Raw genomic sequence first — 144179 nt, 5'->3', positions numbered from 1 at the left:
TTTGGTTAAATTTGTTTCTAAGTATTTATTTTTGATGCAACTGAGAATTTGATGGTTTTCTGAATTTTTCTTTCTGATAAGTCATTGTTAGTGAATAGGAAGGGGACAAATATTTGTATTTTGATTTAGTACCCTGCAACATCCCTGAATTTGTATATTAGTATCAACAGTCTGTAAGGGATTTCTATGTATGACATCATGTCATACTTTACTCCTTTCTAACTTGGATGGCTTTACTTTCTTTTTTCTTGACTAATTGCTATGGCTAGGACTCCCAGTACAATATTAAATAAGAGTGGTGAGAGTGGGCATTTTGTTTTTTTCCTAGTTTTAGAGGTAAAACTTTCAGCTTTTACCATTGAATCTGATGTTAGCTGTGGGCTTGTCATATATGGCCTTTATTGTGTTGACGTATGATCTCTTTATACCTACTTTGCTGAGATTTTTTTATAACAAATAGATGTTGCATTTTGTAAAATGCTTTTTATCTGTATTTATTGAGTTAATTTTTATCTTTCATTTTGTTAATGCAGTGTGTCACACTGACGATTTTTACCATTCTTGCATCCCTGGAATAATCTCACTTGATTATAGTTTTTGATTCTGTTAACTTATTTTTCAATTCAGTTTGCTAATATTTGTTGAGGATTTTGCATCTATGTTCATCAGGAATATTGACCTCTAATTTTCATTTCTTGTGGTGTCCTTGTCTGGTACTATTATCAGAGTAATGATGGTTACTTAAAATTATTTTGAAAGAGTTACCACATCTTCTATTTTTTGAAAGAGTTTGGAAAGGATAGGCATTAAAACTTCCTTGAATGTTGGATAGATTTCATGAGTGAAGCCATCTGGTCCTGGACTTTAGTTTGTTGGGAGAATTTTGATTGCTGATTCAATCTCCTTACTAGTAATTGATCTATTCACATTTTCTATTTTTTTCATGATTCAGTCTTGAAAAATGTATGTTTCTAGGAATTTATTCATTTTTTCTACATTGTCTAATCTGTTGACCTATAATTACTCATTGTAATTTCTTTTGTGTTTCTGTGGTATTGGCTGTAATGTCTCCTCTTTTCATAGCTATTTTTATTTTGAGTCCTCTCTTTTTTTTTTCTTGATGAGTATAAAGGTTTATCATTTTTTTATCTTTCCAAAAAATAGCTTTTTAGCTTTATTAATGTTTTCTGTTGTCTTTTTAATCTATTTTATTTATTTCAGCTCTGATCTTTATTATTTCCTTCCTTCTACTAATGTTGGTCTTCATCTGTTCTTGTTTTTCTAGTTCCTTTAAATGTAGGGTTAGATTGTTTATTTGGGACTTTTCTTGCTTCTTGGGGTAGGAAAAAATTACTATGAACTTCTGTCTTAAAATTGCTTTTGCTGCATCCCATAGATACTGGCATATTAGCATTTTTATTTGTCTCAAGGTATTTTTTTTATGTGTCCTTTGATTTCTTCAGTGACCCCAATCAGTTCAGTAACATGTTGTTTAGTCTCCATATTTGTGAATTTTCCAGTGTTTTTTTTTGTAGCTGGTTTCTAGTTTAATACCATTGTGGTCAGAAAAGACAGTTGATATGATTCCAATCTTCTTAAATTCACTGATGCTTATTTGTGTCCTAACATATGATCTGTCCTACAGAATATTCTATATGCACTAGAGAGGAATGTATATTTTGCTGCTTTTGGGTTGAATGTTCTGTATTTATCTGTTATGTCACTCTGGTCTTATGTATTATTTGAGGCCCATAATCCTCTATTAAAATTCTGTCTGGTTGGTATGCCCATTGCTGTTAAGTGAAGTATGAAAAACTCCTACTTACAATATTGCTATTTATTTCTCTTTTTAGGTCTGCTGACATTTGCCTTATAAATTAAGTGCTTCTATGTTGGGTGCATATTTACAGATGTTATACTGTTATATCCTCTTGTTGACCTGACCACTTTATCATTATGTAATACCCTGAGTTTTCTTTTATTCAAGTGTTTGTTTTGAAGTCTATTTTGCCTAATCTAAATATGGCTACCACTGTTTTCTTTTGGTTTCCATTTACTTGGAACATATTTTTTCCATTCCTTCACTTTCAGTTTGTATGTCCTTCAAGCTGAAGTGAATCTCTTATAGGCAGCATATGGATGAGTCTTTTTTTTTGTTTTGTTTTGTTTAGTCATTTAGCCAATCTATTTTTTGATTGGAGAATTTAGTCCATTTACATTTAAAATACTTATTAATAGATATGTACTTATTGCCATTTTGTTAACTGTTTTCTGGTTATTTTGAATTTTTCTTTCTTCCTTTCTTCTTCTCTTGCTCCCTTTCCTTGTAGTTTGATAACTTTCTTTAGTGTTATTCTTAGGTTTATTTCTCATTATCTTTTGTGTATCCCACTGTAGGTTTTTGCTTTGTGGTTACCTTGAGGCTTACAATAGCTCTATATGTAACACTCTATTTTAAGCAAATAGAAACTTAAGTTTGAACACATTCTAAAATTCTACATTTTTATATTTATATTTTGCTGTCACATTCTATATCTTTTCGTTTGTGTGTCCTTTAATTGTTGTAGTTATAGTTAATTTTGCTACTTTTGTCTTTTAATCTTCTTACTAGCTTTATAAGTGATGCACTCAATACCTTTAATTTTATGTTTACCTTTACCAGTAAGATTTATTTTTTCATGTTTTCTTGCTACTAATTAGCACCTTCTCTTTTCAGCTTAAAGAAGTCCCTTTGGGGGCACCTGAGTGGCTCAGTTGGTTAAGTGTCTGACTCCTGATTGTGGCACAGGTCATGATCTCATGGTTCATGGCAATGAGCCCCACATTGGGCTCTTCGCTGACAATAAAGAGCCTGCTTGGGATTCTCTCCCTCCCATCTCAAAACAAAAAATAAACTTAAAAATATTTTTTAAAAGACTTCCCTTTAACATTCCTTTAAATTTTTTTTAAATGTTTATTTATTTTTGAGAGAAAAAGAGAGACAGAGTGTGAGGAGAGGGGCAGAGAGAGAGGGATACAGAATCTGAAGCAGGCTCCAGGCTATGACCTGTCACCACAGACCCTGATGCGGGGTTCGAACCCACGAACCATGAGATCATGACCTGAGCTGAAGTTAGACACTCAACCAACTGAGGTACCCAGGTGCCCCGATGCCTTTAATATTTCTTATAAAGCTAGTTTAGTGGTGATGGACACCATTAGCTTTTCTTGTCTGGAAAACTCCTTATCTCTTCTGCAATTCTCAGTGCAAACTTTGTCAGGTAGAATATTCTTGGGTGATTTTTTTTTTCCTCTCAGCACTTTCAATATATCATGCCCTTCCCGTCTTGCCTGCAAAATTTTTGCTGAAAAATCTACTGATGGTCTTATGTAGTTCACTTATATGTAACAAGTTGATTTTCTCTTGCTGCTTTTAATATTCTCTCATAATTTTTTAATACTTTAATTATAATGTACCTTAGTGTAGAATTCTTTTTGTTCATTCTATTTAGAATTTTCAGGGCTTCCTGGACCTAGATGTATGTTTCCTTCCCCAAGTTAGTTTTTAGTTATGACTTCTTTAAATAAGCTTTCGGCTTCTTTTACTTTCTTTTCTCCTTCTAGAGCCCCTATAATGCAAATGTTACTCACTTGATGATTTACCATAGGTTTGGTAAGCTACTTTCATTTTTCAAAATTATTTTTTTTTGGGGTGCTTGGGTGTCTCGATCAGTTAAGTGTCTGACTTCAGCTCAGGTCATGATCTCATAGCTTGTGAGTTCAAACCCTGTGTTGGGCTATGTGCTGACAGCTCTGAGCCTGGAGTCTTCCTCAAATTCTGTCTTCCTGTCTGTCTGCTCCTCCCCTGCTGGTGCTCTGTCTCTCAAAAAATAAATAAACATTAAAAATGTTTTTTTTAATTCTTTTTTTTTCTTTTTTGCAGTTCTACTTGGTTGATTTCTATTGCCCTGCCTTCTAGGTCCCTGATCCTTTCTTTTGTTTCATCCAGTCTGCTGTTGTACCTCTTTAGTGTAGTTTTGAGTTTAGTTATTGTGTTTTTTAGCCCTGTGACTTCTTTTTGGAACTGTTCTTATCTATTTTATCTCTTTGTTGAAGTGCTCATTTTGTATAGCCATTCATCCAAGTTCTTTGGACATCTTCATAATCGGTACTTTGAACTCTTTATCAGGTAAATTACCAATCCCATCTCTTTAAGTTTACTTTCCCCTTGAGGTTTTATCTTAATTCAAATTTGGAACATATTCATCTGTTTCCTCATATACTTGACTCTGTAATCATTTCTTTTTTTTTTAAATTTTTTTTTACGTTTATTTATTTTTGAGACAGAGAGAGACAGATAGTTATAATTTATAACATGATAGTTACAATGAGAGTTACAGAGAGCGAGGGAGACACAGAATCGGAAGCAGGCTCCAGGCTCCGAGCCATCAGCCTAGAGCCCGACGCGGGGCTCGAACTCACAGACCGCGAGATCGTGACCTGAGCTGAAGTCGGACGCTCAACCGACTGAGCCACCCAGGCGCCCCCGTCATTTCTATGTTTTAAGCAAAACAACTACCTCTCCAATCTTGAAGAAGCGTCCTTGTGTAGGAGATGAACTTTATCATTCAACCTTGCCTTAGTTCTTTGTTGTCTCTTGAACCTTTGTGATTTTTTTTAAATGTTTATTTTTAAGAAAGAGAGAGACAGAGTGCAAGAGAGGGTGGGGCAAAGAGAGAGTGGGAGACAAAGAATCTGAAACAGGCTCCAGGCTCTGAGCTGTCAGCACAGAGCCTGAAATGGGGCTCAAACTCACGAACTGTGAGATCATGACCTGATCTAAAGTCAGACACTTAACCAACAGCCACTTAGGTGCCCCAAACCTTTGTGATTTTTTAAACAGCCTGATTTATTTTAATAGGTCCCCTTGTTGAGAGTGTGTCAAGACCTGTCAGTGTTCCAAAGGGAAGGATCTCTGTCAGCACTTTGGTACAGGGTGGTAGGAAGCCAGACCTTCATACAGCTTTACGAATATTTGCTTATTTGTAAAGTTTGCAAATATATGCAGTCATGTAAGACCACATTCATAGTCTTAGCTGCCCTTCAGATTAATAGATCTGGAAGTGCCTCTTGAGTGACAATTGGAAAAATAAGGCCCCACATTTGTATATAAGCTCCTTTCTTGGAGGTACTGTAGGTTTAGTGATAGTAGGGGGGAACCCAAAGATGGTGTCTCCTTGTCTACATTCCCTGATAACACTTTTGTAGTGTTTAGAGGTATAACAAACCTGAAGCCTGCACATCAGCTTCAGTTCTAATACAAGCAAATGGGCCTCTGACAGAGAAAGACTGGGGATGTGTTTTAGTCTACCGTCTGTGCAATGCCCTGGAGGTGGTAGTCTGCCAAGAACTGTCTCTCTGATTGACACAGTCCTGTGAAACCCGGGAACACAAGCTCCTCTGGCCACCATAGCCAATTAAGGAGTGTCTTCTATGTGGAAATGTATGTAACTGCCAGATTTAGCAAGAAGACAGTGGGAGAGCACAGACATTGCATGCCTGCCGCTATAGTCAAGGTAGAGGGAAAGTGCAAAAATGATGCCCACCAGCACCTCTGTCCCCAGGGAGATATCCAACACACCCCTGCCACTTTGGAAGACTCTTTAAGGTTAACAAATGAGTTTCCTTCTCATATAGTCCAGATGCTTTTCAAACTGCTGATTTTGTGCTGGGCCCTGGGATGTGTGTGCAAGCCCTTTTAGAGCATATCTCAGTTCCATTTAGCTGTTTGAGTCTCCTGGGAATAAGCTCCATTGGTTTTCAAAACCAGGTGTTTTGGAGGTTCATCTCTCCAGTGCAAGTCTTAGGGGTTGAAGTGCCTGGATGTTGGATATGAACCCTTTACTCTTTGTGGAGAAGCTCCTGGATTTGTGAGTTACCATGCCAGGGTTGAGGTTTGTGACGAGAGCATGTCTCAGCCTCTCCTACCCACCATGATGTGACCCTCTTATCATTTCCTGCTGGGAAGCTGTTCAGCTAGGTTTTAGTTGTTTTTCACAGAGAATTGTTCCATATGTAGTAGTATATTGGGTGTGTCCATGGGAGGAGATGAGTTCAGGATTTTTGTACCATCTGGCCCTATCCACCTCCCCCATCTAACCTCATTTTAAGGAGGTCAGAGGTGGTGGTGGGGGCAGAGGGGGACTTTCTTGAGTAAGTGACTTTTAAAAGTGAAATATAAATTGATTGAGTGTGTGTGTGTGTGTGTGTGTGTGTGTACATATAGATGTTTTGTGATACAAGAAAAAGTCTTAAATTTCATTCTGTGATTTTGATCTTGGGAAATTAGAGAACAGAGGTTTCTTTAACATGAAAATCATGCTAAAGAAGAGATATTAATGAATGAAATGTATTCAATTATGGGCAAACTGAGTTAGTTACAGGCAGATGGAATTAAGAGAATAGATTTTGGATGAGAAAATTGAATAAACAGTTTTGTGAGGCTCACCTCTATCAGAGAGTCTTTAGTTTGGGAAATGGAACAGGATTCCTGCTGATTATGCTGTTAACTTCCCTTACATATAAATTACTTACAACTTTACTTCAAGGTGGTGGTTCACAACCCTGATTACCATTGGAATTATCGTACTACCGTAAAGGATCTTTGGTACTCAGGCTGTCTCCACAAAGATTCTGATCTGATTTTTGGAGTCAGTATTTTTTAAAGGCACTCAACCAATTTTAATGTATAGCCAGCTTTTAGAACCACAGCCTCCAGACCTTTCTTAGCTAACATTAGGGTAATCTATCTGTTACAGAATCTTAAAATCATTTGAATTTAGAATTTCTTACAGCAGCTATTTAGAATATGATAGAATAATAATACATAAGTGCCCTTGGGAATCATCTAATTCAATTCCTACATTTTATAGATGAGACCGAAGGCTCATCTAGGGTGGCAAAGTAGTTTTGTTTCTTTTTATGAAACCTATTTAAATCATAGTCCACATGAAACTTTATATAGAGTAATTAAATTCATTCTTAAAAGATAAGTCAGTATCCACTATTAGTCAAACTGTGCTAAGTCACTTTAGTTAATAACTGATCATATAAGTAGACTGTTATCACTTTCATTTTAGCGATTAAAGGATATTAAGTAATTTCCATAAATTATAGGGCCAATAAGTATTAGAGTCAGTATTCAAAAACATTTCTGCCAGATTTGAAATCTGTGATCTTTTAATTATTGCTTCCATGGGCTTATTTAATGTCTCCTCATCTGCCTAACATTACCTATCAGTTAAATTACTTGATTCTTTCAACATTTCCTAAAAAGGCTTATTTTGCAAATTTTTGATTATTTTAATTGCTTAGAACCCTAATATTGTTGTAATTATGTTAGCATACAAGACTTACTCAGAAGTGTCAAAGTATTAAATAATTCTAAAATAGTTTATATTATATTAAAAATGCAATGAAGGGGATTCTGGGAAGATGGCGGCGTAGGAGGACGCTGGGCTCACCGCGCGTCCTGCTGATCACTTAGATTCCACCTACACCTGCCTAAATAACCCAGAAAACCGCCAGAGGATTAGCAGAACAGAGTCACCGGACCCAAGTGCAGACGAGAGGCCCACAGAAGAGGGTAGGAAGGGCAGCGAGGCGGTGCGCGCTCCACGGACTGGCGGGAGGGAGCCGGGGCGGAGGGGCGGCTCGCCGGCCAAGCAGAGCCCCCGAGTCCGGCTTGCAAAAGCGGAGGGGCCTGACGGACTGTGTTCAGACAGCAAGCGCGACTTAGCAAGCGCGACTTAGCGTCTGGGAGGTCATAAGTTAACAGCTCTGCTCGGAAAGCGGGAAGGCTGGAGGACAAAGGGAGGGTGAGCTGCGGAGCCCCCGGACGACAGAGCTCAGTTTGGCGGGGAACAAAGGCGCTAGCCAGCGCCATCTCCCCCGCCCATCCCCCAGCCAAAATCCCAAAGGGAACCGGCTCCGGCCAGGGAAATTGCTCGCTCCGCGCGAACACCCAACTCTGTGCTTCTGCGGAGCCAAACCTCCGGCAGCGATTTGACTCCCTCCGGCTGCCACAGGGCCCCTCCTGAGGTGGATCACCTAAGGAGAAGCGAGCTAAGCCTGCCCCCCCTCCCGCCGTGCACCTTGCCTTCCCACCCCAGCTAATACGCCAGATCCCCAGCATCACAAGCCTGGCAGTGTGCAAGTAGCCCAGACGGGCCACGCCACCCCACAGTGAATCCCGCCCCTAGGAGAGGGGAAGAGAAGGCACACACCAGTCTGACTGTGGCCCCAGCGGTGGGCTGGGGGCAGACATCAGGTCGGACTGCGGCCCCGCCCACCAACTCCAGTTATACACCACAGCACAGGGGAAGTGCCCTGCAGGCCCTCACCACACCAGGGACTATCCAAAATGACCAAGCGGAAGAATTCCCCTCAGAAGAATCTCCAGGAAATAACAACAGCTAATGAGCTGATCAAAAGGATTTAAATAATATAACAGAAAGTGAATTTAGAATAATAGTCATAAAATTAATCGCTGGGCTGGAAAACAGCATACAGGACAGCAGAGAATCTCTTGCTACAGACATCAGGGGACTAAGGAACAGTCACAAGGAGCTGAAAAACGCTTTAAAGGAAATGGAAAACAAAATGCAAACCACCACGGATCAGATGGAAGAGGCAGAGGAGAGAATAGGTGAACTAGAAGATAAAGTTATGGAAAAAGAGGAAGCTGAGAAAAAGAGAGATAAAAAAATCCAGGAGTATGAGGGGAAAATTAGAGAACTAAGTGATACACTAAAAAGAAATAATATACGCATAATTGGTATCCCAGAGGAGGAAGAGAGAGGGAAAGGTGCTGAAGGGGTACTTGAAGAAATAATAGCTGAGAACTTCCCTGAACTGGGGAAGGAAAAAGGCATTGAAATCCAAGAGGCACAGAGAACTCCCTTCAGACGTAACTTGAATCGATCTTCTGCACGACATATCATAGTGAAACTGGCAAAATACAAGGATAAAGAGAAAATTCTGAAAGCAGCAAGGGGTAAACGTGCCCTCACATATAAAGGGAGACCTATAAGACTCGTGACTGATCTCTCTTTTGAAACTTGGCAGGCCAGAAAGAATTGGCACGAGATTTTCAGGGTGCTAGATAGCAAAAATATGCAGCCGAGAATCCTTTATCCAGCAAGTCTGTCATTTAGAATAGAAGGAGAGATAAAGGTCTTCCCAAACAAACAAAAACTGAAGGAATTTGTCACCACTAAACCAGCCCTACAAGAGATCCTAAGGGGGACCCTGTGAGACAAAGTACCAGAGACATCACTACAAGCATAAAACATACAGACATCACAATGACTCTAAACCCGTATCTTTCTATAATAACACTGAATGTAAACGGATTAAATGCGCCAACCAAAAGACATAGGGTATCAGAATGGATAAAAAAACAAGACCCATCTATTTGCTGTCTACAAGAGACTCATTTTAGACCTGAGGACACCTTTAGATTCAGAGTGAGGGGATGGAGAACTATTTATCATGCTACTGGAAGCCAGAAGAAAGCTGGAGTAGCCATACTTATATCAGACAAACTAGACTTTAAATTAAAGGCTGTAACAAGAGATGAAGAAGGACATTATATAATAGTTACAGGGTCTATCCATCAGGAAGAGCTAACAATTATAAATGTCTATGCGCCGAATACCGGAGCCCCCAAATATATAAAACAATTACTCATAAACAGAAGCAACCTTATTGATAAGAATGTGGTAATTGCAGGGGACTTTAACACCCCACTTACAGAAATGGATAGATCATCTAGACACACAGTCAATAAAGAAACAAGGGCCCTGAATGAGACACTGGATCAGATGGACTTGACAGATATATTTAGAACTCTGCATCCCAAAGCAACAGAATATACTTTCTTCTCGAGTGCACATGGAACATTCTCCAAGATAGATCATATACTGGGTCACAAAACAGCCCTTCATAAGTTTACAAGAATTGAAATTATACCATGCATACTTTCAGACCACAATGCTATGAAGCTTGAAATCAACCACAGGAAAAAGTCTGGAAAACCTCCAAAAGCGTGGAGGTTAAAGAACACCCTACTAACGAATGAGTGGGTCAACCAGGCAATTAGAGAAGAAATCAAAAAATATATGGAAACAAACGAAAATGAAAATACAACAATCCAAACGCTTTGGGACGCAGCGAAGGCAGTCCTGAGAGGAAAATACATTGCAATCCAGGCCTATCTCCAGAAACAAGAAAAATCCCAAATACAAAATCTAACAGCACACCTAAAGGAAATAGAAGCAGAACAGCAAAGGCAGCCTAAACCCAGCAGAAGAAGAGAAATAATAAAGATCAGAGCAGAAATAAACAATATAGAATCTAAAAAAACTGTAGAGCAGATCAACGAAACCAAGAGTTGGTTTTTTGAAAAAATAAACAAAATTGACAAACCTCTAGCCAGGCTTCTCAAAAAGAAAAGGGAGATGACCCAAATAGATAAAATCATGAATGAAAATGGAATTATTACAACCAATCCCTCAGAGATACAAACAATTATCAGGGAATACTATGAAAAATTATATGCCAACAAATTGGACAACCTGGAAGAAATGGACAAATTCCTAAACACCCACACTCTTCCAAAACTCAATCAGGAGGAAATAGAAAGCTTGAACAGACCCATAACCAGCGAAGAAATTGAATCGGTTATCAAAAATCTCCCAACAAATAAGAGTCCAGGACCAGATGGCTTCCCAGGGGAGTTCTACCAGACGTTTAAAGCAGAGATAATACCTATCCTTCTCAAGCTATTCCAAGAAATAGAAAGGGAAGGAAAACTTCCAGACTCATTCTATGAAGCCAGTATTACTTTGATTCCTAAACCAGACAGAGACCCAGTAAAAAAAGAGAACTACAGGCCAATATCCCTGATGAATATGGATGCAAAAATTCTCAATAAGATACTAGCAAATCGAATTCAACAGCATATAAAAAGAATTATTCACCATGATCAAGTGGGATTCATTCCTGGGATGCAGGGCTGGTTCAACATTCGCAAATCAATCAACGTGATACATCACATTAACAAAAAAAAAGAGAAGAACCATATGATCCTGTCAATCGATGCAGAAAAGGCCTTTGACAAAATCCAGCACCCTTTCTTAATAAAAACCCTTGAGAACGTCGGGATAGAAGGAACATACTTAAAGATCATAAAAGCCATTTATGAAAAGCCCACAGCTAACATCATCCTCAACGGGGAAAAACTGAGAGCTTTTTCCCTGAGATCAGGAACACGACAGGGATGCCCACTCTCACCGTTGTTGTTTAACATAGTGCTGGAAGTTCTAGCATCAGCAATCAGACAACAAAAGGAAATCAAAGGCATCAAAATTGGCAAAGATGAAGTCAAGCTTTCGCTTTTTGCAGATGACATGATATTATACATGGAAAATCCGATAGACTCCACCAAAAGTCTGCTAGAACTGATACATGAATTCAGCAAAGTTGCAGGATACAAAATCAATGTCCAGAAATCAGTTGCATTCTTATACACTAACAATGAAGCAACAGAAAGACAAATAAAGAAACTGATCCCATTTACAATTGCACCAAGAAGCATAAAATACCTAGGAATAAATCTAACCAAAGATGTAAAGGATCTGTATGCTGAAAACTATAGAAAGCTTATGAAGGTAATTGAAGAAGATTTAAAGAAATGGAAAGACATTCCCTGCTCATGGATTGGAAAAATAAATATTGTCAAAATGTCAATACTACCCAAAGCTATCTACACATTCAATGCAATCCCAATCAAAATTGCACCAGCATTCTTCTCGAAACTAGAACAAGCAATCCTAAAATTCATATGGAACCACAAAAGGCCCCGAATAGCCAAAGGAATTTTGAAGAAGAAGACCAAAGCAGGAGGCATCACAATCCCAGACTTTAGCCTCTACTACAAAGCTGTCATCATCAAGACAGCATGGTATTGGCACAAAAACAGACACACAGACCAATGGAATAGAATAGAAAGCCCAGAACTAGACCCACAAACGTATGGCCAACTCATCTTTGACAAAGCAGGAAAGAACATCCAATGGAAAAAAGACAGCCTCTTTAACAAATGGTGCTGGGAGAACTGGACAGCAACATGCAGAAGGTTGAAACTAGACCACTTTCTCACACCATTTACAAAAATAAACTCAAAATGGATAAAGGACCTAAATGTGAGACAGGAAACCATCAGAACCTTAGAGGAGAAAGCAGGAAAAGACCTCTCTGACCTCAGCCGTAGCAATCTCTTACTCGACACATCCCCAAAGGCAAGGGAATTAAAAGCAAAAGTGAATTACTGGGACCTTATGAAGATAAAAAGCTTCTGCACAGCAAAGGAAACAACCAACAAAACTAAAAGGCAACCAACGGAATGGGAAAAGATATTTGCAAATGACATATCGGACAAAGGGCTAGTATCTAAAATCTATAAAGAGCTCACCAAACTCCACACCCGAAAAACAAATAACCCAGTGAAGAAATGGGCAGAAAACATGAATAGACACTTCTCTAAAGAAGACATCCAGATGGCCAACAGGCACATGAAAAGATGTTCAGCGTCGCTCCTTATCAGGGAAATACAAATCAAAACCACACTCAGGTATCACCTCACGCCAGTCAGAGTGGCCAAAATGAACAAATCAGGAGACTATAGATGCTGGAGAGGATGTGGAGACACGGGAACCCTCTTGCACTGTTGGTGGGAATGCAAATTGGTGCAGCCGCTCTGGAAAGCAGTGTGGAGGTTCCTCAGAAAATTAAAAATAGACCTACCCTATGACCCAGCAATAGCACTGCTAGGAATCTACCCAAGGGATACAGGAGTACTGATGCATAGGGGCACTTGTACCCCAATGTTCATAGCAGCACTCTCAACAATAGCCAAATTATGGAAAGAGCCTAAATGTCCATCAACTGATGAATGGATAAAGAAATTGTGGTTTATATACACAATGGAATACTACGTGGCAATGAGAAAAAATGAAATATGGCCTTTTGTAGCAACGTGGATGGAACTGGAGAGTGTGATGCTAAGTGAAATAAGCCATACAGAGAAAGACAGATACCATATGGTTTCACTCTTATGTGGATCCTGAGAAACTTAACAGGAACCCATGGGGGAGGGGAAGGAAAAAAAAAAAAAAAAAAAAAAAGGACGTTAGAGTGGGAGAGAGCCAAAGCATAAGAGACTGTTAAAAACTGAGAACAAACTGAGGGTTGATGGGGGGTGGGAGGGAGGGGCGGGTGGGTGATGGGTATTGAGGAGGGCACCTTTTGGGATGAGCACTGGGTGTTGTATGGAAACCAATTTGTCAATAAACTTCATATAAAAAAAAAATGCAATGGAATACTGATCCTTGTTCTGGAAAACTTCAGAATGTTCACTTAAAAAATCTTTTGAGTCATTTTTTAAATTGTTATCCTGACCTTTAGTAAGTGTTAAACAGGTTTGTTCAAAATTTAATGAGGATGAGTTTTCATATGATAGTCATTTTAATTCTAAGTATTATGAAGGATTTAACAATTTTAGTATAAAATAGCAGAACTTGTTACATATGTATGGTCGATGACTAGCTCAGTCTAAATTTTGCACATCTATGGATTCTAAAATTGAATTTGGATTTCATCCAAATTTTTGTTTAAGTATCATAACTAAAAGAAAATATATAGTCTAAAATGAACCATGGTTTGAATCTTCATTCCCTTCAGCCACTGTTTCTTTGTGAGTGGATTCTCACAAGCAACTCTCACTATGGAATATTAGGGAATATTTAGAAATTACAATAAAACAAAGCATGTATGCAGTGTTGGCTTCCTCTTACCTGTTTCATCTAGTAAGTGTGTGAAATATAACAAAAGCCTTAATTTTTAAATACCATTATTTCAAGACATAGTAAATGAATTCAACTGAAAAAAAAGAATATTGGTATGAATATTTGCTTAGAATTAACAGCATGTAAACTAGCCATCATTTCCCACTAAGTATGTACTTCAATGTCTGAGTAACTTCAACCACTGTTATTCCTGACTTGTTTTGAATCATTTTCAGAAGTTTTGGCAGTTTTTATAAATCCATATATACATATGACCCTTTCAGATTTTGTACCCCATTAATCAGTCCTGAGTGGTGGCAGGCTGAAGGGCCATCCTAGGTAATATGGATATCATAATATTAAAAAGATACAGAAACAGTAAAATGCTTAACATATAATATAGGAAAGTGAGTAAGTAATATAAGAGAATATTTTCTCTTCAAGGTGAATCCACCAGAATCCCCTGGCTTATAACTTATTTTATGAAAAAAAATCCCACAGATTATCTTGATTCCCTCTAACTATAGAATACTGTTCTTAGAGATATAAAAGTTTAAGGAGTTTACTGTTTTCTTGCGAAAATGAGAGTACCATAAATGAAACAAAAACCATCAGACAAGTGTACTAAATTTTATTTGTAGTATTTGTTTTGCTTTTGTTGTTGTTGTTGTTGTTGTTGTTGTTGTTACTGTTGTTGTTTTTGGGTCATTGGTTTTCGGATATGATCCCTGAACCACCAGCATCAGTATCATCTGAGAATTTGTTAGAAATGTGTTTTAGGGGCACCTGAGTAGCTCAGTCGGTTAAGCTTCCAACTTCAGCTCAGGTCATGATCTTGTAGCTGGTGAGTTTGAGCCCTGCTTCGAGCCCTGTGCTGAAGGCTCAGAGCCTGAAGCCTGCCTCAGATTCTGCGTCTCCCTGTCTCTCTTCCCCTCCTCCACTCACTCTGTCTCTCAAAAGTGAACAAATTAAAAAAAAATTAAAAATGCATTTTTAGACCATACCCAGACTTACTAAATGAGGACTTTTGGGGGTTGGGCCAAATCATCAGGATCTCTAGGTGATTCTAAAACACATTAAAGTTTGAGAACTGTAGACCTTAACTTTTAAAGTTCTATCATTTTAATTATTCTGAACTTATTCTTACTGTTATAATTATTCTGCAATTGGTGGAGACTTGCTCTATTTATTTTAGTTTTGTTGAGATATAGTTGATATATAGCACTATATAAGTTTAAGGTGTATCACATGTTTTTATTTCCATATATAATAAAATGACTATCATGATTATCATCTCATAGAAATACCAAAAAAGAAAAAAAAAATAAAAAGAGTCCTTCTGGAGCACCTGGGTGGCTCAGTCATTTCAGCATCTGACTTCGGCTCAGTAATCATCACACAGTTTGTGGGTTCGAGCCCCATATCAGGCTCTGTGCTGACAGCTCAGAGCCTGGAGCCTGCTTCAGATTCTGTGTCTCCTGTCTCTGCTCCCCCCTCCCCCCATGCTCTGTCTCTCTCTCTCTCGAAAAGAAATAAACATTAAAAAATTTTAAAAATAATGAGTACTTCTCATGATAAAACTCATAGGATTTATTCTCTTAACAACTTTGATATATACTATATATCAGTTTTAACGATGGTCATCATGTTGTGCATTATATACCTAGTATTTATTTATCGTATAACTGGAAACGTGTACCTTTTGTCCACTTTCTTGTAATTTCCCTTTTCCTAACTCCCCCTGGGTAACTACAAATCTGATTTCTATCTGTATGAGGTTTTTTTTTTTTTCAGATTATTTTTCCTAAGTCTGACTTATTTAATTATCTTTGCCTTTCTCTGACTTATTTAACTTAACATAATGCCCTCAAGTCCATTTATGTTGTCACATATGGCAAGATTCCTTCTTTGTTTATGGGCAAATAATATTTCATTTTATCTATCTATCATCTATCTATCTATCTATCTATCATGTATGTATCTATCTATCCCACAACTTCTTTACCCATTCATTTGCTTATGAACATTAAGGTTGTTTCCATGTCTTGGCTATTTTAAATAATGCTTCTATGAACATGGAGGCACAGATGTCTCTACAACATAGTGTTCACATTTCCTTAAGATATATTCTCAAGAAGTGGAACTTCTGGATTACATGGTAGTTTTATTTTTAATTTTTTGAGGATCCTTTATACTGTTGTCCATAGTGACTGCACCAATTTTGCATTCCTCCCATAGTGCACAAGGGTTTCTTTTTTCTCCACATCCTTGCCAGCATTTATCTGTTCTATTTTTGATGCTACTTATTCTAACAGGTGTGAGGTGATATCTCATTGTGGTTTTGATTTGCATTTTCCTGATGATTAGTGATATTGAGAAGTTTTTCATGTACCTGTTCGCATTGCTGTATGTTTTTAGGCATCTTCAAATATGTATATATTTTCTCCCATTTCATCCCTTTTCATCTTCTTCACTATGTTTTGGCAAATTGGGAACTAATCCAACTTCAGATAATCAATCAATCACTAGTGGATTTAGCTAAATTTACTCTTCATTTACAAACATCTGTGTAATTCTGAAAGAAATACATACCCTGGGGAAAATGGGAAAAATAAGAAAAGAAATTCTAGGCTTTCTAAGATGGACCTCCTGATTCATTTGACTCCCTCAGTTATGTCTGTAGAGTGTTCATCATAATCAATGTATACATACCCATAAAATTTGTATCAAATATAGATTGCAGTTCATATTCTCATAATATCATAAGACACTAGATCTGGGATTTAAAAACACTGAATGTTCAGGATGAAAGATATGGTAAGATGTGGTCAACAGGAGGATTGTGGATAGGATGGAGAGTTCCCACTGGGCTTCAGAAGATGATAAGAATTTGTACAGGTGAAGACAAGAGGCCATTCCTAGAAAAAGGCATAGGAATAAAATTATGAAAGCAACAAATCAATGTTACTTATGACTCTTGACTATGGCTTTTGGGGACTACTTATATTTTCCAAAACTTTAGCATAGTTTAGTATATGTCTTCTGAGCAAAGGCTTTTTCCCTTAGTTTCACACTGTATATCCACCAGCTAGTACAGTGTCTGGCACAGAGTAAATACCTAATAAATAGTTTAGAACATGTAATGAAGATTAAGCAGTCACTTTGGAATAGCTTGAGTAGGACAGTGATACTCAGCAAAAGAGTTTAGGTAATATTCTATAGGCTTTATCTACATATTAAAGTGATATTGTGGGAATGCAGAAATAGCAGAAAGGAAGATTAGAACAAAGAAGAGAGAGAGAGAGACCAAGAAATCATTCGAGAGACTTGTAATTAACAAAGTCTTATGTACTAGGAAAGGTCTAGGGGCAAAAGATGTCATTTATTTCTGTTTTATTTCTTAAATTACCAAAATATTATATCAATTATAGTTAAAAAGTACATCTGCTTTAATGAAACAGTGCCATCTTTTTCTTCAGTTTCTACATTTAAGAAAATCACTTAAGCTTTATTACATACAGATGACCATATGCCCTTGATATAAATTTGTTATATGTCCTTACTACTAGCCAGAGTGGGGGAACACATTGGAGAATGGTGAGAATAATGATTGAATATCCAAGGACGAGTGAGGACTGAAGCAAAAAGTTATAGTAAAACCTTTTTCCATACATGAAGAGAAGACACAAGTTTACATATATTTTTAAATGGAATGATTGGCAAATGAAGCCAGAAGCTATGTGCTTGAAGAGGAAATGTAGTGGAGCAACCCTGAGCTCCTGACTCTGCTAACCTCAAACTGTCCCTCAACCTCTGAGACACTTCATTTGTATACAGTGCTCCCAGGAAGCCTGTGTTTTCATATTATGGATGCACATCAACTCTTCTATCTACACTACACCGATGAAACAGAAATCTAATATAAGGGATAAAAGGGTGTTAAATTATTTTCTCCTATATGTTTTCTGGTAACTTCGTATTTGCATCTAGGGTCTACAAGCTGATCAAAATGCACCTTTAAAGTACCTGTAAGACATGGTACCTGAGTACTGGGTGCCTGATCTCCTTGTAGATTTCATTTAACTCCACTTTGTAGGTGATTCTTTGAATGTGAGGCTAGGATATATAGAATATACAAATATCACCAAAGAGTGTGTTTTAGTTGAATCAGTAGGGATGGAATCGATAGTACAGTGTGAGTAAGGAACTGCACCTGGAGTGATGTAGGGCTGCTCCACAGTCATTTTAGCTTCCTTAGAATCAAGCCCCTTCCCATTTCTCACTCCCATAGCCACCATAACACAGAGCTTTGCATAGTGGAGGCACTCAACAAATGGTTTGGAGTTTAATTAAATATCATATATCACTTTCTTGTCCATTACAAATTTAGAGCTCTTTTTATTCCCATTACAATGATATGTGTAAATATACTAACACTTTTATTTTTAAATTTGTAATTTACAAAAAAGCTTTGTGTATATAAAATTATGTTTTTCCTCTCAATTTTAAAAATGTGAGAATATGGAAGTATATCTCACCTTTAACAATACACGGATTCCTAAAACTTTGGAGAATCAAAATTTTATACATCAAATTAAGTAATGTCCCTTTGGGAAAATTGGTAAAAATTCTTGCCTGGGTATGATTGGGTGGGAAACATATGGTAGGACATACATTATCCTATAAGCCCTGTATACCTTTTGTTTTAGGATGCTATTTTAAATAATTTTCTTATATATAATGCCTATTCCTGCATTTGACTATGGCCAAAAGAGAACAAAACTTCAAATAAAGCCACTAAAATAATCTATGTTTTTATTTGTTGTACAAAATGGCCGTCTGTCATGTGTATGTTGTGAGACTAGCTTAAATAAAAATTCTTGTCCATGTTTGTTCCCAAAATTTGTTTTAATGCATTATGTATAAGAAATATAGGCTTTTTGAAGCATAATTTTCTGGAGATCTCTCTTATAAAATTGATCACAAAAGATTGCTAGCACAAATTACTTGAATTTCAGTCATTTAAGTAATTGAAAATAACCTGCAAATTGACTCAGTCAGACTTTATACTTGAATGTACTCGCTGTGTGGGCACTCATTAGACACAGGATGCATCCCCCTGACAAAATTTGGCTCAGGTGTCAGGACTTATGACACACACAACCCAGAGGGTATAAAAAGATTTATTACCTGCATGATGAGGTTTTGGGATAGAGCAAGGCATGTGTCTGAGGTTGGCCCAAAAATGGCTTGGGAGAGCAGGAAAAGGAGATGAGCCTGGGTTTTCACTGTGGTTAGGGAGCAAGGTCAGCATCAGTGTTACTGCATTTGTCGGCCAGGGCTTGTGTGATCAAAGGAGGGGACTCCTTGGCCTATTCTTTGCTGCTTCTCGAGATTGGAGAAGAAGTGGACCAGAAAGTTGTGAGGCTGAAAGCTTCTAGCTGTAAAACATCAAAAAATGAAGTTAGACTCTTTGTTTCACACTTTCTTTGGTCCTTTTAAAAATGAATAAAGCAGAAACATTTCCATGTAAGTTTTTGACCTTGAAACTCTCAGAAATTGGTTCTGATTCTTTGTTCTAGAAAGATAAAGAAAATCTCAAAAAGTGAGTGGAGGGGCACCTGGGTGGTGCAGTCAGTTGAGTGTCTGACTGATTTCAATTCATGTCATGATCCTAAGGTTATGGGATTGAGCCCTATATCAAGATTTGAATTCTCTGTCTCTCCTTCTGCCCCTTTCCCCTGCACTTGTTCTCTCCCTCTGTCTCTAAAATTCATAAAAACATAGCAAGTGGAGATCTATATGTAACTATATCAAAAACAAATTATTACCATGAAGACTATATTAAGCAAACTCAAATAGCAGCATTTGTATAAAAGCCAGAGGATTTTAGGTCTCCATTATTATTATATAAGCTAGCAGGTATTAAACATTCCTTATCAGATACTCAGCTAATCAGTTTATATAATTATCTCATTTAAACTTACAACAACCTCATATGTTAGGTTCTGTGATTATTTCCAATCTACAATTAAGAAAACTTGAAACTAGAGAAATAAAAGGATTTCCTTAAAGTCCTTGGCCATAGTATAGAGAGCCCAGGCTGACTTCAGAGGAGGGCTATTAATCATTGTTGTCTCTGCCTTTTGAAATTGTGAACTTTTTTGGAAGATTACATTAGAAAAAAATATGTAAGAAACTGATTTATGATAAAGGCACCAGACAGTATGTAAACTTCTGCCATATTTTTTTAAAAGTATACATATCAATTATGACAGTTATAATCAAGTTAATTTGCTATGAAGAACTATCTAGTAGAACAAACTATGGAAAATGTATTGCATTAAATCTCTGGGACTTATGCCAAAATCCAATTTTGAAATAATAGAAATATTTGTATTTTATATTGGCCAGTGTGTTTATGATTTAAGCTGTTATTGTTGCTTTTTAAGATTTAAATAAATTGCTCCAAGAGGTCATGTTTATAAAATTTGAGAGTGACACTGTGTGAAATATTAAACGATGTTTCATTTATAAAAGGAATAGGAACTCAGTGAAACCAAGGCCTTTGGATGGCACCAGGTTGGTGGATGGCCCTTTGGTACTTCCTTTCCATTTCTGTCCTTCTCCTGTGCTCACCTTTTGGATGCACTATGCTGAAAGAATCAAGGGCTATATAATTTGATTATTCTTTATTAACTATATCCCATTGGTATATTTTTACATTACATTTAGATTCTTTTCTTTAATGGTTATATATTTTTGAGAGAGAGATAGAGTGCAAGTAGAGAAGGGACAGAGAGAAAAGGAGACAAAGAATCTGAAGAGGCTTTAGGCTCTAAGCTGTCAGCACAGAGCCCAACGTGGGGCTTGAACTCATGAACTGTGAGATCATGACCTGAGCCAAAGTTGGATCTTAACTGACTAAGCCATCCAGGCACCCTTACATTTAGATTTTGATTGGACTGAACTTAGTACAGCTTGTGCACTCAAAGAAGAGTAGAGATATTCCTGGTGATCTGGCCAACAGCTAGAATTTATGCAGTTCCCATCCCTAACTTGGAAAGGATTAAGCATACTATTTAAAACCATGGGAATAGTTTCTACGCTTATGCCATATGCAATATATGTGTGTTTCAATCAATTCAGTAGGTATATGATATACAAGAGTGAATTTTATAGGCTTAAAATCCATACCTTTATCTACTACAACTTTCTGTTAGATTATAAAAGTACCTAGAGACTAATGCAATGAATGTGTCTAAAGATATGTTTCTCAAATGATTTTTTTACAATAATTTTAATGACTTTGTCTTGATTTATCAAGATACTCTGCATACTGAGATCTGATCATTTCTCAAATGACTGGAATTAGTTATAATTTTTACCTACATTCCCTTTTAATGAGAAAATTAGCTACTTTTTCTTGCCTTGTCCTTGGGGGTAAGTGGAAGAGGCATCAAAGAAAGGAAAGAAAGTTCAGGATTGTGCATTTGTGCATTTGTGTCATGTAGTAGTTAATGAGCTGAACCCATGGCATTTCCCAAGGAAAATTAAATATGCAAATGAAAGCAATGGCTGAATTAAGGCCTTTCCATGTGTTTAATGTGAGATCCTCTGTAGAAATTATTTTTTAATTACTTTTTTATAATATTTATTTTTCACCATTTTATTCATCCTGATGCCATTGCTGCAAATCATTATTCAAGTTTAGGCATCCCCAGTCAGCCTGTGCTAGTCAGCATTGCTAGTGGGTCACTAAGGTCCAATTGAAAGGAGGAAGATAACTGGAATTTGTTAAATGTTGCTAAATGTACTCAACTCTTTAGCTTGAGAGACCAAATGAGCCACATATTCAAAGTACCCCAATTTACAGTGCCCCGAAACCCATGTGCCATTTTAATTTTGAGGTTCTCCTCTTTTATTGTGATACCATCATGGATTTTCTCTACTTGGGCTATCTCAGATATTCCTAAGTCATGTTGTACTTCTGTCTCTACCATTGCCTAACTCCAGTTGTGTCCTTCCTATTTCTGAAAGGGATACTTTTAATGCATATTCTATAATAATCATCTCCTACAATTCTGGGACAGTCGACCTTGACCTTCATGATGGCAGATGTTACTACCTCTATGTGACATTGAAGAAGAATGCCTCCTTTTTGGCAGTGTGTCCCAATGATAGAAGAGAATCTTGCCTTAATTCTCACAAAATGGTAACAAGCCTAGCACTGTTTATTATCAACACCAGATTATAATGCCATTTATGGAGTACTTAATGTGTACAGGCAATATGACTTAAGCTTCAAATAAATCTATAAGAACATTAATTCTCTTTCTTAACCAAGGACAAAAATAAGTTTCAAGAAAGTTAAAAAAAAATGATCTAAAAGATTTGGTGCTTGAAAATAGTAGATTTGAAATGCAGGGCCACTTGTACTCCATATGGTATCTTTGTACAAATAAGAAAAATAAAAAGAGCTCCCTTTTCCCAAGTTACTCTCATCTTTCAAAAAATTACCAGAATGTGAATATATATTTTAAAAGAAAAACATACTTCACTGCCACTTTCAGGAAAGTTGTGGTGTAGTCTCTACATCTATGATGGCTATGACATGAGTGGTGTCTCCTTAGATGTGCTGTCCTTGTGAAGTCAAGAATCTGCACAAACACAGCAGCCCTTAATAGGGTTTGAAAACTGTTTGGCGTTCAGAGCTCTTCTGCCTAACTTGACATAAACTCAGAAGTATCTAACAAGACACTGTCACATTGTATATGTAAGTTACGTAGGTAAAATCGTTAATGCTTTCTGCTCCCATCCCTGGTCACTACAGTTGCACCTGTATTCCAGTCCACCACAGAAATTCTGAGGGCATATTCACATTGTTGCTGTCTAGCTCCTGAACATCCTGAGGACCAAAGGAATTTTAGAAAGAGAGATGACAAAGTAAATGCAGTTATGGCAAAATGTAAATCAGGCTCCTACGTTATCTAAGAATTAAATGGAAGACCTTTTCTTTCTTCAAAACTCAACAAAAATGGGGAAAAGAAAAAGAAAATCAAGCTCCATTGTTTCTTAAGCTACTAGACACTCATAACTATGAACCACAGCACATGATGACAGAAAGTTCCTGAAAAGGGTGTGAATGTAAGCCTAATAGTCAACCAGTATCTGTTTTGGATTGTCTGTGTTTCTGCCAAAGCCATACTTGTTAACTAATTCGAGAATCAATTTAGGTCATACTAGTGCAAATCAGAGTCTCTTTTTTAAAATTTATTTTAATTAATTTATTTTTAAATGTTTATTTTATTTTTGAGAGAGAGGGGGTGGAGGGAGTGGGACAGAGTGCTAGTGGGGGCGGGGCAGAAAGAGAGGGAGACAGAAGATCTGAAAGAAGCTCTCCACGGACAGCAGAGAGCCCAATGCAGGGCTGGAACCCATGAATCCTGAGATCATGACCTGAGCCAAAGTTGGATGCTTAACCAAGACACCCAGGCGCCTCAAGATTCTCTTTTTTTTTAAATGGAAGAATGCAGGGGTACCAATAGTTACAGAAAACTATTTGGAGAATATGTTTTTGAGACACTATATTTAGCAACAAGTTCTGCTGCCATAGCACCACTTTTTGAACTACAACCACCAAACAATTCAGTCACATGTTAACTATGACCATTGCCCTCTGTGGGGATTCCTAGTATGTCAGTCCATTTTCATTCCCTTCAACATCTTATGCAGAAGTTGTTAATATACAGTCCAAAATGCAATTCTATGATCAAATCTTAATGTGACTGGCATACCATCCGTTTTTATTCCATGCTGTTCCCTGTAATGGGAGCATATAACATTTGCATAGGACCTTAGGGGTCAACTGGTAACCAGAGCTTTCATTTTAGAGTTGAGAGAACAGAAACTCACACATTGAATAGATTTCTCAAGGCTGAAGTTCTTTTAGGGGGACATGACTAAAATAAGAATACTTGTCTCATGACTTAAAGTATGCAGATTTTTTTTAATACATTGCACAACAATTGTTATACTGAGTCATCTAGGCAGTTTTTAAAAAAAATTCAAAAAAGAAATGTGTTATATTTCTAAATAAACTGATAAAAGCAATAATACTTTATTACTTTAATAAAAAGTATATATAAATAACTAACTTAATTATAGTTACCATTTATAATATGCTAACTAGTAGCCATTATTTGTGCTACCAAGGATTTTTTAAAATTTTAATTCCCATATAGTTAACATACAGTGTCATGCTAATTTCAGGTGTACAATACAGTGATTCAACAATTCTATACAACACCTGGTGCTCATCTTGACAAGTGCCCTCTTTAATCCCCATCACCTGTTTTATTTATGCCCACACCCACCTCTCCTCTGGTAACCATCAGTAACAAACTCTATAATTAAGGGTCTGTTTCTTGATTTGTCTCTCTCTCTTTCTTTCCTTTTTTTCTTTTGCTCATTTGTTTTGTTTCCTAAATTCCACATGTGAGTGAAATCATGTTATTTGTCTTTCTCTGACTCACTTTTTTACTTAACATTATACTCTCTAGCCCCATCCATGTAGTTGCAAAGGACAAAGTCTCATTCTTTTTTATGGCTAAATAATATTTCATTCATTTTCTTTAGTCATTCATCTATCAGTGTACACGTGGGCTGCCTCTATAGTTTGGCTATTGAAATAATGGTGCAAAAAACACTGGGATGCATGAATCCCTTTGAATTAGTGTTTTCGTATTTTTTTGTGTAAATGCCCAGTAGTGCCATTACTGGATCATAGAGTAGTTCTATTTTTAACTTTTTGAGGAATTTCCATACTGTTTTCCACAGTGGCTGCACCAGTTTGGATTCCCACCCATAATGCAAGACGGTTCCTGTTTCTCCACATCCTCCCCAACACCTATTGTTCCTTGTGTTATTGATTTTAGCCATTCTGACAGGTCTGAGGTAATATCTCAGTGTAGTTTTGATTTGTGTTTCCCTGATGATGAGAGACATGGAGCATCTTTTCATGTGTCAGTTGGCCATCTGGATATCTGTTTTGGAGACATACCTGTTCATGTCTTCTGCTTACATTTTAATTGGATTATTTGTTTTTGGGGCGTTGAGTTTTAAAAGTTCTTGGTTGGTGTTTTGGATACCAACCCTTTATTGGAAATGTCATTTGCAAATATCTTCTCCTATTCAGTAGGTTGTCTTTTGGTTTTGTTGATTATTTCCTTCACTCTACAGAAGCTTTTTATTTTGATGTATCCCAGTGGTTTATGTTTTCTTTTGTTTCCCTTGCCTTGGAAGACATATCTAGAAAAATATTGCTATGGCTGATATCAGAGAGATTGCTGCCTGTGCTGTCTTTTAAGATTTTAATGGTTTCTTGTCTCATATTTAGGTCTTTAATCCATTTTGAATTTGTTTTTGTGTATTGTGTAAGAGAGTAGTTTAGTATCATTGTTTTGCATGTAGCTGACAAGATTTCCCAGCATCATTTATTGAAAAGACTGTCTTTTTGCCTTTGGATAATGTTTCCATTTTTGTTGAAGATTAACTGACCATATAATTGTGGGTTTATTTCTGGGTTTTCTTTTCTGTTTCATTGATCTCTGTGTCTATGTTTTGTCCATACTAAGTCGTTTTGATTACTATAGCTTTGTAATATAACTTGAAGTCTAGAATTGTAATGCATTGAGTTTTGCTTTCTTTTTCAAAATTGATTTGACTATTTGGGGTCTTCTGTGGTTCCATATAAATTTTAGGATTGCTTGTTCTAGTTCTGTGAAAAATTCTGTGGAGTTTTTGAGAATGATTGCATTAAATTTATTTTACACTTATTAAATTTATTTTACACTTTTGGTAGTGTACACATTTTAACAATATTTGTTTCTTCAATCCATACGCATAGAATATCTTTTCATTTCTTTGTGTCGTCTTCATTTTCTTTCATCAATATTTTATAGTCTTCAGAGTACAGGTCTTTCCTCCCTTTGGTTAGGTTTATTTCTAGGTATCTTATTATTTTTTGGTGCAATTGTAAAGGAGATTGTTTTCTTAATTTCTCTTTTCTTCTTACTAGTTTGTAGAAATGGAACAGATTTCAGCACATTAATTTTGTATTCTCCTGAATTCATTTATCAGTCCTAGTAGTTTCTTAGTGGAGTCTTTAGGATTTTCTATATATAATATTATGACATCTGCAAATAGTTTTAATTCTTCCTTACCAATTTGGATACCTTTTATTTATTTCTCTTGTCTGATTGCTGGGTCTAGGAATTCCAGCACTATGTTGAATAAAAGTGGTGAGAATAGAGATCCTTGTCTTGTTCCTTACATTAGGGGGAAAGTTCTGTTTTTCCCCATTGAGTATGGTATTAGCTGTGGGTTTTTGACATATGGCCTTTATTATGTTGAGGTATGTTCCCTCTAAATCTGCTTTGTTGAGGGATTTTATCATGAATGGACATTGTCCTTTGTCAAATGCTTTTTCTGCATTTCTTGAAACAATCATATGCATTTTGTTCTTTTGCTTGTTGATATGATTTATCATATTGATTTGCAAATATCAGACCCCCTTGAATATCAGGAATAAATCCGACTTGATCATGGTGAATGATTTTTTTAATGTTTTGTTGGATTCAGTTTGCTAATATTCTGTTGAAGGTTTTTGCAGTTATGTTCATCAGAGATATTGGCCTGTAGTTTTCTTTTTCTGTAATGTCTTTATCTGGTTCTGGTATCAGGGTAATGTTGGTCTCATGAACAAATTTTGAAGTTTTTCTTCTTCTATTTTTTTGGAATAGTTCAAGTAGAATAGTTATTAACTCTTCTCTAAATGTTTGGTAGCATTCACCTATGAAATCAGCTGGTCCTGGACTTTTGTTTGTTCGAGTTTTTTGATCACTGATTCTCTCTCTCTCTCTCTCTCTCTCTGTCTCTCTTTTTAAATGTTTATTTATTTTTTAGAGAGAGAGAGCACAATCACGGGAAGGACAGAGAGAGAGGGGGGCAGAGGATCCAAAATGGGCTCCATGCTGATAGCAGCAAGCCCTATGTGGAGCTGGAAATCATGAACCATGAGATCATGACGTGAGCCAAAGTAAACACTCAGCTCAATTGAGCCACCCAGGTGTCCCAGTGATTCACCCTCTTTCTGGTAATCAATCTGTTTAAATTTTGTTTCTTCTAACTTCAGTTTCTAGATTAGGTTTCTAGGAATTTATCCATTTCTTTTAGGTTGTCTAATTTTTTGGCATATAGTTTTGCATAATATTATTTTATAACTGTATTTCCATTGTGTTGTTTGTTATTTCTCCTTCATTTGTGATTATGTTTGAGTTCCTTCTCTCTCTCTCTTTCTTTTTAATGTATCTAACTAGAAGTTGGTCAATTTTGTTGATCTTTTCAAAGAACCAGCTCCTGTTTTCACTGATCTATTGTATTGACTTTTTAGTTTCTATATCATTTATTTCTTCTCTAATCTTTATGATTTCCTTCCTTCTGCTGGTTTTGGATTTTATTTATTGTTCCTTATCTAGTTCCATTAAAGTGTAAGGTTAGGTTGTTTATTTGTGTACTACCAAGGAATTTAATTTTGATCACACAAACTCAGTCCCACACTAGGAATCAGCAGCATTTCTTTGGCAGTTTAGTGCATCATTCTCTTCTTAATGGTTCTTTGGGTAGAGAAAACACATACACTTTGATCAGCTCACCAAAACAACTTCATAATGGACCAGGAATTGTGGATTGCACATGACCTTCGTAAAATTCTGATTTACACCTAGAAGCCACACTAAGATATTTTTGGCAAAAGAAAGGCGTTTCTAGTGCATCGAACTTTGGTTCATTTACTTTGTACTCCATGGTGTGGCTTGTGAAATCAGTGGATCTATAAACTGATCAAGCAAAGAGGGACACTGGTTCTAGAGCTATAGTTGGTCTCTAAAGGCACCTCAAAGCTCTTGTATATGTCATAATTTTTTAGTGATGAATTCCCTTGCTATATTACGGATACATCATCTGAAAAAGGTAAGTTCTTCTCTGAATATCAGAATTGTAAATTAAAGGAAAACATCTGCACACAAATTGTGCCAATCATCAGAGCATTGCTGAGAAAAGACAGTTTTCCTATGGGCTTGCTCATCAAATCTTCCTGAGTATGTTTGACAGTGACATCAGGCATTTTTCATTTCTACTGAATTGAAACAGAATACTGATGGATAACATTTCAATTGCTTGCCACACAGAAGAAAGGCATTTATTACAAGTTAAGATAGGTAGACTTGAAAGAATTCTCACATGACATTTCATACTCTCTCAGTTTCTTATCCATATATTAAAATTTTAAATGGCCAAATATTTCCATTTAGAGAAAAAATGTCAGGTTGGATATCAGCTTACTTAACTTACTTTTTAAACGGGGTCTCAAATGAAAATAGAAGGTAAGCCACTATTTATGTGAGTTCCGATACTGGTGGTATTTATAAAATGAAAAGCAAAAGTTATCATTTGAAATTATGTCTAACAGATATCACAAGAACAAAATATAGTGTTGTCTCAAAAAGTAGTTGTTTCGTTCAAGCTGTTAATAAAATAAAAATTACATGATGAATATAAGATACAAAAGCGATCCATTTAGCAAGGCATTCTTCTCTTTTCAGAAAACAAAACAGTTCACTCTTTGGTGTATAGTTAAGACAAATGAAAACATATGCCTAAACAAAATTTTGTTCATGGAAGAACTATTCGCAATAGTCAAAAAGTCAAAACAACTCAAATATCCATCAGCACATAATAGATAAATACTATGTGGTATACCCATAAAATAGAATATTATTTGGCAATAAAACAAAATGAAGTATCTGTACATGCTACAATGTTGGTGAACTTTGAAAACATCATGCCAAGTGAAAGAGGTCAGTCACAAAAGACCATATATCCTGTGATTTCTTTCATATGAAATGTCCAGACAAAGCAAATAAATATAAACAGAAAATAAATTAGTGGTTGCCTATAGCTCAGAAGAGGTTGTGGGGAAATGACAGGTCATGACTAAGAGTATGACCTTTCTTTTGGGGCATGAAAATATCCCAAAACTGATTATAGTGACAGTTGTATAACTGTGAATATAGCAAAACATTGAATTGTGCACTTTAAATGAGTGAATTGTATGATATATTAATTAAACTGTTATAAAAAATGCCCAGACAACAGACTGAAGGCAAAATCACAAAAAAAGAAAAAAATAAAAATGCAACAAACCAAAGAAACATTATGTAACATTGGAAACATTTGTGTTTATCAGTATTGGGTGGTATTTGCTTATTAATTTATGAGACAGTACTCAGATTGATAACTATGAATTTTGCTTCATTGTTATTTTTGTGAAGTGCAACATTCTTAGAAGTATTAGATTCTCAGATGTCATCAAGAGATCCTTATTTGCTCTTTATATTTCAGTTATTCTGAAATCAACAGTTGATTAAATGTGCCATTTGCATACCTTTACTTGTGTTACATATTATTTGTGAACACCAAAATATGCCATTGCAAACTTTAAAAACATTATTTTTCTTCTAATAATGTATATGAAAATTTAAAAATTATATTTAAAATGAATTAAATATATAAAATATTTAGAGAGTTTAAATGTAAGTGTAAGAAAATATGGCTGAAATATTGCTTCTCTTAAGTTTTGCCTATTAAAACATTAGGCTCAAGAATTTGAATAGGTTTAGGAAAAATCTTTAAATTATAAATTTCAGGTAATTTCTCACAGGATCACGAAAGTCTTATGCTAGTAGTATATTTAAAAGAAGAATATATCTAAGATAGATTAATGATTTAAATGCCACATTTTTATGGTCAAAAATAATTCCATTTAGAGTAAATTGTCATTATTTAGGCTGAAATGTTTTCCATGGAGCTGAAGATCAAATAATATATCTGGTATGAAAGTCAGGGTCTTATTGTGGTTTTTGTATGGCAGTTCTGCATTTTACATCTTATTCAAATTAGGTTTTTTCAACAGCTGGCACAGCCCTCACTGACAGATAAAAATTGCTTTGTAAAATTATAGGAAACAAAAAGTATATACAACAAGGCTCATTTAGTTTGCTTTCAAACTCCTTAAAATCCAATTTGAATTTGTATTTCCTTGACTTGAGACTCGTATCCTTAACCTGAAATCCATTGCTTTATTGCATTGTTTTTTTTTTTTTTTTAATTTTTTTTTCAACGTTTTATTTTATTTTTGGGACAGAGAGACAGAGCATGAACGGGGGAGGGGCAGAGAGAGAGGGAGACACAGAATCGGAAACAGGCTCCAGGCTCCGAGCCATCAGCCCGGAGCCTGACGCGGGGCTCGAACTCACGGACCGCGAGATCGTGACCTGGCTGAAGTCGGACGCTTAACCGACTGCGCCACCCAGGCGCCCCTGCATTCTGTTTTTAAAAAGTATGATGTTAAAGGAGTGCTGGATCAACATAACACATTTTTATTTCCAAACAAAATGTTGTAGACATTTTTTAAAAAGCTTTTTTAAGTATAGTACGTCCTGTGGATAATTTGATTAAGGAAGATAAATTTAAAACATTTTAAAATGTATATGTATTTATAAAGCTCTTCATAGGTGTATGTATGTTGCCAGATGCTCATCATTATTTAAAACCTATGCACATTTCCACACATAGAAATAAATATTAGTCATTAGAAATAAAATATCTCATCTCAAAAAGTTTATATTTAGTCTTTCACATTTTCCTAATTCTGTCCTATAGTTCTGCCACACTGCATATTTGGGTTTAGATGGCAAATTTACTGTGCACTCATATCAAATTAATCACAATTAAAGCAGTTTTTTATTTTTAAAAGTTTTTTAAGAATATAATTTTACAGGGGCGCCTGGGTGGCGCAGTCGGTTAAGCGTCCGACTTCAGCCAGGTCACGATCTCGCGGTCCGTGAGTTCGAGCCCCGCGTCGGGCTCTGGGCTGATGGCTCAGAGTCTGGAGCCTGTTTCCGATTCTGTGTCTCCCTCTCTCTCTGCCCCTCCCCCGTTCATGCTCTGTCTCTCTCTGTCTCAAAAATAAATAAAAAAAACGTTGAAAAAAAAATTAAAAAAAAAAAAAAGAATATAATTTTACAGAACAAATTTAATATATTCAGAAGGTTCCTATATAGATTGTAAGATACTTTTTTGAAACACAAAAAAAATGAGATCAGTTTATTCTCCATGAGTTAAAAAAAAAGCTGTAACTTCCTTTAAAAAGTTTTAGTTAATAGGTCACTATGTATTGAACTTTGTACAAGGCAACATTGTGGGAACTGTGGATGGATAAAAGATGTTGGAAAGATATCGCTTGCCTTTAAGTAGCTTACAGTCTTATTAAGCAGAGAAAGAAACAAAAAATAAAACAAAACAAAAAAAAACACAACTAAGGAACAGCTGAATACCCTCTCACTTCTTAGAATCAAAATATCTTCTTTCCTCAGATGGTTGATTAGTGACAACAGTAATATTACCCGTCAGGGTGAATAAGTGGCCTTGCCCTTGTCTCTTCAGAAGTCTATTACACCATCCAAAGAGATTATTAGTTCAGTGTTAGGGCATTTAGAGATTGTATCAGATTTTTCATCAGAGTTACTATTTTGAACAATGTATTTTCCCCCCAGCGTGTTTAATCTGGTAGTTTTGAAGTCTGGAGTGGACAGTGAACAGCTTGTGAAGTGACAGCCTTTTGGATGGAGGAATTAATTTTGAGAATGTGATTTTAGTCTTTGGGATCCGACAGGCCTTTCCATTTTCTCCAAAACCAGTGGTTCTCAGTGTGGTAATATTGCCTCCAAGGGGATATTTGGCAGTGTCTGGAAATGTTGTTGGTGACACTGGGAGTGCTACTGGTATCCAATGGGCAGAGGCCAGGGATGCTGCTAAACGTCCTACAATGCACAGGACACAGTGTTGCCGCAACACAGACTGTCAGTAACACTGATGTTGAAAAATCCTGCCTACAATGAGGAAACATTTTAACCTCTCCCTCTTTTTTCACCCTGTCCCCATCTTTGGTAAAAGCTGGCTTAAGTTGGATTTCTATCCCCGACAGTTGAGTAGGTGACATTCTACTATCAATAGAACTTAAGAGAATTGTTCAGGAGAGTGGTTATTTAAGGTCTCTGGAATGTGAGGGTACAGATCGCCTCTGACTTACTATGGTTTGAGGCACAGTTTTTTGACTTATGATGATGTGAGAGTGATACACATTGAGTAGAAACTGTTCTTCAGGTTTTGAACTTTGATCATTTCCCAGGCTAGTGATATGTGGTGTGATGCTTTCTTGTGATGCTGGGTAGTGGCAATGAGCTGCAGTTACCAGTTGGTCACACCAGGGCAAACAACCGATACACTTACAGCCATTCTGTACCCATACAATCATTCTGTTTTTCACTTTCTGTGCAGTATTCCGTAAATTACGTGAGCTATTCTACATTGTACTATAAAAAAGGCTTTGTGTTAAATGATCTTGCGCAACTAACTGTAGGCTAAGGTAAGTGTTCTGAATACATTTAAGATAGGCTAAGCTAAACTTTTTGATTTACTATTATTTTCAGCCTGTGATGGGTTTTTTGGGATGTAACCCCACTGTAAGGAAGATCTGCACTAGGAAGAGGATTTCAAAATAGGAAGGAGTCACATGGAGAAAAACAGGTTAATTGTTCTAGGTAAACAGAACAGAACAAAGGCACTGGACTGAAGAATAAAAATAAGAAAGTGTGATCTATTTGCAATAAGTAGAAAGGAAGAGTAGACGAGGATAAAAAAGATACTTGGTAATAGATTGTGATCAGCCTTGCATGTCAAAGTAAGAAAGATTTGAGTTTTTGAGCTAGAAGGAATAGTATTTCCTGACACCATATTTTTTAATCCCTATAAAAGCAATATTGGTTCATATCTGCAAATTTTAGAAACTTTTAAAAGTGTAAAGGAGTAAATGCTACCACTTCAGGAATAATTACTATTATTGTTTTAGCATATTTTCTGACAGATTTTTCTCTACAAATAAGTATTCATACACATATGCATTATGTATGTGTGATTTTTATGTCACGTTTGTACTATTCAACTAGGATAATGAGGTTCTCAGATTGATGACACTTTTTAAAATTTTTTACGGTCACATAAAATGTGTTATTTTTATTTACCATATTTTATTTAACCATTTCCTTATTGTTGGCCTTCCTGTTGTCAGTTTAGAAAAATAAAATGACTGTAATCAATATACTTGTGCATAAAATTTTATGTGATTATTATGAATAGAATTACATGAAATATATAAACAATTAAGAATCTTGATGTTTTAAGAAACATTGTACCAATTTATATTACTTTCAGCAATCTACAGAAATTACTCCTAGTTATTCTTAAAATTTAAGACAATTAAAAAAAAGTTTATTTATTTTGAGAGAGAGTGGGGAAGGGGCAGAGAGGGAGAGAGACAATCCCAAGCAGGCTCCACACCGTCAGCCCAGAGCCCAATGTGGGGTTTGATCAAACAAACCGTGAGATCATGACCTGAACTAAAACCAAGAGTCAGACACTCAACCTGCTGAGCCATCCAGGTGCCTCCAAATTTAAAATAATTCATCACTAAAGAATGCCTTGGGCAAGAATTTTGTTTTTCCTATATTTTGCAAATAGGTTAGGTTCCAATCATTTGCTATCTGTGTCTGAAAATTTTAACCATTAAAAAAAATAACTTGTGAATCAATGCATTTATTCATAAACCACAATTCTAATAAGAAATTAATCTACAAATTCTTCATTGCTTCATTGCTTAAGTCATAGTTGCTTCTTATATAATTATTGATCTTAACACTTAGTGTTAAGATTATCAGTGTTTTTGACATGCTAGGGACCTATCATTTGTACATGTATTTTTATATATATTACACCTACTACTAAGAATGTTGGCCTAAGTCTATCTGCTGGATCCCTGACTACTCATAAAGACAGAAATTCCTTAGTTCCATCATGAATTCTTATGATAGTATTTTGACAGCTTCTAGAATGTTCTTAATGGTCCTAATACTCTGAATTTTTAACCCACATAAGTTAGAGAAGTAACTTATCTAGGTTAGACTTTTTTTTTTCTTTCTAAAATTAACCTTCAACACAGAACTGTTCTCACTCTGCTTTAAACTGAAGTTTCCTCTGAAGTTCAGTTCAAACTTTACTTACTCTTTGCTAAGTGTTCTCTCCTTCTGTCTTTCTACTCTCCTGTCTTTCTACTCTCCTCTCTTTCTACTGTCTACTTTCACATTCTGCTCCTGCTCTTCATTCTATACATATACACACACTTTTGATGTTATCAGTTCTCTTTTACACTAAAATTCTGTCAGTTAATAACATTAATGGAATTTCTTCTGAGATATATTCTGCATAAATTAACAGTGACATATTTGGGTCAAAATTATCCTCATTCAGCATTCAAGGACACATAGATCTTTTAAAACTACCATATTCCTCAGCATCATCCATTCTCTTCACTCTCATATTTTAGAGATGGCCTTTACAACTGGCACATCACATGAAGGATCACATTAAACATTTTACATTAAATAATACATATAATATGCATAATAAGATATTTGCAAAATTTTGGTTTATTTAATTCTCCTTAACTTTCCTTAGATCAGTGGGCTTATCATCTTGCTTAGCAACTGTGCTTTTTAAAGCACATATAACTAGTTATTTTCAAACTTTAACTGTGTTTGTACATGCATGCAGAAGAATGTTGATCTCATAGGGCCATGGAAGAGGTATTATGTGAAATTTCAGTTGTATTTTTATTGTTCTAGTTAATATAATTTTAGTATTGTATCCCACATTTAAAGCAATCACTTCCACCAAAAATAAATTTGAATTAGAGGAAAAAAATATTTTGTATTCTATTCAATGATGAATACTTGGTATTTAGGGAACAGATTTTAATTGGAATAATGTAATTATGATTTCACTTGTAATTCAAATTCTAATTACAGAATTGATTTTCTCAATGTTAATGAGCCCATCTTGAGCAAGCTATCAGCTTCTGCTGTATAACAAACCACCTTAAAGTTTTTTGGCTTAAAAAAAAGGGTTGGCAAACTACTGCCTGAACCACATCCAAGTGCTGCCTGTGTTTTGTTTCTGTTTTTGTTTTTGATGCCTGTTTTTGTAAATAAAGTTTTATTGGAACACAGCCATGCCCATTTATTTGCTTATTAGCTATGACTGCTTTGGTGCTACAACCACAGAATTGAGCAATTGTGATAGAGATTGTATGGCCCACACAGCCTAAAACATTTACTATCTGGCCCTATACTGAAAAAAAAAATTGCTTACCCATGGCTGAAAACAACAGTCACCCACTAGCTTGCAGTTGTATCTGTCAGCAGTTTGGGCTGAGCTCAGCTGAGTAGTTCTTTTGATGGCTTTTTCTGGACTCATTCATGTGGCTATAGTCTGCTGACCTCATTTACATGTCTGATGGTTGGTGCTGGCTGTCGTGTGCAGTGGCAAGGATGACTGAGTCACAGGTTTGCCTAGCCTGAGATGATTCATATTGCTGCTCTTGTAGGGATCCCAGAAGCAGCAAGAGAGGGTAAGCCCCACTGAGCAAGGAATTTTCAAGCCTGTGTTTTATCACATTTTCTATTCTCTCATCTACCAAAGCAAGTCACAGTGGGAGGCCCTGCATCAAGGTGCAAAGGATGTATACAAATGTGTGGATATAGAAAGTCATGAACAAACTGGGGATTATCACTGCAAAAATCTACCACGGTTCATTTCCTAATGTTACAGATGAGGAAAAGGAGTCCCAGAGAATTAAAATGTTTTCCCCATGTTCATATAGCTAGTCAGTGTCTAAGTCTGTAGTTGACACAGAATCTTTTGATTTCCAAAAGCAATATGTTCATTTCTTTTATTCTGTTAATTTTTAATGTTTTTATTTATTTTTGAGACAGAGAGAGACAGAACATGAGCAGGGGAGGCAGAGAGAGAGGGAGACACAGAATCTGAAGCAGGCTCCAGGCTCTGAGCTGTCATCACAGAGCCCGATGTGGGACTCAAACTCATGGAGTGTGAGATCATGACCTGAGCTGAAGGCAGAAGCTCAACCGACTGAGCCACCCAGGTGCCCCTCTTTCATTCTTTTTAAAATGCCCTTCAGCTCATTGTCAGTAAACAGTTATGTAACACACAGGGATAGTATAGTACAACAGCTAACAACATTATCTTGGATTTTAAACCTCAGTTTTAATCTTGGCTTCACTGCTCTGTAGGTGACTTTGAACAAGTGACTCAAATCTTATGAATATGTTTCTCCTATGCATGTAAAGATGGCAGAGCTTACATTATAAGCATGTTTGATAAGCATAAAAGATGAACTCTGTAAGGTACTACCAAAGTACCAAATCAGTGTAAGTGCTCAAAAAACGCTAGCTTCTTTAGTGTTACTATTTCATCTCATATTTCATTGTGCCATTTTTTGTATCAAATATATTGTTTGCTTTTTAAAGTTTATCATTGTTTCTTTCAAACTACAAATTGGTTTCTCTTGCATTTCACCTTTCTGGACACTGATTTTCAAGTAACCTAAGTTTTCATCCTTAGAGCCTAGTTTGTCAATTAAATGCTTTAGTATGTAGATAACAGGTAGCTTTATCATATGAAGTAACATTTTTGGCCTTTCAACACTTCTGTTTGATCAAGGCATATTTTCTGTTGGGGAGACATTATTTGTTGAACTAAAGCCACAATTTTGCATGAGAATCTTCCAAGGCAGCTACTGAGTTTACTAGGTTCTAGGAGGTACATCTTATTTCTTTATGCCCAGCAGACCAGGGTACCTCAAGACTCCACATCTACTTTGATACCTAGTGTAGAAACAGATCTGTTTTGTTACTTCTACACATTTATTATTGTTTTATTGTCATTATCACTTTTTATAAAGGATACTTGAGTTCAAGGAGTAAACTTCATTTCTTTCTTACAATGTTAAACCATATCATTGGCATAATCATTTAGATACTCTGATTTGATTTTTTAAACTCAGGAATCACTATTTCAGTTGGATAATAAATAAATATAATTATAATATCTTTATCATAGCTCAGATTGAATCAACATAAATGACAACTGTCAAAAACATTTTGAATTTGTTCCCAATTATTTTATTAAGCATTTACATTATTTTATTTTTGAAACATTATTTTGTAATGTTCTTTCTCCATCTTTGAGTGTATATCCGATTCCACTGCTGTCACTTCAATGCTCTACTGAGGAAACTCAGTTTCAAGTGTTTGTGAACTTGGCAATATGTGTCATTGCGATAATTTACATATATTATTTCAAATGACATTATGCTTTTTTTTTGTTTGAAAAAGCGTGTGTCATATGAGCTAGAAGATTAATTTGTAAGCATATCTCTTGTTTCTAGCATCCTCTAGGGATTTTTTTGTTGTTTTCTTTTTCTTTTTTTTCCTCTACAATTGTTTTGATCTATTTGAACTGGTCTTTAAAGTTAGTTTCACTTTAATAACAGAGGCTTTGACTTGTTTAGAAACATAACTATATGTATGCCCTAAGTAAAATAACTCCCTTGAATATGAAAGAATTAAAAAGAGCAGTAAGGAAATCACACTTAAAATTTTCGTTTCTTTTCTAAACTGCTGGCAAGGGACAAACAAAGCTATTACTATAGACTATTACTAAACACATGCTGTGTTTAAAGGAAATTTCCAACTGCAAATACAACCTCCATTTTGTTAATTATCTGAATAGAAGCTCAAATGCTTTTCTTCTGTTATGAAAATCAGGAGTTTAGAATATTCTTGTATTCTACAGGGTAAGTGTAAGAGTGTCACCTTATAGTGACATTTGCAAACACACTAATACAAGATGCCAGTCTTAGACATTATTCAAGAGCTCACTCTGGATAACACAGGAGTAAGTAATCCAAAGATTTAGGCTTGCATGATAAAACCTGGGTTTGTATTTAGGAATGCCAGTATTTGAGACAGGATTTAGACTTGGAAGGCACCTTTGAAACTACATTGTTGAGATTCTATATCTGTTGAAAAATTATATCTTGAGGTAGAGAAAATTCAATAAAACATCAGAAGTAGCTGCTAATAAAAGAGGCACTCAATTAGGATAGGAATGTGAGATCTGACATTACACCAAAATGTTTTCTTGGGGTAGATAAGGTTTCAGAACAATCCAAGGGATTCTGTTTATTTGGTACTGGTTCATAGTCTGGACCCAACTACCCACTGCCAGAATTAACAAATACAAATGTAAGGCACCTAGTTAAATTTTAATTTCAGATGAACAGATCTTTTAGTAAAAATATGTTTCCATAATTGTCATATTACAACAGCTAGCCTTGAGATATATTAGACTTGAGTGTCTGGTAAAGATTACTCATAAGAACCAAGCAGAAGATCAGGGGCCACCTAAGTGGCTCAGTCGGTTAAGCATCCAACTTCAGACTTCAGCTCAGATCATGATTTCATGGTTTGTGAAATATAGCCCTGCCACGGACTTTGCTGTAAGCACGGAGCCCGCTTCGGATCCTCTGTCTCCCTGTCTCTCTCTCTGCCCCTCCTCTGCTCATGCTCTCCCTCTCTCTCAAAAATAAACATTAAAAAAAAAAATCAAGACCCAGTCCATAAAGCTGAGTTTCTGGGTGGTTTTATAATTGAACAGGAGTGTTTGATGGGGGAAAACTAAGGTAGATCCCCACCTTTTATTAATTCAACCAAAATTTTGACAGTTTAAAGACAAGTTATAGGAAAAAGGCTGTAAATTAATTAATTGAAATAAAAATGATCACCAGATGGTGTTGCGAACTTCTGACACAGTTTCCAATCAGATTGGCTCAAGAACTGAATGGGGCACATCCAAAAAGGGAAAACAGCAGAACTTCCTACTTGGAGGGTTTCCTAAGTCTTAGGGGGTGAAGAGTGCAATGGATGGCTTTGAGGCTTTGTATAAACAAGGCATCATCCCTGGATTTCAGGGTATTTTCAGTCAGCAATCCAGTGATTATCAGTGAGGAGGACCAAGCATATGAGCTCCACTATGTATTCCTACCCATAAGAAACAGATACTTTCAACAATCTCAAAGAATTAGCTGAACAATACTGTTTTAAAGTTGTTTATCTTTTTTTTTTCTATTTGTAAGAATCCATTCTCCATCATACAGCAGATGATTTTAATGAATTATAAATTACACATAAAACATGAAAGCTGTGGCATATTCAGTTGTTTTCCCTACTCTTTGAATTTTTAACCACAAATTGTTATTTCTAAGGTGTGTGTGTGTGTGTGTGTGTGAGAGAGAGAGAGAGAGAGAGAGAGAGAGAGAGAGATTGGAGAGAGGGAAGTCAACATCTTACAAAACTGAAACCTCACTCAATTGCCTATTTGTATACTTTATACAAATTTGGCATAAAAAAGATTTAGGTGCAGGTAAATATTTTGAAGTAAGTATCCAGATGATTGTTTGTTGGCTTGCCAATATCATGCATAAAAATTATTGCTTTCTTTATTGCTGATTTTATAAGCATTGCTAAGTGAAAATGTGTGCATAAAAATACCTAGATTCATTACATAAATTGCATCATTTCATGATGATCTAAACATGTTAATGGTGGTCAGTGCTGTTTGAGGTATTTATAGCGAGGTACCATGTTCATCTGCTCTTTTATATTATATCTTACCTTCATACTTTCTTATGGTTCAACCTGGTGAAACCACATTAATGCCACATTTCTTGTCCTCCAGGACCCGTCAGCCACCATGACCATGCATAGGAAAGTAAGAATGAGGGCCACATAAGCAGAAATTCATCAGAACCTGAGTTCTGGATCATGACCCTCAATTAATATGTTTATCCCACTTGGTCCCTCTGTTCGCTCTAAACCCAACTGAAGCTAGGTTAAGCAAGACGAGAGATATATTGTTTGCCTTTTCAATCTCTGTAAAAAAAAATCTCTCTCTCCTCCATCTCCCTTTCCTCCTCCCTCCCTTCGTCTTTCCTTCCCTCTATTCATTCACTTTCTTACACACACACACCTAAACCCAGCACATGCACACCTTTCACTCTCTACACATGCCTCTTTCATTATTTTCTACTACAGAAAGTGTTCTTTCATTTTTTTTTTAATTCCATGGGTGCATATGACTATTAACATCCTAACATTTTACTTTGTCTTTAATCAGCTAGCCAGTTACTCTTATCCTAAGTTTTTAAATTGGCAGGAGAGAATTCAGGTTGGCCTGGCTTGAGTCATGTATTTATCTATTGACCACTCGAGGTGTTTAGGAGCTTGAGTACCATGACTGGTCCAGGTGAGGTCTCCTCTTGGAACTTTCAATGATTCTAGCAGAGAGAAGCATGGGAAGGTGGAAATATATTATGGCACCATGGAAATCTTTTTGAAGTAGGCAGTCTGCCCTAATTGTACCCCTCCAGTTGTCTGGGATATTGCTGTCTTTGCTCTTTCTCTCACTTCTGTGCTTGCCTAACTAATTGGATGTAATTCATATTCTTTTCTTCCTGGCTATGAATTCATTTCTCGGATGGTGATCCTGACTCTTTGCTTTAGCAATTTTGCCCTGAAGGATGCTCCTGGTTTTCTGTAGCTCCCTGGGAGCCCGATTCCACCAGTAGCTCCTTCCCAGTTGCAGGCTTAACAGTTAATTACATAAAGATTTTGCCATAACCAGCAAAGAAACTTTGTGCCTTGGGCCTTTGAGGTATAGACAGGGTGTGAGATACAATCTATTTTTTTTTTTTTGTATCTCAGACAGTTAATAGAAAAGCAAAAACCTGTTTAAAGCCAGTTTATGTTAACTCCTTCAGTCATAAATTATCTTTAATTTTTTAAACAACATTTATTTACTTTTGAGAGACAGAGAGAGACAGAGCATGGGCAGGGAAGACCAAGAGGGAGACACAGAATCCGAAGTAGACTCCAAGCTCTGAGCTGTCTGTACAGAGCCTGACACGAGGCTTGAACCCACGAACTGTGCGATCATGACCCGAGTCCAAGTCGGATGCTCAACTGACTGAGCCACCAGGCGCCCCAGTCATAATTTATCTCTTAATTTTAATAATCTTTTTTGAGCATTATGTGAGCCACCCTACTAATTGGAGAAAAAATAGCCTTTTTCCTGTCTTTGTGGAACTTTTTGTCTTAAAGAGACAGATACTAACCAAAATCCACTTTAACATGGATGATCCAATGTATGGGATTATTGATGTGAGAGTGTATAATGGTGTACGTGATCTATATTTATCGTTATGTGAACATAACAAGGAAGGAATGGTTGAGGAAGTGATTGAACTGAGATGTGAGGATCAACTTTGGGTAGAGTAAGTGAAGTGGAGTATTTGCAGCTTAAGAGGTGAGTTAGGGATGGTAATTACTGTAAAAGGAACTAACAGGCAAAAGTTCAGTGGCAGGGGAAAAATCTGACATTTTCAAGAGGGACCTGATGCATAATGAGCTTGTAGAATTAGATAGGACATGTTAAGGGTTCTGTCCTGTATGATAGGAGGAATGGTGGTCGCTAAAGGCTTTTAGTAGGAAGACGACTTGGTCAGTTACTTAACTGATGAGTTGAATTTATCTTACCATTGACACAGAGTATGAGACAAAGACAGCCCAGATAATAAGAAACACTTGATGGAGTAATGTAAAAAGCATCACTTCATTAAAATAGGAACAATTTGAAGTTAGAAGGGCTTATGGAACACTTTGTACTGTGCCTGGCAAAATAAAAGATTCTTGTCAATTGTTATTATCATTTTCTCCTTCCTTTTCTTTGCATCATATCTCCAAGGCCATACGTATGATACTACCGATATTTTCTCAAGATGTACAATAGCTACCGATATTTTAATAAATAAGAGATTTTATAGAGCATATGGGGGCAAGTGAAAAGATTGTAATGCATGTTTTTAGTCATCCGAGGTCAAAGACTTGGTCCTTTTTATCACTAGAGACTACATTTGTTAATGCTTGCCAAAAGTCTTCTAGGAGACAGGTACCAGCCATAGCAAACACATGAGAACCATAGTTTACAAAAATTCTGTCTACAAATTGGTCCTTGTTACCTCAGAGCAGGAGGAACATAGTGTCAGGGTATTAGTTCAGAGGGGTATCTAGCCTCATTCTTTCCTTTCTACATCTGGCAGTCAAAAAAAAATCCTCATTCTTCTGGAAAACTTTGGATCTATTTTTATAGCAAGGACCACAAAGATAATTGAAAGTCTTTAGTCATCCTTATGGTTAGTGAGCACAAACTTTCTTGAAACGAAAGTTAGCTGGGCCTAAATTTCTTTTATCTTTTATTCATTGCCATCAGTGAAGACGTGAAAACGCACACACATACACACGTACACACAGAGATGGCCATCAGCCTAGCAACAGTAAAAAAAATAGATAAAGTCTTGGCTATTTGACAAACCGGAACATTTGTCCCTGAATAAGAAGTTGGCCCAAATATTAAACAAATATACTTCATTATGTAATTCATATTATTTATCACCAAGGGAAAAATTCAAAACACTATTAAGCACATTTTGGTAAATCAAAGCCTTAATGTTATTACTTTTGAATTTTAAATAACTGACTTTTTGTTCAGTTACTTACTTTTACTTTTATATGATCTTGCAAATGATTTACCAGCTTACAACAAATATCCTTTTGTAAACTATATAATATAAATAACAATTTAGAACAGGGTGGGGAGTATATGACTGTGTTGGACTTGTTCTAAGTAGACAGTATGATGATTAGTTAGAGCCTTTTTTTAATTTGCTGAGACAAGATGCTTTCTTTAACATTAAGCTCTAATGGAAACATTTTATTATCTTCAACATGATTACATTTCTATAGCTATATAATTAGGGTTAATTTATCTTATTTAAAGTTTTATTTTCTTTCCTTTGACATTTTTCTTTTCAAAAAGTCAAATTGCTGACAAGGGCGATCTTCTACTTTATAGAGTTATTGTGGACTTCTTTTCTAAGAACAGTTTCTCAAAGTGAGAGAAAAATTAGCCCATTTAATCCTCTGCAAAAAATATAGTTTGCCTTTTGAAATACTGTATAGCCCTATATTAAAGGATTATCTCCCCTTCTTCAGTGTATTTAATGTAGTAAGCTTTTCTCTTTCTATAGTGCACTTTGGGAGCCTGATACTACCCAAGCAAATGCCAATCTTTGAGAGGTTTTTCTTTGTCTGACACATTGTTCTTGAAATGGTTAGAGCTTCTAGTCTTTACATTTAAAGCTAGGCAATGCGACTGAGTTATTATGTAGTAGTTTGAATTCAGACTTCAGTGCTATGTTTAATTTTTTAATGTTTATTGATTAGAGAGAGAGAGAGAGAGAGAGAGAGAGAGAGAGTCAGCAGAGGAGGGGCAGAGAGAGAGAGAGGGAGACACAGAACCCAAAGCAGACTCCAAGCTGTGAGCTGTCAGCACAGAGCTTGATGAAGAGTTCAAACTAGTGAATCATGAAATCATGACCTGAGATGAAGTCGGCTGCTTAAATGACTGAGCCACCCAGATGCCCCTCCAGTGCTATATTTCAATCAGACGAGAGGGATTGGTTTTTAGTTCTGTGTTAAAAGAGTTGGTTGATTACATTTACCCAAGCGGCCAAGACCCTAAGTGCATGGTCATCCTCAATGTGTCTGGGCAATTTGGTTGCTGCATGCCTTGTCTTCTAGAAGAAGCAGAACTCCCTCTAGGTGGCCCCATAAGAGGAAGGATCCCAAATTCCTGGTAGTCCCATGGTGATTGATGATGGAAATGTTCTTTTCTACCTTAGGAAGAAGCCCATTAAGATATACATGTGCTCTTTTATTCATCCTCTTATGCCAAACCATGCTTGGAGTAGTGATGGATCATCCTTTTCTTTTTGGGTAGCAGAAAAATGAAAATTTTCATTAAGTCTAATTGTGAATCTCTGTATCTCCGTAAGATCTATTCGTTTAGAAAAAAGAAAATGTTTCAGCTCTGTAACTAGATTTTTTTAAGAAATCAAACAAATTCAGGAATATATTTATTTAATCAGTCTATTTTTATCAGAAAAAAATTAAAAAGGAAACTTGGTGACTGGACTGGTTATTTATTGCTATAGAGCATTTCACCCCACCAAACAGTGGTATCTGTTTATTTGTATTCCTCGTATGTGTATCTCATCATCATGGACGTGATTGGGCTAAGCTTGGTGGTTCTTGCTCTTACCGCATAGAAATTGAGTCAGATCATAGCAGAGACCTGTGTTATTTCAAAGGCTTTTTCACTCACATCTCTGGGAGTTAATGATATCTGTTGACTGGGGATTTAGCTGGAGTTTTTGCCTGGAATGCCTATATATAACCTGTATATATGGCTGGACTTACTCTCAGCCTCATGATCGGATTCCAACAATAAGCATAGAGAGATAAAGAAAGACAGAGAGACAAAGAGACAGAGACAGAGAAAGATGGAGTGATACAGCAAAGACACAAAGAACGGCACTGTATTACCTTTTATGACCTAACTTTGGAAATCCTATAACTTTATTTCCATCAAATTCTGTTGGTTGTGTCTGTCACAAAGTTGCACCCAGTTCGAAGGGAAGAAGACATAGACTCTACCCCTTGATGGAAAAAAGTGAGGTCAAGTAGTGAGAGGAGCAAGTGAACTATTTTTATGGCATATCTGCCACAATGACTCCATAAGGATCACAGAATGAATACATAGTAATACAGGTAATGTTAGATAACTTTTATTATATACTTACCATTTGCTCTGTGATATTCTACATGATTAACATTATTATTCAGATCTCACCACATTCATTTATTTAATATGAATACTATTGGTTTCCCCCATTTTAAAGATTAGAAAACAAAGCTAAACAATTTATTCAGTGTCACATAGCTTGAACTGACCATGCAAATACCAAGCTCTTAAGCTCTATTCTTAATTCTATTCTGATTCTTACTAGGCAATTGAAATGAATAGACTGGGGAAAAGTTTAATGTCTTAATTTAGAGGACCTACTGTTCAACCACATGTATTTCTGGAGTGCCTGGGTGGCTTAGTTGGTTAAGTCTGACTCTTGGTTTTGGGCTCAGGTCATAATCTCATGGTTCCTGAGATTGAGCCCTGTCTGACTCTGCCCTGACAGCATGGAGCCTGCTTAGGATTTTCTCTCTCCTCTCCCTGCCTCTCTTTCTCTTTCTCTCTCTCTCTCTCCCTCTCAAAAAAAAAAAAAAAGTAAAAAAAAAAACAAAAAAAACATATGAGCTTGATTTACGTACTTTAGATCTGTGACCCTTAGAGATTCATGTCTAAAAATTTGAATGAAAATAATAGATCTTTAGGGTGATCATCAAGGTGAATTTTTAATGCACACAAAAAAAGTGCCCGGCACAGTGCTGGTCACATAATTGTTGTCTGAAATGGAATGTTTGAACATGTTATTTCATAAATTTTATGTTGTATACATTTAGGATTTTTTTCAATGTTTTTTCTTTCATTTCAAGTCATTACATATAGATATATGGATAGTGCTAAATTCCATCTTATTCCAGGTCTCCTATTTAGCCCACTACTTGAACTACATTGGTATTGAGAGATATTATAAATGATAATATAAACATTAAAATTTGTAACAAATGAGATACTTTTATTTTTTAAACACTGAACTATAGTGTGTGTGTAATCTGATAGCTTTCCAGGAAGGCTGTGTACTAGGTGTACAGATATTTTTTGTCCCTTTAAGTACATATATTAAATATTTAATATGTAACATATATAACACATAATCTCTTGCAATTATATGTATCATACATATATACATGGACACACACATATAACTGGTTTCTTCTTGGACCCTCTTTTTATTCTTGGGGCATATTAGGGACATAAACCAGCATATAGTTTATAGTTCTCTGACAGACACTAAGTGATTTAAGATGATTTTTTTCCTTTTTTCCCCCTTTGACTTAGATTTTTTTTTTCCTGTGTAATTAGAATGTTGTATGTTCAATAAGTGTTTGTTGATTGATCAAAGGATTTTAGGTCTGAGATTAAGTTTAAAGAAGGATTATCTCTTAATTGTCTCTTGCTAAATATCATTTTGGAAAAGCTTGAAAATGATCAAGCCCCATTTAAGACTCTAATTTTGATCGTATGCTAAACTAAACCTTATAAAGACTTTCTAGGCCTTTTTGACATTACCGAATTTGGTTCTAGTACATCTTGTCTTGGCAAGAACACAAAAATGAAGCTCCTGTTCAGATGTCTCATAAAATTATTGAGTTTAATTTAAAATTTGGTTATATAAATGAATGAGAAGCCATAGAACATACATGGTATATATTTTATTATCCAAAACTTGAATACTGAAGGAAATTATTTACTTTTTTCACTTTTTTATAGTCTCTTTTATCAGAGTCTTTATTTCTTTTCTCTTGATGTAAATGCTTTAAAACAATGAATGTTCTCTTTATGCTGTGCTAAGGCTATTATAACCCTGAAATTATATACTAAGTACTTTAATTCAAATAAAGTTTGACAAGTGCAGCAACTAGCATGAAAGCTGAGTTATTTTCCCCAAGTGTTCTTTGTAGACAAATCTATGAAGGATTTAGATGTGGCCATCTTTTCTTTAGAAAATGTGTATCAATTGGGGCGCCTGGGTGGCGCAGTCGGTTGAGCGTCCGACTTCAGCCAGGTCACGATCTCGCGGTCCGTGAGTTCGAGCCCCGCGTCAGGCTCTGGGCTGATGGCTCAGAGCCTGGAGCCTGTTTCCGATTCTGTGTCTCCCTCTCTCTCTGCCCCTCCCCCGTTCATGCTCTGTCTCTCTCTGTCCCAAGAATAAATAAACGTTGAAAAAAAAAAAATTTTTTTTTAAAAAAATAAAAAAAAATAAAATAAAATAAAAAAAAAAGAAAATGTGTATCAATATTAAAAATCATCATTTTCTTTCTATTGGCAAACATCTTTGTCTCTGTGTTTAAATGGAAATATTTAAGCATTTATTTTTTTAAGTTTATTTATTTATTTTGAGAGAGATAGAGATGGTTTGAGTGGGGAAGGGGCAGAGAGAGAGCGAGAGAGAGAGAATCTCAAGCAGGCTCTGTGCTGCCAGCTATGGAGCCTGAAGTGGTGCTCAAATCCGCAAACAGGAGATCATGATCTGAGCGGAAACCAAGAGTCAGATGCTTAATTGACTGAGGCACCTGGGGATCCCTGAGCATTTATTTTTTGAAAGCAGCCAATTTCCATGGCTTATTGCAGACACTGTTATCTTTAAACTAATGCTGACATGCAAATGGACTTGAATTTGTAGGTAGCTAAGTACCAATCCTTAATATGTAAGACAACTGAGTTTATAGTAGCACCATTTCCATGTTGTCTAATTGCAGAAAGTAAAGTCCTTAGTATTAGAACTTATCATAAACACATGGGAAAATTTGTTAGAAAAAATATAATGAGATTAAAAATAAAATATTGATTTTTAAATCTGGGTGATGAATTGGATTTCAGGTATGTTCCTCTACCTACTTTATAAAATTGGTCAAATTTCCATTCTTTTCTCTTGAGAGAGTGATTACTTAGATACCTTGCTCTCACTAATGGGATCAAACCTGCCACATGGAAAGGATATTTTTAGGTCTACTCTTGGCTATTACCAAAATTTACTACCAAATTTTAAACTCTTACTCCTAGCTCCTGCAAATCTTGAAACAAGAGAAACTGAGAGCTACCAAAACTGTTAGTCTCAGAAAAATTCAAGAATGATAATGTCTTTGTTGTTGTGGAGATCAGAATTAAGTTTCCTTTTCACAAGAAGCATGGTCACTTGACCTTTTCTGCAGTGACTAACAGCTATAGAGTTTCCTCTTGCTACTCTCAGTGCAGGCATAGCAGGGGAGATAAAAGCAGAGAGGTCTTGAAATAGTTTTAATCACTCACCTTATGGTGAAGATTTTTAAATGCAGCTTGAATTTACTGACTTCAGAGTAATAAGATTTGCAGAAGTAATACCTTGACTTGAAAAAGGAGCGAGCACAAAAGCAGTAGGAATGCATAGCATGATTCAAGGGACCAGGTTTCTAGGCTACCATGCAATATTACACCCTTAGGGGTTCCAATTCCCTGCAGTGAGGTACACACCTACATTTGAGAGGAAATGGAGAGTCAGTATTCCTAAAGAAGATCACACTTCTTATAGATGGAGGTCATGTGTTAGTCAACTTTTTATCCCCAGCGTGTGACATAAGATTTCTGAACTAACCCAGACTCTCTAAAACCATCTCCCTACATAAGAGGGTATGCCCTTAGTTTCATGAAGCAGGAGAGGGGCAGAGAGAGAGAGGGAGAGACAATCCCAAGCAGACTCCACACTGAAAGCAGGGCTCCAACCCATGAACCATAATCAAAGCCAAAGTCAAGTCAGATATTCAACCAACTGAGCCACCCAGGCATACATTTATGTATGTTATTCATATGGAAATCGCACTTTACAAATTACCTAGGACCACCCCAAAAAATATCCACTCAGAGCCTCAGTCCCCTGTCTGCCTCCTCTTGACAGCATTTAACCCTTACTGCTTACCTTTACTCAGTACTAAGACTTCCCATCACTCCTTTTATATCTCTGCTATATTCCTTCCTTTACCATATGGAACACAACCCTCTTCTCTTGTGCACTCTGCTCTCTCCCCTCTGGATTCTAGGAAAGCAACCAAAACAGAATGCAAATAAATATGAAAAACGATGAGATGTGTGAATTTTTAAAAAAATTTCTATAACCCCATAAACCAACATTAAATGCACAAATAATGTCAGGTCTTTTAGGGGGAATTATCTGTGGAAATGATACAAATGTGACAGCAACTATAACTGGGAATAATGCTGAATCCATAAAATGTTCAGAGTATATGGTAATGTATGTTTAAGCTATGAAAGTAAAAATTCTACTAAAACATTGTTGATAAGTTACTATGGAAAAAATAGATTTTATGCCTGACTTACTGTCTTGGGATTAACTTTTCAGAGAATTAATAGTGTTTTAATAGGGATCTTATTATTTTAATTTATCTGGGAGGAAAATATGCATAGCTTACCTTTCCAAGTTCTGAAGCATGTATCTTAATCACTTCTGATTAAATTCAAGTTGCAACTTAATGGAGTCTAACTCAGAATATTATCATTTAGGGCTGGAAATTTAAGATGCCATTGTCCCTCTAGGTATATAGATTTTTCATTAATAAGGACAATGACTAATGAAACTACTTTTTATTTATATAACACCTTTTAATCAAGGATTAAAAATGTTTAGGGGCTCCTGGGTGGCTCAGTCAGTTAAGCGTCTGGCTTCAACTCAGGTCATGATCTCGCGATTCATGAGTTCGAGCCCACATCAGACTCTGTGCTGACAGCTCAGGTCCTGGAGCCCCTTCGGATTTTATGTCTCCCTCTCTCTCTACACTTCCCCCATTCATGCTCTGTCTCTTTCTCCTTCAAAAATAAATAAACATTAAAAAAAGATTAAAAATGTTTAATTGTCTAATAAGGTTTAAGTTACGTTTTATGAATACAAAGAAAAGATGTTCTTCTTAGAACAGTTTTGTGTGTCTACAGATTACCTTTGCAGTTAGTGAGTATTTATTTTGTGCTCATATAACTCCACCAGCATTAAAAGCTTAAAGATCTATGTTTTATTTATTTATTTATTTTTTAAATTTTAATTTATTTGAGAGAGAAAGAGGCAGAGAGACAGGAGGAGAGAGAATCACAATCAGGCCTCATGATGTTGGTGCAGAGCCCAATGAGGGACTCGACCTCACAAACAGTAGATCATGAGCTGAAGTCAGGAGTCAGACACTTAACTAAGTAAGCCACCCAAGTGCCCCTAAAGATATATGTTTTAAATAGCTGTAATTCCTGCAGAGTTCAAATAAATAACTAATTAGAGTAGAAAGAGTATGTGGTGATGGTGATAGAAGAAGGAGGAGGAGGAAGAGGATGAAGAAGAGGAAAAGGGGAAGGAGAAGGAAGAGAAGGTGGAGGGAGAGAAGAAGGAGGAGGAGGAGAGGGAGGGAGAGGAGAAGGGGAGAGGGAGGAGGAAGAAGGGAAGAAGAAGAGCAAGGGGATCAGGAAGAGGAGGAAAAGGAAGAAAGTAGCTATACTTTCTTGAGGTTTTGCTTTATGTCTAGTATTGTTCATGTATTTTGCAGATAATCCTTTAAACAACCAAAGGAGTTTAGCATTGTCTATTTTCTGGATAGGTAGATTCATTTTTAGAAAGATTAAGTCAACTTCTAAAGCATGTATACCTAGTAATTTGCATAATTGTTTCAACCTTAAGTTATTCTTTTTTTTAAAAAAATAAAAGTTTATTTATTTTGAGAGAGAGAGAGAGAGAGAGAGAGAGAGAGCAAGTGGGGTAACAGCAGAGAGAGACCATCCCAGGCAAGCTCCACATTGTCAGTGCAGAGCCTGATGCAGGGTTCAAACCCACAAGCCATGAGACCATGACCTAGGCCAAAGTCAGATGCTTAACCAACTGAGCCACCCAGGTGCCCCAACCTTAGGTTACTTTCTTAACCACTGTTATGACCATACAATTGTTAGAAGGTTTGGAAGGCAAGAAGAGAGAAAAAAATAGTCAGGAGACCAGTAGAAATGTTAAAAATAAGCAATATTCATTTCTCAATATGGTTTATATTTTTTCAATGTTCAATGCTTGCTTTTTGATAGAAAGTGTTGTATCATTGAATTGGCTTGTAATATTTTTACACATTTAATTCTTCAAAATATCTCATATGCCATCTCCCATTTTTGAAGGATTTTTTTTAATTCAGTGATTTTATATTTTCTTTTTCTTATTTGAGCTTACTTAACTTTGGACTCCTTATATACTGCCTCACCTACATGATCAATCTCCCTGCCCCATCTCACACCCCCAACCCTCACACATGACAGATTAATGCCTTCAGGAGAAGGACTATTTCTTTCTTTTTTAACAATTTATTCATTTATTCATTTTTGAGAGACAGAGAGAGACAGAGTGCAAGCAGGGGAAGAGCATCACGGACCAGACTGCGAGATCATGACCTGAGCCGATGTCAGATATTTGACTGAGTCACCCAGTTGCCCCCAGAAGGACTATTTCTTATTTGATAGCTTGTTCATTTATTTCATTATTCCTTCATTCATTCATGCATGCATGCATTCATCCCTATATCTAACAAACTTATAGTAACTACATACCATTAAAAAACAATCCACTCCTTTTTCAATCTAAGTTTGTACCTTATAATGAGAGAAAAGGGCTACTAGTACACCAATGTTTATAGTGTAGTGTCAGTGGGGTCACCTAGCATATCATCTACATATGAGACTATCAAAAAGTTTTCATTGAATAGTCAGTTATGCTCTTTGTAAACAATCATTTTATGGAAAATGCTATTACAGTTATACTTAAGGTAACATGATATGCTTAAATATTTCAAATTATTATTTTTACTATATATTAAATATGTATCATATGGATTTGCATCATAACCTCTGGTCATCCTGCACTTAAAGGAATATATGTTCATTATTTTTAATGACATATTTACTGCACACACATTCTAAAACATATGACTAATGTGTCTTAGGAGGAAAAATGTCCCAGAAAAACGCTGAAATCTGTGTTTTTCTCAGCTGGAGTATGGTAGAATTGCATTTTATTTTTCACTGTGTTTAAGGTAATATGTTTTGCCAAGAAATGGAAAATGCCAAACCTTAAATAGGGTCATAATTGTAAATAATGTTCCTGTTTGGGCAGTCAGATACATTGTGTTAATGTTCTAACATACTTTCATTTATAGCTTTATTTTTATTATTAATTATTAAGAAACAATAGGATGAGAAGAGTTTCCCAATATACTGCTAATTAAAACAAATTGTGTGATGAACTGTCACACAGACTTAAACCATATGTCTGAGTCTAAAGGATTATGCTTGAGCTTAAACAAATCAATACAGAATCAGCGGGAAAAGACTGCTTACATAAGTAGAGCTCTGATAAGAGAGGCAGACATTCTCAAATTATTGTCCAATTAAAAAGGCAGCAATGATAGTTTTTCTCCTGTTTTAAACATTGTTTGAATTTCAGTTCCTCAGACAACATTGTTCACATAGAACATTACATTTTAAACAGGGCTCTACAGGTTGAACTAGTTGGAAACACATTTTTAATTTTATCTTTTGATGAGATGATTTCCTATTCATATAGAGAATGCAAGAGGGACTTTTATTCCTGTTCAATGTAATAAGTAGCTTTGGTATGAAAAAGAAATCTACATTGACCATAAACTCCTATCTCTGTGCCTGTATCTTTTTACTGTCCATAGAAACTTGCTCAGCTGTGCTCTTATGACATGCACTTCACTATATTTGAAAAGTTGCACACTGAATCCAGTATCTAACAGACATTTATTAACCATCTATCATGTACAGGACATGGTGATGGGCGCAAAGGATGCAGAACTGCATTAATCAATATCTCTGCTTGGAGGGAGATTGCAGTTTAATGAGGATGCCTTGAAACAAATATTACAGCACGCTGAAGGGAGTAAAGCTGTAGGTTAGATGTACTTTTAGAATGCAAGAATAGAATGACTAACCCTCTAAGGGCCACATAGTGATTCACAGAGAGGTTGCTTCTGATCTGGGGCTTAAAGTATGAGTGAGATACCAATAGTTTGTAACAGTGAGAAAGAATAGTAATTATTGAGGGCTCTCTATGTCAGTCTAATGCCATGCAATTTACATATATTTACCTCATTTATTCCTCCCAAAGCTGTGAGATAGTGTCAATATGATTCCAACTTAGATGAGCCAACTGTAGGAAGCTTAACATATCCGATGTTACACATTAAGTGATAAAACCTTGATGCAAATCTGAAATTTTGTAACCTTAAATCTAGCAGTTTGGTGCAAGGGCCTGATGCCAAATAGGAACAAAAAAATCAATTAATTGAGGACATGGGACAGCAGACAGACAGCATGCTGTCTTTAGGTTTGAGATTATAAATTCAAAGACTAGATGACTGATATGTAGCACAGCTAAAATAGGAGGCTGAAGGTAGAGATTGGGGCCAGATTGGGAAGAGTTTTATATGGTAGGCATTTGTAGTTATTACTACTATTGTGTGTATATTCGTTGATGATAAAAAGATGTATATATTTTGGGGGGGTATCTTATGGAATTTCTGAATGAAACTGTGGTAGCTGTGTGAAGTGTAGATCTTACAGGAAAAAAAAAGCTGAGAGTATTAGTTTGAAATCAGTTAAGTGGATCTGTTGTAATTTTATTGGTGGGAAAGTACTGATGAGAACTCATATTAAAACAGTAAACACAAGTCTGTGATATGGAATAGAAGATCTCACCACAAAATATATCTTATGCTCAAACCTCCACAGCCAAGAGCAATTGTTGTAACACACAAAGCAAACAAAGCGATAAACATTAAAATATTAACATTTAATATGAGAATAAAATTAAACCTGTCTTAAAAACACTAGCCTTTTCAGCTGTGGCCAAATGCTGATACAAGGCAGAATATAAATGTGGAAACCACTCAGTTTTCATAATCAAAGGAAACTATTATACTCAAACCAGTGACCTGAAGAAGAAATAAGCATGACATTAAGAAGACTTTCTTTGAATAACTCCCTCCCCAAGAGTGAATACCCTTGGATTTTTTTAAAGGTATCAGGCAAAACCATTTACAAAGTGTAAAGGGACAGTGGAGACTAAATTGCCTCAGGCTCTGAAAATGGAAGCCCTAGTTAAAAGGCAGAAATTTGTATCAACTTTTAAACTCCATTTTTGAAGGATAACCATTTCTCTCTCCCCCGCCACCTCATCTCTCTCTCTCTCTCTCTCTCTCTCTCTCTCTCTCCTTTAACCCCTCTCTTTTCTCCGGCACAGATGTGGTGACATTTTGCATATTCTGCCAATTTTCTACTAAACAAATGTTATGTTATGGCAAGTCTCTTGATCACATCCAGAGAGAAGTAGCAAGGTTATAAATTTTATAGTCATCAGCTCACTTAATTAGAGGTAAATTGTACTGTTTCCTCAACCAGCAGAGAGAAAAATGTCCATTGATCCTCTCTAAGCTCTAAAATTAGATATTCTTGTAAATCAGGAAAATCCTCAAGCTGATTGATTTTACATGATACTAAAGAGGCAGTATGCTATAATCAGCAATGCAAAGATAAATTTGTATTCAATCCTTGTCTCTAATATTGAAGTAAAGCTACATTCATTACACTCTCCCTGGATCTAGCTGAGTGCCTAGCACATAGTAGGGACTCATATATCTGTTGCTTTAATAAATGAATATCGGTCTAATGATTTGATCCATCCAAATCACAGTATCCTTAACTTCTATGAGAACTGATTACTAATACATAAATATATCTAAAACGAGTCTTGGTACTGCTCTGGTGTCATGCTGTGTTAGGCATAGTATAGTCAAATAGCTTCAATATTTCAGCCCACCATGATTTGCTGAGATGAAATTTCATATGGCAGTTTAAAGAAATTAAGCAAGTGAAAAACAGCACTTCTGTTTTTGAAAAGAAGTTAGAGGACTAAAAATGAGTCTATTCTGGCACACCTGGGTGGCTCAGTTGGTTAAGCGACTGATTCTTGATTTCAGCCCAGGAGGTCATGATCCCAGGGTTGGGAGGTCAAGCCCTGCATGGGGCTCTGAGCTGAGCCTGGAACCTGGCTTAAGATTCTCTCTCTCTCTCTCTCTCTCTCTCTCTCTCTCTCTCTCTCACTTTGCCCCTCCCCCCTGCTAGTGCATGCTCTCTGTCTCTCTAAAATTTAAATAAATAAATACATACATACATACATACATACATAAATAAAGCTAGTGGTAGAACAATATTTATTCTAAATTGATCATATTCTTTTTTCTGTCTTGTATTTTCAGGTTTTCTCCTTCAAGTATCATAGTCATAAATCCAAAACCTCTTATTCCCTTACATTGGCTTCATTAGCCTTATACTTCAGTGCAGACAAAAAACAGCCTTGCTGTTTAAATAAACTTCCAATAAGGTGGGTCAATTTGCAAATGAGAAGTACAGCCATGGTTTCATTCATCGTTAGTTATAATAAATACTTGACTTCTTTTCAGTTTACCTTGATAAATAATCAATTTCACAGCATTATTATAGTATACATGACATGGAAAAATACCTCTAATTTAAAGTATATAGTTGTATAATTTTAAACATACATATTGATCTATGAACCATACCCACATTAAGATAATGAAGATATACATCCCCCAAAGTTTTGTTGTTTGCCTTTATAAACTCCCTCCCTCCCAAACCATACTCCCAAGGCAAACATTGATCTGTCTTTTGTCACTGTAAAGTGTTTGCATTTTTTTAGAATTTTGTATAAATAGGATCCTGGAGTATGCAGTATATTTTTTTTTATATTTTCTTTCAATTAGCATTATTATTTTTAGATTTACCTGTGTTGTGTGTATAAATAGTCTGTTACTTTTTATTATTGAGTAACAGTCCATTCTATGATATACCACAATTTGTATGTCTTTTGTTAAAGTTATCTCTGGGCATTTCATTTTTTTGATTCTTTAATGATATTGTTTTATGATTTCAATCCTATTTTTCATTGCAAATCTATAGAAATAAAGTTAATTTTTGTATATTCTTAAATCCTGAAGTCTTTCTAAACTTACTTATTAGATCTAACTTTCTTGCAAATTCTTTAGCTTTTTTAGATAAGTGATCATATTGTCTGCACACAAACCTGGTTTTATATCTTCCTTTTACATCTGTGCAACTTTTACTTTCTCCTGCCTTATTACTTAGGCTGGGAACTCCAGTGCATATGGAAATATTGAGAGCAGACATCCTCTCCTCTTTCCTAATTTTACAGTGAAAGCAGTTAGTCTTTCTTCATTAAACAATATTGTCAACTAAAGTTTTTCATAGGTTTTTTTTCTATGATGTTGAGGAAGTTTCTCTCTGGTTATATTTTGTTGATTGTTTTTACCATGAATGTCTTTGGGATTTCTATTAAATATACTTCTAATGCTTCTTTTGAGACCATCAAATGTTTTATTTTTCTCTCTTTTTTTTCTCTTATGGTGAATTATAATAGTGGATTTTTGCATGCTAAGCCTACTTTAAGTTCTTGACGTGAATCCACCAGGACATGTCGTATTATCTTTTTTGTTTGTTTTACAGATTGCTATAGAATTCCTAAATTGTCTTACTAATTTTATGTCTGTGTTCATTAAAGATAAAGTCCTGTAGTTTAATTTTCTTGTCTTGTAAAGAAGTTTATTTCTTACCTGTTTAACACCATAGGTAATATTTTATAATGTATTCTTTAGTGCCAGCTTGTACTTTCACTGTTGCCTTCTGTATTCTCTGGAGTCAAAAGTCATCCTATTTCCAATGGACTCACACCATTAAATTCTCAGCAATGCTAATACATAATAAGATATTCAAACCATTGTTACTATTCTGCTATAACAGCTTTATTCAACCCTAGTGTACCTGATGAATTTTATTTTACATATATTTTGTAATTCCCTTTCACTATTTGAAATGAAACATAAGTAAAGTACATGAATCGAATAGTGCAATTGTAATGTAAAGGAGACATAAATAGGAAACAATTGATAATGAAACAATTGTGTTTATTTTATTAACAAGTGGATATATTACTATGAAAATCTAATGAAATAATCACATGCTTACATTTGTATATAGAAAATCTTTAGAGGGCCAATGACAAATTTGGATTTATCACATTGAAACTCAAACATCTTGAGTAGTATTCCCATGTAGGTGACATGATTATGCTTAATGGAAAAGAAATTTTGGTGAAAAAAAAAGTTTTTCTGAGGGTCCTGGGTGGCTCAGTCAGTTGAGTGTCTGAGTCTCAATTTCAGCTCAGGTCATGATCCCAGGGTCATGGGATCTAGCCCAGTCTTAGGCTCTCCTTCTGCCCTTCTCTCCCACTCACATTCTCTTTCTATAAAATAGAATAGAACAGAGTAGAAGAATAGAATAGAATAGAATAGAATAGAATAGAATAGAATAGAATAAAAATAAGTTTTTTCTAAGTTTTTTTTTCAAGGTTTTTTTATTTATTTTTGGGACAGAGAGAGACAGAGCATGAACGGGGGAGGGGCAGAGAGAGAGGGAGACACAGAATCGGAAACAGGCTCCAGGCTCCGAGCCATCAGCCCAGAGCCTGACGCGGGGCTCGAACTCACGGACCGCGAGATCGTGACCTGGCTGAAGTCGGACGCTTAACCGACTGCGCCACCCAGGCGCCCCAGTTTTTTCTAAGTTTAATCTTCCCTTAATTTAGGCAGAAATTACTTTATTAGAAATTCAATGTAGACTTAAAATGTGGAAAAGTGTTATGTGTTTAAATTCCAAACAGTGTTAAAGGTTAGGTTCAGGTAACCTTTGATGTTAGACATTGCAAACATCTAGAATGTGGTAGCTTCGTATGTTGTGTCCTGCATATTGCAGGACAGTCCTGGCTCTCCCTACTGAAATTCCCACTTGCCCTAAATCATTCTGAAAACTCATGACCATTCAAGTTTTCAAAATTCTCTCTAGAAGGAGGCCCTGCTTCTGTGAATATTCACTGGAATGAATTTTAATTTAAAATGACGTTTGAACCTACATTACTGATTTATCCCATTGTGATCATTTCTTCAAAGCTGGCAATTAACAAATTGAGTTTTTGAAAAGAGAATTTATCTAGACATAATATACTTTGCTGAATATTGCTATTCACTATTTTTATATAAGGTTTTATTTTATATCTACATATTAGTCCCATGATTATAAGTGATTGAGCCTCTTTGTGGATCCTAATGAATTTTTATAAATTTTAAAAAAAGTGCATGCTTTTGCTACTTAACATTAAAAAAACTATGTCTCATGTGAAGTAATACAACATTACACCCAGTAAAAGACACTTCTATTTGAGAATTAAACACCAGATTTTAGAAATAGCTCAAAGTATTTGGTTCCTTTCCTATAACTTATAGACAACAATGTTGCAAACATATATATTTAAAATATATTTTTAAAATCAACAATGTTGATGGAACCAGAGTTCCATGTTAAGTGAAATAAGTCAATCAGAGAAAGACAAATACCATATGATTTCACTTACATGTGGACTTTAAGAAACAAAACAGATGACCATAGGGGAAGGGAAGGGGAAATAAGATAAAAACAGAGAGATAGGCAAATCCTAAGAAACTCTTAAATACAGAAAACAAACTGAGGGTTGCTAGAGGAGAGGTGGGCGGAGGTTTGGGCTAAATGGATGATGGACATTAAGGAGGGCACTTGTTGTAATGAGCACTGTGCATTGAATGTAAGTGATGAATCACTGGCTTTTGTTCCTGAAACCAATGCTACACTGTATATTAACTAACTTTAATTTAAATAAAGAAATTAAAAAATAAATATATATAAATAAATAAAATGTTTTTAATATAGTGCACTCTCATGAGCTCTTCAGAAATGCACCTTTTAAGAGTTATGCACCTTTTACTGATTTATGTCATATCATAAAATAAAAACCTATTATGAAGTATTTTTAGCTAAAATGTGAAGGTTTATAAAATAGAAGCAATAAATACGCTTGAGAGATGGTATAGTTGAGCTTAATGTGTGGTAATAGATTTTCAATGTATCCTAATGCTGGAAGCTGCCTAGTGCTAGATTTTGCATGCAGGTCTACCATATAGGACATATAGTAACTAATATATGTTGAGTATACTTTCAGAGTGAAGTTCTAAGGGAAACTTAATAGACTGCAAATATAATAGAGTGTGCTGGAAAAATTCAATGATGAAAATGGTGGTAGTCATGTATGCAAATTGTGCCTATCTGTTGAACAAACCCTTGGGATAACATGGATTGGCGGAGACGAATGAATGATTATTTCCCAAGCATTCCTGCCAAAAGTCATACATTTTAAGGCTAACTGTGAAGATAGGAACGCCTTTTGAACATTCTTATCACCATTATCTTTCTCTACTCTGAATGACTTAGCAAGCCCAAAAGGTAGACCAAAGACTAGCATAAAGTCAGGCCCATTTTTGCCATTAAACCCTCATCAAACTTGACCCAGTTCAGTTTTTCAAATGGCCTTGGCAACGACTTCACTTCCTGGAATTTGTTGTGTAGTGCAGACATATCTCTATCTTTCACATAGGCAGAGGTTAGGGCACAAAATGGTCTTTGGAATGAAAGCTTAAAGTTGAAAATACCCTGTTATAAAAATGACTTTCAGGAGGTGCCTGGATGGCTCAGTCAATTGAGTGTCTATCTTCAACTCAGGTCATGATCTCACGGTTTGTGAGTTTGAGCCCACATCAGGCTCACTGCTATCAGTGCAGAGCCTGCTTCAGATCCACTGTACCCTTCTCTCTCTGCCCCTCCCCCATTCATTCTCTCTCTCTCTCTCTCTCTCTCTCTCTCTCTCTCCTCAAAAATAAATAAACATTAAAAAAATGACTTTCAGGGCAGTATTAGTGGTAGGGAAGCTTTCATGATTATTTAGTGGAAACTCATATTAAATCACAAATCTCGTTTTCTAGTTTCAGGTAGGCTAGTTACTGGAGCCACTATGGTTGAGAACAAATACAGATCCTGAGAGTCTGGAATGCACTAGAATAATATCAAAAGTATATGTCAGTCTACCGCCATAAGGATTAACCTACTTATCTTTAAAGTAGCCTTAAAATGGGACATTTTTATATTACAATTTCATGAACAATTTATCTCATTAATTACTTAAGCCTGCATATATTGTTGGGGTACGCTTGCGCTTATGTAATCTGTAAAGTGAAGTCACCTGTGGATGAAAGCTTTTAAAGACAATTGGTTTTTCTCACATGTAAGACATGTTATAAAACTCTAACAGCTCATGAGTGTTGACTACCAGACCAGCTGGTGTTTGACTCATTTGGCAGTTCTTTTTTGTGCCTGCATTTGTTTTCCTGCAGGAGTCCAGAAATAGGCTTAAGTGATATCACCAAGTGTCTCCTAATTTTAGATTTTTCCTCATGTGCTGGTTAATGGTCAAACAGAGTGCCATAACCTTCCTGGTTCCACCCACTTTTACATGAGCAGCAGTCTGTACTCTTTATAGCACTGAATCTTTCTGGTGTACAACAGAGGGATTTTTGTTAGGAAGTGGAGCACATGACAATTGTTTATAGGTAGTCCTAGTACATTTTGGCTCACCTAAATTATTTCATACTGGGTGTCACATGGCCTTTTAGGTTACATTATTAAACTAAGGTCATGGAAGTTCAGAGGCTTTGTAGGAGAAGAATGCAATCCACTAAGGTAATCATCACCAATTAAATAAATTAACATTAGCAATATTTAAACATCTTTCTACTAAAATAATGCATGTTCATTTTAAAAATAATTGTAGAGAATATAAGAGAGAAAAAGCAAGGGATAGAAAATTATAATTATTGATGGTCTCAAAACAAAAGATTATTTTTAAATATTGTATAATGATCAATTCTAAATGTTTGTATCTATATATATGGACATAATCCATATATATATATATATATATATACACGGATATATATATATATATATATATTCACATGCATAACAACATATGTTGCCTTAAGCTATTTTTAATGACCTAACTGTAACTATTATAATCATGTTTTCATAAATTAGGAAAACATATCAGAAGTCCTATATAATGAAAATTTCAGACTTTCAATAGTGCATTTCTTGATCTTCCAAACTATATTTAGAAATATGTTGTGATAAAAAGAAAAAAAAGAAATCTCTTGTGATAACTAAAATGTATTTCAGTTTGACTCTTATTATTGCTGAGATAAACAATTAGTATCCCTTGGGTAAATTCCTAGGATGGGGGGTGGGAGGGAGGGGAGGGTGGGTGATGGGTATTGAGGAAGGCACCTTTTGGGATGAGCACTGGGTGTTGTATGGAAACCAATTTGACAATAAATTTCATATGTTGAAAAAAAAAACAAAACAACAACAAAAAACAATTAGTATTTATTCTCCACAGAACCACAACTTGACCCAAAAAGTAAAATAAACAATTTTGATCATTCATTTATTTAAACAAAGTTAGCGACATTTAAAAATATTTATCAAAATATTCAGAAGAGCTATTACTTAACGACAATTACAGGTTTGCAATTCAGTGGTGCGTTTCTGTCAATTTTCATACCTTCATTAAATTTCTTGAATTATTGTGTAAAGTGTTAATTGTTTGTTGTTTAATTTTCTGTTGTCAAATATTTAACTAGTTTGATAACTCCATAACCAATTATAAGTGTAAATATAAACAATTCCCTCCAGGGAATCCCTACTGCCCTCTAGGGATCAATGAGGTAAAACTAAAGTTGTATGTTAGATATAATTTGAAAGGTGAGAGAAATATATATGTCAAGAAAAAAAAATAATCAAACTTAGATTTGGGCTGGTTTGGAGACTGGCAAAAATTATCAGAGTATTCCCATAATATGCGTTCCCTATATGTGTTCTTCATGTGTCCATTTAAAAAATGGTTGTGTAAGGTGATATTCCAGGATTAAGAGGGATCTTTATGTTTTACAGTTAATATGTTTTTCTCAGTAGAATCATGTATCATCTCTAACAAAGACATGCATAGCCAGATGTTACCCAACATATTTAGAAGTTAGCATTTGGTACTTTACTAGCAAGACATATCCCATGGCAGAGATTCAGGGAAGATTCCTGGCATGGAAAAAAACTTTAAGTTCACATGCGATGTTTTTCCTCAAGGCAGTTCCTCTTCCTCAGGCCTTTTAAAATAATGATGCATACCTCCATTCAGTTTCTCTCTGTTATTATTATTATGAAATAATTCAGCATTATATTCACTTTAAATTTTATTCACTCTTGTATTTTTAAGTATTGAGAACTTTCTATATCTCAGACCACACTGGGATACAGTGATCAGCAACATGTAAAAGACCCTTATGCTGTAATGGTTTTGCTATTTTGTTACACACTGGTCTCTAGATTTCAAATATTTGGTGTAGGTGGAATTTGAATATACCTCACAATAAAGGGGTGCTGGATGAAACACTGCAATTATATCTGCCCATTAGATGCTGGTTTCAACTCACGGGTCCAATCCACTTCAATACACATGTATGTACCCAGAATTGTGATCACATGGACCATCATTTTTGCTCACTCTATATCAGTGCTTCTCAAAGGGGAATTCCTGCTGCATCAACATCAAGGGGTTTGCTAAAAATACAAATTTTGGGACCACACTTTAGACCTCCCTTATCACCTCGGGGGTCAGGCCAAGTAATCTCTGTGTTAACAGTCTTTCAAGACAAATCATTCTCATGTGTGCTAAAGTTTGAGAACTACTGGTCTAGAGTAAATGTTAATGCTATCTTGATTACAATCTATAGTGGATGTCAGTATTACAGTGCTTATTTCATCATTCCCTAATCAATTAAATTTTGAAGCTCTACAGCACTTTCATTCTGATGAAGAAATCATGTTGCCATCTTCATTATTTTTGCTGTGTGACTAATGGTTGTGTTAACAAAATCATGTGATATTAATCAATATCTATTCTTTGGCACAGGAAAAGTGTTAAATTCACTCCCATCAAGTTTGTCTCTAATAATGTAAAAATTCGAAGTAGCAAGACACCTTCTGCATTCCTTGGTATTAATAATTAACCTCAGGGGTGCCTGGGTGGCTCAGTTGGTTAAGCATCCAACTTCGACCTAGGTCATGATCTCGCGGTTTCGTGAGTTCTAGCCCCGCTTGAGACTCTGTGCTGACAGCTCGGAGCCTGGAGCCTGCTTCAGATTCTGTGTCTCCCACCCTCTCTGCCCCTCCCCTGCTCATGCTCTGTCTCTCTTTGTTCTCAAAAATAAATAAATGTTAAAAAAATTATACTAATTAACCTCTAGGTACAAGATGACAATGTACAAATTGTTCATACTTTAATCCAATATTTTAATGCCTGATATAAACATTGAGTTTCATTCTCTGTAAGATAAATGGTTAGACTGATTTAGTGATTTGATAATTAACCCCCTCTATGAGCAAGCGTGTATGCAGGAGGCTGTAAAGTTGAATAGTATGATATCATCTCTATCTTTAAGAACTTAGAAATTAGCAGCAGATATGAAATATACACACATAACTGTGTAATGTGGGGCAGTACATGAGAAACTTGATAAGGGAAGTATATATATACTCTTCGACAAACGGAGGAGAAACCCCTGATACCTTCTGAGATGCTTTATGTTAAGAGGCCATTTGAATTAAGGCCATTAAGCCTAAAAAGTGAATCATATCTTAAGAGGTATGACAGAGTAGAGAAGAGTGTTCAGGAAAAGTAAAGAACATAAGCAAAGGAAGGGAGGGAAGAAAGCCTAGCAGTCTGTGTTCATAGAGTATCAAAGAATGAGGCTCATTAGACTTCAAAGTATGTGCCTACAATAGTTGGGGACATAATAAGGAATCTAGTAAAAATTTATAGACTGCTGAGAATTTTAAGAAGGAAAGTGAGACAATTAAATGTATAGACACACACATACTTTTTTTCTTATATAGAATGGATTAGAAGAGAAAAAAGTTTGAGGGAAGTTGAATAATTAAAAATTGTATTTAATTCTGCTGTAAGGAATAAGAAATTAGACCCTGAGCAAGAGAATGAAGGGGATTAGGGGAGGAAGAAGAGGGGACAGTATAACAGAATTATTGGGTAGCCTCCAGAAGTTAAAGTGAGTATTCACAGTATTGAAAAATAATGAAGAAAGTGTGTTTGTATTAACTATAGAAGGGCAATGTTCCTGGTAGGAGAAATAAGTTTATTTGGGGACATGCCAATGTGGCTTTGTTAGAGGGACTAACAGGTCTATGGGCAGTTATTAAAGGAGAACTGGGACTCGGGAAGAATGGTTGTAGCTGAAGAAAAGCAGAGAGGAACTGCCTCTTTGGTGTCCATTAATACCAGGTGTTCACAAAACTGAATCTCTTTCCAGGTAGGTTTTTATCCAACATCTGTTTCTTAAACTTTCACTATATGCCAGACACTATTCCAGGCATATAACAGCAGTGGAGAAAGTACCTTCATTGTACTTAAACATTAGATGGTTATTAAGAATAAGGAGGGGCACCTGGTGGCTCAGTCGGTTAAATGTCCGACTTTAGCTCAGGTCATGGTCTCACGGTTCATGGGTTCGGGCCCCGCGTCGGGCTCTGTGCTGACAGCTCAGAGCCTGGAGGCTGTTTCAGATTCTGTGTCTCCCTGTCTCTGCCCCTCCCCTGTTCACGCTCTGTCTCTGTCTCTGTCTCTCTCAAAAATAAATAAACATTAAAAAAAATTTAAGGGGCGCCTGGGTGGCTTGGTTGGTTAAGCATCCCACTTCGGCTCAGGTCATGATCTCACGGTCCGTGAGTTTGAGCCCCGCGTCCGGCTCTGTGCTGACCGCTCAGACAGAGCCTAGAGCCTGTTTCAGGTTCTGTGTATCCCTCTCTCTCTGCCCCTCCCCTGTTCATGCTCTGTCTCTCTCTGTCTCAAAAATAAATAAATGTTAAAAAAAATTTAAAAAGTTAAAAAAGAATAAAGAGAAATTAGAAGAATACATGTATGCATTATTTCAGGTAAGGTAAATTAATTTGATTTTTCTGAGATATCTTTCTAGAGCCACCCATTTTTTGTGTGTGAAATATTGATTCAAATTATGCTTTTATTTAGTGTTCAAGTATTTTAATATAGTCTATGTATTAGATTTTCTACCATACTAATCTCTAGACTGAGTATGACATAATCTGAAAAACTATCTTAAGGTTTCCCAATGTTCTTTCACATTCATGACAGAACTAATAATATCTATATACTTAGTTGTAGATTTTATGGGAAGCAAAATTCCTTTTGGCAAGTAAAATATAATGAGAAAAAAAATCTGTCCATTTCTTGGTAAACTATTGCTCATAACTTGGCTTTCCTGAACAAAAGTGTTCGTATTTTATTTAATTTAATTTTTTGAAAGGAATTAAACCAAAAGGAAAAGAGAGAGAGATCTCAAGCTGTTGGGCTTTGAAATTTTGGCAGATAATTATTTTCTCTGAAAAAAAAAATTGTTGGATGAGAATTCAAAACATCCGCCTCTTTAGCCCTATTTAGACATCCATAATACTGCCTCTGAGGACACAAAACAGTGAGGGACCCAGCTTATCCCACAGGGAAAATCATTTGAAATATTGGCATGGAAGCAGAGAAAATTCTGGTGACCCTGTGTACATCCAAACCACTCACTTTCATTCTTAGACTTCAATCACTATCATTTCTATGAAACTGACAGAATTCTCAGCATTGGTATGCAAATGAATGCACCAACAGTAGCCACACTATTTATTTTCCATGTGCTCTGTAAGCCAGAATTCTGAAAGGCTTCCAGCAATTTAATACACAATACCTTCAATGAATTCAACTAAAAACAGTCAAACAGCTTCACACACACTAGAATAGTCTGTTGAGACCTTGACATATTCCTGAGGACTGTTATCTTTTAAGTTTGTTAAATGCCACTGAGGAATTTTTTTTTAATGGATAAAATGGTAGCAAAGCAAAATGGAATGCTTAAAATCTTTGTTTCCATTTATGCTCTTTCAAATTACATAAAATGTATGGCATAGTTGACATTTGAGCTGTAAGATCAAATGGAAAAGGTTGGCCCTGTTTTGTGTGAGCTGAAATTCTTTTTAGCAAAGCAATTAAATTGTCTTTCCAATAACAGACTACTCATTGCCTATCGGCCTGTTGTACTCTTCCGAGAATCATGAAAACTGAAATGGGATACAGATTATGATAATGGAACTGAAAAGGAGAAGAAGCAGAAGGAATTTACTCCTTTTTTTTTTCTATTTTCCTTCTCCTAATTCTTAAGGTAATTACAAAACTCTTGAGATGTGAACATCTTTATTATGTATGCAAAACGCTGCCATCTGCTGGAAGCTTACTTTGCAAACCTTCAGGGCCTGAATATGAGAAAAACCTATTAGTAAAAGTGATGCTTTGTTGTACTGTTTCTTTACTCAAGTGCCAGACTTTTCTTTGGTGTCCCAGGAGCTCTGTTTCTAAGGAACTAAAAGGGAAGTGGGACACATCTAGGAAGAGATTTGGTTTCATCCAGCCCCCACTGTTATATTCTTTCTTCTGATGCTCTAGAGAAGAGAATTATGCCTGGATTAGTGGGTGTTTCAGTTATCGCATTAAGAACATTTCTTCTAATGATTTGCAGATCAGAACAAATTGAGTAACTATGAATGGCTAACCAAAGGTCATTCCTTAAACAAGCATTTATTAAACACTTATTGTGTCAGATGATTTGCCTACATGCTGAGGATACAAAGAGGGAGACACATAGGCACACACATGCATACAAAAATGTACACACCTGCATGTGCACCCCTTCATGCACACATACACGCGTGCACGCCTGCAATCGGACACTCCAGTTCTGCTTTCCAAGACCTCATGACCTAGTTTATCAGAGAGTGTAAAATAATTACCTGAAATTTACAACCATCGTGATAACAGGTTGCCCTTTTATACTTTGATTGTTTTTTTGTTTTGTTTTTTTCTTTTTTGGTAATTGAATTTTTGTTTCTTTTTCTACCTTACTCAACCTCTGGTTATTCCTTCCAATGAACCCATCCATTTTTAATTTTTCTTTTCTGAGTGTTTGTCCCTTCACAGGCTCTCTCTATTGTGCTTGCTACCAGTCTTTCTTCTTTTTCTTTCTCTTATTTATCCCTTCTTATCTCAGCTTGATTTTTTTTTCCTTTTTCACCTTGCATGAAACTATTCATTCCTAAATCACACTTGTCTTAGGGAATCCAAAATACAGGTTAGGATTAACTGCTACTTTTGTTTTATAATTTACCATCATCAGGGACTCTGGGATTTACCAGGTTAGCTTGTGAAATTTCTCTATTTCACGTAGTGTTCTCGACCTTCCATGGACACTTGGAAAGGCAAATGACCAACAACCCTCACCTCGTAACCATCCTAGAAAATTAAGGGAACCTCAAACAAATTTTTCTCTGATTACATATTGAGATGTATGACAACTTATAATTATTAGCATAAATATGCAAAATAAACTTTAAATGCTAGAATCACTCTGGGCTAAACAGTGCATTTCTACAACTGACCCAAATAAGTAAGGATAGAAAACTGCAAGCTTCTGTTACGTTTTGATACACATAGTGAAAATGGTTTTATATGCTATTGTTTACCCTTAAAAGAAAAACAAATTTTAAAAAATTAAAACCAAAAAAAAAAAAAATGCTAGGATGAACCTCTAAAGAACAACAACCAAAAAATATTTTGGATTTCAAACTTGAAAATAATTGGTCACCACTTAAGTGGTTAGGTCATATTCGTTAGATGGAAAAGAGATTTAGGGGAGCCTGGGTGGCTCAGTTTATTGAGCATCCAACTTCAGCTCAGGTCATGATCTCACGGCTAATGAGTTCAAGCCCCACGTCAGGCTCTTTGCTGGAGTCTGCTTTGGATTCTGTGTCTCTGTCTCTCTCTGCCCCTCCCCCGCTCACGCTCTGTCTCCTGTCTCTGTCTCTCAAAAATAAATGAATATTAAATTTTTTTTTAAAAAGAAAAGAGATTAAACCTTAAGGCCCAGAGAACTACAAACACATCTCTCAGATCCCAATGCTTCGTGAGGGTTTATATGAGTAGAACCATGTTACTGTCAGAAGTGTGTTCTCCAGGTTCGGATCATATTAGGTTGCTAGGGCTGCTGTAACAAAGTGCTACACACTGAGTTTCTTAAATAGCAGAGATTGATTGTCACATAATTCTGGAGGCTAGAAGTCCAAAAAGAGGTCAGGATGTTGGTAGAATTACTTCGTTCTGAGGACCCAGAGAGATAATTTGTTCTGTTCCGCCTTCCTAGCCCTGGCGGTCTGCTGGAATCTTTAACATTGCTTGGCTTTAACATTGCTTGACAGGTGATGTCTCACCCTGATCTCTGCCTTTATCTTTACATAGTTTCCTCTATATACATTCCTGTGTCCAAATTTCTTCTTTTAAGACACCACTCATACTGGATTGGGGTCTCAATCAATTCTTGAGTGATCTCATCTTAACTAATTACATCTGCAATAACTCTACTTACAAAAAGATTTTATTCTATGATACTGGGAGTTAGGACTCCAACATAGGGATTTCAGATGACACAATTCAAGTCACAACACACATAGATCCCCATGTAACTAACCATTAAAACAGATAGCATGGTAAGCTTGGGTAACAGTGAAGACTTTACCACTTAGGGACAGTGAAGGCAGACAAAGGCTTGTGTCTGTAACTGAACACACTAAACTATTCTCACCTCATAAGTACTGTCTATCAAGTCTTTGAGTAATGCCTCAGTCTATAAATGAAAGACACTGGTGTCAAGAGAATTGAAAGTACACTGTTCAGGAATAAAATGGGTTACCAGCCATGGGGATCCAAAATATATACCAGTAAAGTAATGAAAGAATATCAAAGCTTGTGAAATACAATTAAAAATCATCTTTGCCTTGTTCTGGTACCACATTCATTGCTTAAAACCAGTTGGTACTGATCTCATGTATCTGAAAATATCAAACTTAGTTTTTAGTCCTTGTGAAATGTCAACTACTGAAGAATTATGTAAGAAGCAATGCCTCTGTCAGTGTGTTTCCATTGCTACAGTACTCACTATTTTGCAATTATAGTTTGAAGATATTCTAATATAAATATAATGCTAATTTAGCATTTTAATTTTAGAACATAAATTTGAAAATAGTTTTGTATACATAACATGTGCATATATATATATATATGTATATCACCTATACGTGTGTGTCTATATACATGTATATGTATGTGTGTAGGTACATGTTTTTATAATGAATATAAACATACATATATGTGTATGTATATGCTACACATGGAGAATATATGCATTATATTTATTTATATATATAATATGTGAGCATATCCAATATATAGAATTTATACTTCTATATAATATAAAATACATATATAAATATATACTATCTCTATATAAAACTATCATTTATATAGAGAAAATATATGTGTGTGTGTATATATATATATATATTCTCTTTAGTTTTTTTTTAAAGCTTTTTTTTTTTAAATTTCCCCTTCTTTTTCAATTTTTTTTTTTTCAACGTTTATTTATTTTTGGGACAGAGAGAGACAGAGCATGAACGGGGGAGGGGCAGAGAGAGAGAGGGAGACACAGAACCAGAAACAGGCTCCAGGCTCTGAGCCATCAGCCCAGAGCCCGACGCGGGGCTCGAACTCACGGGCCGCGAGATCGTGACCTGGCTGAAGTCGGACGCTTAACCGACTGCGCCACCCAGGCGCCCCTCCCCTTCTTTTTCAAAAAGAAATGCAGAATTGATTTTTTAGAGGAATTTTTTAGAGGAATTTTACCTTTATAAAAATTGTGAAGAGTAGGTAGATGATGACAAATATTTTCTGTTCCTTAGGAGTAGCTCAAATGGATTTCCTTATATTTGAAAAATAACTTTCTATTTAACATGTTTAGCTTCATGGTTATAGTTAATTATAGTTGGTACAATTCTATGACATGCAATAGACTAATGCTCATTGTTATCCAGATAACAATCAATATTAAACCTAAAGGCTGGCTAATTCTCTGTGTTTAATATATAAAAATACCCTGTGGATGTAACACCACCTGATACAGTTCTATGACACAGAATAGACTAATGCTCATTATTATCCAGATGACAATCTATATTAAACCTAAAGGCTGGCCAATGCTCAGTGTTTAATATATAAAAATACCCTATGGATAAAGCAACACACTTTCTCAATTCTGAATGTGCCTTCCCTAATTGACTTAAGAAAGAAAATGTGGAAACAAAGTATTGAAACATTAACAGGAAACCCTCCTTGAGGCTTAATATTGGATGCAAGCCCATTACTTGAAGAGTAATTTCCATAGATGTACAGATCTCTTCTCTTCCTTGAGAATGAGTCATATCTAAGATTTCATTTGAAAGCAAGTTACCTAGAATTTGGGATATTTTCTCTATTGTGTTTTTTTTTTAAGTTTTAGATTTAGATTTAGTAGTTAGATTTTGAGGAATCATTTATTCATAGTGAGCCTAAAAGTACAGTAAATGGCCCCTGTATTACAAACAGAATTTTTCCTTTAGCCTTAAGGAGCTATAGCAACATGAACAATTTCTAGATTCTTTTGAGTGGCCAAGAAGGGTTTACATTATTCCTGAATTGTGAAGATTTGATAATATGTAAGGAAATACCTTGCCAGTCTATACCCATGTAGGGCCAGGCAAGGCAAGCATTAACTCTGATTTTAGGCAGAAAAGAAATGCCAATCTGCTTGCTCTTCATTCCTTCTCCCCTCCCTCTCCCCTTCTTTCTTCACTCCCTCCCTCCCTCCCTCCTTCTTCCTCCTTCCCTTCCTTCCTTCCTTTGTTCCTTCCTTCCTTTGTTCCTTCCTTTGTTCCTTCCTTCCTTCCTTCCTTCCTTCCTTCCTTCCTTCCTTCCTTCCTTAAATTAGTGTTTTCCATCTCCCAGACATACTATAAGCATAGATATTATAGAAACAAGCACGTAAAGGGGCGCCCGGTGGCTTAGTGGTTACACATCCTACTCTTGATTTCAGCTCAGGTCCGAATCTCATAGTTTCCTAAATTCCAGAGCCCAACATTGGGCGAAGCCTGCTTGGGCTTCTTCTTCTCTGTTTGTTTCTCCCCTCTTGTGCTCTCTCTGTCTTTGAAAATAAATAAACCTTAACTGGGTGCCTGGGTGGCTCAGTCATTTGAGTGTCTGACTTCGGTTCAGGTCATGATCTCACAGTTCTTGAGTTTGAGCCCTACATTGGGCTCACTGCTGTCAGCACAGAGACCGCTTTGGATCCTCTGTCCCCAGCTTTCTCTGCCCCTGCCCTGCTTGCTTGCTCTCTCTCAAAAATAAGTAAACATTAAAAAAAAAAAAAAGAAGCAAGCAAATAAAAACACAGATTCATCTTTTCTCTGAAGTTGCTGAGAGCTGGGAGGAAGAGAGATGATAATGAAAAACCATAATGTTGGGTGCTAATACAGGATTAAGGATGTACACAAGTCTCCCAGGCAGAATTAAAGAAGAGCTCCTTACTCTGAAAGCAGAGAGAGGTTGATAAGCAAAGTAAATTAAGAAAACTGATCTTTGAGCCAAGTCTTGAATAGCTTTCCCATGGTGGAATTGTATGTGAAATTGAGAAGTTTATTGGGGAAAGAAGAATAACTTTTAACTATAAAATTAAAATAATTTTTACATAAATATAAAACAGATCATAGAGCTGATTTAAATTATTCCTGTTATAATCATCTGAGGAATATTTGACCATTGATTTGTGTATTTGTATAATGCTGTACAACATGTTTTCAATCCAAGATCGTTCTTGATCTTTCATTATTTCGATTGCTTTGTAGAAGCTACAACTCTCTACTACCATACCATTTTTCTCTGCAGTGCTTCTAAATATGCAATTTCAATTCTTTTCAAATCACACTAGACCAGAGATTATGATAATAATGAACTAAATATGTATAACTGATTTCCACATGAAAACAACTCTGCAAGTATGATGTAAAATTACTTTGAAAAGTTAAGATATTAGCTTCCATTTTATAAATGTTCCTATAAACTTCTCATGGTAGTCAATATTGAGCTTGATAACATAAAAATATGTATATATAGAAATTATCATTGTCTATTTGTTGATAAGGCAGAGTTTTGGCAGGTTGGCCAAGTGTATATATATATATATATATTTTATTAATCGTCCAAAACTCTATATTCCTTATGTCTGTTTTTTATTCTAACACCTTTCCATCTACTACAAGTATATGAACTATGAGGAATACACTGTAAAACATGTTCAATTAATTTGGCGAGTGGTCAATATAGATGGCCAATTAGACACAGTAAAAACAAAGTTTAGAGTTTTAGCTACCAATCCCACCTCTGCTCTTGCACGCACACATTTTATCTCATGCTGATGAATGTGACTTTGGACATTTTTTTTTTTAATCTGTGTAATGGGAACAGAGCACAGAGCTGACTCTGTGGGCATGTGAACAGTGTAGTCACACAGGCCCCATTTGGGATTTAATATACTGTGGTTGTAATCTTTTTGTTTTTAATTTTTTTAATAGACAGAGACAGTGCGAGATGGGGTGAGGAAGAGAGAGAAGGAGAGAGAAAATCTCAGGCTATACACTGTCAGTGCAGAGCCTGATGTGGGGCTCGAACTTACAAAACCGTGAGATCATGACCTGAGTTGAAACCAAGAGTCGGATGCTTAACTGACTGAGCCATCCAGACACCCCTCCGTACTTGTAATCTTGAAATGCATACTAATTTTATCTTAGAATTTGCACTTAATGAGTAAAGTCTTAGGGGAAAACGAAACATGCTATAGGTGCTTGGAGCCTACTGATGCAGTGTTCCACCTCCTGCAGCCTCTCTGCTTTCCTGGGGTCTGGGATATCTTCTTATCTGCCTCCTTGCACTCCACTTCCACTTCTGTGGCCCCAGCTGTATGACTCCTGCCATCTTCCACCAGGAGTGGTAGCTGCAAGAGGTCCATGTTCCACTGGTGCTCTCTTTTCTCACCAGGGGTCTAGATATGGGCACAGGGCAGGGAAGGGTTAAGCACGTGGTGCATGGTGTTTCAGAGCAGAGCAAGGCTGTGGACATCCCACACTAGGTTGGCAGCAGCACTGCACATTCAGTAAGCAATTTAACAGGGACTTTTCACCCACTTTCAGCCAAGTATTGAGTGCACTTGGGTTGGAAGTTTGCAATCTATCAATCCCTTTGGAACCATCAATCTACCAGGCATTGGGATGGCAAGCCAGTGGGAAGAAGGCCTTGATTTCCCCACCTCATCTGGAGCTATACATTTTCATTTGTCTTGGAGCCCAGAGGTCATGTAGCAGGCTCTGAATGGAAATGATTCAAAACTTCAACTGTGGTAGGAATTAAATAAGATCTATGTATAATATCTAGAATAATGCCTGGCATCGAATAAGCTCTCAGTAAAGTTATTGTTCTTTCCAATGTCCTATTCCTTTGCTTATTCCCTTCCATTAACTACATTAGCCAGACCTGTATTAAACGGACATAAATGTATTATTCCAATCATTCAAATTCACTCCCATGTGCTATCTAGATTGAAAACCATGAATATTAGCTCTTAAAAGTTTTATTAAATTATTTATTGGATTTAGTTAATACTTAAGAAATGCTGTTGCCATGGAGGCATTTTATCCTCAATATGAATGTGACAGTTAATGGATGCAATGGTGTTACTCTTGGACCATGTTTTTCACTGCTTCTGGACTCCCATATTCAGTACTCTTTTGAAAGAAATAAGCAAGTAATTGAATTAGGTCCCACTGCAGCCAACAAAAACAGGTTGCATACCACAGTAGTCTCTGTCCATAGAGAATTCCAGTTTTCTCATGCTTCATCCTCTAGTCAACGAATGCAGTGCCTACTCTTGACCCATGTAGTGCCTGCAAACCCTTACACTGGAAACACTAGGTCACTAGTTATTAGTTTACTATCTCTGAAGATAGCCAATAGAAGTAGATTCCTAATTAATGTCACCTTTTTTTATCATGATTAAGAAGGCTACATACATTAAACCTAGGAAACTCAATTGCCTGGGTGGCTCAGTAGGTAAGTGGCTCTTGATTTCGGCTCAGGTCACGATTTCATGGTTCATGGGTTTGAGCCCTGCATTAAGCTCTGAGCTAACGGTGCAGAGCATCGTTAGGATTCTCTCTCTCCTTTGATCTCTGCCCCTTCCCCACTTATGCTGCTCTCTGTCTCTCTCTCAAAATAAATAAATAAACTTAAAAAATATTAAAAACAAAACACCTAGGAAACAAATTTTGGAGGTCAGCACTTGAGACCTGTATAAAATGGCTTATTTTGTTTTATCAGTATACTTAGCTTTTAGAATTATGGCAAGTATAAAATTGAAATACTGTTCTTTCTTTTTTTTATAAGGGAAGCTTTTAAAATGTCTATTCAACATACACTATTAAAATTCAATTATGTGAGACTCAATTCATCTGTTTTGAAAATAAAAATACAAATTGGAAGCTAAAATTTTTCTTACCTACTGTCATAGATTCATGTTACAAAATAGAGTTATGTTATTTCTTCTAAAAAGAAACCATCAAAATTATGTGAAAGAAATGGTTAAATGGCTTTAGATTTTAAATTATCACAAATGGAGGGGCATAGCAAAATTTTGATATTGTGATGAGTGTTTACATAAAGAAAACCATATAATAATCTAAACTAATGCTGCTATATAGAATTTTTAAACTTCACAGTCTTCTGTTTACAAATAGCTAATAGTAAGTTCTGGAATTAATCAGACATAGGTATGCATCAGTCCGCTAACTCTCATAATCCATATAACTGTACATGTTGTGAAAACTTTCTTTGAAAATCCTGTTTACCTGTAATATCTACCTTATAGGAGTCTTGTGAACAGGATAATGTAAAGAGTGCTTGGTATAACATAAGGATTCAACAAATGGAATAGATGGAATGAACTCTGAGACTATTATTCTTAATAATTTGGTTTGTGTTATTATTCCCAAGAGACTACTGAGACAACTTTATAGACTTACCATTATATGAGGATTTTGTCATTTATTGTTTCTCTGCTTCATAAGATATGATTTACCTTATAATAACGTTCAAATCAACCCAATAATATTAACCATATGCTAATAGGTTCTGCAGTAAGAAGTTTCTGGTCTACACAAAGCCATTGGAAAGTCTAAATTAGTATGTATTTACTGTGACTGGTGTAGATAAAATTGTTTATTTTTTGCTTATAGCTTTTTCCAGGATTTGCAAGAACATGTTTCTATACAGGAGCTGATAATTAATATAAATAAATTACAATTCACTTTTACTTATATTACCTAGATTTTTTTATTGTTTGTTTTAATAGAATGAAGTGGGTAAACTACTGTAATAACCAAAACCTACAATTTAAGTATACCAGATGGTTATAATTTACAGTCTAGTATTAGCTTAGTGCCAGGAAATGGACCTATAAAGAACAAGGGGAATGAGAAATAAGGAAAAAGAAATTTAAAAGAAGATAAAATAGACTAAGAGAGATGCACATTAGAAAAATGCATGAGGACTAGAAAGAAATAAAAACAAAAAAATGATTGACTAGAGCAGGGAAAATGAAGAAAAAAAGGAATTAAAAGCTGAAAGAAAATGAGCTTTTTCCCTGTAATTTTTTTTTGTTGTTGTTTTCAGCTGCCCATTCCCAGATTTTCTTTCTTTCTCTCTGGCCTGACATACAACCCTGAACACAACTTCTGTTCCACATCTCCGCCCCTCCTACCCCCGGCACTGCACCAAACACAAACACGTACAAACAGATTTTCACCTTTCCTTGAGATTTTCCAAAGCTTTGGTGAATAGAAAACTAATGGAACTAAGTGTCATTTCTAAAAAAAAATAATAATGTTTATTTATTTTTGAGAGAAGGAGACACAGAGTCCAAATGGGGGAGGGACAGAGTGAGAGGGAGACGCAAAACCAGAAGCAGGCTCCAGGCTCTGAATTGTCAGCACAGACCCTGAAGCGGGGCTTGAACCCGCAAGCCATAAGATTATGAGCCAAAGTCAGAGCTTAATTGACTGAGCCACCCAGCCACCCCTAGTGTCCTTTTTTTTTGGTTTTGTTTTGTTTTCTAAACTACTTTATTTTAATTTCAGAGCACCAAATTATCAACTATTTTGAATATCGTAGAAGTACACCTATTAATAACTAGAAAAGGCGTTTCACTTTTTTTTTCTTTAAACATAATCTGCCTTTGCCTGGATGAGCCCTTTAGGCAAATCACTTATGATTTCTGAGCTTTGGGTTATTTATTGCAAAGTAAATTAAGGATGTTCATACAGTCTTGGTAAGGATGACCTGTGATAATGAATTGGAAAAATATATTCTAAACTGTAGGATGTTTTCCAGTGTCCACAGCTATCATTTGACTACAATAAAATGTCTTATACAGCATTATTGAAGGTGGAAATAAAGAATGTAACAAAACAATAGAATGCTGCTAAGAAAACTTGGAAACTTACGTAAAGTTGACCAAAAATATTTTTTGCTTTCTTTTGTTTTACAATGTGAAATTTCTGTTCTTTTTTTTTTATTTTACACACGTTTAGGATTACTATATTTTCATAATAAAGGATACAACCAAACAAGTGTAACAAATACCTTTCTCTAAGAGTATCCATGTGTGATATATGAACTTTTCATAGCAGCAAAGTTGTCACAGATGAGAGGGAAAAGTCCACGTTAGAAATAGCATCATACAAATATTTTCTCATCTATTTAACTCTGAAAACATTCGAATGTAGTAATAAGTGGAAAGCAGACAGTTTTACAGGCTGCTGTTTTATGCCTTGTGATAGTGGGTAATTTACATGTCTGTAACGTGGAGGTTTAGCAGGTGTTTTTTTTTTTCTTCTTCTCCTCACAGTTTGTGTTTCTTCTATAAAGTAGTAAGTTTGGTCTGTTGGAGAACATTGTTAGCCACTCTGTGTTTATTATAAGATTCTCCAAGTTTAATAATTGTGAGAAAAATATTTATAGATCAAGATAATACAGAGCATTTATGGTCTTATGGCTCAATATTTGCTTTCAGATTTACTTGTATTGTACTAATAGACCAGGTCGGAAATAAGATAGAGAAAAATAACTGTATGGTAGCCACGAACACTAGTCTAATAACTTGGTTGCTATATACTGCTTTATAAAGATTAGAAAAAATCAGTTTAAAAGGATTATAGTTGTACTTAATGCTTCTTAAAAATAGATCTATTGTACATGCCAGAAGGGAACAATTCCTTAGCTTAAATATAAAGAGATTTTATGCAGTATTACTCTTAATGTATTCATAAAAATAAATATATAATATGGTCTCAGGGAGTCTAAGGAATAGTGAATGAATAATACATTTTATATTACTACTTCAGAACTACAGGGAACCTTAAAAACTCTGTGTTCAATGTTTCCACCTTTATTGACACTGAAAAAAACAGTAGCTTAAAAAATAAATAAACATATTGAACTTTCAATGAGATATCAGTCAATCTTATGTTACACATTATGATATTATATCATACATTTAAAAAAATTAGTTCACATGAAAAGCAAGCAGAATGTGAGGTGAGTTGTTTATTATAACTTTTGGGTCAGGTAATCTTTGGTGGTTTCCTCATTTATTAATTTGATTTCAATAAGATCTAGTCAGTATCAAACATAAACATAGGACAATCAAACTGCTAGGAGCCAATAGTAAGAGAATGTAAGACTGAATCTCCAAATTTCTCAAGGGATTCACTATATGTGCATATATATATATATATATATATATATATATATATATATATATTTGGCTGTGTGAATGTGTGTGTGTGTGTGTGTGTGTGTGTGTGTGTGTGTCTGACCTCCCTTCTAGGCCCCAAATTGTGTGATTTATTTCTGAACACTGAGGGAAGAAAATAACAACAACAAAAAAAAAAATGTTCAGAGTCTTGAATCTTTTGTGTTCCACACAAGAAGGCACTGACAGGGAAATATTTTGCCAACTTCTTTCAAGCCTAGTGAGCTTGAACTCTATGATCACACAGGCTCCCACATCTTACTGAATCAATGTGGGAGAAAAGAAAACAGCATCATAGCAGCAGCTAGCTGCCCTTCTGTGTAGTGTTTGTGTGTTTGTTTTTTTTTGCTTAATGTTTCAGGAAAGAAATTATGTATGTATGTATGTACGTACGTATGTATGTATTTATTTATTTTGTTCATGGCTTCTTTGTGCTTTTAAACCTTCTACCATGTCTTCTGAGTGCTCACCAATGCCTGGATATCATGCTTCAAAACTATGTAAATTTAAATGCCCTTTTAAAACTTCAACCTTCAGGGGCACCTGGCTGTCTCAGTCAGTAGAGCGTGCAACTCCTGATCTCTGGGTTGTGAGTTCGAGCCCCATTTTGGATGTAGAGGTTATTTAAAACAATTAAAATATTTTTAAAAATCTACATTCATCAAAAAGAAAACTCATGGTAGGGGCATCTGGGTGGCGCAGTCAGTTAAGCATCTAACTGTTGAGCTTGGCTCAGGTCATGATCTTGCAGTTCGTGAGATGGAGCTGTGCATTGTACTCTGTACTGGCAAGAAGGAGCCTGCTTGGGATTCTCTTTCTCCCTTTCTGTTCCCCTCACCCCCCTTCCTCTCTCTCTCTCTTTCTCTTTCTTCTTGTCTCTCTTGCTCTCTCCCCAAATATAAATACATAAACTTAAAAGGAATGAAAACTCAGAGTATCAGAAAATAAATTAGTATGTGCATATACAAACACACACATATATAAATACATTTATATATGCATATATTTAGTATGCTAAATAACAACTATATGTGTAGTACAATATATACTTTATAACAATATAAAATTATAGCATATGGTGTATATATATAGTACATATATATGTATATATATATATATATATAATTTTACAATGCACCATTATTGTAAGTTCTAGAATAGTTTATAATTTTTAAGCAGTTACACAATGTTTTTGCTTTATATGCACTTAAAAATAATTATTGAAAAACAGTTGTCCATTAACATTTCTATTCTGTAATGACAACTTGGAATGTATTAATCATTTACTCAAAATGTCTTCAGTGTTTAAGCTCTGACAGTGTAGCATAGTAAGAACTGAACTCTAGAGTCACACAGTGCTCTTTGTGGTTCCATCAGTTACTGCATATGTTAACTTAGATGAGTATTTAGTTCTCAGTTTCAAAATCTATAAAATTGCCATAATTTCAGTAAATTGTTCCTAGGGTTGTAGTGATGCGTTCAGTTATTAATATATGTAAAGTTAATAATCATGTTTGGCATGTAGTGAGCATTCAATAAGTGCTACTTATTTATTATAATTTTTTTACTTAGAATATGATAGTATACTATTCATACTGCTATATTGCAGTTTATTATTCAGTACATTTATAAGTGGAAGAAATCCTAACGTTGATGTATAAATTAATGATTGTTAATGCTAAAGTAGTCTTTTTTCTTTAAGTAGAGATACTATTTAAAATGAATACAAGTCAGGATGCCTGGGTGTTTCAGTTAGTTAAGCATCCGACTTCAGCTCAGGTCATGATCTCACAGCTTGAGAGTTCGAGCCCCATGTCAGGCTCTGAGCTGGCAGCTCAGAGCCTGGAGCTTGCTTCAGATTCTGTGTCTACCTCTCTCTCTGCCCCTCTCCCACTCATGCTCTGTCTCTGTCTCTCAAAAATAAATAAACATTAAAAATGTTAAATCAGTACAAGTCAATAGGGATATATGTAGGTTATGTAAAATCACACTCCAGTCAAATGTTAATTATGTATGAACCGTTTCAACTTTCATTTTGTTTTTACTTTCTCCATTTTTTAAAAAAAATTACAGAACACAAACAGAATGGGATTTTACAGTAAATGGTGAGAAGTGTATTATATAATTCTAAGCGTTTTTATAAGCATTGTTGATAGTATTACATTTGACCAGTGACTTTAAATTACCTAGATTGCAAAATCTGTAATGTTTCTCTCAGCTTCAGAATTGTGTGCCTTCTTTCAAAGAACAGGAAGAATAAAATCTTCAGGATCTAGAGCAAGATTGCCAAATGCAAGTGTCTTCTGAGTGTAAGAGGAAAAATAAAGAATAGAGAGATTAAGAAAATAGAGATGTGGCAAAGAATAGAGAATGTAGACAGTATATGTCATATCTATTGACATGGACATTCATTCACGTGGTGTTTTAGATGCCAGAAACTGGCCCCCTAGAATTTATAATTCCAAGAATGAAGAGTATATGAAAGTAATATTATATGTTCAAACTCCAACAAAATATTAGTTGTTTATATTGTGTTCAACTAAAACATTTTGTTAAGAATGATATGAAAAGTAAGCATTCTAGTATATAAAAAACAGCTTTTCTATCTAGAGATTAAAGAAGTGTAGATCAAAAAAGGTGAAATTCGCTGCAACGTATCTTCACACATTTTTTACTAATAATTCATTAAAAACCACTGAGAACTTTCTGTTCTTTATGATATGTTTTCTACAACTATAAGGATTATCTTTGATACTTCATAAATAACCTAAAGTTTTTTTTTCTATAAATCCAGTGTATTGAGTTTATACTCTTAAAAGGTTTTGGCTTGTTTTCAATTTTCAGTATGTTTTCAGCAGTGATCATCTAATAATTTTTATTGAAAAAAGCCAAATTTTTGTTTCTTTGAATTTCTGGAAGCAACTGGAAATGCATGAGTAAGTGTAATCTCTAGTTATCCAAAGTCTTCTCATTTTAGTGCATGATTTCACCATGTAGTTCCATCAAAGCTTAAGAAAAATAAAATTCTGCAAGAAGGCCCTAATCTAATATTGTAAAATTAGTTATTGCCAATATAATGTGGAGTGAAATTATAATGAGTTTACCGTGTCTCAGTTCAGGTATCTAAATGGAGCAGGAGAAAAAGCTCAAGACATGGAAAATCAAACATTATTAATTAGTTCATGAATGCTCTAGACTTGAGTGGATTAAATCACATCATTCTATTTAGAATAAAGACATGTAATGTTAAGTGGTATGTCCAGGAAAAAAAATAGAATATGAATAATTCAGAGACTATTTTGGAATTCCTTCTAAAATGAAATCCCAACTTAATATTAGTAAATGTTTAGACATTAATTTTTGTTTTGTGTATTTTTATCTCTTCCTTTGAAATTGAAAAGTATTGCTTTTGTATATTTTTGTCTTTTTTTAGACTTCTTTTTTATTCTTTTAAGAAATCCTTTTGGCCATAAGACACTCTTAAATACAGAAAACAAACTGGGAGTTACTAGTGGGGAGGTGAGTGGGGGGATGGGCTAAATTGATGATGGGCATTAGGAGGGCACTTTTGGGGATGGGTACTGGATGTTACATGTAAGCAATGAATGAATCACTGGGTTCTGCTCCTGAAGCCAATTAACTGTGTGTTAATTACCTTGAATTTAAATAAATAAATTAAAAAAATCCTTTTGGATATCTTTTGGAAGACATTTCCCCCCCCCCCCCCAACATTGTGGTTTTAGAGCATAGATTGATTTGTGTTTCAAATTCCAGAGTAATAAAAGTGCCACAATGTTTGCATTTGCTGTTGGAATCTTATTTTATTTATTTTTAAAATGTTTATTCATTTTTTGAGAGAGAGAGAGAGCAGGGGAGGGGCAGAGAGACAGGGAGACAGAGGATCCGAAGCTGTCTCTGTACTGAGAGCAGGGCTTGAACTCATGGACCATGAGATCATGACCTGAGTCAAAGTCAGATGCGTAACCCACTGAGCCACCCAGATGCCCCAGAATTTTATTTTAAAGGCTGAGGTTTGTAAACAGCACACATTTTATCTGATCTGGGATAGTGGCATAGTTGAGAATGGGAAAATGAACCTCTAGACTATGCAAATACAGTCTTTAAATTCCATAATGTTCTGCCATCGGCCAATCCTATCCTGAAACACTAAGCCACTACCAGTTGCCTTGCTACTGACAAAGGATGCCTTTTGAGTGATGAAGTTGCATCTGGCTACCAAGAAGCGATTGGTGGCATTTCTGGCCTTCTGATTCCTAGAAATAAGCCATATATACTTGAATTATTAAATGGCTATCCTGTTTATTCATTCATTTATTCATATATTTATACCAGAAACATTGACTCATTGCTTACCATGTGACCTCCTTTATATGAAAAGTCAAGATTCAGAGTTTTAAGCACAGTAATAAGCACAGTGCCTCCCCCTCAAGATGCTTAATAGCAGATCTAAGATATATATATCTTATATATATATATATATATATATATGAAAAGAATTACAGAATGTTAAGTGCCTTGTCCCTGGCACTGTGGGTCATAGTGAAAGAGAAATTCAGTTTTGAGGGCAGGTGGAGCAGTCAAAGGCAGGGAGGAGAGCAGAATAGTGTTTTCTGGAGGAGCTTGTATCTCTTATAGAGCTACTAGTAATTTAGCAAGCAAAACTTCAGTGATACAGTAATCCTATCCAGCATTGTCATATTTATAGTAATCTATATTCAAATCCTTCTCTGTGCAGATCCAATCAACTATTAAATTAAAAAATGTGGTCTTTCTGTGTAACTGACTAAATGGTAGTGCCTACTTAGCTCTTAGGACATACCTCTATCCAGATTGTATATTTATATATTGCCCTTTGGGGCACCTGGGTGGCTCAGTTGGTTAAGCATCTGACTCTCGCTTTCAGCTCAGGTCATGATCTCGCGGCTTCGCGAGTTCAAGCTCCACATTGGGCTGTGTACTGATGGTGTGGAGACTGCTTGGGATTCTCTCTCTCTCTCTCTCTCTCTCTCTCTCTCTCTCTCTCCCCCTCTCTCTCTGCCCCTCCCCTACTCACGCTGTCTTTGTGTCTCTCAAAATGAATAAATAAACTTGAAAAAAAGATACAGCCCTTTTGCTACATTCAAATAATTTATTTTTAATGAAAAAGAACATTCTGCTTTTGTTCTCCACTATGTCACTCCTCTGTGGTTAAAAGCATTAGTCACAAAAGGCTAAAACAAGGGAAGTAAAGTGTAATTTTTAAAATTTCAATTTAGCAAAAGTTGTTCTCTAAACCATGTAATAAGAATATTAAACTGCTATTAAATAGAGATTTAGAATGACTTATGATTTTATATACGAAAAAAATCGAAGATTAATATTTTAGAAATATGGAAAAAAAAACCTCATCTGATTAACAAGAAATCCAGAATCAATTTAGGCAAACCTTTACCAAAAGCTTGCTATACAGTTAGGTGGACACCTTCTTTTCCAACTATTTACCCTGAAGACATTAACTCTAGACAGATAGACCTCTGCATCCTCTTAGCATTTGAATTCTATTCCTTCACTGGTACAGAAATTAGACAGTGGTAAAACCAATTAATGCCAGGGATTTCAGCGTAAGTGCACGTTAGCTCCCAAGTCTAAGGTTGGGAGAGTCTTCAGACAAGACTCTTGTCTAAAGAAACTTACTGCAAAATCAGGCATGGAAAAACACATAATATTCATAATACTAATGCTTAGAAGCTAAGCTTCTAAATTGCAGATAACCTATTTGAAATAACTTTTCTTTTTACATTACCTTAACTATAAATCTTCACACTATATTGAGAGTTTTGAGAATTCACTCGTATGGCACACATCAACTTTTCTTACAGTTTGCTGTATTTTTTTTTTTTCATCTGAGAGAGAAATGAATATGCCTGTTGGGCCTCCATTCACCACTTCTAATATATTATTATTTGGAAATGTTTGATTAAGTAGTTCATCTCCTAGTACAACTTTTAATTTGGGCTTTAATCTTTCATATAGTGCCCTAGTTTATCATTCAGCACAAAGTTAGTGGAAAAATAAAATGCAGAAATAATTTTTTGTTTTATTTTTAAGGTTCTTCCTGTATATAGTTAACTGTGTCACATTCTTACTGTGTTGTTTAACTTCAAGAATTTTCAGTTAACACATTTTATTTTACTTGGCTTCATAGTAATAACATTGTTTTCATAATGAGTTTATGACTATTATAAACAACTTAAACAATACAGAAAAGATAAGAAATGTGTTGTAAATCATCCAGAAGCCCTGTTAAATAACCAGTGTTTTTGGTAAACATCATTACTGACATTCCTATATGCAGATAGATAGATAGATAGATAGATTAAGTTCTCTAAGTATTTTGTGAATGGATTCAGACTAAACACACTGATGTATTTCTAGTGATTCACTTCAATTCAAGATTGTATACACTCTCTCTGAAAATGAAAGTTAAATAATTGAACTTGCTTACTAAAATCTTTAGAATATGTCACTTATATTGAATAATATTTGTGCTATTCACTGCCTAATAAAAATAAAACTATAAACTTAAAAGTGAAAAATTAAACTGTTTCCCCAAGACACATACTAAATTTTAAAATCTTCTATTGTACAAACAAAATTTTAAAAACACAGGTAACAAAACTATTTCTTCCAAACATCTCGAAGAGTGAAAATTGAGAAAACAGTAGATACAGGTAAGATAGAGAGGTACAGGCAAGACATAGATTATTTTGGGGGTTTTGTTTGCTTGCTTGTTTGTTTTAAAAGTCTATTACTGGGGCGCCTGGGTGGCTCAGTCGGTTAAGCATCTGACTTCAGCTCAGGTCATGATCTCGTGGTCAGTGAGTTCGAGACCTGTGTTGGGCTCTGGGCTGATGGCTCGGAGCCTGGAGCCTGCTTCCGATTCTGTATCTCCCTCTCTCTCTGCCCCTCCCCATTCATGCTCTGTCTCTCTGTGTCTCAAAAATAAATAAAAGGTTAAAAAAATTTTTTTTAAAAATAAAAGTCTATTACATTGTTAGTATTTTTAAGAGTCTACATTTACAAAGGCCCTATATGTAGGAAGTGTGTCCAGAAGTATGCAAAGTCTACTTTGAGAAGCAATCGCTCTGTGTTTTTCTTCTTATCTAATGGGAAAAAATATGTTACATCTATGTGTGTTTGTGTGTTGTGTTTAATAATATGTTTTAATATTTATAATAAAGTTCCTTGCCACAGTAGAGGATCCTTAATAACTGCAACACCACAGTCACTAAATTTATGTTAACATTAACAAAAATACAAATAACCAAACAAAAAATTCAGAGTTTGTACATCTTGACTTTGTCCTGTAATAAATGCTAATGAACCATCTATGTAAATAAATAAATAAATAAATAAATAAATAAATAAATAAAGTAAAAGTTCCATTGAGGCATTCTTGAAGCTCTTTAAGTTGCTTCACTGTCTTAGTCACAGAATTTTTCTACCATCATTTCCCTTGCTTAAGTGGAAATCTGTGTTTCCAGGTGCCACTCACCAGGACACATAATAAATTAATATATACATTCGGTTGGTTTTTTACCTTCAAACTATTATGAAAATTTGACTTGACCTGATAGGGCGACATAGGATACTTGGTTCAATGAAGTTGCTATTTTTCTTATTGGTCAGAGAAGGCAATTAGGCACCAACTCTGATGAATTGGTGTGGCTTCCTGTTGTGCTTTTTTTGAGAAGGATTTTAATGCATTTTCATGGCTTAGTGAAAAGAGTGTTGTAATCAGTTTGCAATATCTACTGTGCTGGAAAAAGGCTTAACAGAAATATACTCACCTTCCATGTGCACCTGTGTTCCAGGTCCTCAGCTTTGGGAAGCTCACACAACACTCACTAACATGCTTTGAATTTTGGAGGGTAATATTTGGTTGAGTTTTTAATTTGCTTCCAGCTTTCAGAAGTTTACCTTTGTGGAGTGTGTGTGTGTGTGTGTGTGTGTGTGTGTGTGTGTGCTCATGTGTACATATGTGTTCACACATGTGTAGGCATGTTTATGTGCAGGCTTGACAGAGTACAGTAAAATACAGTGCCAACATAGGCATGCAAATAACACTGTATAGCTTAAATCCAGCTCATTTAAGTTTTTTCAAAAGCAAATAAATTTGTAATGACAGGGATAAAGCAAAGAAAAATCTGGTGGAAAGCAAGTTTCAGTAATGAAAACTTTTTCAATGCCACTTGAGCACTTTTTAAAAATAAGGAACAAGGCAGTCAAGTAAATGAAAAGGAAAAAGATACTATGTTGTAAGTTATTTTTCTAAATTTAGATTACAACTGAATGACCATTAATAATAACCAAGACATAACCATATACTGGATGAGTTCTTGATTTTCATTTTTTACCTAGGTAGGAAAAGAATGTAAAGCTGTTGCTGGAGTGAGCATCCCTATGAAAGTCAGAAATTGAACAAATGAAAGATTTCCATCTTTCTAGTGAATAAGGTAGTTGGAGAATTTTGATAATGAAATAGAGGAAGAGATAGAAAAATGTTACATTTGCATGTCAAGTCACTGCTTTCTAGCATTGTCAGGAATTAATAAACTACACGTGATGTAAATGTATCCCTTATATTTATAACTTCATCAGGAAAATTCAAAGAAGCTCTATTGTGTGCAGAAGTTGAGTATTTGAATACATTTTAGAAGCTTTCATAAGTAAGAATTGTGGATTTAAAGGAGAAACACCATTGTATGCCTTTTGTTAGTGTTTACTTAATATTGACTCCCAAAAAACGTATCATTGGGGCACCTGGGTGGCTCAGTCTATTAAGTGTCCAACTCTTGGTCTTGGCTAAGGTCATGATCTCACAGTTTGTGGGTTCAAGCTCTGTGTCAAACTCTGTGCTGACAGTGTGGAGCCTGCTTGGGCTTCTCTCTCTCTTCTCTCTTTGCCCCTCCTCTGCTTGCTCTCTATGTCTGTCTCTCAAAATAAATAAATAAACAATTAAAAAACTGTATTATTGATATTTAAATAATAGTTTAGACTAACCAACATATACATAATCAATAGCATATTTCTAATGATTTATAAATAAATAATAAAGGTGTATATTCGTAGCATATAAGTTAATCATAATTTCTACTTCTCTTTAAGTTTGCTTTCATTTTGGTTATGCATAGAAAAGACTGTATATGAACTGTAAGTATAGTTAGAAGAAAAATAATAAAACAACCTTCCCCCCATAACTATGGCTCTGCTTAAGAAATTAGAATGTGGGGGTTGGGGGGATGGGATAAATAGGTATTGCTGCTTAAGGAGTGCACTTGTGATGAACAAACACAAGGTGATGTATAGAATTGCTGAATCACCTCATGTAAATCTGAAATTAATATAATACTATATGTTAACCAACTGGAATTAAAATAAAAACTTAAAAATATTAAATTAAAGAAATTAGAATATCAATGGTTTTGAAACTCTATAAGCCCTTCCCTCTACCTGCACCCCTCCAGGGCTAGGACCAACAGGAAGTAAGTGAGGCCCTTGTTCAAGCCCAAAATTTAAGGAGGCATCAAAAAGTCAATAATTGTGATAAGTAATATTATAATGCAGTATTTTTAAATAATCAAAATTGATGAAAAAATTCATGATAAGGAAATACTAAATCTTTAAATACTGTATCAGTGAAAAGGAAAATTAAAAAGGAAAATTAGTAATTCTGATTCTTTTTTATTAAAAATATAATAAAAAATGGAATTTGTATTATGTTTTCACATTTCTTCAGAGAAGTTTCTCATTGTCAGTACTATTGTCGGTACTATTGAGTTGGAAAATTCTTCGTGGTGGGGGCTGCCCAGTGCATTGTAGGAAGTTTAGCAGCACCCTGACTTCAATCAAGTTTTGAATCTTATATAAATAGGACCATACTACATGTGTTTTTCTTCCATTTTTGTATACTTCCCATGCTTTTAAAGTTCAAGCATGTTGAAAAAAATTAAAAAAAAGATTCAAGCATGTTTACATGTGCAGTATTAAACACATGTATCTCAATTTAATTAGACATTCTACTATCAATGAACATTTGGAGTGTTTCTAGTATTTACTATAAACAAAGGTACTTTGGACATTCTTACATGTTTCTTGATGCATATATATGCAAAATTGTATATATAAATATATAGACTTAAGACGTTTTTAATGTGGACATTGCAGATTTCTAGAAATCTCATTTGTTCAATTTTTTCATAGGACTTTTCTCTGTTTTAATCAATACAAGTTACATTTTTATTTACTTGCATGACATTGACAAATATCTAATTAAAGTTTCTGAGAGAAAAGGTGAAGTTAAAGTATAAAAATTTCATTTCAAGCATGAGGGGGATGTTTTACAACATAATTTTAATTGATGATAGATAGATGCACTGTTTATATCTAAATCTTTTGGTGAAGATCTACATTGGAATTTTGAGGAAGAAAAAATTGTTCTTGGCAGCAAGGAACCATTTAGGGAAAGGGTAGGACATATTTTAAAATTAGAGTATGGAATCAACTTCTACCCACATGGTGCAGTATTAAGATTCCAATTGTCTATCTAAAATATCTCATCATGCTCTTCACCATTTCCTTGGAGTTGCCCAAATATTAAACTCCTAGCGATTTTCCAGGGGTTAAATGCCTTAGATGGAAATCTTCCTAGAGAAAAGTATCTGGTCAGCAACTTTGCATGTACAGTGTAACAAAGTCCACACTAGACTTGTCTCAGCACTAAAGGACTGTTTAAATGTCTTAGCTATATGTTGTTAAAGAGACTAATGAGAAGAGTCTTCAAAATGTTGCATTTCAGCAGCTCTATCCAATTTGTGATTCTTCATGAAAGCTGCTTTGTTGCAACAGGACTGAAGGATTTTTATATAGGCAGGCCTTGTGTTAGGTTATCAATATGAAAGCCATGCCTGCAGCCAATTTCCCTAAATGGAAGCAAATTTTCCAGTAAGAATTCATAGTAAATGAAGGCGGTGGTAGGATTCATTGATATTTGTAGACAGGACTTTCCATATTTTCTAGCCTTAGAAATATAATTTACATACTTAAATATAAAGATTACATGTTAAAATAGATAGCAAAACAAAGTACACTAATAAAACTCCTTGAAATTAAAACATAAGAATACACTTGTAAAATGTACTCTTTTGTGCATATGCAAATCCTATTGATGGATTTGGTGAAGATGTACTTCTTTAATAGCTGGCGATGGATAATTGTGGGATTGATATAGGAGAACAGGGAGCCAGGCTGACAGATAGAATTATTTTCCCAGAAATATGTTGCAAATGAAAACACCAAGACAAGCAGTGAAACATGCTTTGAAGCCTGAATAATTTCAATATGTGTTCCATGTATGATAAAAATTAAAATAAACAGGGATAATTTAAAGAATCCTAACGTGTTTGGAAAGAGAAATTATCCACTTAGGCATCAGAGATTTATCTGTATTTTGCTAACACAAGTTACAGTATTTGCTGAGCTCCAGGACTCTTGATTTCAGAGCGAAACTTGGGTAAATAATATAAAGTTTAAATATGGAGAAAAGAAACTTACAGTATTCTGAAGTGAAATAAATAAAGTCAGCATTAAGCAAGATTTGCTAGATGCAAACTTATTTAGCAAATAAATTCCAATGCTTTAGTGGCTTAACATAATGGAAGTTCATATCTTCCTCTTTTCACAGTCTTTTTAGCAGATGGCTTTACTCAGGTACGTGACCCCAGATCCCCTGCTCTTAGGTCTGTCTGCCATCCTGTAGGACTTCAAGGTCCTCTGCATCCACCCTGCAGACAAGGAAACATAACATGGAGGAGGTACAGAGACTTCTTAAAAGCTAGGCCCTGAAGGACCACACATTATTTGTATCCAAAGCTTACTTCCCCTCTGAAGCCTTCCTTGATTCTTCTGGGCCATGAAAATCCCTATGTTCTCAGGATCCCCAAAGTAGTTTGTTTATAACCTTATTTATTTTGTGACGTTGTTTTAATTCACTTACCTTCTTTTTTTTTTTTTTTAATTTTTTTTTCAACGTTTATTTATTTTTGGGACAGAGAGAGACAGAGCATGAACGGGGGAGGGGCAGAGAGAGAGGGAGACACAGAATCGGAAACAGGCTCCAGGCTCTGAGCCATCAGCCCAGAGCCTGACGCGGGGCTCGAACTCCCGGACCGCGAGATCGTGACCTGGCTGAAGTCGGACGCTTAACCGACTGCGCCACCCAGGCGCCCCAAATTCACTTACCTTCTTGATCCTCATCTTGACATCTCTAGTTTGAACACCCATCAAAACATCTTCAGTCACTTCTCTTAGAACAAGTACATACAATTTCAGTTTCTTTTTATAATATTGATTTGGGTCATTTACATAATGTGTGTTTTTCTATATAAAAATATCATCTGACCATTACACCAACCCCTGAAGTATGCATTTTTCACATTTTAACAGAGAAAATGAAGTTCAGAGATTGTAAGTACTGCTCAATTTTTGTAACTAGTGGAAACTAACTTGAAATCGGTAGACACTAAACTCTGTTTTATCACAAAATAATTGACTGAAGCCTCAGGAATATATTAAATGTTGTCTGAAGCATCATTTCTGACTTCTTAAGTCTCTATATTCCCACCTGCCTCTCAGAGATCTATCTTAACCTGTTAGAAAAGGGAACTGCCAGAATCAGCAATGCATTTTGAATTTGCCTTCTCTGGTAGTGTTGTTAATCAGACAAGAAGATGCACACATAGAACTTTACCCACGGAGGTATATCTCAAATGCCTTATAAGGTTGTCTTTAAAAGCTAAAGGGGAAAAAAATAAATAGAAACTGAAGGGGAAAAAAGTGACTCTTTAAAAAATAGTATACCCAGTCTTGGGATTTGCAGTCCCAGAAGCTAATTTGGGACATCTTGGTTACTTCAATGACATTTTTAAAGTCTACTTTCAAGTGACAAATTTAGTGTTATGTATTTTTTGAAGTACATAGAAACCTAAATGCTATTTTTTTTAATACCAGAACATCTTGTTGAGAAGCTTATGGATTTAGAAATAATTTGATAGTGCCATCTAGTGAATACAATACAGAAATCCAAGTAAAAATAATTCTGCTTTGTTAAAAAAAATGTAAAGTAGCATTTGTCATGATGTAATTTTTTCTTTCCTTTCTAAGGTTCAAAGTTGTATTATCATCGGAAAACTTGTGTAGTTTTAATGTGTCTTTCTTTGTTATGTACTTACTAGATTTTTAAAAGCCAGACAACAATATAAAGGATAACTATTATAAAATGGTGGGTGAACTTACACTTTGTGCAACATTTTAGCAATAATTTCATTGCATTCCTGAGAGAGCTCTCTGAGATAAATAGCTCTGTCATACATAGCTGCTGGCATTCCTTAATATTCGCAGACGTGCAATCACTCAAGCCATGTGGGAAAGGAAGAGTAGGTTACAAAAGTAGACTAGTTGATCCTGTGGGTGAAGCCTTCTAGGACTCTGGCAAGTTCGCTGTGAAAACACTGTCTGCCTCTTGACAAGAACAAGATTGTAAAATGCTTTGAGCAGAAGATATCAATTGTGACCTGAATTACAGGGAAAGGATTACAGTACATATCCAGAGAATCCTTAAGGGATTACAAGTACTTACTTTCCATGCAATGGTGAATAATAGTATATTTAATTATTGTTTTTGATTAAATACTTGAAGTGTTTAAACTGAAGGAAGCTATTTTATTAATATGAGTAGTAAAATTCTCCTGGTGGAATCAAGCACTCTCTAAAAATATAAATAGCAGAAGCAGTTTAAATTTTATCTTTAATATTGTCTTCATACTGACCTGATTATATGGAACATACATATTTTGCCTTTATTTGTATAACAATCTAGTTTCTTCATCCTTTACCTCTCGTATAAGATCTTTGCCCATACATTTATCCTCAGCTACTACCAACTGGTAAATTGAGATACCTCAATACCAATTCCCATATGTTCCATTCTTTCATGGCCTCTTTTCTCCAGCTTGCTTTTGCCTTTGCTTACCCTAACAAGTTACTCTAATAATAATCTCTGAAATCTTCTTGATCAATGGCTCATGACCATATTAAGTGAGAATCTGAGCTGTCAGAACCTTTGAAGGTTTCACTGAGAGAACACTGTCAGGTACAAATTGCATAATGGCTACTAGATAGAATAGAAAAGTTCATTCCACTGGTCACTGTTTTCTAAATCATATTTGGTCTTGCTCAGCAGCATCTATTACTTAAATTTCATCCTGAAGTGTAATAGTACATGCCGAGGTGGCCTGCTGCATATTTAGTGAGTTGATGTCAGTTGTTCTGTGTCATCCCTATTGGCAGAGAGGGAGCCACAGAAGATCTGATGGAGTTTTTCCTTTCAGCCTATTTATTGATTGACGCTTGTATGATGCAACAGTGCTTCAAGTAGCATCTTCTGTTCAAGAACTGCAGGTCCTAGGTTTGCTGTACATGACAAGCTGCATGTTTTGAATTTAGAAAATCATCTTTGAAATAAGTTTAGTCTAAGTCATGCGTGAAATTTTTCATCATTATAGATTCGTCCTTAACTACATTTGCCCTTAACGCTGCATTATTTTTCTTTGTTTAGGAACTTTAGGTTTTTGCCTTTGAAGCACTCTTCAGGCATTTAATCAAAGGCTGTAATTTCTGTTATTATGAACTTCTATTTCTTCCACAGATGGTATTATAATAAAAATAAAGGAAATAAAGAAATTGCTCACCCCAGGGCATTCAACTGTTCCCATTTTTCATTTTCACTGTACTCCCCTTTTCCTTAGATATATTAAATAGAGAGGTAATTGCATTCAAATAGTAATTACACAATTGTATTCTGTGTCTTTCAAATAAATTATTCCATTAAATTTTGTCATGTGTACCTTTCTTGTTTTATTATGGCTATATAGGTCAGTTTTATGGAATCATCTATGTTGTTTAGCATTGGCTCTGAACTTGTAAATCTGAAAAAAAATATATCACAACAACAGTTCAAGTATTCAGCTCAGGGTGATATATGTAAATGCATATAATATGTTAAGATTGAGAGTCTCTATCACTTTATCATTACATGAATAGCCCCATTGATGTCTCATAGATAGTGGAAATGGATGAAAATGTCCTTGGCATTTTTCCCATTCCCCAAGAGCTGGAAGGTATTGATATTTTCTTGTAACTAACTGGTTCATATAACATCTAAAAGATACTACCTTAATTATGAATTTATAGATAATCAGTAACTTGTTCCCATACATTTTGGATATCTAATGAAGTGCCTCAACCATATTTTCATATCATCTCTCTGTCTCTTCTCACTTTTATGTGAGCTATCCAATTTTTTTTTTCTTTCTCATCTTTGTGGCTTTGGGAGGCAACCCATACAGATTCACCTGTGGGTATTACTCTCTTACATGACAATTGATAAATGCCCAATAATGCAAGTTACAAAGTATACACCACAGTTTCCACAGTTATATTTTAATGGTCGACATGAAGATAATTTGAATTGGTAATCCATTTAATATTTATTTGAATTTTTAAACATGTTTCTTATTTTTTACTACAATTTTTTGCATAGATAACCTTTTTCACTTTTTGTAATTCTTTCTTTTAACACATCTTTACTAGATCAAGGATTTGGATGGTAGGTTGGTTCTTTTTTTTTAATTAATTAATCTATTTTTTAATTTACATCCAAGTTAGTTAGCATATAGTGCAACAGTGATTTCAGGAGTAGATTCCTTAATGCTCCTTACCCATTTAGCCCATCCCCCCTCCCACAACCCCTCCAGTAACCCTCTGTTTGTTCTCCATATTTAAGAGCCTCTTATGTTTCGCCCCCCTCCCTATTTTTATATTATTTTTGCTTCCTTTCCCTTATGTTCATCTCTCTTAAAGTCCTCATATGAGTGAAGTCATATGATATTTGTCTTTCTCTGACTGACTAATTTCACTTAGCATAATACCCTCCAGTTCCATCCACATAGTTGCAAATGGCAAGATTTCATTCTTTTTGATTGCTGAATATATATATATATTTATATTTATATATATATATTTATAAATAAATATATATATATATATATATATATATATATATTTACCACATCTTCTTTATCCATTCATCCATCAATGGACATTTGGGCTCTTTCCATATTTTGGCTATTGTTGATAGTGCTCCTATAAACATTGGGGGGCATGTGCTCTTTGAAAACAGCATACCTGTATCCCTTGGATGAATACCTAGTAGTGCAACTGCTGGGTCATAGGGTAGTTCTATTTTTAATATTATGAGGAATCTTCATACTGTTTTCCAGAGTGGCTGCACCAGTTTGCATTCCTACCAGCAATGCAAAGAGATCCTCATACTTCTGTTGTTGCCTCAGTTGTTAATGTTAGCCATTCTAACAGTTGTGAGGTGATATTTCATTGTGGTTTTTATGTATATTTCCCGGAAGTTGAGTGATGTTCAGCATTTTTTCGTGTGTCAGTTGGCCTTCTGGATGTCTTTTGAGAACTGTCTATTCATGTCTTTTGCCCATTTTCTCACTGGATTATTTATTTATTGGTGTTGAGTTTGATAAGTTCTTTATAGAGTTTGGATATTAGCCCTATATCTGATATGTTGTTTGTAAATAACTTCTCGCATTCCATCAGTTGTCTTTTAGTTTTGCTGATTTTTTCCTTCACTATGCAGAAGCTTTTTATTTTGATGAGGTCCCAATAGTTCATTTTTGCTTCTGTTTCCCTTGCCTTTGGAGACGTGTTGAGTAAGAAGTTGCTGCAGCCAAGGTCAACGAGGTTTTTGCCTGATTTCTCCTCAAGGGTTTTGAGTTTATTTTTGTTTATGGTGTAAGAAAGTGGTCCAGGTTCATTCTTCTCCATGTCGCTGTCCAGTTTTCCCAGCACCACTTGTTGAAGAGACTGTCTTTATTCCATTGGATATTCTTTCCTGCTTTGTCAAAGATTAGTTGTCCATACGTTTGTGGGTCCATTTCTGAATTCTCTATTCTGTTCAATTGATCTGAATGTTTTTGTGCCAGTACCATACTGTCTCAATGATTACAGCTTTGTAATACAGCTTGAAGTCTGGGATTGTGATGCCTCCTGCTTTGGTTTTCTTTTTCAAGATTGCTTTGGCTATTTGGGGTCTTTTCTGGTTCCATACAAATTTTAGGATTGTTTGTTCTAGCTCTGTGGAGAATGCTGGTATTATTTTGATAAGTATTGCATTGAATGTGTATATTGCTTTGGGTAGTATTGACATTTTACCAATATTTGTTCTTCCTATCTAGGAGAATGGAATATTTTTCCTTTTTTGTGTGTGTCTTCTTCAATTTCTTTCATAAGCTTCCTATAGTTTTAAGTTTATAGATTTTTCACCTATTTGGTTAGATTTATTCCTGTGTATTTTAAGGTTGTGGGTGCAATTGTCAATGGGATTGATTCCTTGATTTCTCTTTCTGTTGCTTCATTATTGGTGTATAGGGATGCAACTGATTTCTGTGTATTGATTTTATATCCTGCTATTTTGCTAAATTCATGGATCAGTTCTAGCAGTTTTTTTGGTGGAATCTTTTTTGATAGAGTATGATGTCATCTGCGAAGCGTGAAAGTTTGGTTCCTGATACTGATTTTTACATTGCTTTCCAACAAAATTGTACTTATTTGTCTTAACCACAACAAAAGAGCCAGATTTATCTCAACATTTCTGACCTTTAATATTCTCTGATTTGGAATGAATAAACTTGTAGATCATATTTTGGAAATGTGGAAAACATTTTCCTCATTTAGTTCCTACTTGCATTTCTGCACTTTTCTGTTATTGTTCATTGTCTTTGAAGGACTTTTATTTTGTTTCATCATTTATTTTACGTAAAATAATGAAAGATATGAGATCAAGGGCTCTGTGTACTACCATAAAATTAAGTCCAAAAAAATTACATAGTACAAAAAATAAAGTCAGATAAAAAAGTTATAACAACTTTAAAAAATAACTAAGAAACTAAAGGTCAATTGTCAATCAATGTTATTGAAACAATTTTATGTAAGAGTGCAGGGGCATGAGGAGGAAAAAAAAACTTGAATTGATTTGACTACCCTAATTGCCTATTATCAAATTGCCTAAATGAAAAAATTTGATTGCTACTAATTTGAGCAGAATTAGAAATTGAGACTGGAATGGATTGGTTATCACAGTGTCTCACAATAAGCCTTGTACATTTTATTTTTCATTTCCAAAAATTGAGGTTAGTGTAAATTGGGTATTAACAACCGATTGTGGATTTGTGTTTTCATAGGTTTTTCTGTCTAGATCTCTTTTACTTTCTTCTGAATACTTGCTGTTATTGTGGACTTTCTGTAAAAGCAGATTCCATACTTAAAGCAGTGTTGTGTATCTTCTTGGTGTATTGCATGCCATAGAACTTTATAAACAGTATTTTAGTCATACAGTGTCTAGTAGAAGAAAAAATATCATGACCTACAGCATCCATAAAACTTCTGAACATGAAACTCAGATTGTGCCTTAGAAAAGCAGATAAAACCAAGTAGTATTCAACATTTGAAAAACTGAAATCTTAGCTCTTCATATCATTTCGTTTTGACACCTTTTCTAGTGCACGGGTGTCTGTTGCATAATAAATAAATGGTCTGGTAGGATAAAAGCTGTCTGCATTCTTTGCAGCTGGTGCAACATGACATGGTGCCTTGTCATCACCTGTCCACATTTAATTAATAAACATGTGTTTCATTTTTACACTTACTCAAGATACTGGCTTGATTTTGCATTCTTGATTCTCTACTTATTTCTGGTAATAAAGGAACATTTTCTCTTTTTTATTCCTTCCCAAACAGCTTATGTTGACAAAAATTCAGGGCATGTTTGTTAAACTAATATGGGGAAACAGACAATGCCGAAGAGATTTTAGTTCTAGATATTAAAAGATGAAATAACTTGTGGATTAAACAGTGTGAATTGGATTGTATTTTAGCTCTTCACAATTTCTCTTGCTGTTCAAGTGGTTTTAGTTTTTTATTACACTACCAGATGCAGTATATCAAAAAATAGCTTGTGATAAATTACAAGATAACACAATTATTTCCCAGAGAAGATGTTAACAACAAAATCCCCCATTAAATAGGTTTTTGTGGTTGTTGCCCCTGGGAGCCAAGGACTTTACAGCCTAGAGCTATATTTAAGGTAATGATTGACAACTTCTGATTCTCTATTAATGTTGTGTAAATGCAGGATCAGTGGGGAATACGTTAATAATACAAATCTTTGCCAAGGAAACAATTCCAAATGTGTGGAGATTGATATACTGTTGATTGTAGCAACATAGGTAAATTATTTTTTTCTTCTTTTTTTTAAACAAGTTTTTTTAGTTTTGTTTTTTGCCTCCATATAAGAAGTTGCAAGCTCCTTTTTGTTATTGTTTCCTTTTCTTGGAATAATTTTTTTTAAATTTGTACCCACTCTTCTACAGTGGATTCAAGTGATGTCAGACTTAAGTATAGATCATTGTTATTTCAGAGCAAAAGAGAACAAAATTGGTTGATCTCCATTAAGAACTAAATTTGTAAAATGGTATTTTAAAACTACTCTGAACATACATTCTGTGTCAAATAGTGCTTTATTTTTTTTTTTATGAAATTTATTGACAAATTGGTTTCCATACAACACCCAGTGCTCATCCCAAAAGGTGCCCTCCTCAATACCCATCACCCACCCTCCCCTCCCTCCCACCCCCCATCAACCCTCAGTTTGTTCTCAGTTTTTAACAGTCTCTTATGCTTTGGCTCTCTCCCACTCTAACCTCTTTTTTTTTTTTTTTCCTTCCCCTCCCCCATGTGTTCCTGTTAAGTTTCTCAGGATCCACATAAGAGTGAAACCATATGGTATCTGTCTTTCTCTGTATGGCTTATTTCACTTAGCATTACACTCTCCAGATCCATCCACGTTGCTACAAAGGGCCATATTTCATTTTTTCTCATTGCCACATAGTACTCCATTGTGTATATATACCACAATTTCTTTATCCATTCATCAGTTGATGGACATTTAGGCTCTTTCCATACTTTGGCTATTGTTGAGAGTGCTGCTATGAACATTGGGGTACAAGTGCCCCTATGCATCAGTACTCCTGTATCCCTTGGATAAATTCCTAGCAGTGCTATTGCTGGGTCATAGGGTAGGTCTATTTTTAATTTTCTGAGGAACCTCCACACTGCTTTCCAGAGCGGCTGCACCAATTTGCATTCCCACCAACAGTGCAAGAGGGTTCCCGTTTCTCCACATCCTCGCCAGCATCTATAGTCTCCTGATTTGTTCATTTTGGCCACTCTGACTGGCGTGAGGTGATACCTGAGTGTGGTTTTGATTTGTATTTCCCTGATAAGGAGCGACGCTGAACATCTTTTCATGTGCCTGTTGGCCATCTGGATGTCTTCTTTAGAGAAGTGTCTATTCATGTTTTCTGCCCATTTCTTCACTGGGTTATTTGTTTTTCGGGTGTGGAGTTTGGTGAGCTCTTTATAGATTTTAGATACTAGCCCTTTGTCCGATATGTCATTTAACACTGAATGTAAACGGATTAAATGCGCCAACCAAAAGACATAGGGTATCAGAATGGATAAAAAAACAAGACCCATCTATTTGCTGTCTACAAGAGACTCATTTTAGACCTGAGGACACCTTTAGATTCAGAGTGAGGGGATGGAGAACTATTTATCGTGCTACTGGAAGCCAAAAGAAAGCTGGAGTAGCCATACTTATATCAGACAAACTAGACTTTAAATTAAAGGCTGTAACAAGAGATGAAGAAGGACATTATATACTAGTTACAGGGTCTATCCATCAGGAAGAGCTAACAATTATAAATGTCTATGCGCCGAATACCGGAGCCCCCAAGTATATAAAACAATTACTCATAAACAGAAGCAACCTTATTGATAAGAATGTGGTAATTGCAGGGGACTTTAACACCCCACTTACAGAAATGGATAGATCATCTAGACACACAGTCAATAAAGAAACAAGGGCCCTGAATGAGACATTGGATCAGATGGACTTGACAGATATATTTAGAACTCTGCATCCCAAAGCAACAGAATATACTTTCTTCTCGAGTGCACATGGAACATTCTCCAAGATAGATCATATACTGGGTCACAAAACAGCCCTTCATAAGTTTACAAGAATTGAAATTATACCATGCATACTTTCAGACCACAATGCTATGAAGCTTGAAATCAACCACAGGAAAAAGTCTGGAAAACCTCCAAAAGCGTGGAGGTTAAAGAACACCCTACTAACGAATGAGTGGGTCAACCAGGCAATTAGAGAAGAAATCAAAAAATATATGGAAACAAACGAAAATGAAAATACAACAATCCAAACGCTTTGGGACGCAGCGAAGGCAGTCCTGAGAGGAAAATACATTGCAATCCAGGCCTATCTCAAGAAACAAGAAAAATCCCAAATACAAAATCTAACAGCACACCTAAAGGAAATAGAAGCAGAACAGCAAAGGCAGCCTAAACCCAGCAGAAGAAGAGAAATAATAAAGATCAGAGCAGAAATAAACAATATAGAATCTAAAAAAACTGTAGAGCAGATCAACGAAACCAAGAGTTGGTTTTTTGAAAAAATAAACAAAATTGACAAACCTCTAGCCAGGCTTCTCAAAAAGAAAAGGGAGATGACCCAAATAGATAAAATCATGAATGAAAATGGAATGATTACAACCAATCCCTCAGAGATACAAACAATTATCAGGGAATACTATGAAAAATTATATGCCAACAAATTGGACAACCTGGAAGAAATGGACACATTCCTGAACACCCACACTCTTCCAAAACTCAATCAGGAGGAAATAGAAAGCTTGAACAGACCCATAACCAGCGAAGAAATTGAATCGGTTATCAAAAATCTCCCAACAAATAAGAGTCCAGGACCAGATGGCTTCCCAGGGGAGTTCGACCAGACGTTTAAAGCAGAGATAATACCTATCCTTCTCAAGCTATTCCAAGAAATAGAAAGGGAAGGAAAACTTCCAGACTCATTCTATGAAGCCAGTATTACTTTGATTCCTAAACCAGACAGAGACCCAGTAAAAAAAGAGAACTACAGGCCAATATCCCTGATGAATATGGATGCAAAAATTCTCAGTAAGATACTAGCAAATCGAATTCAACAGCATATAAAAAGAATTATTCACCATGATCAAGTGGGATTCATTCCTGGGATGCAGGGCTGGTTCAACATTCGCAAATCAATCAACGTGATACATCAAATTAACAAAAAAAAAAGAGAAGAACCATATGATCCTGTCAATCGATGCAGAAAAGGCCTTTGACAAAATCCAGCACCCTTTCTTAATAAAAACCCTTGAGAAAGTCGGGATAGAAGGAACATACTTAAAGATCATAAAAGCCATTTATGAAAAGCCCACAGCTAACATCATCCTCAACGGGGAAAAACTGAGAGCTTTTTCCCTGAGATCAGGAACACGACAGGGATGCCCACTCTCACCGCTGTTGTTTAACATAGTGCTGGAAGTTCTAGCATCAGCAATCAGACAACAAAAGGAAATCAAAGGCATCAAAATTGGCAAAGATGAAGTCAAGCTTTCGCTTTTTGCAGATGACATGATATTATACATGGAAAATCCGATAGACTCCACCAAAAGTCTGCTAGAACTGATACATGAATTCAGCAAAGTTGCAGGATACAAAATCAATGTCCAGAAATCAAATAGTGCTTTAAATTGAGCTAATATTTTCATTAGAACACCATCACTGTTTAATTACAAATAAACTTTTATGATATTGTTTAAAACTGAAGAATATGGAAATCTGATCATGTTTTATGTTCTTAAAATGGAATGGCATGTCCCAGTCTATACTTGTGGGTGCTTCCTGAGTTTCTGGTCTTTATTACCATCAATCTCACCTACTTTTTCTATCTCTGTTACCTTGTTCATAATCTGTATACACAGACTTCTAAGTCTTTGTATCCAACTAGAACTCTCTGCTGCGATCAGGACCTAAACGTACCCATCTACCTAATAGATATGCTATCTGGACATTACACTTATACTTCAACCTATGTGTTTAAAACCCAGATTATCTTTTTCTTAAAAAATTTGCTCCCTCTTTCTGCTCAGTTAATTGATTTGTCATTCTCCATGGACTGGAACAAGAAAATTCACAACCGTTCCTATACTTGATAGGTCCAATGATGTTCCAAGTTCTATTAATTTTAACTTCAAAAAAATATCATCTTCATTATTTTCTTCATATTTTGTTCACGCTAATGAAGACTATTTCGATAGCCTCAAACCTAGCTCTGGTCTGACTTCCCTCTAATCTTCTGTATGTATTACCGATAGTGTGGTTTTCTAAAAGTTAAGTCCACTCTGTGGTGACTTTGCTTGAGAATTCCAGGTGATCACCCAGTGCCTTCAGAAAAAAGGCACATATTCCTTAGCATGGGAAGGGAGACAAAGTCCTTATATTCTGACATTTACTAACACTTCCTGTGTTTGTTCTTTTCTAATAGATTACCTTGAAAATTGAACCTCAGAAAACTAACCTCCTTCTAGTCTCCTGAATATGCTGTGATATTCCATTTCTTTCTGACTTCACATATGCTGTTTCTTCTCCCAGGAGTGCTGCTCACCTGTATGCTTGCAAACTCCTACTTTCTCTTTAAGACACAAAGCTCCTTAAGTTCCGTGATACCCTGGTGTCTCTGAGTCACCAACACTTTTTTTTTTATAAAGCTATTAATGGAAGTATTGATTTATAGACACATGATTTCCCTACTCTCTACTAGATTAGAAGTTCATTGTGAGCATGCCAGTATCTGATGCATCTTTGTTTTCCCAGTCAGGGCTTAGGACAGGAAAGTCACATATAATTCAATGGGCATCCATTGAGTAAATGAAAGATGGAACGAACATGAATAATACAATTAAGCTTATTTTATAAATTATAGAATTACATGTCACTTCACATAATTATAAAATTGTTTGAAAACTCTATGCACTGTCTCAAATTAAATACTGATGACTATTTAATCATAATTTGTACTGAAGCATGGGTTTTGTTGAAGTTTTTAAAATAAAGCAAAAATGTGACCACAAAGTGTAATGTAATAACAACTCTGTTATTTTAAAATATCTGACCTCTATAAATTCTCAGTGTTCATTACACTACCTAAACTTAGTTCTTATTGAGCCAAAGCATAAGAGACTCTTAAAAACTGAGAACAAACTGAGGGTTGATGGGGGGTGGGAGGGAGAGGAGGGTGGGTGATGGGTATTGAGGGGGGCACATTTTGGGATGAGCACTGGGTGTTGAATGGAAACCAATTTCACAATAAACTTCATATATTGAAAGAAAAAAAACTTAGTTCTTATTATATATTTTGCAGTGTTAGAAAGAAACTTTTTTGAAAGAAAAAAAAAAGAAAATGTTAAAGATAATCCCTAGGTCACAGACAAGCAAAATTTAATATTAAAAATGTTATTAACTTGATAAAGTTTGCAGTTATCGGTACAGAGAAAGTATAGATAAAACAAATTAAAACAAATAAATAAATACAGCACATGGGTAATGGGCTTGAAAATAATGCAAAGCTTAGCAGAATTGTTGAAAGAAAACTATAATTGTGGCATTCGAAGTAATAATTTGTACCTAAATGTGCATTATTAAAAACATCATCCAGTAAAAGAACTATATTAGAGATGGCTGTTTACAGGTTTCAGCTTTAGTAGCATAATTCTGGAGACAAGTCTTGAGCTTGTCACATAACTGTATGCATTCTCTACTTGGAGGAGAGAAAGTAATTTATTTGACATTTATAGACTTACTTAAAATTCAACCATAGATTTTCTGATAAAATTAAATGTATTCAATGTTAATTTTGCTGCATATACACTTTGTTCTTCTTATGTTGCAGAAAATTTTTGCAACCAATTCTTGCGGCAGTAAGACAGTCTTCAGCAGATATCTTTTTTAGGTTATCATCAATCTTACCTTTGTCATAGTCATACACAGCATTGCTTGGCTAGAAAAAAATTGAGTCTAAACTTATGAATCAGAACAAGTGCTATCTTCTCCATATTGGTTATGCCAAAACTATCATCTCAATTTATCTGCTTATGCAACAAATATTTAATGCTAGCCAACCGATGCAATCCAGTTGAGGCACTGAAAACACAAGGAGTGAGGTCTTTTCTTGCATAGGAGTAATATACCTTAGTTAGAAGGTATCTGACTTTTTGCTAGTATTTTAAAGTGGAGTGGAATGATAGGAATACTCTGAAATTAAGTTGACCAAGACTGGATTGGTTTAATAGAACATATGCAATGGGACAAGCAGCAAAAACAAAAAAAAATGTTTACATTGAGGTAGAAATCTCTATGTAGCCTCTGTACATACTGGAAAGAAAGAGGACATTCAGAAAAGCAGGAGGAACGTTCAAATCTTATAGAGGTCAAGTCCTTTAAAACCAAAGCATGAGAGAGTTACAAGAAAAAGACCTAGAAAGCCAGAGATTCAACAGCAATAGCACAAGCTCACAAATTGGAAATACACTCACCATAATCCAGAAACTATTTTTTCCACTATTTTTTTTGGAGTTTGGGGGAGGAAGAACATGCATTTGAGTTTGCCATCACATTTTACATACAACTGAGGAAAGGATAGAAATTATAGGATTATCTTCAACTTAGCCCCTGAAAATTTGTTTCTACATTCTTTATAATTTTATGAGTTAGAAAAATAACAGTGTGACCTAATAACTTAAGCTGAACTCCTCTATTTTAATTATATGTTATTACCAGATTAGACTGAGACATTTATAATATGGAATGGTTCTGTACTGTCACAGACATACATAGAAGTGATTTTTTTCCCATTTTAGTTATGTGCATACACCAAAGATCATGGTTGATAGTGAGAGGCAGAATCTGTTCTCAATTAGGGATATGTAGTTCTTAGCATACTAAATAAGTGACAAAGTCCTGTATCCATAAAGCATGTCCACCTCCTTGTCTGTGAATAAATGGAGGTCAATAAAAGTGATTCTCAAGTCTGAAATAGGTGATGGGGATTAAAGAGCACACTTACCGTGATAAGCACTGTGTAATGTATAGAATTGTTGAATCACTGTACTGTACACCTGAAACTAATATAGCAATGTATGTTACCTATACTGGAATTAAAAACAAAAAAAAAATAAACTTAATTAAAAACACCAAAAGAAAATGGCTCTCAAATTTCTAGATTGTAAGAATAACTGATAACGCAGTTAAAAAATATATATTGCTTGGGGCACCTGAGTGGCTCAGTTGGTTAAGTGTCAGACTCTTAATTTCAGCTCAGGTCATGATCTAGTGGTTCATGAGATTGAGCCCCATGTAGGCTCTGCTGACAGCATGGAGCCTGCTTGGGATTCTCTTTCTCCCTTTCTTTCTGCCCTTCCCCGACTCACACTCGCTGTCTCTCAAGATAAATAAATAAGCATTAAAATAGTTAGATAGATGATAGATGTTAGATAGATGATAGATAGATAGATGATAGATAGATAGATAGATAGATAGATAGATAGATAAATAGCTTCCTCAATCTCTATATTGGTTGAAAACAATAAACCCTCTGTTTCAGAATATGGGTATGGTCTTTACACCATTGATGATTTACCAAAACCTCCACCAAATGTCCTGCTGTAAACCCAGAGCTGGCAACCATAGTGTATAATACCTATAAAGCTGGCATTAGCTGATAATGGGTTTATTTCCCTATGGACTCCAGGAATGCTAGTTAATAGTATGCAACTTTCAATTTATTCATCATTGATTTTGAGCACTTCTTATGTGACGGCCACCAAGCTGTAAGACAGAATGTAACAGCACATAGACTCTTCCCTCCAAAATCTCAGAATCCACATATAGAAAATGGAAGATAGCAAATAGGAACTACATTTCTCAGGAACTCATTTGGATTTGAATCAACAGCATCCCTCCACTTTGGTGTATTAAGCAAATTAAAAGTCATCATCGGGACATCTGGGTGGCTCAGTCAGTTAAGTGTGTGACTCCTGATGTTGGCTCAGGTCATGAGCCCTGCATTGGGTTCTATATTGATAGCACAGAGCCTGCTTGGGATTCTCTGTCCCCCTTTCTTTCTTCTCTTTCCCTGCGTACTCTCTCTCTCAAAAATAAATTAATAAATGTTTAAAAATGTCATCATCCAAAATATCATTAAATTATATATATATAATACATACAGATATATATATTACACAAAGATATATAGATACAGACATAGATATAGATGATATAGATATAGATAGATATAGATAGATGATATAGATATAGATAGTTATATTTTATATATAATATATATACATTATTATATATATATATATATACACACACACACACAGATAAATGGATAGATTTCATAAAGGTTGAAAACAATTTCTCTTTTAGGTTGGGTTGCCTATAAAAGATATAAGATGTGACATATATTAACATGGAATTAACACATATTAACTCTTCACTGGTATGTACACATATCATGAATTCTAAATAGGCAGCCAGGTGGTATAGAATTTGAAACACCCCTCAGTGTAGCCCACTTAACTCTCAGAATGACAATCTCAATCAGGCAAAAAAGGATAATTTGAAGAAGTGTACATGTTGTAAAAAGAAATATAAGTCATCATGGAAGCTAAATTTTCAAAAGGCTAAATTTTCTCTTCATTTTATTTAGCATCATTGATAAAGCCAGCCCTGTATTTAAATTGTAGCACCTGGAGGTGAAAGGAGACCTTAGAGCTTACCCAGATTCAACTCCTAACAAAACCTAGAATCTGTTCAATAACACGAATGGCATAAGGTCAGAAGCCTCTATTTGAAACTTCTAGTGGTATGGAAGTTTCTACTTTCTAAGGAAGTTGAGGATGCTGTGACTCAGTTATGATAACATTCTTTTTATAATGAGCCAACATTCTTTTTATAAATTTTACCTGTGAAGACTGTGGTCTCATCCTCAGAAGAATCATATATATCAGATAGATCACATAGAATCACTAAATTCATTTGCATATAAAAGCAGAAGAGATTTGAGAAAAGTTGTCATTTTCCTCATGTGTCTTCTCTTTCCCAATCTAAAAATCCTTTCCTTATTTGAAAACACATCTACTTTTCTCACTGTCTTGGTTTCTCTCATCAGGGTGCTTATACTTTGGTAAAAATTTGTCAGGAGGGTCACCTGAGTTGCTCAGTCTGTTAAGCGTCTGACTCTTGGTTGGTCTCAGGTCATGAGCTCATGGTTTTGTGAGTTCGAGCCCCACATCGGGGCTGACAGGGAGGAGCCTGCTTGGAATTTTCTGTCTGCCTCTCTCTCTACCCGCAACCCACTTGTGCTGTTTCTCTCTCAAAATAAATAAATGAGCTAAAAAACGTCTGTCAAGAAACATACTGCCCAGAAATTGAATTTCAGTATTGCTCCTTACAGGCTTCAAGACTAAAGGAAAACTATTTAATCTCCATATATAAGTATTAAATAGTATATTTTATCCACATCTGAAAAATGAGGAAAATACCACATTTAACTTCTGAAGTGGTTGTGAGAATTCCCGTGATTGGTTGTTGAAAAGCCCCTACCTATTGCCTCATACTTAATGGGCTCTCACTGTTTCCATTCCCTGCATCCTGTCCTTGATAAGAAATAAAATAATATTGGCTGATGCCAACAACTTTCCCAATAGAATAGAGAACAGAGGTGGGCAGTATCATGTCAGTAATGTCAGACCTTCCATAAGCATCCATGTATCAATATTGATTGTTTATAAGGTTCTGCTATCATTTTTTGTTGATTGGTTTTGAGGGTAGGAATAGGAAAATTTTGATTTACAGGTGACAAATAGCATATGTTAGAAACAACTAATTATACACTAAGTAATTTATGGTAAGAAATAGAGTGCCTGAGGCCATATATTGGTTTTAACAAATGCACAAGCAACTATGTAATAAAGAAAAATAAGAACCAGTTCAAATAGAGTACATTGTGATCATGCACTGATCTTAAGAAGTTCCAGAACCTGAACTCTGCCTTAAAATGGAAGAGGATTTGAAAGGCTGAAAAAAGAGGAAAAGGGAGGTGGGGATGGAAAAGAGGAAAAGGAAAGGTCTGTGTATGAATTTCAACACAATGGATTATCTTCTCTGTGAACTTTATTTAGCTAAATTTGAGCCAATCCATTTTTAAAAAGACAATTGTGGGGTTGCCTTGGTGGCTCGGTTGGTTGAGTGCCTGACTCTTGATTTTGGTTCAGGTCATGATCTCATGGTTTGTTGAGTTTGAGCCCACATTGGGCTCTGCACTGACAGCTCGGAGCCTGCTTGGGATTGTCTGTCTCCTTCTCTCTGCCCCTACCCTGGTCATGCTGTCTCTCACTCACAAACAAATAAATATTTTAAAAGTAAAATAAATAAAAAGGCAGTTGTGTATAGTGACCCTTATGCTTCTTTAACATGCATCCTTTTATTGCAAACTTAGAAACAATTATCAATTGAATGTATATGCCGCACTGTGTATTACATTTGAAATTATAACATCCAAATTGATTTGGGAAAGAGACATGTTGTCATATGATAAAAGAAATTGTCATTAGACATAATGAATTCACATAATTTACTTTTGCCATTTCAACATTCATTTTTCTACCTTTGAGAACAAAAGAGGCATATTAATCTACTGGAGAATTGATGTATTGTTAAGTAAACCTTTCCAGTTGTTTATCTGCTTTCAAAGTTTTGATTAAGGGCCATCAGTGAAAATGAAATTTCATTTTATCCTTTCAATGTTTCCTTTGCCCTTGCCTCTAACAGTCCTGTAATGGGTCCCGCCTCTCGTTTTTTTCAATTATGTCCATAATGCTAATGCCTTTAAGCATCAAATATCCTGTGAATCTTTTCTGACCCACCTCTTCAGGCAATCATTACAACTTTCAGCTTCTATTACTGTACTCCATTTGTTAGAGCTGATCATACTTGGCCATCAGCTGTAAGGTATCACCTGATTCTATCTGCCTTTCAGGCACTAGCATTCATGCCTGACCACTGTTCCTTTTGTGCACAGCATATAATCTGATCAATCAGCATTACAGTGCCTGAGATCATGATACTGTACCTATTCTTTCTCTCAACTCTACAGTAATGTATTCCTGGGATTGTCTCTGCTATCATCATCAGTTATTTTAATTGATTTTATCTATGTGAAGTAAATTCTTCCAAATATTTTTAAGAAAAAATGACATGTATCAATAAAAGATTAAGTGATAATTTTGATATAAAGTATTCATTAAAAGCAAGATAGGGGCACCCGAGTTGTTCAGTCGGTTAAGTGTTCTGACTCTCAATTTGGGCTCAGATCATGATCTCACAGCTTCGTGAGTTGGAGCCCCACACTGGGCTCTGTGCTGACAGCACAGAGCCTGCTTGGGATTCTCTCTCTCTCCTTCTATCTCTGCCACTCCCCTGCTCACACTGCCTCTATCTCTCTCAAAATAAATAAACTTAAAAATTTTTTAAATAATAAGTAAAAAATAAATTTTAAAAAAGCAAGATAGTTTCTTCTTTTCAAGTAAGTAATTTTAAAAAGTATAGATTGAAGACACAATTTAATTATTATTTTTTATATTTTCGAGAAAGAGAGAGACACACACACAGACAGGCAGAGATGAGGGAGACTGAAGATCCAAAGCAGGCTCTGTGCTTATAGTATCGAGCCTGATGCAGGCTGGAACTCGTGAACTGTGAGATCATGACCTGAGCTGAAGTTGGCCGCACAAACAACTGAGCCACCCAGGCACCCCGAGTGAATTTTAAAAGGGTGAATTATCTGTAAGTGAGGAATACATAATTCCAATTTCTGAGGTTAGGAACAGGGCTTATATTTTACAGAAATTTTAAGTGATATGTGACATTCTGAGATGTCTCAAGCTTCTTTGAATGTTATTTTTTGGTGTCTGCTTTTCTTGGTCTTCTCTCCAGTTATTGCTTCCCTGACTACTTTGTCCCTTCTTGGACCCATTCCTACCATGGTCCACTAGGCTTCTAATGAAAAGTTCTTCACCATAAGCTATGGGTTTCAGTTTACCAGTCAGTCTCCCCTGTAAGCATTCAGGCATCTACTCTTCCTGAAGCTTCTCCCAAAATAAAGACTATTTACTGGTGAAATGCATTCTTATATCCCTGCATATCTCCGTGTCTAATTGTGTCATTCAGGAAGACCATCATCAACACTTTCAATGGGCTGATTTCCTCAGTGTAACAACAAAGCCATAGTATATCCCTTATTTCTTACAAATATGAATTTCCCAATGAGAAGTGGAGCATGAATTTGTCTAAAATAAAACTATCATGAAATTATGGAGAGTGTAATGCTCCTATGGCATTGCTCAAGCAATTTTAATGTCCTGTTAAAAAGGATGCAGTTCTGTCACAGTATGTCCTGTGAGAAGCCGCTCCTATCTTCAATGTGCGTGGCTGCCGTCATATCTCAAACGGGTATAATCCCCACACAGTTTTCTTAATGACTAGATTTGTAATTAGGTCCTGTGTTTTATCAAAAGTAAAAATAAGTCATCCTAGATGGAATGCATTGAAAGAAAAAAAAATCAGGCTAGAGTGTAGTGGCAGTAGTAGGGTAGGGGGGGACTGGCAACCATCCAACTTCAGACTTTTGGTTCTTTGGCAACACACCACAAGTTTTATTTCTATTCCTGTATGTGTGTGTTTTTTCTTGCACTTTGATAATAACATAAACTTCCCTACCATAAGGTACTGTATTCAGATTGGTTGATGGATTGAGTTTTTTCTTTTTCTTTTCATATAAATATTTCCTTTAAGGCATTTGCTTTGAATGCAGTGCAGATTTAATACCATTTATTGCCATGGATTAATATTTATATCTTTTTTAATAGGAGGTGATAAGACATTAAAAGGGTACCTGGGGGGACATCTGAGTGACTCAGTTGGTAAAGCATCTGACTCTTGATTTCAGCTCAGGTCAAGGGCTCATGAGTTCAAGCCCTGCATCAGGCTTGCACTCACAGAATTTGCATGGAACCTTCTTGAGATTCTTTCTCTCTCCCTCTCTCTCTCTGCCCCTCCCCCCATGTTCTCTCTCTCTCTCAAAATAAATAAATAAACCTAAAAACAAAGAAAATTATTAGGAAAAATTACTTTAAAAAAGGGGTACCTGGGGGGTGCCTGGGTGGCTCAGTCGCTTAGGCATCCGACTTTAGCTCAGGTCATGGTCTCGAGGTTCGTGAGCTCGAGCCCCACGTCAGGCTCTGTGCTGACAGCTCGAAGCCTGGAGCCTGCTTTGGATTCTGTTTCTCTTTCTCTCTCTGCCCCTGCCCCATTCACACTCTGTCTCTCTCTCTCCCTCAAAATAAACATTACTTTTTTTTTTAATTTTAAAAAAGGGGTACATAGAGAGGAACTAGAAATTTTGTCTTTTGAGGAATGTTCAGGTCATCTAAGAATGGATTTATAAGCAATAATAGCAGCAACTAATACAGTGCTTACTTTCTGCCAGCATCCTCTAAACACTTTACATATACTAACTAATTTAACCCTCAAAATAGAACTTTGTGAAAGAAATACTCTTATGAACTCCATTTTTATGTGATGAAATTAAGACACAAAGGAGTTTAAGTGCATTTTCCAAGGTTCCAAGTAGGAAATGAGGGAGCCAGGGTGAAGGAATATTTCTACAAATGATAGTTTCCTAAGATCTTGAACAAAATTGTGTGATACTAAAATGTGGATTCTTCATTTCTTTTTTGTTAAATGTACTAAAATACTCTACAGAGGAACTAAATAAGGGGTGAGCTTGTGTGAAAGCAATTTGACAAAGGAAGGTCTATAGAAACTAGAATGAACTTACAAAGTGGTTATCTGACAAAATTCACATTGACAAGACCATGTTGGAAATAAGAATTCTAAATGACCCTTGAATAACTTAGTTTACACATATTTTCTTGTGCACTCAAACAAAGGGTATATATAGCTCTCTAGAGTTCTGAGCACATCGAAGTATATAATTTCAGACTTTCAGTATCAATCAGCAGACTACCCAGGCACTAGTTACTCCTGTTTAAGTGTTGTACCTTGAGCTTGTAACTCACATAACTGGTATTGTCAAATATTTATCTAATTGTGGAATCACAAAACTATGACGAATATAAACTGTATTTAAAAGATAGTTCTAGGTGGCTCACTCAGTTAAGTCCCTGTCTCTTGATTTCAGGTCAGGTCATGATCTCACAATTCGTGGGATGGAGCCCCACATCAGGCTCTGCGCTGATAGTGCAAAGCCTGCTTGGGATTCTCTCTCTTTCCCTCCTTCTCTGCCCCTCACCACCCAAAAATATTTTAAAAACTACGAGATAGTGCTAAAAAACAAAACAAAACAAAACAAACAAAAAATGATAGTGCTTTACCCCCACCTTATTTTGCCCTTGCTCTGATTATTTCTCTTCATAGTATTTTCAAAGACATTGAAGACCTTTTAACTGGTAATATTTAATCCCTACATTGGGTTTACAAAAAACTCAGAGGCAAATTGTGATCCTCAGCTAACTAAGGCTATATAATAGTTGTATAGCTTATATGTTTGTATAAGTCATGAATATTTTTGAAGTATTATTTACATGCAATAAAATCCATCTGTTTTAGCTATATATTTTAGTTATTTTGATGACTGTATAAAGTTGTGGAAAAACCACTACAGTCAAAATGCTAAGTATTTTTATCTTCCCATAGAGTTCTTCTTGCTTTTCTGTAGTTAATCCCCCTGCTCTACTCCCAGCAATCACTGGCAATCACTGATTTGATTTCTATCATTGGTTTGCTTTTCAATGATGTCATAAAAATGGAATCATACAACAGGTATGGAATCATACAACAGGTAGCCTTTTATGTCTGGCTACTTTCATTTAATATGGCACTTTTGAGATTCATCTGTGTTATTGCATGCATATGTAGTTTGTCCCATTTTGTTTCTGAGATGAATTTTATTGTATATTTGAAATAGTTAGTTAACTAGGATAAGTTTTGAAAACAGATAATCCAGAACAGATAGCCCAGAATAAAGAGGCTACTAGGAGAGGCACTGGGGGAAGAAGCAAAAATGACAATAAAGTCTAAAGATATTATTTTGGGGACAGCTTTTATCCTTTCAAAATTGTATTTTGGCAAAACCCTGACTTTGAATACTGATTGTATGTGGTCCTTTTGTTTTAGAAATATTTTGGAGAAAGAAGCAAAATAACAATAGGTAAATAGGAGAATTTTTAGCTATTGGCCTTTGTTCTAAATTTAAGCATAGCAATAATTATTTTAAGAATTAAAATGGAACGTGTTCTGGAACTGATTAAGCATGTAATATTATGACTTCTTGATTTTTCTCTTAATTTAGCTTTCTTTTCTTGTTTAGTGCCCATAACAGTGCTAAACTTTTGACTGATTTTTTTTTCAATGTTTATTTATTTTCAAAGAGAGAGAGAGCATGTGCGGGGAAGAGGAGCAAAAGAAGAGAGAAAGAGAATCTTCACACTGAGTGTGGAGCCGGATGGAGGGGCTCAATCTCATGATGGGGAGATCATGACCTAAGCTGAAATCAAGAGTCCAACCCTTGACTAAGCCACCCATATACCACATTGATTAATTTAAAGTACTAGAAAGAGGAGTGCCAGGGTGGCTCAGTTGGTTGAGAGTCTGACTTCAGTTTAGGTCAGAATCTCACGGTTTGTGAGTTCACGCTGTCAGCACAGAGCCCACTTAGGATCCTTGGTACCCCCCTCCCCTCACTGCCCCTCCCCCACTGGTTCTCTCTCTCTTCTCTCTCTCTCAAAAAATAAATACACATTTAAGGTAATAGACATGTGTGTTTTTTTATTTAAAAAATAATTGCATAACTTATTTTCCTACAATTTCCTACATATACCCTCAATATTTTACAAAATAAGACTAGTACCCAAAGACATACAAGAACAATTTTAAAAAGAAATTATGAAAAATAAAATAAAATAAAACAAAATCAAATCAAATCAAATGAAATTCTGTGTGAGGACTCTTTTCAAATGTATTCATAAACACACTTTCTTGACATTTAAAGCTGATAATAAGCCCCATTCCTATATACTTGCACAAAATACTACTAATGGTGCAATGTGTCAGTACTTTTTCCTGGCTTTACATTTGTTTGCCTTATGATAATATGTTCATGTGGTAGTACTTTCATTTTCTGACTCTTCCAGCTAATCTCCAAGTATTTAAATGCTAATATTCCTCTTCCCAACCTAATACACACATAAGCCCTTAGATTAAAAAAATATATATTTTTTTATTTAAAAAAATTTTTAACGTTTATTCATTTTTGAGAGACAGAGACAGAGTGTGAGTGGGGGAGGGGCAGAGAGAGAGGGAGACACAGAATCCCAAGCAGGCTTCAGGCTCCGAGCTGTCAGCACAGGGCCCGACGCAGGGCTTGTACCCATGAGCTGTTAGATCATGACCTGAACCGAAGTCAGACACTTAACCAACTGAGCCACCCAGACGCCCTAAAAAGAATAATAATAATAAAAATAAAATTAATATTTATTTATTTTTGAGAGAGAGAGAGAGTATGAATGAGAGAGGGGTAGAGAGCCAGGGAGACACAGAATCTGAAGCAGGCTCCAGGCTCTGAGCTGTCAGCACAGAGCCCGACACAGGGTTCAAACCCACCAACTGTGAGATCATGACCTGACCTAAGTTGGACACTTAACTGACTGAGCCACCCAGGTGCCCCAAACCCTTATTTTAAATATAAGGTGGGTGACATATCTAAGCAGACTTTTCCCCCAGATCAAACTTTCAAAGTCATAAACTGAAGTAAAAATTTCAAAACAAAGCACCATGTAAAGTAATTCAAATTTTAAAAAAGGAGAAAAGCAAGAAAACAAAAACTAGAGTCTTTGAAGAATGGAGATCATTTAACAGTGGAAGTCCACAGAAGAGAGAGTAGGGAATTGAAAGTACCTCTGAAAATAGTCAAAGCTATTTTTGGTTAAACATACCTTCTGTTGAAGAAACAAAAACTGACCTAGACTGTAATAAGATGGTTTTGGAGTTTATATCAGGAAAAGGGGAAATACTTGAATTCTAGAAAAGGGTTTTTATGATGCTTTGGGGGTCCAGTTCCGTGAACCTCTTGAGAAATAAGCTAGATGTCTCGCTGCTTAAGAAGGTTTAGGCTTTTATCCTTCCTGAACTCGTAAGTGTAGACTTACAGATCCCTAGTGTACCATTTTGCTCTTGTAATTCTGAAATCCTCATTAACATTGCTTTCAGGCTAAGCTTATTTGTCTGCTGGGATTCCTAGAAAGGGATAGCTCCCTGTAAGTGAGCTATTCTTTCTCAAACATGTGTTGTCCTGATCTGACAGCAAGGTTAGGATTTGGAAGTTGGTGATGAATAAAGAACATCAGGCTCAATATTTCAGGTTGTCTTATGTAACTCTTACCCAGTTTGAGAGCACATATCATTTGAATAGTACAGAAAACATTTTGCCCTAAGCAGTATTACTTTCTTCCTATTGAAACCATTAAGTTGTTGGTCTGTGCCTATAAGGCTTTATATCATATTATGGGGAGTATTGTTTATATGACAAACTTTTTTAATTTTAATTTTTTTCTAAATTGTGACCCTTCCAACAGCTTGGTTTTATCTCAGTAATTTGATACTATACAGAATAAAGAATAAATTTCTGTTGCATTAAGTTGCCAGGTTGTGGTAATTTGTTACAGCAGCCATAAGAAACTAATACAGGGTGTTTACACAGTAACCTCACAGGCAATTACATGAGCTGTATTTTCCCAATGAGACATTCTAGAAATATCCAATTCTTTTTCGAGTACATATCTGCCTATTCAAAAATAAAAACAAAAGCTGACTTAACAACCTAAGGGTGATCATTACTTGATATTTTTATAAAGCCTATCTTTAATAAGAAATTACCTTTCTTCTCAAATTCACAAAAATTGCTTCAGTTATAATGAAATATGTATTACAGACCTCACCTAGGGTGGATAATGGTTTAAGTTGTTTTGTGAATCTTAACCTAGTATTTTGTTACCCACTAAATAATTCATAATAACAATAACTGGTTAGCTAACCACCACTATAAGCACTGTGGACACTCAGTTTAGTGCATCTTGGTTGAATGGCATTTTGATATTTATTTCTATCAGAAATATCTGTTTTCAAAGTAAACATTTTCTTCCTCTCTCTTCCATGCTCTCTTTTGCTTCCAGACTTTTGTTCATGCCCTGTTGTTCCTTGAACTCAGAAGACCCCCCCCTTACATTTCTTTATTTACTCATTCCTGAAGTCTCAGTATATTTTCCTTTTCAATAAGAAAATTTTCTGATTCCCCACTGGTCTAAGGAGATACTCCTGCTATTTATTCTTATAGTGCCCTAAATTCCACCTCTTCTTAAAAAAAGAAATATATATATATATATATATATATATATATATAATAGCAGCTGTCTCTTTTATATATTTTATACATACCTCAATTATAAATAAAAATATATAATTATATATGAAATATATAATATATTATATATTAATAACAATTACCTCTTTTATATATTTTATATATACTTCTATATAAAATATATAATCATATATAATATAATTAATATTGTATATAGTATAATATATGATATAATAATACTTCTATTTATCTAACCCAATGAATCTGGGTTGGATTTATGACTTGGTTTAACTTATAAAATTCTACAGAGATTATAGTCATAAGCCTTTAAAGGTATTACAACATCCACTCTTGACTCTTTTTACACTCAGACCCCCATGTGAAAAAAACAGGGTTAGCTTCCTTGAGAGTTAAATACTCATGAAGAGAGAACACATCAGTACAAACTCCACACATGTTTGAATGAGATCTGGTAAGACCATCCAGCTGTCTTCTACCAGCAGATCATTGCAGCAGCCTGAATGACCTCAGGCAAGACCATTTTAAATTGTGAACAACAAAGTGAATAAATACAGTTAGTCTGTTAGAAGAGTCTAAGTTGTTAGGTTGTATATTTGGCAGCAATAGACGACCAACAGAGTTGTTATATTTACAGTGTCTGTCACAATTTCCTCACATATAGTAGTATAAAATTTAATCCACCTGCTGTTTACTTATGATGAAATTTCTGTCTTCATTCTTTGAATAAGCATACCCTCCAATACAAAGAGGCTTGCACCTATAGAGATATATGCTTTCCAAAATCAGCTGTATTATTCTCAAAATTCTAAATGACAGTTCTGCTTGTGAGAATATATGACTTTTTCTAAATACTATATAAAATTTTAAAAAATTGTGTGCAAGAACTAATTATTTATAATAAAACTAATGAATGACTTGGAAAGTAAAAAAAAAAAATATTTTAAGGATGCTCTAAGTTAGGTGTAGGCATGACAACTATAAAGGATTGGGAGAAGATCACCAAAAATTTGAAGGATTCTACATTCAGATTACATTACAAGTAATTTATCACTCCTCATTAAACTGGAACTCTTTGGGGCGCCTGGATGGCTCAGTCGTTTGGGCGTCTGACTTCAGCTCAGGTCATGATCTCACAGTTCATGAGTTTGAGCCCCACATAGGGCTTTGTCTGACAGCTCAGAGCCTGGAGCCTGCTTCAGATTCTGTCTCCCTCTCTCTCTTCCCCTCCTCTGCTCACACTCTGTCTCTCTATTTCAAAAATAAATAAACATTAAAAAAATTAAACTGGAACTCTTACAAAGATATATTATGGGTGCTGTTTATGCAGAGACAACTCAAAAACCTCATTCAAAAATAAGTTTTGGCTGTACATCAAAAGATTCTGAAGTGAATGTAGACATATAGACTCTGAAATTAAATGGAATGTTTAAGATGTGCTTGTATCATGATTTTATGAGTTTTATTTTAATAAACATTTCCAATTAACCAACTGAATACAATCTCAATCATGTCAGCTAAGATATTTGACTTAATACATATTCATAAAGTTAATGGATATAAGCAGAATAAAGAAGAGAAGGTTTAGTAGCTTTCCTGTTGGGACAAACTACATAAATGAATTTTAGTTGAAAGTTCCATAGGATTCCCAAATAACGGTAAATAATACCGGAAAATGTGGATATATGAGATGAGAAGAAACAGAGTAGTGAAGATATTTGGAGATATATTGGAGCTCTATTATAGAGATCTCTCAAAGTCAGACTAAGGAGTTTAATATTGATTCACTAAAAAAGAAAGCCTTTGCTTAGGATTTTTTTGTTTTTTGTTTTTAAGACGAGAATTATGCAACCACATTTTAGGAAGATAATTTTTGCCATATTGTAAATCATACATAGGAGAGCCAGGAAAGATCAGTTGGAAGACTTATGCCATAATACAAGTGAGAGATGAAATCCCTGGGTCACCTACAATTACCAGTTCATGGAGATGCAGAAGAATGGTCCATGAAAATAGAGGAATATCTTTCTAAAGCAGAGGACTTCTTCTCTCCCTCGTCCTATCCCATTACACACAAAGCACAGGATGGAGAGGAGCTTCAGTATTGGAGGGAAGTGTAACACCTTCCTTTGCTGGGTCTTTTGGAAAAATAATTTTAGTGACTGTGAAGAATTTGGTGCTCACTACAGGTTAAAACTGGAGGGGATTTGAGGAATCAAGCCCTAGGCCCTTAATTTACTTTTTGTGGGAAGTCTCTGTGCAAATATCTACTTTATGGTATATTAGAAGCTCCCGTTAGAATACAAAATCAAGATCCTAAAGATGTCTAAGCAGTGATTAGAGAATTAAGTAAGTAATATCGGTGAAATATAAACCCTTGATAAATGGCATAAAACCCAAAAGCTGTGTGATACTGCTGGATTGAAAGAACTGACTCATCCATTCAATAATGGAATGCATATAAGTATTTCACCCAGGGTACTGTGCTGCATACTATGGGAGAGACCAAGATGTAGAAAAACACACCATTTTCTGCCATGAAAGGGAGATTTACAAATATGACAATCAAATTAAGAACAATTTTAAAATTAACATTTATGAATCACTAACAGGTAGAAAGTTATATAAATTGAATCAAACATATTAGTATGTTACTTGCATTGGTCACTAGAAAAGCAGAATATGTTTTATTTCCTGTATGGGATGAGGGCTATCATTGCTGTTAGGAACATTAATAATGGAGATTCTTGAATACAGCAAGAAGTCAGTGGGGTTTTCTAATTATGGAGTTATTTAACATGGATGCCAGTAGCTGAGAATTTTCTTGAGTAATGGTCTTCCTTAGATATTAAAATAATCTGAAAAGTCAATTGTCTGTATCCTACGACAATAGGCTGGGTATTGTCATACACACAAATGATTTGCACACTTGAAGATACCATTTTGAGTAGTGTATTTAATGTTCCACACTTCAGTGATTCCCAATACTGCATTTTTATAGCATTTAGTGATTTTATTTTTTCTACCAATGTTATTTATGAACCAAAAACCTATCTTGGCAAGGCTAGTCATTTTAGAAACCTCACTGGAAATGGCTCAGTGTAAATTTTGTTTAGGCGAGGATTTGTAAAAGATGATAAATGCAACGTAATATAATAACCTCATCCTTTCATCTATCATATTGTTAAATCAAATTGCAAGTGTTGCATTAATGTGATAAAATGCTTTCTGCTTACTTTTTCTTTTAGTCAGTTAAGAACTGAAATCCAATGAGAAAATTGGACCTGAGTAAACAAGATTGCAAAATGTTTAATCTATAGACCAATAAATTAAAAGCAAAAAGATTGATCATATATCTTTGAGGTCTCAAATTATGCAGAGAATCCTAAGGCTACCTTGCATGTAGGTCAATTGCAGAAAAATAATTGACTTTTGGGCTGAATTTAGTTATGCTTAACTTTTCTGATTATCTGGATTGTATTGAAAAGTTGGTTTAAGGGGCGCCTGGGTGGCGCAGTCGGTTAAGCGTCCGACTTCAGCCAGGTCACGATCTCGCGGTCCGGGAGTTCGAGCCCCGCGTCGGGCTCTGGGCTGATGGCTCAGAGCCTGGAGCCTGTTTCCGATTCTGTGTCTCCCTCTCTCTCTGCCCCTCCCTCGTTCATGCTCTGTCTCTCTCTGTCCCAAAAATAAATAAACGTTGAAAAAAAAAAAAAAAAAAGAAAAGTTGGTTTAAGTTTGGATGCCTCACTCCCATATCCCTGTCACTAACAAGGGCTATTCTTTACTTGAACATAACTGTCTCCTACCATTGTGCGTGTTCTCATATACAAATGAAATGGTTATCACTACCTTCAAATCCTGAGTCATTAGTTTGCAGACATAGTGTTCAAAAGTTGACAAATAAAAGGCTCTGGTAGTAATTCCGATGGAAATTCTCACCCTTTTATACAGACACCATTTTAATAAACACTTGCCCCCCACGCACACACACACAGTCAACAGACATAGCAGGATTTATTACCTACTCTTGCATCTATTCTCATAAAATGTCATGATGCTTCACAGGAAGTGAGTTAGGTCATAACCCACATATGTAGATTCCACGAGGAAAACAAGGAAAGGAAGCTCCCAGGTATACAGTGAATTCCTGTGAAAACATTAATTAGAATCTGCAATGCAGATATGAAAAGATGACAACTGGCATTTTTAAAGCATGAGTTTTAGTCAAATTCGATTGTGTTCTAACTGTTGTCTTGAACATATTAGCTATCTAACCTTAGGCAGGTTATCAGATTGCCCTGAGGTGTTTGTAAAACTCAAATAGAACCATTCCATAAAGTTTCTATGAGAATTAACTGAGATAATTAATAAATATATATGAAATGCCTTGCATACGGCTTACCACAAAGGAGGGAATTTGTGAAATGCCAGTTCTCTTTCTCTGTCTCTTTTCCTTCAGAAGAAGTCACAAGACTCCTTAAAACATAAAGTAATTTTCCTATTGTAAGGGAAGATTATGCATTATTCCAAACTGGAAAATATCATCAAAATTATTGCTTCACACATTCATTGGCTTTTCTTTTTAATTTTAGTCTGAATTATTTGCTGACAGTTGGAAAACCATTCTCTGTGTTTTTTATTAAACACAGTAAATTGTAGTAAATCGGAGTTCAGAAACAAGTAGTAGGATCTCATATAGAAAACATTTTTATTTATTTATTTTAAAAAAATTTAATGTTTATTCATTTTTGAGAGACAGAGAGAGACAGAGTGCACGCAGGATGGGGGGCAGAGAAAGGGGGAGACACAGAATTCAAAGCAGGCTCCAGGTTCTGAGCTGTCAACACAGAACCCGACGCAGGACTCAAACCGACCAACCCCGAGATCATGACCCAAGCTGAATTCGGGCACCCAACTGACTGAGCCACCCAGGCACCCCAGAAAACATTTTTTTACTTATGTAAAGATTAACAATAAAAACATCTTCAATGCTGTTCTGGTAATGGTGTTACAATAAAAGCTAGTAGAAATTTTTTTAAAAATATATATGTTTTTACCACTTTCAATCTATTTCTAAAAATATGTCTCCTTATCTCAGGAAACATGCTCTCTGCTTTTATATACAATCTTTTAATTTTAATTTTGTTTTAATGTTTATTTTTGAGAGTGACAGAGCATGAGCAGGGGAGAGGAAGAAAGAGAAAGACACAAAATCTAAGCAGGCTTCAAGCTTGGAACTGTCAGCACAGAGCCAGATGCAGGGCTTGAACTCACGAACCATGAGATCATGACCTGAGCCCAAGTCGGACACAACCAACTGAGCCACCCAGGCACCCCTTTAATATACTCTCTTGAATGAGTCCACCAATTTCACAATGGCGCTGTGGTTATAGATGTTTATTATATGCACTTTAAGTTTTCCTGCCTTTCAGGGTGATACATAAAGAGGAATGAAAAGAGCTATATCAAATTGCAAAGCATCTGCTCTATGTCAGGTAGGATGCTACGAGTCTCCTGTGCATTCTTTTATGTGATCCTCAGAAAACCTCCCATTTATCACTTTGACTGACTGAAGAGAAATTCCTGGCCTTGCCCCTATACATTAGTCCTTTTAAAAGCCAGGGTAAGAAAAGTGAAAACAGCAAGGAGAATGGGATAGAAACTGGGGGAAAGGATGGGCATAATTCTACCATATAACCCAGTGCTTTTTATTTGCATATAGAGTTACTATCAATGTTTAGCAAACATTTCCCAAAACGTACACTGTGCTCCATGAGCTGATGAGGGGCTAGGAATTCACACTAGATGCATCCTAATTCTCATCTTGAAGTTCTAGTGTCTAGGTGAGTGCATTCTAAGGTTTCTTTTTCATTGAAACCAGCAAATCCTCTCCTTATTAAAAGGTTTTGGAATCATTCTTATCTTACCTTGTGAGTCATTCCTTAAATAGTAGAATAATATCTTTAGTTCTAAGGGAGATTCCAAAGTAACGTACACATGAACGTCACACATTAAAGTGTGAATGAAAAATATTTGAAGATACTCAGAGTTATTTCATGTGAGTGAAAAATAATTATATTTCTTTATGAAACCCTCAGTGGGAGCACAATTATAATAGTTATCCCCCCTTTGCTGTTTATAATTTATCAATCTGTTAATATGATCATGCATTTCATTGTTGGCTTACTAGTTTATTTATAGTAAAATGAGACCTTAGTTTTTTTTTCTCTGACAATTTTTTCCCTAAAAAAAAATAAATAACCTCACAAAGGTTTTGTGTGTCCTCTCTTTGTCTGCTTACTCTTTCAGTTTTCATCTCTCCCGTTTTCCTTTTGTCTTTTCATACTGGCCCTAGATACGGCTGACTCTGAGTCCTTGAGGAAAGGCATAGAAACAAATGAATAAACTAAAAAGCTGCAACAGCACTTTTTTTTTGGCCCATATTAGCTCTCTATTTCAAATAATTCCTAATGCAGGTTTAGTAATTTTATCATAAACACTTCATAGAAGGATATATTTTTAAAACATTAAGAGTTTCCTCAGTCACTCACCAGTTTGAACCTTCAGAGGTATGCAATTCTCTTTTCCTTTTTATTTTTCACTCAAATACTTCAGGTGCACAAAAGATCATAAATATGAATTGATCATAGTCCCAGTTCATGAACTGTTATCATCATTCTGCCCATGGAAGATAATTCTTGTTATTCTTGTGGTTTGTTTTTCACCCCCTTTCCTCATTCCCTTATTCTTCCCTTATCCTCAACCCCAATCCTTATAGGTACTCATGCTAATGTATAAAGTGATGGTCACAAACTGAGAATTTACTGTGTGCTAGGATCTGACCTGAGAAGTTGTCATAGTTAAAACCTATAACAATCCCAACAGTCAATTATTATTATTATTATTATTATTATTATTATTATTATCACCACCATTATTATTTCCGTTTTCCATTTAGAATGGACACAAAGAGATTAAGACACCAATATATTAAGAAGCTTGCCCAACCTCAAAAGCCAATCTATGAAAAATATAGTATATGAATGCAAGGAGTTTGGTTGAGAACCTGTGTTTTTAACCAATTATGTTGTATTATCTAGCTGCTGTCTTCATACTTCACAGTATAATAGGCCTGGGAATGGACTTTCCTGAAGTATTGCCAAATTGTTTCTAGGATGGCTGTACCAATTTACAGTCCTGTTTGCACTGCATGAGTCCCCACAACATCTATACCATACCCAGAATTTAATATTTTTCTACTTTGCATTTTTAGCCAGGTTTATGTGTATAAAGTAGAAACTGGTAGTTTAAATTTGCATTTATCTACTTTCTGGTGTGTTTGAATATCTCTTCAAAATATATATTTGTCACTTTGTTTTCCCCTTCTGTGAATTTTCCATTAATATTATTAAGTATATAAATAGATATAAAACACTTAGAGGCATTACTGATAAATAGTAAGGTCTTGGCATCTGTTGTTGTATTGTCATTGCTAATTAACATAGCTTCTATTTCATTTCCTAGATTTTCCAGAGGATTTGAAAGAGTCACCAATCCACTTAAATTGTAGACATTCCAGATATATTCTCCCATATCTTTAACTTATCCATTTATGTTTTTCTTTTATTATAAGTGTTTTTATTTTTTAAATTGTTTTATGTATTACTTTCAGAGAGACAGAGGAAGAGAGAGAGAGAGAGAGAGAGAGAGAGAGAGAGAGAATGAGAGAGAGAGAACACAAGTGGGGTGGGGGGCAGAGAGAGAGGGAGAGAAAGAGAATCTCAAGCAGGCTCTATGCTATTAGTGCAGGGCCTGATATGGGGCTTGAACTCGCTGAAATCAAGAGTTGGATGCTTAACTGACTGATCCACCCAAGCGCCTCTTCTTTTAAAAATTTCTAGGATACTTTTGATTAAGAAATCTATAATTTTGACTCAGTAAATATATTTTTTCTTTTGTAGTATTTAAGAAAGTTTTCCTACCTCAGGGTTTCAATAATATTGTCTTATTTTCTGTTATCATTGTAAGTTTCCCTTTCACATTTTGATATTTTATCCTTTCGAAGTTAAATTAGAATATAGCCTGAATTTTTTTACTATGTAATGGAACTATTTATTAAACAGCTCATCTTTTGCATATATACAGTGTATGTTTATAGGGCATCAATTATGTTATTCTATTTGACAGTAACTACAAGAGTATAATTCTATATTAATTACTATGGCTGTAAATATGCTTTAGTATCTGGAAAGAGTAGTTTTCCCTACTTATGCTTTTTATTTCATAACTTTTATACAAGATATTCTTTTAATTTTAATTGAATAATGTTTATGAATCTTCCTAAAGTTTTATTTTTTTTTAATTTTTTTTTTCAACGTTTATTTATTTTTGGGACAGAGAGAGACAGAGCATGAACGGGGGAGGGGCAGAGAGAGAGGGAGACACAGAATGGGAAACAGGCTCCAGGCTCTGAGCCATCAGCCCAGAGCCTGACGCGGGGCTCGAACTCACGGACCGCGAGATCGTGACCTGGCTGAAGTCGGACGCTTAACCGACTGCGCCACCCAGGCGCCCCAGAATCTTCCTAAAGTTTTAGATTAGAGTGTATTAAATTTATAAATAGATTTAAGGAGAACTGAGGTCTTTACAATGTTAAATATTTTCAAATATGAATATACAATTTCTCTATATTTGGCGAGTTATTTTTATGTTATTTAATGGAGTTTTAAACTTCCATGTATGCAGTTCATGTTCTCTATTAGGCTAATTCCCTAAAAAAAGATTTCCCATTGTTTCACTTGGTATTATAAATGGTGCTTTGTATTTTCTGGTTGTTAATTGCTCATGTAAAGAATGATAGTACATTAAACAACCTTCTTTAGTCAGATGTCCTTCTATAATACCTCCTATAACAATAAGGTGGACATCTTGAATTGCCTATATAAATAATCATATAAGTTAATAAATGTTACCATTTTGTCTCTTAGTTCCCAAATTATTTGATATTTTTCCCCCTTGACTTACACTGCATTATCTAGGACCTTGAATTCTGTGCTAAACAAAAGTGATGATAGAGGACAATCCTTTGGTTGTTATTGATCTTAGAAAGACTATTTCTAAAACATATTCATTGAATATGGTATCTACTTAGCTTTTTAGCAATAATCTTTATCAAGTTAAAGAAGTTTAATGCTGACCTAGATTTTTAATTTTCTTTTTAATCCTGAATATACTTCAATTTAATAGAATCCTTTCTTTTCTGCACAAATGAAATGATGGTGTAATTTGTATCCTTTGACTCAGGAATGCAAATATTTACATTTATAGGTAACCTAAGTTTGGGTTATGCTTGCATTTCTGGGATAAAACAGACATCACTATAGTATAATTCTTAAAATACATTGTAGTCAAGTGAGTCATTCTTTCATTTAGATTTTAAATATCTCAGTTCATTAATAAAATTGGTTGATGATTTATTTCTGTCTTTTTCTAATTTTGGTGTCAATTTTATAATGCCATCATTTAAAGAATAAGTGTTTTTTTTTTTTCTCTCTTCCAAACTTCTGGAACAGTTTAAAGTATTACTTTAAAGAGTTTGTTCATATTTACCAGTAAAAGCACCCAGCCAGAAATGTATCCATTTTATCTAGAAATTCATATTTATTTGAGCTAGTGTGGCTCAAGCAGGCTGGCTAAGGGGAAAGAGTGGTAAGAAAAGAAGTCAGAGAGGAAAGAGAGATAATATTGCAGATAATGTTGACTTTTTAAAAATGATAATTACTTTTTAGCTTAAAGCATATACTTTTTTCTTCCTGACTTATTGTTTCTTTTACCAGTATGTACATCCATCCTTGTGTCTTAAGTCTGCATTTTGCCTTAATTTTCTGTTTACCTGAAATAAAATGTAATTTTCTGTTTACCTGAAATAAAATAGATTCCATTTGGTGTGTATATATATAATATATAAATGTATAAAATAAAATTATATATAAATTATAAATTATACATCTAATTTATTATATGTTTTATATTATATATATATTATTTTCAAATATTCTATAGTCTTTATTTAACCTAAATGCATATGGTATAAACAATGTATTGGTAAATCAAGATTTGGTTTTTAAAGCTAATTGTAAAGTCTTTATCTTCTAATTAGTGAATTTAGTCTATTAATATTTATTTGAATTACTATCATATGTTATTTTTTGATACTCCTTATTTTCTATATTTACCATGCTTTTTCTTTTCTTTTTACCACTCTTATTTTTAAAATTTGATTTTGCCAGCTTGAGCTAAAATGCGTGCTTATTTTTCCAATCACTGTCTCAATCTGATTAGCAGTAATATCTTCTAGTTGTCTCTCTGTTCACTGCAGAGGAGTGTAGGCTCCTCAGACTGCCTGTGTTGAACCCTAACCCTGTGACTCTGGCCATGTTAATCAACCTCTCTTGGCATCTTCAGGATTCTCATTTTTACATGCACAATAATAAGAGAAACTATTTTATTGTAATTTAGTGAGGATTAAATAAATACACGTAAAGCATTTTGAAAAGTGTCTCACATGCAATAAACCCACAATAAATATGTTATTATTATATCCCAGACAAAAAATCTTCATATGCTCTTACCTCTCTGTTCAAACCCTTTTCCTCAAAATTCTCCTTTTCCTATGCCATATACATGCACCATGTTGGTATAATTTGAGATCTTCATTCTGTATTTTAGGGATATACTTTATTGTTAGTCTTGCTCATTTAGACAAGAGCAAACTTAATAACACTTTTACTCCCCTATTTCCCATATCTCATTGCTGTGTCTTGGATTTTTGCTCTTGATACTGGTAATATCCTGTAAGGTAAGAGTTATGTCAAAAGATCTCTTTTGTGTACTTCTTGTAAGAATTTTATAACACAGCACATCTATGTTTTGGCCTCAAATATAATTTTTTTTGGCTAAAAATAACATTTCTAACTCAAAGGTCTTTCTATCAATGCTGAAAATACTTTACTGTCTTCTTGCATCCATTGCTGTTGTTGATATAGATGATGCCTAATTGTTGCCATTTTTAAAAATGATCTTTTACTTGTTGATAGCATTTATAATTTAAAATTTGGTTAGATATTTCAAAATTTAACCACAATTGACCAAGTATGGATTTTTAAAAAATCTCTTTTATTATTTGATAGTCCATGAATGGTTTCCATCATGTGTATACGTTTTTTTTTAATTCTACAAAATTCTTATTCCTTAATTCTGTATTTTCTCATTTTTATTTCTTTCTCTTTTTGGTACTTATAAGATACAGTTATTTACATCTGTACTTCTCTTATCCATATATCTTAGTGGTACTGTACTGGGCCATTTTGCCCTCCAGCAGATATTTGGAAACATCTGAAGATTTTTGGTTGTTGCAAATTGAGTACAGCTGATGTCTTAGTGGATAGATATCAGAGATGTTGCTAAGTGTCCTGTAATGCAAAAGAAACCCCTCACCACCACAACAGTTATCCATTCCATGTGTAGCATTGACATTGAGAAATCCTAGTATATCTTACCTCTTCATTTAATATTCCTATCTTTTGATCTCACTCTGAGGTCCACAATTTCATCTTCCAATGTAATAGTTTCTTTTTATACTAAATACATTCTACTATCCTGCCCATCTATGAAATCTGTATTTTATCACTAGCATTTTTCATATCTAGTTTTCTCTTTTATCCCCTGAAGGCATTCAGTGTGCCTTTAATATTTTTTAATTTTGTCTTACTAATTTAGGCTCTTCTAGTGTCTATTTTTCTGTCTTTTTATTTTTTTTTATTTGACCAAAGTGCTCATACCCCTCAGATACTTCATATTTCTTTCTTGTGTTTCTGTCCTTTATTCCCTGTGGATGATAAAATTCCTGGACCACTTGATTATGGGTGGGGAAGGGTGGAGAGGGACAAAATTCTAGACCCCTAGTTTTCATTCTTCCAAGTGAGTGTAGGGACTTGGGGTTAGTCTAGTCTTCCTTTGTGCATATAATCCTGCCTCATGACCCACACCTACTCCAAGATAAGTGTTTTGTATTCTTTAGACACATAATCTCTCCATCTAGAAATTCATCTGGTATCCAGACAGTCTTTGCTATAACTTCTCACTAATAGAGTCAAGGGAAGAAATGGGGAAAATACAAGGAGGGAACATTAGGGACTGGATAGCCCCATCATGGCCACAGGATGAGAAATGATCCATTAGGAGAGGGAAGAAAAATGTCACTAGAAACCAGAAATGAGAAATCTCTCCTCCAGTTCAGGTCATAGTCTCCACCTGGCACTAGCCGTTTCCCATTTTGATTTGTACTTTGCCATATCTGGTACCTTAGATATAAGAGAGAGAAGAATATTCTTAAGCATGAAAGGAACCGGATAGTAGATGACAACTCCTTTCAAAATGTTCAACAAAGGGATCTCCTGGCTTGAAATTTATAATTGAGACAGCATTCAAACTTAACCCTCAGTATAATAGGCAGAGCTCATGGAAGGGGAAAAACAAAACAAAACGAAACAAAACGAAACGAAATAGAACAAAACAAAACATGCTCAGCAAGCTCACGCCATAATTTTTAAAAAGTTAGTGGTTAAGCCCTGTTAAATCACCTTTAAAGTATATTTCCAGTCACTTACACATTTCCATTCCCATTGACGTTAGCCTAATTTAGGCCACTGTCATTTTTTACATGAAATGTGGGATAGCCTCTTAACTCATTTTTTTCCCTTTGATCTTGCTATCCTGTCCACTTTTCCATTTGTTTCCACACAGCCACCAGTGAGAGTTTTCTAATTTGCAAGTTTCATCATAACGCTTTCATTTGTAAAACCATTTAACAGCCTTTCTTTGTACTGAAACACAAAGCTTATTATCCCAGCATACAATGTCACTTGTTACATAGCCCCTTGGTTTTCTGCCTTTCCTTCCTCTCTTTGCCCTCTTCACCTTTGCCAGTCCAGATTTACTAAGCTTCCTTAATTTGTCATTCTCTCTCTTTCTTCCCTAGACTTTCATATTTATATCCTCTTCCTTGAACACTTCACTCCTCACTTACCTCCCCTAGTGATTTCTTGCTCATCCTTCAAATCCTAGTTTGAATGCAAAAAGCACTCCATGATGAGACCAAGTATGTTGCTCCCTTTATATTATCCATCACAGTGTGAAACAGCTTTCTATTTCCATTGATTTTTCTCTGTCCCTTTTTAGAGTATAAGATTTGTGAAGGTAAGGACTCAATCTTATTATATTCTAAACACCTAGCACAGTAGCCACAATGTGGGTAAGTTATATGAATGAGCAGAAAAAAGAAGCAGACAGGCAAACTGTGTATAAAAGGCTCCCACCCAGTAAACATGCTGGGCTCGCCTATTTGTCTTTATAAGAATGTGCTTCAGTGAATAAATAAGAAAAAAGCGATCCCAAGCAATTTTTGGTAACAACTAGACATTAAATATTTATTTCATATCAAGAGTGTATTATATTAGCTTTTCTATTCACAGCTTATTTCTTTTTTTGAATACAGCACTTATATGGTTTTCTCAACTAGAGTTTGCCTTTTGTAGAGATGATGGTGTGGCTCATAAATGGTTGAGGATCTGTGGAGGCTACTCCTAAAGTAGCTGGCTTCCTAAGCCCCTGTCACCACACAGAGATAATTATTTGTATGATTTATGTGCCTGCAAAGAACCTCTGCTCAAGATAACCTTTTCCAATTACTTTTATTATGTAACTGTCACAGTATCTTGAGATTTGGGATCTTTCTCTGCCTTCATGGATCCTTCTTTCGTTTATTTACAGGTCTGAAAATTGATTTTATTTTTTCATATATAGGTCAAAGTGCTGCCTTTTTCTTCACTTGGTTCTGAACAATTTTATGGACAATCTGAGTGATTTGGGTTTTTAAGGTTTAACTGCCTAGGCTTTTCAGTGTTTTAAATACCTAGGCTGTTACTTTCTTAAACTATGGTTTAGACTTACACCAAATTATCAATAGGAAAATAAAAACTCATTGACGTCTCTTAACCTTCTACTGAGAGAAACTTATATAAAAATAACTACATAAATAAGTGGTGTTTAAATAAAACATTGTATTTACATTGTAATATTTAAAGATTAATACAAAGTATTTTGCTATCTTGAGTAAGAAGTATTTCAAGTAATACAACCATTCATGCTCCTCATAGGAACAAAGAAAAGAAAATGTCCTTTAGCAAATATTGTTTGCAGCACTGCATTTGAAGGGATACTTGGAACAGTAACAAGCCGTTTGTAGGTTTAACAGATACTGTAATTCCTCTTGCAGCCAAAAGAATAAAAAAGATATTGAAACTTGCTATTAAAAATAACATCTCTGGGGGGCCTGGTTCAGTCAGTTGAGTGTCCGACTTTGGCTTCAGTCAGGATCTCATGGTCTGTGGGTTCGAGCCCTGCATTGGGCTCTGTGCTGACAGCTGAGAGCCTGGAGTCTGCTTCAGTCTGTGTCTCCCTGTCTCTCTACCCCTCCCCCACTCATGCTCTGTCTCTCTCTCTCTGAAAAATAAATAAACTTTAAAAAAAATTAAAATAACTTCTTTTTTATGTTTAAGGAGGTTCACTACTGTCATAATGAACCTATGCCCTGGATGTAAGGGACCACAAGGTGTTTCACTACACTCAAAGATAAGAAAGCAATGTTACAAAAGCCTACTGTACAACATACTGCCTATCATTAGTAATACTGTTTCATCTACTTAAAAATTTCCTGACATGGTAGATCTTATGTTGTGTTCTTATCACAAATTATCATTATAATCATCACAAAGAAAAAGGGTGGAGAGAAACTTTGGGAGGTGATGGATATGTTTATGGCATACATTGTGGTATTTGTTTCATGAAAGCATATTTATCTCCAAACTCATCAAATTGTATGCATTAAATATGCACACCTTTTTGTATATAAGTCAATCTTGATAAATTGTTTAAAAATGATAGGTCATCATTATCTACAATTGGATACCTATTATAGAAAATGATTTGGTATTCTAAATTGTGTTATTTAAGGTAACTGTATTTGACAATAGGTTATACAATGTCATTTTTCCTTAGGTTTTTAAATTTAGATAAGTTGTTGCTTTCTTTTCTGATTTGATATGGACTATATAATAAAAGCTGCCATTCATTGAGAGCGATGGGTAGGCCAGGTGCTTTTTTCAACGTGATTTGTAAATCTTACATTTTCCTTCTGATAATAGTTGCACACAGTTCTACAGAGAAAGGGACTGAAGTTTTGGTAAGGTTAGGTGATCATGTCAGTAGTGGTGAGGCATGGACACTTTGATAATTGTTGTCATGATCCAGCTCCTTCCATCAAGTGGTCATTAACTCTCCTAAACTGAGACAGAAATCAAGTATTTATTGTCAAAAAGAAGTTATATAACCCTTTCACTAACTTAAAGAGCTCTAATCCTCACTACTGTCTGTTATTTTCAAAAACATATTTAATAATATTAAAGATAAGTAATCCCAAGGTAGATACTCTCCCAAGTAATTGGTTACAAACATTCATTTTTGCTGATCTAAACAATTACAAACATTCATTTTTGCTGACGTAAATGATTTTACTGATGATCACCAAGCATGCCTGTATTTAAGAAAAGTTATTATACTGTTTAATTCCTGAATCAAAAGAAAGAGTAAAATAAGTTTAATATAAAAGTTTAGAAGGTAAATCTAGTATTGCATTACTTTTTTATTGCTGTCTTTTGATAATTTATGTGTCATTTGTGATCTTCCTGTCAATGTTATTTAAAATTATCATGGGTGTGGTGCCTGGGTGGCTCAGCAGGTTGAGAGGTCTGCTCTTGATTTCAGCTCAGGTCATGATCTCACTGTTCCTGAGTCCAAGCCTACCCACCCCCCAACCCCCATATCAGTGCTCTCAGTGGAGAACCTGCTTGGGATTTCCTCTCTTCCCTCCCCAGCTCGTGTGTGTTCTGTCTTTCTCTCCCTCTCAAAACACATTTACAACATAAAAATAATATAAAATAAAATAATCATGAGTGTTATCTGTGTATATGTGCACTTATGATTAATTGCTTGCACTTCTATTTTTGGACATAAGTAGAATTAAAAACTGTCAGAGAATTCACCTAATTCTTTAAATTCCAAGTCTTTTGTTTGAAAAGAAAGCTAAAAGGAAAAAATACATATATATATATATATATATATATATATATATATATATATATATCCTTTGTTGATGTATTTATTATAACCAAAAGTTCAAATCTTTTTCTGAGTGAAATTTTTTACCTCACCTCTGACACATTAGGAAAATTGCCTTTATTTTGTAAATAATGCCAAACAAAAGCGAATTACTGCTAAGGCATATAGTTCTAAATAGAGGACTTCATTTTCTATGCATACACATATGGCTGGCAGTTATTTTTGTTACTGTTTGGAAAGAATTTTCCCCCAAATTGAGTATGGTAAGTGCTATCAACACTATTATAAGTACCGAGTTGAATACTGACAATCTTAAATTTAACAGTCACAGTTTAACTGCTCATGTGAGACCGCAAGGCTCAGTACATGTTATTATGTGTAATTATCCTGACTCACCTTTCAGTCTAGCGATCTGTGAGAGGAATTTACCTAAAGGATGAGGAGAGAAGGCTACGTGACACAAGTGCAGGTATCTCTGTGAGTCTTTTTTGTTTTCTGTGTATCCTTACGTGTCAGATATCCTCCTCTGAAATACGAAAATGTTTTCTATGGTGAAAAAAATACCATTGGGGAAAAAAACTTAAGGCCAGTTTTTATTTGGGAATGTTAAGATAAAGGAAAACATTCCTACATGAATGACAATGTTTGTAAACGTAAGAATGTGCAAAGTTGGAGGCATTATTCTTTAGGAATAGGAATGACTGGTTTTGATACGATCATAAAAGTATATGATAACCTGTGTGGGGTGTCTGACCCTACATCTTACTACCTATGTGCTAGACTAAGCAAGTCATTTACACTTTCCTTAATGCAGTTACTTGCTCTTTAGTTAAAAAAAAATGTCTGTTTTAATAGTGTTTTATAACTTTAATTTTTGTAATTTTTTTTCTAATTTCTTTTCTAAGAATCTCAAAGGTGCTATTCCTATCAAGATAAAAAAAATACCAGAATATACTAAAGAGTAAGATCCCTCACTTCACATTAAATTCCCCCAACACAAATAGATCTAATTATAATAAAATGTTAATATAAAACTGCCATCTGGAATCATATTCTGATGTTATATTCCAAATATAGATGGAAAAATGGCCACACTACATTCTGTAATGTGAATTATTTGTCAGAAAATTATTTTTCAATGAATGGCTTTATATCTACAAGGGAAAAGGGGGACTCTAATGATATTTATGTGGCAGTGGTAATTTGACCCTGCTCTCATTTGTCTCATTTAAGTTAACAATTTTGTTTATAAGTATGCACCAGTATCTTCTTGGTAAGACACAGAAAGTCCTTGCCAGCTGATAAGGTTTGTCATTGATGCTGTATAAATCTCAGTTTACCTCTTTTCACATACTCACTAATACTCAACTTTAGATGTTGATTGGCCCAGATTTCACCAGCAGGTCTGTCATTGGAATTAATCATGAGGAAGTAGAATGCTGTTGCATCTCTAGAATACATGCTCTTAGAAAAGGCCCCAACATCTGCCATATCCATTTTTTCTTCCTGTCTCCCAGCTCAGTTCAGCATTAAATGAGGCTGAAGGGGAGAGTCAACCAGGAATAGGCTAACCAGCCCCATCAAAGGTAAACAGAACTAGAAAGGCAAATCCCTCAAAGGCATGATTTGTTGACTCACAATTATGGATGGTGTAACAAATTATTCAGATAACAAGGTCACTTTCAAATAATCCAATAGGTAAGATTTCAACTGCTTATTTGTATACTTGTATATTTATATTATTAATAACAGTGATGTGTTAATTTTAATACTCTTTACAAAGATTGAAACACCATCTTATTCTTAAAGTATCTCTGTGAACTACATGGTAATATAAGGCTAGAGTATTTGTCACTTGATGTATTGCCCAAGAAAAATAATAACACCGTGTCTTGTCACACCTAAGTAAAAGGTTCTTCCTGCCCTTTCTACTGTCTGGTGTTCCTGGGTTAGAAAAATATATTGACAGTTAAAGTGCATGTTTAAGAAGCAGGGAAGTACATTTCTCAGGTATAGTTAAAACTCCCTAAGGAGTTATTCACTTCTGGAGTGAAAGACTTTACATGTTGCTGCTCTTTGTGGGATCTGACCCTGTATTTATTCAACAAATATTTGTGAAGTGCCTACTATGTAGTAGGCACTGAGATATAATGGTACTAGAATGAAATCTCGGAAGTGAACTTGAGGGTACCTGTACTGTATATGTGGAGATGTTCCTAAATTAGAGTCCAGTCTTGGTTTCCTGTTTTTGTTTTGTTTTTGTTTTTGGACTCCCGACCCTGAGATCAAACGTGAGCTCAAGAGTCGGATGCTCCACAAACTGAGCCACCCAGGCACCCTCAAACTTAGTATTTTTTAAGTTATTCTTATGAATATTTTCACATCCACAGTTTCTATTAGTGTGATAATACACTATTGATAAAGGGAACTTAAAAAGGGGGGGTGCTTAAAGTAGTATTTGTATTTGGAATAATAAATGTGTGACTCTAGCTATGTTATTGAAAAAAACATGATTTCCATGATTTCCAAAACCTGATTTTAACTTTTAAAAATAATTTAGTTGTAGGTGAAAATCTTCCAGAGTATCTAAATAGTTTCACAATACAATATGCCTACTTAAAGGCATCTCACACTTGCTTTCGGTGACCATTTTGACAAAAGAAGTGGGTGCGAAAAGACCTAATTATACATCTCCCCATGATCCTTGCAATAGCAGCTAGGGATCGGATTCTGGGATCCATCACCGTCACTGTGGAGAGGAATTGTGACCCCTTCTGCCTGCTTATTCTGCCTGCTTATGATAAATGCACTAGCACATGTGATGCTCCAAGGATTCTCTGTCATTCTTTGGAATTCTCAATACACCAAAGTTTCCTCTAAGTTCTATGTCACATTCGAATGCCAGGTTTGAAAAAGATCTTCCTTGAATTTTGTGATACAAAAGTATATTGATAACATTTTCTCTAATCTTTGGACATATTTTTCTATATTTATTTGAATACATTTATTACAGCTGCTCTGAATTCTTTGTCAGCTAAATTCACTCTCTGGATCTACTTGGAACCACTTTCTATTGTGTATCTTCAGTATGGGTCATACCTTCCTATTTTGTAACAGGTCTCCTAATTTTGGACTGAAAGCTGGGCATTACAAATAATACATTTTGGAGATTTCTAGCCTGAAAAATTCTCTGTGGCACCTTTTCCTGGCAAGGCCATGGAGTTTTCTTCTGATATTTCCTGCAGCTATAGCCATGGAGGTTGGACAGTGCCCCAGGTCAGAGAACCACACTATAGATCAGAATTTCCTCTGGATTGTCTCTGCCTAGGACATTTTAACGTAGATTTAAATAGTTTGAGTTGATTTAAAATTTGTTATCCGGTTCATAATTGTAGTGTGTGGAAGGCACAACCATCTCACTCATCTGCCATTATGATAAATGTTCCTCTTCTTTTATTTGTATTCATAGGTTTTTCTCTATTAGGACTCAGACATGAATGCATTGATGGCAGTAGGAATATAGGGGTCAACTGGTAGCAACTGGTATTTTCAGAATCTCCCCTCCATTTGGGAAACTATCTGTATATTTGAACCAGTCCCCTTCCCCACATGTTTTTGTTTTTGTTTTGTTTTTTTTTTTTTTTTTGATATATCAGTTCCCAGAAGTCACCATTGTTCTTCTGTAATAAACTTCTGACAAGTTGACTTCTTCTGGTCAAAATTTAGAGGGAAATAAGCTAAGAATTAAACTGTAGTTACTCACCTCTACTTTCATATCTACTTTCCCTTCAGTCTAGATAAGCTTTTTTAGATTTAATTGCTAGGCTCCTAGGAGATAGATATATATATATATATATATATATATATATATATATATATATATATATATATATATATTTTCTTTTTTTCTGAAAGAGGACTGAAAATTCCAGTTTGTTTCACTTTTGTCTGATACTCATAGAAAAAGTAAGTTTTAAGCTTATGTAGTTAGTCATTGAATTAGTGAGTGACAGATCTATTTTCTTTTAATAAATACCCTTTTGGCTAAAAACTTTATATTGGAAAATGAAAGATTAAAACATTTTTCTTTCTTTCTTTTTTAAATATGGGAAGGTACACTGCTGCTTTGGTATTCCAGAGAAAGAGAAACACAAAAGATGCTGTTCTTGTGATTTTTCTGTCAGATCTCTATAGAGATTTTAAAAGGCAAATGTTAGGGATAAGAGCCCATGCAGAGGCAAGGTATCATAAAGGACATGACTGACTCCAGGCATAGAGCAGCTGTGAAAACATCATTTTTGCTGCAGACCATAGTGTAGCTCATTACACCGACCTTTTAAGCAGTACTACCTATTAGAATGAATATTGGATTTTCAAAAACAACAAGTCAGTAATAAAAGCTCTTTTAATTTTCATGATCCAGTAAGTCCACTTCATGATTCAGTAAATGCTTCAATGTTAATAGAATGATTGAATAAAAATATAACTGTAAAATACAATTTTATTACATCATTATGTACCACTTTAAATTTATTTTAACAAACACAATGCTTATTTTCATATATTTTGCAAAAATATTTTATAATAGAACCATCTCCTATGAACATAAATATTTCTTAAACTTCAAGGTATTCTACAAGTTTTTTTTTAATTTTTTTTCAACGTTTTTATTTATTTTTGGGACAGAGAGAGACAGAGCATGAACGGGGGAGGGGCAGAGAGAGAGGGAGACACAGAATCGGAAACAGGCTCCAGGCTCTGAGCCATCAGCCCAGAGCCTGACGCGGGGCTCGAACTCCCGGACCGCGAGATCGTGACCTGGCTGAAGTCGGACGCTTAACCGACTGCGCCACCCAGGCGCCCCTACAAGTTTTTTAAAATATAGTTTCAAGGAAAAAATTAAATTTTCTCCATTAGCTACCCACCATCACTTCTAGGGATAATGGTCAGTGAGGCACCATGAAGTATCTGCTCATCAAGTTCACACTGATGCGTGAGTTACATTGCAGCTTCTGCAGGCTCCCTGCAAGCTTGTGTCTCCAGCACATGTTCATCTCCCCATCGCTGACACAGCGGCAACTCTTACAGCTACATTGGGAGAAAGTGAATTTGGACTTCATCTGTCTCTCCCTGAAATAAAAATACTAGCCTCAGAGTTTCTGGAGATAAGCTGAGGAATAAGACTAAACAGAACATTAATGAATCAATCTTTTAAAAACTCAGTACATCAACTTTTAACTATAGGATATCCCAAACTGTATGCATAGTACTTTTCTAAAAATTCAATTCACAAAGGAGATTCCATTTCCTAATAGTTAAACAGATAACAAAAAATCTTTAGTATATCCCACCTTGTAGACAAAATCTCCAGTAATATGTTTGTATCATTAGTATATATCCTTGAATATGTTTTTATATATCCTTGAATATTCCTTTCCTTCATAAATGAACAGTCAACCTGTGTGTCCACTGGGGTAAAATATTTGCTGCTTTAAGCATGTCAGAAGATTTTATTCTTATTTCAGGTCTTTTATTTTTATGGTTCCTTTTCTTTTGATAACTAGTAACAATAATTTTGAATTAATATTTTGACATACTATGTGAAGAAATAAAAGGTAACTGCCATAAAATATTCCAAATTTTCGGATTCTACCTTTTAAACAGACATGATAAATATGCCAAAGCTTTACTGTTGTCTATGGGCAGCCCTGTAATGCAATAGCTCAGGTATCCATAGGTTACTTCCTCTGTAAAGGAAATATATGTAGATTCAGTTTAACAATGGAGGATTATCTGTGATAAGTGATAGATATATGGATTTTTTGGCTAAATCAAAATATTGTTGAGTCCTCATGAAGAATCAATGAACGAGAATGTGCACTTTTCCATCGCAATGTTTCTTGGTTTTTTAACCAACTAATAACTTATTTACACAAGTATGCAGGGACCAAAAATCTTCAGTTCCAAATGTAACTTTATATTGCCTTGAAACTCAAAAATAGGTGAAGTTTATTTCCAATATTATTGGGAGTGATCTCTAAAGGACTGTCTTTAAGAGCCTCCTTCAGTTTCACATCAGCCTTCTTCTACTCCATTGTTAGATATATGTTTAATATGAAAGGTTTTATGAGACTAAGTACCTGCAAAATCCAAGCAGGTAAATATTGTACTTCAGATTTATATGGACTTTAATGCTTAATACAATTCTAAGAGTGAGTAATTTGTTTTGACCACTAATTCAATTTATATATCAAATATTTTCACACAAAAGGGATGCAATAGTCTTGTAAATTTTATGCATATTTGGAGGATATTAAGCATAACTGATTGTTTTATACCTGTAAGGTGTAAAAGAAATCAGCATTATATGATGAAAAGAAAACTACAGAAAAAAAATATTTTGGAAACAGGTAGTGCATGGACAAAGCATCTGATAGAGTGGAAATGTCTGATGTCTTACAGTCTCTCATTTTATTTCCGTGAAACATATTAGTATCTTGACTTTCTTGAAAATGTGTTATTTTTATCTTTTTCCAAGTGCTAGAGAAGAAGAGCAATTTTGTTTACTCCCAGGTGGCTTAAATTTGATTTGAACTCACAGCAGAGTTTACGCTGATGAATAGCTTTCCATTGAACATGAATAAATTGAGAAATACAGATTAGTCAGCCACTTTTTCTTCATAATTTAAATTCCAGAGAAGAAGCATTTAGCAAAAATAGAACACAAAGGGTTGTGCAGTTGATGAATTGCACCTGATGACTAGCTGAATTAATAAAACTATTAATGAACTAGACACCAAAGCTCCTTTCAGAACTTCTACAAAAACGACTGTTTTAAGTAAACAAGCAGACAAAAAAGAAGCACTGGCATCAAAAAAAGAGCAAGTGTTTTGTTCAGTTAATATGCAGACTGATATGATGTTAGTGACAGATGCAAGCTTCACAAACACGTTTTTTTCTGTTACTTATTTGTTTGCTTTTTACTTTTACGTAGCTTAACCACCAAATATCTTTAACAGTTAAAATGATAAAACTCAGATATTCTCTCTGTCTCTGTCTCTGTCTCTCTCTCTCTGTATATATATATATATATATATATATATATATACACATATACATACACATATACATATATATGTATATATGTGTGTGTGTGTGTGTGTGTGTAAATGTCCTGTACATTTTACAGTGCCCATTATTTTAAAACGTTCAGATTTCTACAAATTTATAAGCATGATATCATATTTAGATAAGCAATTTTTCAGGATGTTTTAATCTTATTTTAGATAAAATTTTTTTGTAAGTGTTTCAAAACCTTACAGAAAATCTCCATCTGTAACAAGCATTTGAATTTATCTTCTATTCGTTTAATACATGTAACTCTTCTAAGCCTTTATCATTGTGACATTAAATTTGACCATGATACATTGTTAAGTTGAAAGCACTAACTCCTTTAAAAAAATAATATTTTACTTCTTGGTAAATAAGCAAAAACTTTTACTAGCCACACTTTTATATATAAGAATAGGAAGTGGGTATAAAACAAAGCCACTTACATTCAACACAAAGAACAGTATTTTTTCTATATTTGACAGATTGCTAATTGTTTTCCCAGTTTTTGATTCTGCTTTAACATAGAAATCTTACAAGATACTACATTTTAATGACTTTTAGTTGTGGTTTCATGATTACTAAAATGCATGGCATCAAACCCTCACTGAGGACAGTAATTGATTCAAAAGTCTTGAAAATCACTCATGGCACATAAAATAGAATCTTTAAATGTGAAGGGATTAACTCAATGCTACTTTCAAACAAATACAGGACATTATAGCCTAGTCACAGGATGATAATCTCTTGAGCAATGTAAATAAATGCTCCATAGTTTAGGACTCTGGGCTCTTCTATGGAGATTCCTGACTCAGTTTCTATTTCTGCAGATACCAGACCCTCAGAATTCCTTTTAGCTCTGTGGTCTTTGGTATGGCTTCTAGCACAAGTATTAATTCAGACCTTCAAAGATGGCAGTACTTTGTTCCTTATTTTCTGATCCCTAATCAGTGTGGGCCAGTTTAGGTTAAACCATAGATTCAGTAGTCCAAATTCATAAATCAGATGTGTGTTAGTAGGTATTCTTTCTTGTCCAGCCTAATCTAAAGGATTTAATGGAAACACACTGAATATGATTAATTGATGACAAATTTAGTACAATGGGAGACAACCAATCTTGGAAAACTCATGAATAAAAGCAATAACTACGTTTGTTTGAGGAACCGTATAGTATATGGTTTTAAGCTAATTGGTTCAAGAAATTGGCAGTCATCTCTATTTTTAAATTATTCAATCTCATGGGCTTCTTGAAGCTATTTAAGTGCTAACATTGATTTTGTAGAAATACAAATGAAAAGATATGAATATAACTATTTTCTAATCTATATTCTATAATCCTTCAAGCCTCATAAATGACAATACAGTAATTTAAAAATTTTCAAAGTATGATTAACATACAGTGTTATATTTGTTTCTGGTATACAGTATAATGATTCAACAATTCTATATATTTCTCAGTGCTCATCAAGTTAAGTGTACCCTGAATTCCCTTTATCTATTTTACTCATCCCTATGCCCACCTGCCCTCTGATAAATAAATACCAGTTTGTTACCTGTTTTTTGGAGTCTGTATTTTTTGTTGTTGTCATTTCGTTTTTTCCTTTGTTCCTTTGTTTTGTTTCTTAAGTTCCACATGTGAGTGAAATCATATTGTGTTTCTCTTTACTTGACTGACTTCTTTCACACAGCATTATACCCTCTAGGTGCCTCTTTGTCGTTGCAAATGACAAGATTTCATACTTTCTTATGGCTGAATAGTATTCCATTGTGTGTGTGTGTGTGTGTGTGTGTGTGTGTGTGTGTGTGTGTGTATCTCACATCTTTTTTTATATTTTAGCCTATGGATAAACACCTGGGTTTCTTCTGTACCTTGACTACTATAAATAATGCTGCAGTAAACACAGAGATGCATATATCGTCTCCAATTTGTGTTTTCAGTTTCTTTAAGTAAATTCCCAGTAGTGGAACTGGATCAAATGGTAATTCAAAATTTAATTTTTTAAGGAACTTTCACTGTTTTCTCCAGAGTGGCTGAACCAATTTGCATTTCTACCAAAAGTGCACAAGGATTCTTTTTTTCTCTACATTCTCGCCAATGCATGCTGTTTCTTGTATTTTTTTGTCTTAGCCATTCTGACAGGTGTAAAATGATATCTCAATGTGGTTTTGATTTGCATTTTCCTAACGGTTAGTGATATTGATCATCTTTTCATAAGTCATTGGCCATCTGCATGTCTTCTTTGGAAAAAAAAATACTATTCAGGTCCTCTGCAGATTTTTAAATTAAATTATTTGGGTTTTGGGGCGCCTGGGTGGCTCGGTCGGTTAAGCGTACAACTTCGGCTCAGGTCATGATCTCACGGCCCGTGAGTTCGAGCCCCGTGTCGGGCTCTGTGTTGACCGCTCAGAGCCTGGAGCCTGTTTCAGATTCTGTGTCTCCCTCTCTCTCTGCCCCTCCCCTGTTCATGCTCTGTCTCTCTATGTCTCAAAAATAAATAAACGTTAAAAAATTAAAAAAATAATTTTTTTGGATTTTGTGTGTGTCTGTGTGTGTTGAGTTGTATGAGATCTTTATATTATCATTTGCAAATATTTTATCCCATTCAGTGGGTTGCCTTTTAGTTTTAATGGTGGTTTTGTTTGCTGTGAGAAAGTTTTTTATTTGGTGTAGTCCCAGTAGTTCAATTTTGCTTTTATTTCACTTACTGAGGAGACGTATCTAGAAAAATGTCTCTATGGATGATGTCAGAGAAATCACTGCCTATATTTCCTTCTAGCAATTTTATCTCACATTTAGGTCTTTAATCCATTTTAGGTTTATCTTTTTGTATGGTGTAAAAAAGTGGTAAAATATCATTTTTTTGCATGTGGCAGTCCAGTGTTCCCAACACTACTTATCAAAGAGACTGTCTTTTCCCCATTGTGTATTCTTACCTCCTTTGTCATAGTTTTATTGTCCATATAAATATGGGTTATTCCTGGACTCTCTATTCTGTTCTGTTGATCTATGTGTCTGCTTTTATGCCAGTACCATACTGTTTTGATTACTGTAGTTTTGTAGCATATCTTGAAATATGGGATTATGATATTTCCTGTTTTTCTTTTTTCAAGATTGCTTTGGTTACTCAGGGTCTTTTGTGGTTTCATACAATTTCCAGGATTATCTTTTCTAGTTCTGTGAAAAAAGATTCCTGGTATTTTGATAGAGATTACATTGAACATGTAGATTGCTTTTGATAGTATGTAATTTTTAACAACATTGGTTCTTCCAGTTCATGAGCATGGGATATCTTTTCGTTTGTGTCATCCTCAATTTCTTTTATCGGTGTTTTATGGCTTTCGGAGTAGAAGTCTTTCACCTCCTAGGGTCAACTTTATTCCTAAGAATTTTATTCCTTTAGATGCAATTGCAAATGGGATTGTTTTCTTAATTTCTCTTTCTGCTACTTTGTTATTAATGTATAGAAATGAAACATATATCTGTATATTAATGTTGTATCATGCATCTTTACTTTATTCATTTAATAGTTTTAATAGGATTTTTTTTTGGCGGAGCTTTAAGGAATTTCATATATAGTATTATGTCCTCTGCAAATAGTGAAAGTTTTAGTTCTTCTTTTTCGATAGTATGCCCTTTTATTTATTTATGTTGTCTGATAGCTGTGTCTAGAACTTCTAGTACTATGTTGAATAAAAGTAGTGAGACCATTCTCCTTGTCCTCTTCCTGATCTTAGAGGCAAAGCTCACAGTTTTTCTCTATTGAGAATGATGTTGGATTTTTCATATATGGCCTTTGTTATGTTGAGGTATGCTCCCTCTAAACCTACTTGGTTGAGGGTTTTTATCATGAATGGATGTTGTACATCATCAAATGCTTTTTCTGCATCTATTAAGATGATTATATGGTTTTTATCCTTACACTTATTAATGTGATACATCACATTGATTTGTGAATATTGAACCCCCCCTTCCTGGTATGTAATAAATATCACTTGATCGTGCTGAATGATTTTTTTAATGTATTTTTGGATTCAGTTTGCTGTATTCATCAGAGATACATACTGACCTGTAGTTTTATTTGGTATTAGGTTTTGGTATTAGGGTAATGTTGCCTTGAAGAATGAATTTGGAAGCTTTCCTTTCTCTTATATTTTTTGAAATAGTTTGATGATAAGTATTAATTCTTTCAATGTTTGGTACTATTCACCTGTGAAGACATCTGTTCCTGGACTTTTGTTTATTGGGAGCTTTTTGATTGGTTATTGGGTTTCATTTATCTAATCCAGTCATTTTTATGTTCTGAAATTCAGATATCTGTTCATCATTGTTTTAAATTGTATTTTCCACCTGAAAGGAGGATTATAACATTGTTCATTCTTCTGCTTTAGTCCAAGACAACTTTTTGAATTCTACATCAATGTGTGTGTGTGTTAAAATTAGTTCATTGTTATATATGAGTTTCAATATATATTTACTTTGGATTAATATTATTTAAATAATCTACGAAAGAGTATAAAATTTAAAAAGCCTACTCCAGGGGCTCTTGGGTGGCTCAGACGGATTTTAGCTCAGGTTGTGATCCCGGGATTATAAGATTGAGAACCAGTCAGGCTCTGCACTGGGCATGCAGCCTGCTTTGATATTCTCTCTCTCTCTGTCTCCATCTGCCCTCTCCCCTGCTTGTGCACTCTCTCTCTCTCTCTCTCTCTCTCTCTTTCTCAAATAAAATAATAATGATAATAATTTTAAAAAGCTTATTCCAGTTACAAGAACAGGTAGTACTCTCAATAACCCTTCAAAGAAAAATGTCAGTAGTTTTTCCCTGTCCTATGGTTGAGCATACTGATGACTTGGATATTTTGGTGTAGCTCACATCCAAATAGCGATCTCCAGACATATGTAGTTTTAGATGTATTTTTGAAAAGGATTATCTTGAAGATTATTCTTCAAAAATATATTGCTTTGAAATGTTGACCTTGGTCAGCTCGAGTAAAAATTGTTGTTCTAACTTGCTCATTATACATTGAGTTGATTTTCAATCTGTCTTTAGTTCTACAGATGAAGAATAATCTATATACCTTGAATTTGGAAATGGAATATGAAATGAAAAATATGTTTCAGTGTATAAAAATAACAGCAACTTTAATGGAATTGTGGCTGATTGAGACATATTTATTCTAGTCAGCTTAGAAACTCACTTTATAAAAGTGAATATATTATCATAGGAATACATTTAAATGCAAATATGTTTAAATTCTGTCATAGTTAAAGGATGTCTCTGGTTTACATTTATCGCATAAAATGGCGTAATATTTTCTAAGTAACATATCATACATGTTGGGATATTGTATTTAGAATCAAGTTTAAATGAAGGGTGGATTTAGGGTCTAAGGAGAGGACAGCAACAGTAAAAATTGGCCTGCATGAGAAATTTACATAATTGGTAGGTAAGTTAGACAGGAATGACATTTAAATCATTTTTAATTAGGAAATTCAGAATTTAACATTCAATATAATATACATGATTTTTTTAACCTTTG

This window comes from Lynx canadensis, chromosome D4, assembly GCF_007474595.2.
Source record: "Lynx canadensis isolate LIC74 chromosome D4, mLynCan4.pri.v2, whole genome shotgun sequence".
Taxonomy (NCBI): Eukaryota; Metazoa; Chordata; class Mammalia; order Carnivora; family Felidae; genus Lynx; species Lynx canadensis.
Note: the sequence above shows the minus strand (reverse complement) of the source record.